The sequence below is a fragment of the Pezoporus wallicus genome, unplaced genomic scaffold (genome assembly GCF_028554395.1).
Source record: "Pezoporus wallicus isolate ANWC-B61680 ecotype Strahan unplaced genomic scaffold, APGP_CSIRO_Pwel_v1 contig_2348, whole genome shotgun sequence".
Taxonomy (NCBI): domain Eukaryota; kingdom Metazoa; phylum Chordata; class Aves; order Psittaciformes; family Psittacidae; genus Pezoporus; species Pezoporus wallicus.
In genome coordinates, this window is record NW_026636985.1 from 923,936 (window position 1) to 1,063,705 (window position 139,770).

General features: G+C 48.6%; 7 protein-coding genes across 9 annotated transcripts in view; 3 read left to right on the top strand and 4 right to left on the bottom strand.

Annotated features, from left to right (window-relative positions):
• The first annotated feature begins 922 nt into the window (after positions 1-922).
• Positions 923-5,404, top strand: PRNP (prion protein). Its single transcript, XM_057402512.1, has 2 exons — positions 923-1,012; positions 4,013-5,404. The coding sequence occupies exon 2, from the start codon at positions 4,015-4,017 to the stop codon at positions 4,789-4,791; it is 777 nt and encodes a 258-aa protein (XP_057258495.1). The 5' UTR covers positions 923-1,012; positions 4,013-4,014; the 3' UTR covers positions 4,792-5,404.
• Positions 5,405-11,628: 6,224 nt separating this feature from the next.
• Positions 11,629-23,128, bottom strand: RASSF2 (Ras association domain family member 2). The gene is made up of 12 exons (XM_057402507.1): positions 22,548-23,128; positions 21,292-21,458; positions 18,177-18,259; positions 17,026-17,101; positions 16,735-16,886; positions 16,220-16,308; positions 14,671-14,822; positions 14,496-14,597; positions 14,272-14,323; positions 14,066-14,187; positions 13,022-13,119; positions 11,629-12,842 (listed from the first exon to the last, which is right to left on the bottom strand). Exons 3-12 carry the CDS (start codon positions 18,233-18,235, stop codon positions 12,773-12,775), a joined length of 972 nt encoding a protein of 323 aa, XP_057258490.1. The 5' UTR covers positions 18,236-18,259; positions 21,292-21,458; positions 22,548-23,128; the 3' UTR covers positions 11,629-12,772.
• A 5,312-nt stretch (positions 23,129-28,440) lies between these two features.
• Positions 28,441-82,658, bottom strand: SLC23A2 (solute carrier family 23 member 2). Of its 3 annotated transcripts, none has more exons than XM_057402519.1 (16): positions 82,522-82,658; positions 58,875-59,159; positions 57,202-57,300; positions 53,161-53,277; positions 51,582-51,739; positions 46,718-46,806; positions 45,187-45,257; positions 43,857-44,038; positions 40,795-40,915; positions 39,729-39,885; positions 36,471-36,618; positions 35,901-36,006; positions 31,741-31,870; positions 31,470-31,607; positions 30,428-30,523; positions 28,441-29,919 (listed from the first exon to the last, which is right to left on the bottom strand). In XM_057402519.1, exons 2-16 carry the CDS (start codon positions 59,004-59,006, stop codon positions 29,687-29,689), a joined length of 1,977 nt encoding a protein of 658 aa, XP_057258502.1. In that variant the 5' UTR covers positions 59,007-59,159; positions 82,522-82,658; the 3' UTR covers positions 28,441-29,686. The 3 variants fall into 3 exon arrangements, with proteins under 3 accessions (XP_057258502.1, XP_057258501.1, XP_057258503.1); XM_057402518.1 differs by lacking the exon at positions 82,522-82,658 and adding an exon at positions 67,695-67,922; XM_057402520.1 differs by lacking the exon at positions 82,522-82,658 and adding an exon at positions 61,720-61,828.
• Positions 82,659-95,916: 13,258 nt separating this feature from the next.
• Positions 95,917-100,660, bottom strand: TMEM230 (transmembrane protein 230). The gene is made up of 4 exons (XM_057402521.1): positions 100,523-100,660; positions 98,369-98,496; positions 97,873-97,995; positions 95,917-97,115 (listed from the first exon to the last, which is right to left on the bottom strand). The coding sequence occupies exons 2-4, from the start codon at positions 98,465-98,467 to the stop codon at positions 96,975-96,977; spliced, it is 363 nt and encodes a 120-aa protein (XP_057258504.1). The 5' UTR covers positions 98,468-98,496; positions 100,523-100,660; the 3' UTR covers positions 95,917-96,974.
• Positions 100,661-102,550: 1,890 nt separating this feature from the next.
• PCNA (proliferating cell nuclear antigen) lies at positions 102,551-105,117 on the bottom strand. The gene is made up of 5 exons (XM_057402523.1): positions 104,971-105,117; positions 103,946-104,013; positions 103,598-103,792; positions 103,192-103,315; positions 102,551-103,076 (listed from the first exon to the last, which is right to left on the bottom strand). The coding sequence occupies exons 1-5, from the start codon at positions 105,065-105,067 to the stop codon at positions 102,994-102,996; spliced, it is 567 nt and encodes a 188-aa protein (XP_057258506.1). The 5' UTR covers positions 105,068-105,117; the 3' UTR covers positions 102,551-102,993.
• A 246-nt stretch (positions 105,118-105,363) lies between these two features.
• Positions 105,364-124,555, top strand: CDS2 (CDP-diacylglycerol synthase 2). Its single transcript, XM_057402524.1, has 13 exons — positions 105,364-105,431; positions 116,878-117,020; positions 117,971-118,067; positions 118,459-118,556; positions 119,201-119,340; positions 119,731-119,789; positions 120,295-120,377; positions 121,215-121,302; positions 121,667-121,735; positions 122,389-122,541; positions 122,827-122,946; positions 123,561-123,664; positions 124,240-124,555. The coding sequence occupies exons 3-13, from the start codon at positions 118,011-118,013 to the stop codon at positions 124,367-124,369; spliced, it is 1,101 nt and encodes a 366-aa protein (XP_057258507.1). The 5' UTR covers positions 105,364-105,431; positions 116,878-117,020; positions 117,971-118,010; the 3' UTR covers positions 124,370-124,555.
• A 6,802-nt stretch (positions 124,556-131,357) lies between these two features.
• ARHGAP25 (Rho GTPase activating protein 25) overlaps positions 131,358-139,770 on the top strand; it is a 17,038-nt gene continuing 8,625 nt past the window's right edge. The window contains exons 1-4 of the mRNA XM_057402525.1: positions 131,358-131,826; positions 136,269-136,462; positions 138,175-138,262; positions 138,640-138,759. Of these exons, the coding sequence (XP_057258508.1) occupies positions 131,766-131,826; positions 136,269-136,462; positions 138,175-138,262; positions 138,640-138,759 (463 nt within the window). The 5' untranslated portion in view covers positions 131,358-131,765. The remainder of the gene's footprint in view (positions 131,827-136,268; positions 136,463-138,174; positions 138,263-138,639; positions 138,760-139,770) is intronic.

Here is a 139,770-nt window from a genome sequence, read left to right on the forward strand (position 1 = left end):
TTTCCCCACCAGAAATGAATATTCACAACCCATTTCCCTACCAGACAGATACTGTTGTGACGAGGATGTTAACATAATCCAGCCAGATGGATAAACAAGCACATGGAGCAGCAGGGTGGAAATCCTCTTTATGGCCAGATGTGCTCTGTGGTCCAAGGATGGGAGCATCACCAGGACAGTGGTACCTGGCTATTCCAGGCAGCAAAACCTCAGGAAGGATTTTTGGCTATATTGCATGGCCAGGCAAAAGTGAGCCCCAATGCAATTAGTTTCAAGCTTTATTTGCATCTCCCAACCACCATGGACCTGTTTCCTATAGCCCATCCTAACCCTAAAGGATGGGAAAACTCCCCATCCCCTTTAGGTCTCTGCAGCCACACATACCCTCCAAAACAGGGTGCTAAAAACCCGCAGCTTGCCGTGAGCATCCCATATCATTATTGCCTTCTGTGATGTTCCCCCCATGAAATATTGGGGCACCCCAACATAAAGCACAACCAGTTTACACAGGAGGGAGTTTTACTCCCCTGGAGTGACACAAACTTGGAAGGCAGATCCATCCTTTCCCCTGTATGGCTGAACCTGGTCGAATTTCCTATCCACCAACACATAGAGCATCTATTTCACAGCATAACAGATTTGGAGCTGCAGCTGCCAACAGCATCCTTTCCTCTCCCAAAGCCTCCACCCAGAGGTTTCCAAACCACCCCCAAACCCTCCTGATCCCGTTGATATTCCTTGGATAAACCATCCGCGCGGTTTTCCGTTTTCCAGCCACCCCTTTGGTCGCCGGCATTGCCTCCCCTGCCCATACCTGCCGGGAGGGCTGATGTGGGGTGAACCCCAACGCCAGCTGCGGTATTCCCTAGGGAAGGCGGACGGATGCTGCCCGCGCCGTGCAGCGCTGGGCTGCGCAGAACCCAGCTCCTCCCTCTCGCTATTTATTCCTCCCCGTAGCCCTGTGGCTGAGGCTGAATCATCCCGACCCGAGCAAGCAACGGGCTCGCAGCCGGTGAGTGCCGGGGAAAAGGGGGTTTTGGGGGGGGATAAATCCGGAGGTGAGGGAGGTTTTAACCCCGCAGGGAATGGGGGCTGCCTCCTCTCCCTGCCATCGCTGCCTAAAAATAGGCTCTGAAGGCAGCGTCCCCCTTAACAGATGGAGCTCTGCTGGGGCTTGTTTACTCAGGGCTGATTCAAAGCTGACGCTGGTGAGACCTCGCTTCTTGCTGCCTTTCCCAGAGCTATCCGAAGGGGTTTGTGCTTTCCTATGGCTCCCACTGGCCCAGAACCATTCCCCCCGTTATTAAGGGGTTAAATAACAAGAGAGGATGTGGATTTTTAAAGCCGAGAAATGTGCCAGCCTGCACCCCCTTTCCCCATAGCCCCAGCCCCGATTTCTCACCCCCCATAAGCCCGGAGCCTCCCAGCATCACCAGGAGGGTCTGGATGCCCCCATTCCCGAGCATCTTCCCACCTTCCCTTCATTTCTCCCCCTTCCCCGGGCACCTTAACAAGGTTATTTCCGCTGTTATTTTGGCACCAGGGTGCTGGTTTTCCCCTCCCAACCGCAAGCCTCTTCCTTGCCAGCCCTGCGCACGTAATTGCTGCTTGCGATCGCTCCTCGCACCCTCCATTTTCCGCTTCCCTCTCTGCCCTGAAGGAGCTCTGGCCTTCCCCTGGTTCTCCGAGGCATAAATCGCTCCCGTATGAATCACCTGAATCGATTTCGAGAGGGGAAAACTGGGGAGGAAAGCTAAAAAGAGATGGGGGAAAACACCTCTGCGAAGCCATTTGATAATAGAATTCAATAGTAACACAATGATCACGCTGTAAATACCGAGCTCTGAGCCCGAGGAGGCAGCTCCCTGGTACCCCATCATGAGCAGGGGGTTTGTATAAGCGACCACATTTAGCCAGGGCAAAGCTCAGCGCAGTAATTAGCAGTGCAAACCCAAATAAGCCTTTGCCCTGTTCATCGGGGCTCATCTCTATAAAGACAATTAGAGGAACAGGCCGGTGCTGCCAGGCTTGGAGTATCCTCCAGGGCTTTGCCATAACACGTTTTCATCCAGGGGTTCATTTTTCCCCTTTACTCACTGCGGGGACTCAAACAAACAGCAAAAAAAGGCCGATTTGCTGCTTTTCCTCCCCCTATTCCCTATATTTTTTTGGTGAGTGCCCAAAAAGCCTTTGCCCGTCCCAGTTTTTGTCATGTCTTTTGGCATCCTGGCTCCCAATGGGTGGTTGCTGTAGGGAGATAGGAGCAGAAAACCTGCTTGGAAGTGGGTGGGTTTTGTACCCAAAACTCCTATGAGCAGGCAGCGCAAGCCTGGCTTTCCTCCCCATCACAAGGGATGATGCTCTTTTAATTAAGCCTCTTGCTAATGCACCCAATCAAAACACCGACATTAAAGGACCCCCATTCAAACATTTCCTGACATAAGTACAGATTTTTTTTTTGGGGGGGTAGGAGAGAAAAAGCATCTTTATCTGAACGCAATAATTTGCTTTTTAGGGACCATAAAACCATAGCAAAGGTGCAACAGAAGAGGTTCTGGCTTAATGTTCTGCCTGTTTATGCTGTTAAGGGCAGTATCTCACAAGAGACCATCCTCTCTTATCCGCATTAAACTCATCTCTGGGTTGAGTGGTGACTCTTCAAGAAGCTGGTCCATTAGTTACTGCAAAAAAACCCCACTCAGGACCCAACCCTTAATTGTCTTGTGCTGTAACATGAGCCAGAAAGCACATCCGAAGCACCCGAGGATGCTGCAAAATGCCAACCCGCGCTATGCTGGGAATGCTTTGCTCTCCATGCCCAGCATCCTGGCATGCACAGGAGGGTTTATAAGTGGTTGCTCAGCCTCAGGCAGGACACAAAACCCTTTTGCTATCACTGGGCTCGCATATTAGGCATGAGGGTAACAGTAATTCAACGCTCCTTGGTGTGGTGGGGAGGAATCCAAAGGGAATTTGCAGCTTGGGAGGTATTTTCCAAAGGTGCTTCCAAAGGATTTGCAGACCTGGTGTGAATTATACAGGCAGGATTATCCACAGGGAGAGAAACGACTCATTGAAATTGGATTGCATCCTTGTCAGCCCACCAGCTAATGTAGGAGATGCCTGGCATGCCCGTGGGATGCCAGCAGCAAAACGCTGAGTAAGCATGTATTGGTAGACACATTAAACTCAAACCCTGCTGTTCTTTGGTTAAGGTCTGTTACACATAAACAGGGATTTGGGAAAAAAACATGCTGGCTTTCATTCTTCAGGGAACAAAAGTACAACCCTCCAAGGCAAAGCTGGGAGCTGCCTTCCTTGCGGTGCCCTAAAGCTTGGAGGTTGGGATGAATCTGTTCATAGACAGCAGAAATCTCAGTTATCCAATTGGATAGGGGAGGATTGAAGTTTAGGATTTAATAGTTAATTGAAGATTTAGGCTTTAATAAGTGGATTTTTTTACCTCTCAACCAAGTGAAGCACTTCTCCCAAAAGCTTTTCGTCCACTACTTTAAAACTGTCATTACTAGGAGAGGATGTGTTGGGAGGTTGGGGATACATACATATGTGTATATATATATATGTGTGTGTGTGTGTGTGAATGCTCCATCCCTGGCAGTGTTCAAGGCCAGGCTGGACAGGGCTTGGAGCAGCCTGCTCTAGTTTGAGGTGACCCTAGCTGTGGCAGGGGGTTGGACCTGGATGATCTTAAGGTCCTTTCCAACCCAAACCATTCTGTGATTATATATAATACCTTATATAATATATAAAAAGTATTGTATATATATTTTATATATATAATACTTTATATATGTGTGTATATATATAAAACCAGAGGTGGTTGAGGATGATAAATACACATTTAAATCCAAATCTCTTTACCCTGCAACTAGAAAAAAATGCAACAATTTGTGTTTTATATGAAGCACAAGCAAGGGAGCCTCAAGCCTGTGATGCTCACAGGAGGGTCTCTGCCTCCTGCCCCTAACACTGCCTGTCCTTGTGTCCACAGCCATGGCCAGGCTCCTCATCACCTCCTACCTGGTGTTCCTGCTCCTCGGCTCCTGGACCGATGTTGCCTTCTCCAAGAAGGGCAAAACGAAACCCAGTGGTGGCAGTTGGGGCACGGGGAGCCATCGCCAGCCCAGCTACCCCCGGCAGCCCGGCTACCCCCACAACCCAGGGTACCCCCACAACCCGGGCTACCCCCACAACCCAGGGTACCCCCATAACCCCGGCTACCCCCACAACCAGGGCTGGGGCCAGGGTTACAACCCATCGAGCGGAGGAAGCTACTACAACCAAAAACCATGGAAACCCCCCAAATCCAAGACCAACCTCAAGCATGTGGCCGGGGCGGCGGCAGCGGGTGCTGTGGTGGGAGGGCTGGGGGGCTATGCCATGGGCCGGGTCATGTCGGGGATGCACTATCGCTTTGATAGCCCCGATGAGTACCGGTGGTGGAACGAGAACTCGGCGCGCTACCCCAACCGGGTTTACTACCAGGATTACAGCAGCCCCGTGTCTCAGGACGTCTTTGTCGCCGACTGCTTTAACATCACGGTGACCGAATACAACATCGGACCCGCTGTCAAGAAGAACGCCTCGGAGGCTGGGTCAGCGACCAACCAAACGGAGGCGGAGCTGGAGACCAAGGTGGTGACCAAGGTGATCCGGGAGATGTGCATCCAGCAGTACCGCGAGTACCGCCTGGCCTCCGGCATCCGGCTGCATCTTGCCGATGCCTCCCTCGCCGCCCTCCTCCTCCTCACCCTCTTCGTCATGCACTGATGCACCCCGCAGCTTCGAGACGTCACCCGTGTCCCTTTGGGGACCCCCGAACTCCCTTATTCTTGCTTAAGGTCATCTTTGGTGAAGAGCCCCTGGGGCACACGGGCACCAATGCTCCCCATCACCTCCGGGTTAGGCAACCGGATGAAGCTTTCCTTCTCCACCCTGGTGTGGCAGGACAGTGATGGAGCTGGATGCCCAAAGAAAAGGCCTTCACCACCACCTCCTCCTCCTCAGGGCCATCCTGAGAGGGACTGGGCAGAGAGGAGCTCACCCGGTCCTTGGCGTCTCTGCAAGGGCGCTTCCGAAGATCCTCTTTGCTGACAAGCAGGGTTTTATCTAATCCCCTTAACCCCACTGCCACCAAGACCCCTTTCCCCGATGCACCCGTGGCATTGCACCCATCCATACCCCACAGCGGGTTTAGGAGGGTCAGCTATGGGGTTTTCAAGCAACAAGCTGCCAGGTTGCAATTCCCACCTTTTAATCCCAAGCCCCGCCATTCCTTGTGTACATACGGACCTGCCCGCTCCGCGCCTTGCATGCTGCAAATACCCCTGCAGCAACACACAGAAAAAAAGTGATTTTTGGTTGTTTTCCTCCACAGCAAGGCTGCAGCCCTTGGCCAGGTTTTGGTTGACCCCCTCCAGCTCCGCTTTGCTTTTGGTTGAGCCTCATTGTCTTTCTTAGCCTATCTAAAGGCAAAAAGTGCTGCTGAATGTCCCCTAAAAGCCCCAAGGTGGGAGCCCTTGCTGTGGTCTAGCCCAAGATAAAGCTATTGTGGATGTGCTATAGGTGACAAGTCACACTCGCACTTCGGTACCTTGACCTAAAGGATGTTATAATACAGCAAAAAGGATGTTTAGGGGGGTTAAGCACATAGCAAGAAACATAAATCGGCCGAATCACGTGGCTACAGCAAACAGCATCGGGAAAACCAAGCCTGGGATGGGAGATGCTTCAAAAAACCCCACATTTTGCAAGTAATTTATGGGTAAAATTCCTGCTTTTGGTGTTTAGGTCGATGCTGGGTTGTGTAGAACCTGTAGCATCCTTAAAGTTGCGCTTGTCAAACCCGTGACCCTGAGTTCTATTGAGTATCTCTCGTGTACTTTTCTGCGAGGCACTGAATGACACCGTCCTAACTCATTTTTCGCCTTGATGTAAGCTGAATAAATATATATATATATATATATACACACATAAAAATAGAGAGGAAAGGAATCTTTCAGGGTATTCACCAGAGAAGCAGGGCTTTGGGGTAAACGCGGACTTTGTGATACGCGGCTGTTTTGTAAACCCATCCCGGTGCATGTCTGAACTGTGCTGTTCTGATACTTTTCTAAGTGTTCCACGTCTGGTACAAATTAAAACGGATAAAGCCAAGACACACGTCAGCCTCCTTCATGCAAACAGCTCCCGGCCCTCCCCACAGACAGAAGCAGCATTTTTCACCCTGTTTGTGGGCGCTTTTGTTCCCTTTCAGCACCAAATTTGGCCTAAAACCCGCGATTTCAGTTAACTTTCTCCTCCCCTGCTCCTACTAATGCCATCGCTACCATCCAACAAACGGTTTCTACTAAAGCCAATGCGCTGGTTGGGGCCAGGGGCTTCTTCTCCCCATAGAAAGCCAACCCCCATTTATTCCTTGTATTTACCCCATCTATTTTGTGTCGAATAAAGGAGTTTTTACATTTGCTGTTTCATGGCATTAAGCCCAACCTACTTCACGTGAAGCCTCAAGCCCTACTTAACACTGCCAGAATTCCCTATCTATCTCCTTGGTACCTAAACCAGCATCCCCATCAGATGACTATCTGTGTGCATTAGACTCTAAGTTAAAAATTAGAATTAAAAGGATGGAAGAGTTTGGACCCTTCAGCTCCAAGTTTAAGCTCAAGATGAAGTCTTAGACCTGTTTGGTTTGAGCCTGTGCAGGATGTGATTTATTGCCACAAGGATGCTGAAGAAGTGGGTCTTTAAGCGGTACCACAGGTAATCCCCAAATGTGACTCTTTTACATACTTTTGGCCAAAAAAATAAAGGAAAAGGGATATTCAGCACTAAATAGATGGCTCTTCCTGTGTGCAAGTGTCTCACTCGCTAAGAGGAAACCCTAAAAAGTCCGTAACAGAGAACTAGAGCTCTCCTAGAGCATAAAATCCCAGCCTGGTTTGGATTGAAAGGGATTTTAAAGCTCATCCAGCTCCAATCCCCAGCCCCTTCCTGGCCCTGGAAGCACTGAAGCAGGACATGGCCCACATCCTCATGTCCTTTAAGGATGCTTGGATCCAATAACCCTGGAACCCTCTTGTCCTCTAAGAGTGATCTGTTGTGCTAGATCAGTTAGTTGCTCTGTATTAATTAACTAAACACTCCATATCCTGCCCTGCCCTCAGGCTGCAGGAGAGGGTGGGAAGTGCTTCTGCTTTACCAGGCTGCTAATAAATACACCCCAAAGCACAAATGCAATGACATTTTGGGGGTTGGTTTTTATACCCTCCTCCAAACTGCACATCCCAGGGCACTTTGCATCCCTCATCCCCACATATAAGCATCCCCCATGCAGGCAGAGCAAGCAAATACCTTTTCCTCACTGGAAAAAACCTGCAAAAAGGGGATTTTTGGTGCCCAGGTGGAGAGTTTGCAGCGAGCTGGAGGAGAAATAGTGTTATTTGGAGGCTTAACATGCAAAGCAAGGGCCTAAAACCTCATCCAGGTTGGTTTTCATCCCTGCGTCTGATCCGGTGTGGGGATTAGAGGAGATGCATCACTGAGCGAACAGCACCATCTCCCGTCTGAACCCAGCCCTGTGTTGTACACCAGCGGGAGGGAATAAACAGGGAAAACTGGGATTGTAACCGAGGAAGTGTGGGATAATGCCTGTGGTGTTTCTGAGCTCGGGCTGCACATCAGGGCTATGAGCGGAGGATGCTGGTGTTGGGGTCTGGACATCGAAGCATAACCTGCGCAGGTCGGGATGCAAAATACATGGTGGGAAAAGGCAGATTGGAGCCTGTGCCAGGTTCATTGCTGCTTTTAAACAAGGACATTGTAAGAACCCGTGAGGCTGTTATGGGAAGAGTTGGATCTGTCCAACCCAAAAGCTGTCCCTAAGCCAGCAGAGGGATCACAGCTACTTGGGCAGCCATAAGAGCATCAGCCTCAGGTGAATCCTGTGCTCACCTGCACCCAAAATGCTGTTAAATCCCTCAGGAGCCAAACAGCTTCTGTAACGTATAAGAAAGTGTTGTATAAGAGCCCAGAAAATGAACATGCATCAGCCAGGCCTCCTTCTACCCCTTGGTAGATACAAGACCTGGCGCAACTGCTCTCCTGGGGAGGTGAAGAAGGGGTTGGAATTGGTCCTTTCCAACCCAAACCATGCCATGATAAGGATATTCATAACCCCAAAACCCTTTTAATTCCAATGGGAGACAACCCGCTCACAGACATCCAGGCTCTGAAGGTGAGTGTCTTACCTGTTGGTGATTGTGGCTGCCCACAGGTCTTGGGGGGATTCCTAATACTGTGCTTGGCACTGGTTTACTTCCTTTGCTTACAGCAATGGTTGAGCTGCCGCAGCTAAACCAGCTTTTAGGGAAGGTTTAAGCACTCAAGACAGGGACTAGAGAAGCAAATGCAGATGCTGGAAGTAAAAGCAACCCTCACAGCTCCTTTTGAGCTCTGCCCAGGGAGGGTTTGCATCCTCTCTGCCAAACATAAAGCACCTGAGGAAGAGTCAGCCCCACAGCTGGGCGTGTTTTGGGCAGGGGATGCTAAAGATTGGGTCATTTGATCCTATCAAAGCCAGAGAGATGGGATGAGGTAAGGGGAGGGAGATGGGACGGGACGACTGTTCTCAAGCATCATGCTGGTCCCTCCCTGCAAGCATCCCTCAAAGATGCGGCTCTTCCTCAGGTTGCTCCTGGTGCTAAACACGATGGATTTGGTTAAAAAAGGAGAGGATGCCTCAAGGCCAAACTTTATTGCAAGGCAGACAGGTCCATTTTCAAGCCCCACATCTCTCCCATGCACTGAGTCCCAGCACTCTTTTGGGGGGAAAGGACGAGTTTCTGGTGAAACCATGCAGTGAGAAACTAGAACCAAGCACTGGCGGGGCTGATCCAGCATCTTTCCAGCCGCAAACATCCATGCATTCGTGAAGGGTTGGACTTCCCATCTACATCCTCTTCCAGATGGGGGTTTGCAGGATCCAGGTGGCCCCACCGGCACGGGGACGGATGCCCAGCTCCAGCAGGGTCCCATCACGCCGAAGAAGGGGAACCAAGGAGCATCTCTTCCACGTCCCCAAGCCACATCCAATCTCCCAGGGAAGCCATGCGGAACCCCGACGGGCTCAGCCTGCTGGAGTCAGCGCTGCAGCCCATGGCTCACGAAGCAGGCCGCGGGGGCCAGCAGCAAGACGGGGCTGATGCCACCCCGCCGGTCCCCATGGGCTCTGTTGGGGGGTCCCCTCTTCACACCCAGATCCGGCCAACCCGGAGCATGAAACCCACTGGCGGCCGCGGGCTGCCGCGCTGCGGGGATGCCGTGACCCAGGCGCGACGGCCGCGGGCGCCCCAGCAGCCCCATCCCGTACCCTGCGGCAGCGCCGGCCGCGATGGCCCCGGCCACCTTGGAGCCACGGCCCGGGGTGCCCCCGCCGCGGGACACGGCGCGGAAGCCCCCGCGCAGCCCCGCGCTGCTGCCGCCGCCGCCGCCACCTCCGCCCCGGGAGCCGGTTCTGGCCCCGCCGCCGCGGCGGCCGCCGGAGACGTCGCTGAAGAGGAAGAGGAGCAGCAGGGCCGCCCAGCGCCAGGCATCGCGGGGCCTCATCCTGCCCGACCTGCGGAGGGGGCACAGGCAGGGACACAGAGCATGGGGCTGCTGCCTAAGGGTCGGGCCAGCCTGCAGCTCATAACCATGGAACCGTGGAATGGTTTGGGTTGGAAGGGAGCTTAACGCTCATCCAACTCCATCCCTACCTGGAGGAGCTTCTGCCTCAGAGCTCACCTCAGCCTCCCCTCGGGCAGGTTAAAGCCATTCCCCTTGTCGTGCCCCTACAGGCCCTTGTCCAAAGCCCCTCTCCCAACCCTCTAGGCGCTGAAGCTGCTCGAAGGTCTCCCCTTAAGGAGCCTTCTCTTCTCCAGGCTGATCCAGCCCAGCTTTCAACAATACAATTAATATAATTTATGTATTATTGCACATATTTACCATATTCTATATATTTAATGACTATGGAGAATGGGCGCTGTCAGCTTTGTGCCACCCAAACCAGGGGGAGTTCAGGTTGGAGATAAGGCAGAAGCTCTTCCCTGTGAGGGTGCTGAGGCGCTGGCACAGAGAAGCTGTGGCTGCCCCATCCCTGGCAGTGCTCAAGGCCAGGTTGGACACAGGGGCTTGGAGCAAGCTGCTCCAGTGGAAGGGGTCCCTGCCTGTGGCAGGGGTTGGAGCTGGATGAGCTTTAAGGTCCCTTCAACCCAAACCATTCCATGGTTCTGTGACTTCCCGATCTGCACCTTTGTTTTCCCACCCCTCTTCAATGCGCAGGAGCATCACGCTGTGATTCCCCCTACCCCGTCCCCCACCCTGCAGCACCCCCAGCCAGCAGCTCAGCAAACAGGCTCATTGTACCAAAGCTGCTGAGCCATCGAGGCCCCAAAACCATCCCCGAAATAGCAGGAGCTGTGTTGACAAAAGCCTTTTGAACAAGCAGAGCCCCCCTGGCCGCAGCTTCCCTGTGTCAGCGTTTCCCTTCCATGGCCCCTGCTAGAAGGTGCCAGGCCTGACCCCCCCCCCCCCCCTTTGGAATCCAGCACTTGGAAAACATAAAAATAGGGCTTCATCAATTAATTTGCCTCATTTTCTTCCTTGAGTCTCCAGTTAATGTGGTTCATTAGTAAGGAAGGCCTGGAGAAGCGTGCATCGCCTTCCAGCTGCTTGCAGCAGCATCGCCGCTTCTGAACCACCGCAAACCTGGGTAGCAAACTCTGTGCAATTTAAGATGTGAGGATTTGCTTTCCTTCCTGTTTTTCCCCCCTCTTTATTTCCTCTACAGCATCCAAACCTATGGATCACAACCCAGGGAAAAGCCTGTTGCTGAAGCAGGTGCCCCCATGGGCTGCTCTCCCCATCCCAACCTCCAGCTCCAGTGCGTGCCAAAACCCTCCACTTCCCCCCTTGCTGTCTACCCAATTCCTCCTCTTTTCATCCCTCAGCTGCATGCCAAGGAAGCTGCCCCTTACCGTGCACCCTGTGCCGCTCTTCCCGTCTGTGCCTGCTGAGCTCGACTCACTTTTCCCAATGGATAAAGCTTTGATAGGCGGAGCCAGCGTCACTCGAATCCCTCTCCTGCGCAGGGAGGGATAAATGGGCTTCAATGGGCTGGATAACGCTGGGGGGAAAGCAAAGAGTGGATGGGGATAACCTTGGGGATACAGAGCTCAGGCTCGAAGGGGCAAAAACCCCTTCATACATCAGCTATAAAGCCCTCAGTGTGTTTGAAACCAGGCTCAGAAACACAGAGGTGTTCTAGAGGTGAGTTTTACCTTATGGGAGAGAAATAGCCAGAGGATGGAGCTCACCAACCACGGTGCATGGGGCTAAATAGTCACTAATAGTCCCTAAACCCTACAACAGCCCAATATCCCCCCCCCAAATCCTCCAGCAATTTGGTTGTGGCTCTCCAAAAAGGGAGCATTTTCCCTTGGGAAACTCCATTGGGATTCAAGCATGTTTTGGTCTTCCCTTTCATGGCTCCTGGTCCCCATAGAGCCCATTTCAGTAGCACTTCTACCTGCAAAGTGCTTTAGTTTGAACAAACCAGGCTCTAACTCGGGAGGGGTTCATTCTGTATTAAGTTGCTTCATGTTTTGTGTCCTTCTTACCCAACCAAGCCATCCTTCACACACACAAAAAGCTTTTCTCGCTGTACAATACTTCCCTATCGACGTGTTCAAGGTGGAGAAGGTACCATTAAAATTAGACCCCAAACCTCGCAAAGATGCATTGCAAAAAACTCAAAAGGAGGGCGAAAGTCACGAGTTTTAGTTCACATCGAGGTATAAAATGGATATTGCTGGTTTAGCCCGGGAGGAAAGAGGTTTTTCCAGGTGTGATGGGGGTAACAAAGCCAGGCCTGGTCCCGGTGAGCCCAGGACAATGTGCTGCAAAACCCACGTAGAGAATAAACCCCTCTATTTCTGCCTCCCCTCCTGCTTTCCATACAGCATCCCTCGGGAGATGCTCCTCACCACCCGCCATTCCCCCGAGCATTATTTGGCATGTTACAGCTACCAGAGAGGTTTGACACCGTGGGTTGCTTTTTCTTCCCTAACATTAGTGCAAATTAGAAAGGAGCAGGATGGGGGTTAAGAGACCGGATGCAGGTTAAGGGAATGTGCTGGGAAAAAACCAGGATTTTACTCTTTTGCTGTAAATCCAACCCTCAGTCCCCAGGTTCGTTTTCGGCAGCAAAAGTGTTAAAATCCGCTCCATTTACAAAAGCTTCCTGTCACCTGCGAATTATTGCCATAGGAATGTGCTTTTTCAGGTGGGAAAAGAGGAATTATTTGTGCTCTTGCCACCAAGGGGTGGGTTCTAAGCAGGGAGCCCCACGCGGGCACCGTTGAAGCCAGGATCCTCCAACAGAGCCCAGAATTGCTTGTCCCCATCCTCAGTGGCTTCATCCTGCTCATGGATTTCCTCTTCCTTTCTTTTCTCCCTGTTATTTCCAGGGAGCTGAGGTTTTGGCTGCAGATGCCCAGAGCCTTGCTGGGAAAACTCCCATTTGGAGATGAGGAACCCCCCGAGGATGCTGCGCAGATGAAGGCACGGGAGGATGGGCTGGCTCAGAGCCGGAGCAATCCGGGAGGACACTGGGAGAGCTCCGGGAATGACACGGGGTTGGGATTTGGTACAGTGCATCCTGCAGGCAAACGGCTCTTGGTGCAATGCAACCTGGAGCTGGTGAAGCGCTTCACATCGCTGTCGGACCTTCGGATATCTCCTCCAGCCTTTGCTCAATCATCAGCCGAAGGATGGAGTACCTGGAGAGGCAAAGGCCAGGGAAAAGAGGATTTTTGCAGCATCAAGCCAAGAAAACCGTGGAATAATGCACGGATTAGGGATAAACAGCTGTGCAAATGAATGCTCAGCACCACAATAACCCCCCAACCATGTCCTTAACTCCCAGCATCTCCCCTTGATGTAACAGAGCCCGGCGTACTTGCGCATTAGCTTCTTCACTTCACGATCCTCCTCTTCCTCCAGCTTCTGGATGAAGCTTCTGAGAATGGGCATCTCGAATTTGATGTACTGAGCTACCTGGGTGGAGGAGGAACACCAAGCCAGGCCATGAAAAGGGCGATGCACCCACCCTTCAGCATCATCTGAATAATATATATCTGACACATAAATATGATACATATATAATTGAGATATATATATAAAATAAATCATCTCCCCTGATTTAACTGGGGAAATCAAGGACCCCCATTGCCTTTCGCAACAAACCCTAAATGAAACCACGTTTCCCTACGCAGCCGGCTAATTATAGGGGACAAAACACCCATAAACTTCATTTGCTTTACCCCCTGGCTGCAAGACTTGACTCCTTCTCCTGGCGAGCCCGTGCAAACAGCGCTCTTTAAGCACAAATACCCCCCAAAAGTGCTTCATTTCGCTCTGGTTTGAGGAGGAAGGTGGGAGGAAGCCGGCAGATGGCACAACCGAGCCATTCCCACCCCGCAGCGCGTTTCCCAGCAGGAAAGGTACGAATTATGCCCAAGGCTGTGCAGCTATTGCTGCTCTGTGCTCACATTTGGGGTGGTAAAACAGGCCTGCAGGCGTTTGCTCCTGGTTTAAAGCTGCTCTTTAGGCATAGGACAAGGTTTTTGCCATCAGATTTGGAGTTTTCACAGGGAAACGCAGGCTCAAAGCAGAGCAGAAGTGCCCGAAAAGCCTTTTAGAAGCACTGTATGGAAAGAGCGGGCAGCTAACAGCAATTTGTGGCTAATATTCATGGACTTTTTATTTAGGGAAGGTTGTGTATTCATTTCTATAGAAATAAATGGCTCCAGAAAGCTAAATCGAGCTTTGCTCTTAGTGAATAACATCTGAGACCTTGCTGGTTTCACAGCAAACCTAAGCAGGAGGTTGGAACTGGATGAGCTTTAAGCTCCCTTCCAACCCAAACCAGGCTGGGATACTACATCCACCCCCTATTCCAGCCCCAGCCGAATCCCAAGCCCATCCCGTGCGGCAAACTCACATCATAGGTGACTTCTTCCACTTGGTCCTTCTCCATAAGGAAGACCTTGGAGACCTGCTCGCAGGGGCCCTGAAGGATGCGGGCGATCAGGGGGTAATCACTGCCCCGCAGCTTCTGCTTCTCTGCAATGCCAAAAGCACCGATGGATGTCCCAGTGTGTGATGGGCCTTCGCCACGGATGCACCGGGCGGGTTTTGGACACTCACCTCCACTGGTGTGGACAATGTAGAGCGCAAACTCCTCCGCTGAGTTCTCAATCTGAATGGAGCCATAAATCACTGTTAAAGGGCTGCATTTCCACCCGGGGTTTCCCCAGCTTTAAAGAATATACCCCATTATTTCACTCTGCCCTTGCGTTTGGGTATCCACGGGATATAAATCCCCCCATGCAGAGCATCCCAGGAGCATCGGGGCAGGATACCTCAAGTACCTTGAACTTATTGAGCAGCAGCTTGAGGACCTGCGGGGTCGTCATGGTGCTGTTTATGCGGACGTTGGTGATGGAGCCGTAGGCCGGCGTGAACACGGACGTCTGTGGGATGCAAAGCCCATTTAAACCTTGGATTCCTCCCGCGGGGATCGGTGCTGGGGAGCGTGGGGCTCACCTTGTGGTTGTAGAAGTGCCCGTTGATGGAGAAGCGGTGCCGGCGGATGCGCCGCTGCTCGCTGGGGGTGCGGGCGCTGCCCCGGTGCCGGACCCCAACGTCGCTCCGCGTCCGCATCAGCTGCGGCGTCTCCTCCCCTTGTGATTTGGTGCCTGGAAAAGATGAGGTCGGTGGAGAGCCCTGAGGAGCCTTTCCCTGCTGGGAATCCCCCCATGGATGCACGTGTGGGACTGCGCAGCACAGATTTAACCCACCGGTTTAAACCATGGCAGCTACTGGTTTATTCTCTTACAGGAGACCATTAATTCCTAATGAACTGCTTAAGTCCAGGCTGCCACCTGGATAAAGCCTCTTGTCCCAGGGGCTGGAGCATCTTTACTTGCTTTTTCATTATCTAACTTCTGTATTTTTTCTCTTTTCCCTTAATGGGAACAGACAAACGAGGCCAGCGCCTCAGATCTCTGTGTGAAAACTGGCCTGGCTCCAGATTATTATAAACCAGCTCTTCATCCATTTTTAATGAACCACTGGGGCTCAAGCTTGGATGTTTTCATTCCAAGCATGTCTGCAGCAAGACAAATCTCTCCTCTCCAGATGCACACCACAGGCCACAGTGACGAAGCACTCAGGAGGAGCCGGGCACGCACGTTATGCACTGATTTGAACAGGCTTTTGGAGGAAGAAATGGGATAAAAGAGCTCTTTCTTATGCACTGGTGGAGGATTAACGTCATCGGGCTCAGATAGCTGCTGGGGTAGTTCTATGGCGCGACGCGGTGCGGGTATCACCAGGGCAAGCTTGAATTAAGAGGGGTGGGGGAATAAGTGTTGTGCATGGAGAGATCACAAAGAGAAAGGGGAAAAGCTGGAGGATGAAGAACGGGGCAAAGGGTTTCATGGGTCAATGAGTTTTGCACTTCCCAAGCTGGGAAGTGGATGAGCATCCCGGAGCTGGAAGGATCGGCTGGCTCTTCTGTGTCTGCAGGGTGTATTTCCATACAAATATCATCACCATCCCCCCAAAAAATCACTTTAGAAAAGCCAGGAACACCTGCAAAGTGCCCTGATTTAATGGGAAAAACGCATAAAGCCGGTTTCCCCAGTGGGAATTGCTGGTGAGGCACCTTGTGCTGCCTTGTGCTCCAAACAAGGGGTTAACGAAGCGCCAGTGGATGGGCTCTTCCCCCTCCATACAGAGGAGAAACCAGGGAGGGGAAAACACTTGGCAGCAGTGTTGACTTCCCCATGGCAACGGAACTTCCCAACAGCCCTATTCTTCTTCCCTAAAAGCAGAGCCTCCGGGAAGGGGAAGTGCCGACATCCTTTTCCCCATGATCCCACGAGGCTTTTTGCTCCATCCCCCTATTTCTTCCCAAGCTCCTCTTCACCGCATCCCTTCCCTGAGCAAAATCCCTTTGGAAGGAACCTGGGGGACAACGGGGACACGATTGCTGGAGAAGACAAATCCCTGTTTTCTCCAATGAAACTGGAGCATAAAGCAGCTGCTCCCAATTCCCAGCCAAATCCATCCGGATCCGTGCCCGGCTCACCTGCACAGCTCCGGGGAGCATCTGTGTTTGGCACAGCCTCTGCATCTGTGACCTGGATGTCTGGCAAGGTGCTGGGCTTCAGCACGGACCTGGCAATGGATGATGATGGATGTCCTGTTAGCAAAGAGCTGCAGCAGGAATGAGAACCGGGATAAATTCCCCTTTGAGCCCCCATGCTGCTGTTTCCAGGATGGAAGCAGCCTGTTCTCCCTCGGATTTGGCAGATAACCATCCCTTAGGGTTGCAGCACAAGCTAGTTATCCCAGATAGTCATCCTGTCATCCAAATTTGGATCCCAAATAGTCATCCAGTTAAGTCCCAAATCCCATCCTGTTCTGCTCCCAAAAACCCCTTTGGAAGCTCTTATCCCAACTGCTCTTCCCAGGAAGGGATGCTGAAGGCCGAAAGTGCCTTTTTTGCAAGCTCCAGCACCCAACCTGCACAAGCAAAGCTGAACCTCCCCCTTTTCCCCTCTTTTTTCCCCTGATTCCATGATTCTTCTCCCCCCCGCTCACCCGTGCGCTCCCAGGTTGCATCCCGAGTGCCAGGAGGAAGAGGAGGGCGGCGGGCGGATGCGCTGGTTGTCATCCTGCATCTGCAGGCGGATGGGTCGCCGCAAGCCCCAGGAGATGTTCAGCAGCCCCTCCACGATGAGTTCTCCTTCCTCCTGCACGAGAGACGGGCAGCTCAGGCTCCGAGATACAAGCAGCAAGGAATAGTGCCAAGAAATGATGCTTTTAGTGGGAATCCAACCCAATTCCGTTGGGGTTTGGCTGCTGGGTGCCTGCCCCAAGGGGGTTTCTTACCTCCCGGTGCCGCAGCTGCAAGTTTTGTCCTTCATAGTAGATGTTGTACGTCTTCAAGTGTAAAAGCAGCTCATTTCTGGGAGGAAAAATGGGGAAGAGGCTGAGAAAAGATATGGAGGAGCAAGGGGGGGCATTGGAAGCACCGCGCGGTACCCCTGAATTGTGGGAATGTGGGAGAAAGCAGGAACTGCTCCCAGTGTCAGTCTGGGTGATGAAGCCGCATCACTGCTGGGGGAGCCAAACCAGCTTCATCTGAGGCAAATCTGGGTCTTTTGCTGCCTTTAGATATCCCTTGGTGGGGGTATCCACTGCGGGGTCAACCCTTAGAGGGAGAAGCTCCCTGCAACCATAAACCTTGGAAAAAGGCACAAGGAAACCTGTCAGACCTTGTGGGATGCGGTCACAAGGCTGGAAAAAGCAGTGTATTTTGGGAGCATCCAAGCCCTTGGGTCATGCTGGAGTCACAAGTTATCATAGGCGAGTTCATCACATCAGCTCCTCGCTCCAGAGCCTGACCTTGGGCTCGGATGAAGCCTCACCCTTGCTCCAGTTGCAAATGAATAATGAACATTAAAAATAATCATTAAGGATAACCCATTCCCAGCTCGGAATCCCGGGAAGCGATGCCCCTGGTGCTCCATCACAAAGCTGTCCCTAACTCAGCTGGGTGGCTTGAGGATGCTCAGCACCAGCAGACCGGTATAAAGAAGCACAAAGCACAGGGATTTGGGGTTTGGAGGAAGTAAAAAGAGGGGGGGGGAAATAGCACAAAGCTGCTTTATCTCCCCAAAAAATCCTCTTTGGAACTTGGGAAGCATTTTAGTCCTCTCCCAAAGAATGAAAGAGCAATTCCTAATAGGGACTTTTAGAGCAAAACCTCTATTTCATGAACTCCATGAATTTCATGGACTATAGAAGCATTTGGCCATGCTCCTAAGGAAAAAAAACATCTCCAACTCCCATCAACAACCCCATTGTTTTAAAGGAAATCGCCAATTTTTGCCCCAAAACGGCTTTTCCAATCCAAATCAAGTTAAACCCCGGGGTCTCTCCACTCCTCCCAGCTCAAATCCCCCTCCCAGACATTGCAGTTCACTTCCCATCTCCCGGCACTGACTATTCCCATGTTCCAGCCCTGCCGAGGATCTTACTTGGAGATGTACTTGTCTTTCCCGCAGGGAACCGGGTACTCGCAGCCTCCGTAATCCATCCTCCCGCTCTGCTTTCATGGGAGCTGAATTGCAAAGAGGGAGGAGAGAAAAGCACCGGCGTGAACCGCCCCGACAGCGCATCCCTGATGCGCGCCCATGCGGATGGGAGCAAAGGGATAAAGGGCCCGGGATGTGGGATTGCTCCTGGGAAACAGGCTCCGGCGGATGCAGCCGCTTGGGGGGGGGAAGTTTGATGTGGCTCCTGTGGGAAAACTGATGGGAATGAGGGAGGGGAAATCAGATAAGGGGAGAGGTGGTGCAAAGTCACTGAATATTTAATACCGGCGGGGATACGCTTACGCTGGCATTTGCATTTGGAGCATCCACAGATGCCTCCCGGCAATGCCAGACCTGGAAGCGGGAGGTTGGCAGTGGGATTTGTCCCTTTTCTGCCTTTATTTCACTCAGGTTCTGCTTCAAAGCTTTGGATAAGGAAGCTGGATCCGACTGGATCAGCAGCTGCATCCTACCGGATCAGCAGGCACAAGGGCTGGTTCCGTCACCTTGGTTTTAACAATGCTGTTCCCTCCAGGGCCAAAACATCCTGGTTTCTCTTCTATAAACTCTTGGAACCCCCCTCCCAAAATCCCACCTTGGGACCGGCCCCGGGTTGGAGCATGAGGGTGATTGTGGATGCTCCAAAGTGGGATTAAAACGAGATTCCATGTGAAAGCCTCAGGGGCGCTCGCAGGCTTTGGGAATAAGGCACTGGAGAGACTTGGAAGTGCAACATCAGGGCTGGTTCTGAGCGATGAGAAAGGGCATCTCAGGCCGTGCTTTTCCTTGGGTGTTTGTGGGAACTCCTACGGACGGGCTTTCATCTTCCCAGGGTCTCTTCCCTCATCCCAAAAGGAGAAACCAAGGCGAGGGAAGAGCATTTGTTGTTGTTTTCTCCCCCCTCCCTCCTCACCACGCGCTTCCTCCCTATCCCCCGGGAAACAAGCCTGTTTTCCTGCCAACCCCATCCCACAGTGACATCCAGGAGGATAAATGACTCAAGCAAGGCCGTGCGCTAAAACCTGTGTCCAAGGAGGGACCTGCCCCATAACCTCAACCCAACGGTGATTCCTGCTTCGTGCCCCGCGCTTTGGGATGCTTCCCAGCACATGGATTCTAGGGAATAGCAGCGCTGCTGTGTGTCACCGTGGAGGAGGTGGCAAAAGCAAAGCTGGTGTCTGAGCGGGCAGAAGGAGGCAGGGGAAGGGCAGGAAATGGGCCCAGCCCCGGGGAGGGAAAGCAGAAGAGAAACCCGGAGCCTAAATAAACCCACGCGGAAAAGCTGACGAGGCTTTGGGTTTCCTGAGGAGCCGGGGGAGCATCCCACATGGCAAAGCGGCACCGACCTCCTCCTGCGCCGCATCCATCCATTGAGCATCCATGGGATCAACCAGGTTGGAAAAGAGCTTGGAGCTCATCAAATCCAACCCTTCCCCAGCACTGCCGAGGCCACCACTGACCCCTTGTTAGAGCCTTCTCCATCTGAACCCCCCAGGTCCCTCAGCCCTTCCCCATCACATTTGTGCTCCAGGCCCTGCTCCAGCTCCGTTCCCTTCTCCGGCCCCACTCCAGCACCTCAATGTAGTGAGGGGCAAGGAATAACCCCAATAACAACCCTCAGCAATGGGGACTTGGAGCCAGTTTTGGGGTGGGTGTTGCAGGGACCTGAACCTGGGGGTTACCTGATGGGAGGTACGGGAACAGCAGAAACGAGCATCTGGCTTGTGGGTGCCCCTGAAAGCGGATGGAGCAGCTCTGGGGAAGTCCCCATTGAGGCCCTGCTGCACCAAGGGAGGGGAAATGAGACACGGGCTGCCTGGCACATGCAAAATGGGGCCAAAAATACCCAAATGGGTGAAAACCGCCCCCCTCCAGCAGCACAGCCTTTGGGACTGCAGGGGGGGGGTCACCCCATGGCACCGTGGTGATACAAAGGGGTGAAGCCAAAGCCTTGGTCCCCTCTAAAGGGATGATGGGATGAATCCAGCTGGGAAAACACACTCCCGTTGGGCTGAAGGGGAGCCCCAAAGGCAGGTTCATTGCTCTGCGTTGAGGAGCCTGGTTTCCTGTTTACCACCACCTTCACTCCGTCACCACATCCCCTTCTGAGCAGCAAGAAAGGGGCAAATTCTTCCTTATTTGGGTCCTGAGAACATCGGCCTGGGTGTGGAAGGGGTTGGGGATCCCCGGGCAGATCCCAGTCACTGCCGTGCCCCCGATGGGCTACTGAAAAGGCTGGGAAAAGCCAACATAAAAGGGCTGGAACCATGGGATTTGCTCAGCCCATTGCTCAACCTCCGCTGCTCGGCGCTGTCTTCACTTCCTGCCTCAGTTTCCCCACCCCGAGCTGATGCATTCCCTCCATTGCTGCCTCCCAAAGAGCCTTTAAACCCCATCAGATCCAATCTCTCCTCCCTGTGCACGTGGCAGCAGGGTTTCAGCCCTCTCTGCCCTCCAACACGAGGCAATGGCTGCTCCCACAGGAGCTTTTTAGGCCTGATGGGCCCCAGGCTCATTCCCCTCCCTAAAAGCAACCTTCCCAAGGCCCTTCCCCATATCCATACAGCTCCAGAGGGAGCTTGGCCATGCTTAAGGCACCTTGCATGGAACAGGGACGAGAGCTCACTTATATGAGCTCTGGGGAGATGCACAACCCAAACCCTACCAAAAGTATAGGAAAACCAACCCCAAACACTGTGTTTTCAGCAGGAAAAGGGCACCATTCCCTGTTCCTACAAAGAAAGGAGCAATTTTCAGGGGTGTTTTGCTTTCCTGGCCCCTTCCCGATGCTTTGCCAGCATCCCCACTGCCTCTTTGGCATCTCCCTGCTCCCCCCCGGCCATGCAAGGGATTGTGGGAATATCCCGCTGCCGGGGGAGGCCGCGATGCTCCCCCTGCACAACCCCTGGTGCTTTCCTGCATCCCGGGTGGCTTTTAACCAGCCCAGTGGTGCCTGGACCCCAACGCACGCGGCAGCAAAGCATCACCCGGAGGCAACGATTCCCCCCTTGGAACACTGAGCCCCTGCATGGGATGTGGAACAACCGAGCGCTCTCACCCCGTCCTACCAGATCCTTCGGCTCCACAGATGCTCCCGCAACCTGACGCTGCCGCGGCTCCGGCCCAAGGCGTTACTTTGAAGCTGGAATTCCGTCCGGCATCCCTAGGCGCCAAGGTGCAGCAGCTCCATTGTTTTCCACTCCACTATTGTTCTCCAGCCCCGTCCTGCACGGGGAACAGCGGGGCAGCGGTGAGGGGTGGCAGAGCCACCGGTGGGTGATGCTACGGGGGGTGTCACCTCGCTTGGGGACCAGCAAAGGGGCCCATTGGCCACACTCAGCAGGTTGGACCCCCTTGGGAAGCGTTGGTGGCCACCAGCGGCTTGCTGTGGGCTATGAGAAGGGAGCTGGCGGCTCCCATCCCGGTGTGGTGGGAACTGGGCTGCTCGGGGGTCCCTGCGGGACCCCGGTGATGCCCACGGGGGTCGGTGGGTGCAGAAGGGACCGGATGCCCCCCTCTTCCTGCCCCGGGGGGAGGCGCAGCGGCTTTCGCCTGCTACCGGCTGCGGACAGGGCTCGGGGCAGGTCCGGCTCAGCACAGCCGGGGACAGGGACAGGGACGGGGATGGGAACGGGGATAGGGATGGGGATGGGGATCCCCCGCCCGCACTCACCCAGTGCCGGTCCCGCTCCGCAGCCGGTGCCCGCATGGGGCCGCCCCTCGGCGGGTGGGGCCGGGCCGGGGCGGGGCTGCGGGATCCCGGGTCCCCCCTCCCGGCTCATCCCGGCAGCGCCGTCCCCAAGGACCCCAGAGGATGCCCCCGGACCGGGTCCTTCTTCCCCCCGCCCGAGCTTGGACTGGGGTCCCAAAGGATGCTCCAGCCCTGACCCCTCCGGTTCCGGCTCCGGGTTCGGGTTCGTACAGGACGCGCTGCTGCTGGCACCGAGGACCAGGACCGCAACGGATGCCACGTCCCCAGTGCCAGGACAGGGGTCCCAAAGTACGCCCCATCCCATGCATCCAGGTTGGAAACGCTCTTACTGTCAGCCCGAGCTCTGCACAGACTCCCAGAGGGAGCCTGTTGGGCTGCATCGCGTTGACTGAAGGGGTTATTCCTGCCTTCTAACTCCCCAAACCCTGTGATATTCCATGCTGGAGCCACGCGAGCATCACGCTTTGATGCTGCTGTTGCCTTTGGGATGGTGCAATGGGGCCGTGGCCCTGGGGTCCCATCCGGATCCAAACCCACCCCCGAGAAGAAGACTGAGGAGGAAATAAATTGAAACAAATCCATTCAGATTCGCTTGGATCTACCTGGATCTCAACCCTGGCGCAGGTCGGGATCACGGTTACCTCCGGAACGGTGCCTGGGCTCCATCCTCCGCTCCCAGCCTGCGGGCCCCATCCTGCCCCTCCGCAGGGAAGAGTTTTGGGGATTAAGGAGGACTGCGGCTGCGTCCCTCCTCCTTTGTCTGCCCCTGACCTTTCCCAGCGCTTTGGGGCCGCTCCAGCTTTTTTGTTTTTCTCCTTTTTAAGGAATTTGCCTCGAAACAGCCCACACGAAGGGAAAAAAAACCCTCCAAATGCATAAAACAAAGGAAGGATCCAAGCAGCTGCTGGGGTAAAACAAGCAGCTCCTTATACCCACGGCTTGCAGCCAGCCCTTTCTGCTTGCTTCTCCGTGGTTTGGGGTGATTTGGATGTAAAGGAGGGGTGCAGGAGGAGCCATCTGGCTTGGGAAAAGCCTGACTCGGCAAAAGCCGGGATGAGGGTTGGATTTGTATTCCAGCAGCATCTTCCGAGGGCTGGCGGAGCTCAGAGGCCCTTTGTCATGGGAAGAGCCTGGCCCTGCCGCACAATGGAGCAGCGCCAGCCCCAAAACCCTGGGATTTAGCCCCAAAGAAGAGGGAAAGCTTCTGCCTCCCACCCCCAGCTTGTGCAGGAGGAAAAGGGGAAGCAAGAAATCGAGGGTTTTGCTGTGGGGATTTGGGGTTAAACCCTGAGGTTTTGTGACATCCTGCTCATTGCTTTCAATGCACATGGGGTGGGGCGGGAAGGATCAGCCTGGATGGAGGCGTTTGTGTCCCAAAGCAAAGGGATTTGAGCCACTCCTGCCCTATGAGGACCCCCTGCAATGAGGGGACAGAGGCTGCCAGCTCCTCCTTACCCACCCAGTGTGAGGATAAGGAACCCAAGAGGAACCAAATCCTCTCCAGGAGGAGACCAGAGCTGAGCATCCCTGCCAGGCTTGGGGAAAGGATGCAAAAGGATGCTCCAGCAGCAGAGCCCGTGCTCAGCTGCACAGGGATGCCACAGCCCCTGTATCACTGCTTAAATCAGCGTTTCTGCGCTCCACACCACACAGGGAACACGGTCAATGCCTTTTAAACCATCAGCTCCAATGGATTTACTTCTATTTCCATTCCCAAAGCTGGGTCTGGAGGTCAAGGACCTCAATCGGGCCCAAGCACAAAGCACCAGCCCCAAAGTTCTCCAAAATCCAACTGTTTCCCCCCTGACTGAGCAAGCATCCAAACTCCCCCCCTCCCACCCCCTGGCAGCTTCCCATTAGTGCAGCTTTAAGACCCCCAAGGTAATTGTCAGTAAATACCAAACAATATTCCATGTGGATACACATCGGGAGCATCTGGGAGCTGTTACACAGCCTCCAGGAAGCAGATGGGAAGAGAGCTGGCTCCTGAAGAGGCCTTTGCTTGTACCGGGTCCATGTTTCTTGGAGTCACGGTGCCTGTCTCCAGCTGAGGATGTTTCAGTCATTCAGGTTCTGAGCTGCTGCTTGGGATAAAGCCCTTCTCAGTGCGTTGATGCAGCTGATGCTGGATGTTGATCCAGGCAAGATGTAAGGCGAAGGCAGAGTCGTTGCCAGAGCTCTGACCCAGTAGCCCAAAGGATTAACCAGGATTAAGAGCAAAGTGGTTCTGAGCACGGATCCAAAGCCAGGCCAGCTCAGGCATCATCAGGAAGCCCTGGTGCTGGTGAACCAGCTGCTCCTTTGGCTTTGATCCCAGCTCCACTTTCACCCACCAACTGCTGCGGATTTAGGTGAGTTTTGGCCATTTTTCCTCCCATCCAACTTGGACAAAGCAGGGTATGGAGGGCACAGCAGCAGCTCCATGGGGATGCATCTCGGCTGGAAGAGGGGATGCACCAAAAAGAGGAGCTGCAGACCAAAGGAACCCAAGGAATTGAGTGTGTCTTCATGGGATAAGCTTTGTGCTGAGAGCCAGAAGGGTCAGGAGAGTGCCTGGGGGCTGCTTGGTCTTCACATCACCTGGATTCCCAACGGGAATGTGAAGGGGATGTTTGAAAGGAAGGGTACCACCACGCCACCACGTTGCATCTATGCCCGCGTTTATTTATACTGAACAGCTTTAAAAATACAGAATAAAATAGCTTTATCTACTATTATTCACAACATCTGGTCCAAATATTACATTTTTAAATATTTAGTTGTTTAATGAAGCAATGTTAGAAAAAAAAAAAGATGAAATAATAATAATAAAAAAACCCTCCATAAAAGAATTACACATCTCAGAAAACAAAAAAATAAACCCAAAAAGGAAAAAAAAACAAACCCCTCTTCTTGCTGTTTAACAAAACCCAAGTGTTTTACAGCCCAAGTCAGTCACGAAGTCATGGGAAACAGAAAAGGAACCTATTTATCCCCACTGCCTAAGAACAGTCAATAGTTTGTTAAGCCAAAGGTTGTTAGAAAGAGACAAAGTAGAAGAATTTGGACTGGCAGCAAGATGATGGAGTCAGTGCCAGATAGCACACAAGGCAATCCTAACTATTACCTCTCCTAGCAATAGGTACGGCTGACAACACACAGTCACAGTCAAACTGGAACGAGACAGGAAGATTCTGGATGGCTCTGAACACGGATCCCCAGTACTTCAAAGCAGCCCAGCACGAAGCTGTCCAGACCCATGGGCAGAAGCAAAACACTGGCAAAGTCGTGGCCTCCTCCAATAGTGCAATGACCCGTCGGAGCTGTATGGATGTGTGAGCACAGAGGACCGGTCATCCCATGGCCCAAAGGCCGGGAGCCGGAAGAAATCCTAAGAAAGATGCACCAAGAGGGATGTTTTCTGCCAAAACGAGTGACCCGCTGCTCCCCACCCCCTTAAAACAACAGCAAAGAGGGAAAATGAAGTCGCTTTTGGTTTCAGAAGGCCACGGGAAAGGAACACCATAGGTTGTGCTGGTCTGGCACACTCGCGTTTCTACACGGAGACACAAATGCAAGCAAGCACAGGTCGGTTTAGACTGCATCCGAGCATCCAATGGCTCATTCAAGCCATTAGAAGCTGGCTATTAAACCACGTGTGCCTGGAGTGCTGTTTGTACCACAAATGATGCCCTTTCCAATACCTTTTACGTAGGATGCAATGCTCTGAACATGCTCCTTGTGGAATAAGCAGGACCGAGGATTTCAGTTCGCAAGCGCCAATCTGCATCGGGAGTACCAAGATCTCAGTAGGGAGATGAACAAGAAAAGAAACCCTTTCGTTTTTTTTTTGGTAGGAACAGAAAAATGGGTAAATAAAGTATACACAACTACTATAGATTCGTCAATGAAGAAATTCTACCATCACATGACATTGTCATGACAATCATACCACTCCCTCCCAGGACCACGGCGCTCGTGATCCTGAGTGGAAATGTTATCTTTAATATATGGAAATAAAATACTGCAATATTCATGTACAAACCAAGTTGCCATATTGAAAGTCAGTATTAAAAAGGCAGAAAAGCAAATTCTGGGCTTAAGGTTTGAACTTTTAAGGAGCGAGGGATCCGATTTCAGTCCCTCGGCCAAAGCACTCTAATATGACAACATGAAGTCATAGCTCTTGGCTATGAAACCTCGGTTTCCAGAGGTATAATTTGCAAGTCTTGACTTTAGAAAACGTGTTTGAACATTAGCAAGAATCCTCAATTTAACCTAAACAAAAGAATACAAGAGAATATCAATTACAAAAGTCCCAAGTTTTGTTGTTTTGCATACATTGATACCATCTTTGATATGACAAAATGAGATTTCTACCATGAATATTTGCCCTTCTCTCTTCAAATGTTTGCTTGAAACATCCCATCGCCTCTTATCTCAACCTCTCAGGTGCCACCTTCCTCGGGTGGTTTTTAGTTCAGCCTGAAAGGCAGTAACACAGCAAGGAAAAACACAGCACAGCATTTACAGTGGGGTTTCTATAGCCACCCTCACACAGCAAAGCCTGGATGGAACCCACCAACATGATGCACTTAAATGCTTTTTATCACTGCAAGTTCATCCTCTGCAAACCATCCGGCAGCACCAGGGTGGTCCACAGCAGCCAGCCTGGAAAAGTGGACCTGGAAGGAGGATTTAAGGTCCACGATGGCAAAACCCACATGGCAATATAGAGGTATTTCCCTCACAAAGCAATGCATCTGCTTCGACTGGCAACTCTGGGATGGATTCAGGTGCACCAGAAAGGGGGGTTTCTCTTTCCACCCTTTGCTCCCCAAAGCACAGCCCAGTGCAGCAAGCTGCATGGTCAAGGTACTGCCAGTGACTCCATCCTAACCCTTCACTACACATCACAGGTGCTTCAGCAGATCTTCACAAACCTGAGGCTCCTCTTTAACCATTCATGTTCATAATAACGTGGAGAGAGTTGTTACAGACACAAATCTGGTTACAAAAATGACTGCTAACTACAACTACTTGCTTTAGTGTTATCAAGGTCAGTGGCTAGAACAAAGACGCTGGCTAAATGCTACTGCACTTCCCTCAGCCAGGCAACAGGATCAGCATGGACCCAAAGTCACATCAGCAACAGGACCCAAAGTCACAAAAGGAACTAAATCCAACAGTTAACAGTAACTGGACTTGATCTATTCGGATGGTCTTTCCTCTGCTGCAAGACAGGAGCGTTCTGCTCCAAGGAGGAAGAACAAGTATCCTTGGGTTCGTTGCACTGTAATTGTCACTTCTCACTACAAAAGGTTGCCTGAAGTATGGTGAAAGCTGTATTCAAGGCCAGGTTGGACTGGGCTTGAAGCAACCTGGTCTAGTGGAAGGTTCCCATGGCACAGGGCTGGAACTGGATGGTCTGATGTTGCTTTCCAACCCAACCCATTCCATATGATAGCAATGCAGAACACGCACAGCCCAAGGTGAGAGAAGAGCAATGCCACTTCTCATCACCTCGTCTCTCGACTGCATCAGCATTCCAGCTATCAACAGGATTTGGGGGGAGAAGCCAGCAAAGCCCCATGGCGCTCTGTGCCCAGTGCCATGGCTGGACTTGACATTCCAATAGAGCTGAGGTGGCACTGTTTAAATGAAACAAAACCCTTTGCCTCCCTTTCTCAACACTTATAGGATAACCAGCTTTGGCATTTTACATCCTTACAACCACCATACATAGGTGGCTTTTATTTGTATTCCTTTTATATATATATATATATATATATATATATATTTATTTTTTACCTCTCCCATGTCTCCTACATATCTTTGGTTGCACATAAAGTTGGGAAATTTGGAAGCTTCGTGCCACTGATTAGAGGTCTCCGTACCCAAACTACCTGCAAGTGGATGTGGAAATCTAACCCCTCTCTACCTGAAGAGGAAAACTTGAACAATGATTAAAATCACTTGGTTTCACAGGCAATACTAACCTTGTCTACTACACTAGAACTCTTCCGAGCAGCTTTCAACATAGTCCAATTGACACCGAGACTGCAAACTACTGAAAGTTCCCCGAAGCAGGAACAAACACATGCGTTTGTTATGGAAAAAGGGGTATAAAAGAGTTTCTGGAAACAGCCATGGCATGCTGAGAACGTTATCAATGGAATCATCCCAACGCTACACTACTCAGTACTGATCTGGTAAGCTCTTTCCTTTGCCCTCCCCACCCCAACCCTTCCATGCTTCAATAACAAAGTCACCTGGAAGCAGACTCAGAGAAAACAGAGTTCCTGCGCTCCTGTCCAGTAGTCAAACTTGGATAAATATGAGTGAATTACAGGATCTACTGTTAGGGTTTTTCCCAGGAATACAAAATGCAAGCACCGTAGAGCATACTGGCCTTGAAATTACATTACACTACATTTCCCTGATGATCTCCACAGCTTAAAAACGCTTTTGGGGCCACACTGAAAGTCTAAAAACTAACTTGCAATAGTAAGAACATTAAACATGAATAAAACTTTTAATTATGAATGCATGATGAGCATGAACACCCACATAACATCAGAGCTGAGACTATTCCAGGAAAAAAAAAAGATCTGAATGGTGCCCTGACTGGACCCAATACCCGTGAAACCATCCAGTGGGTGAGGACATCAAACGGAGTGTCTCGAGATCACCTCTGCAGCAGTCAGAAGCCCCATAAAGAGAGAAGAAAAGGCAATGCAACATAAGCTGCTTGGAGGCAGCACCGTCTCTTGATATCCAATTGGGAATATTCAGCACAGATCCAAACCAGGGAACGCCGGCAGCGCTGCGAGCATGTGGCTTACCCTGTATGAAGAGCAGCGTGGATACACACGTTAACTGCTTAAAACTGCTCAACAAATGAGCATTTTTATCCAGGAAATGTCCTGCTGGATACAGGCATTGGGCTGCAAAAACTGTTGCTGGGCTCCATCTGGAAGCCTGAAGTTTTCCATCTCTCTAAAACCGAAGCTACATGTGATCCTTTAAAGGAAACCTGCCCTGGCCACTCTCATCAGGTGGTTAAATGCCAGGCAGAAAAGGCAAACTGAGATGAAGTAAGTGGCTCCTTCTACAGCTTTAAGCTATGAGAAGTCAGTCGTTTTCATTGGCAAAGTTATCACAGAAACTTTCTGTCTGAACACTGGACATGGACTGAATTAACAGTAATTCAAAGGAACACCCTCATGATTTGCCAGGATCAACAGAGCTTGGTTTCCAAGGGGCTGAAAACATGGAATGTGCAAATCAATGCGTAGAAAACAACATGCATGGGATGTGACAAGACTAGAAGTAAATCCACCCCTCCCCTCCTCTCACTGGATTCAGATTTTCTGGCATAACTACCATTGCCAGCAATGAATGTGCCAAAACCACCAATGACTTACATCAATCACCATAAGTAGGAACATCTGTCAATAGCACCTCCATACTTAGGGAAAACTAAGCCCCACTTCAAATAACCAGGCCTAGGTGAGCAAGGATCTCTAGCTTTTGAGAATCACCCAGAGGAGCATCAGCAGATTTGACCCAGAGACACTACATCTGGTGCCACCACCCACAACAGGAAAGCTTTTTTTTTTTTTCTCTTTTAAATCTGTCTCAGCTCTGGTTCCAGAATTTAAATGCAGATATACAAAACATATATTTTAATGCTTCTTAATCAGCAAGAAACCGCAAATACATCTTTTACTACAACTAGATAATAGAATTTCAGCTAAGGCTATACTGTAGCTTCTGAGTCTTCATCTGAACTCCGGCAGTTACTGCTTTTCCTGAAGCCTTTCCATGTGTAACCCATGAAGGTTGGGCTGATGGGCAGGAAGCTGAAACACCTGTATTTCTTAATGAAGTTCATGCCAAAAGGCAAATCGTATGTTTCCATGCCATCCAGTGACTTGCTTCCTTTACCAACCCCTTTCTTCCATTTCTGTATTCCCCTTTCTTCAGGGCTTCCTGGAAGTCAAAAGGGGGAAAAAATACATACATAAGTACCTTCATTTAAACACATATAGAACAGTGGTTAAGAGAAGAAAGAAGACCCCAAGTGTCAGACACCGTGGTCAGCAAAGCACTGGAATGATCTTCCAGACTCCTCAAAGAGGCAGGAAGAGAGGGAAAGAATGGCTGTTATCTGGTTTATTCTGCAACTGGAAGTCAAGGCAAATTTTTCCTCTCCAATGAATGGAAGCAGGTTTGGATCTTTAAAGTATTTGAAGCAACGGTCTCCTGAAGATGACTACTCTGGGTTGATTTTTATCAGCTATTTCATGTTTAGTACAATGGAGACCTTAACCAAGTGTCCTCAAGGAAACTGAGGCACGTGGGTGGTAAGCAGTCTGCTTGAGGCGTTGAAGAAGTCAACAACTAAAGCAGTACCCTCTTTCCTCAGCTCCTGCCTCCATGGAACGCTGTGCTACCTCCATGCACAAAGGCAGACGTTATCCCAAGTAAAATGACTGACCTGGAATTGTGTTATCCAAGATAAACGCCACGCAGCCACCGACAAACATGGCTGTAGTGAGGAGGACGTTTAGGACTTGATCGATGCCTGCTATGCCTACAAGAACAGGGTAAACCCACTTAGAATCCCATCTTTTTATCACATATATACATGTCCTACTGACATACATGAAGGCAAAACTTGCTACTGAGTTCACCGAGGGATTTGCTCAAGTAGGATCCTTAAAACCACCTGGGAATAGATGCAGAAGAACCTTCACCTAATGTACTCCACCACAGGGACCCCTTCTTTCCCAAAGTGTAACTCCAGGAGCTTTCATTGCTTATACAAATGTCATGAAATGCCCTTTTAGCTTCTACTGTAGACAACTGCTTCATTTAAACTGAATGGAAAACTACAAATTGGAAAAAGGAGAAATGTTCATAACGTAAAATCCTGTGGATTTAAGTAATTCCTTCTATAAACCTTCCCTTTTGGAAAGGGCAAGACTTCAGAGAAGAACACTGCATTAATATATCATCACCTAACTCTGCCTGAATGATCGACATTTCTGAACAACTTGAAACAGGTCAGACATGCTCTTATAGCTGATTGTGACAGATATAAAAAGTTAGTTAATATTTCCCTTAAAAATCAACCCCAAACACGTGTCTGCATTGACACAAAATGTCAAAACCCAAACAAATTCCCAACCTCCAAGCTCCACCTTGGGCTTTCCCCTTATTCTTTTAACACCATTTACAACTCAGCGTCATCCTTTCAGTCTTTCTTCCAGTCCAACTGGTGATTGACTTCTTCCATTGCTCTATAGTCATACCCAAAGAACCTTTGGATGCATCCCATGGAAACATCCAGTTCAGGTCTCAGCATCCCAATTAATCCTGCTCTGAACATAACCCCCTTCTTATCTGGAGCTTTTATCATCTCCATGATACTCTGTTTTTTCTCTTATTTACCCTTTAGATTCCCTTGTACTCTTATGTACTTCACATCGAAGTACAAGGTAAAAGTAAGCTTCACGTAAATGAGCAGACACACATACCTGTGACCAGTGGATTTTGTTTGAGATAGCTTGGAAGGACAAGTCCAAAGAAAATGGAAAATCCAAGGACAAACAAGTTCCGAGAAGAATTTAAGTCGATGAACTGGAGGTTAGACAGACCCACGGCTGTGATCATCCCTAAGGAAATAAAACAAGGCCCAGCTTTTAGATAGCCTTACTCATCAAAAGCAGGTGGCAACATACAAAGAGAACAGCACTGAAGTAAAGATCTGGCCAGGCAGTACACGGAGGAGCAAAAAACATACGTTACCAAAGAGAGTGCAGAAGAGGGCACCGAGCACGGGGTCAGGCAGCGATGCAAAGAGAGCGCTGAACTTGCCAACCATCCCAAGCAGGAGCATGAAGGCTGCTCCATACTGAATCACCCTGCGACTTCCAACCTGCAGGAGAACAAAAGGGAAGGGACACAGGAAGAAGTCTACATTTAGTCCAGTTTGATGCCTTTTTATTCTTCTTTTCTGCGCGTCAAGCTTCCTGGATGTGTTATAACACAGGCTGCAGAGCATTGGCAAATGTCTTGGAGGGCTCAACAGAAACATGGCTGCTTTCCAGTCATAACATAACTTTGTTTGATTTTGTTTTCTCTAGCACCAAGTCATCTTTAAAACCATCTGTAACCGCTATAGCCACTGTTACCACGAAATGTGGTGCAGACCCATAAAGAAAACAAACAGATCATAACTAGGAGATGGCAAACATCCATTATAATGCAAATGAAGAGAAGAAGAACACATCCATGTGATGCTGCCCTTTCACACAAGAACGTAGGAATTAGTTACCTGCCACAGAAGTCTGACCTGCATGCAGGCTTTCTAGACAGAGATTATCAACTGATTTTGTAACATCCCTCTTTGAGATCAGTAAGTGAATTTGCTTCACATGCAAATCACAGTTGTGTTAATGCTGTGAAACCAAATGCCTACACTTCCCATTTTTGCTTTAAGCATCCAAACTTAGCAGCATTTCTCTGGCACAGAGTTGTAGTGGTCACTGATAAACCTGAATGGCTGATATTTTCATAGTATGAAATGGCCTCAGGCTTCCAGTAACTTAAGAGGGCCTACAGGAAACCTGGAGAGGGGTTTTGGCCAAGGGCCTGTAGGGACAGGCCAAGGGGAATGGCTTTAACCTGCCAGAGGGGAGACTGAGATGAGCTCTTAGGCAGAAGCTCTTCCCTGTGAGGGTGCTGAGGCGCTGGCACAGGGTGCCCAGAGAAGCTGTGGCTGCCCCATCCCTGGCAGTGTTCAAGGCCAGGTTGGACACAGGGGCTTGGAGCAAGCTGCTCCAGTGGAAGGGGTCCCTGCCCGTGGCAGGGGTTGGAACTGGATGAGCTTTAAGGTCGTTTCCAACCCAATCTGTTCTATAATTAACAAATTTGTATGTACTTCTCTTAATACATTTTAACAGGAGACCTACAAAGGGCTTTGCTAGAAATCACCTTACCAGTGTAACAGGTTGGTTTGGTTTTGTCCCTGGGGCACCTCTTATGAATTACAGAATCCCAGCCTGGTTTGGGTTGGAAGGGACCTTAAAGCTCCTCCAGCTCCAACCCCTGCCATGGGCAGGGACACCTTCCACTAGAGCAGCTTGCTCCAAGCCCCTGTGTCCAACCTGGCCTTGAGCACTGCCAGGGATGGGGCATTCACCATCAATTCACAATTTAATCATCAGGTGAGATATGTTTACCTACACACAGAAGCTATGCCAGTAAATCAGGGTCTTCACTAGAAGAACAACAGAAATGAGCTTGCACCTTTCTCTGCTTCATACACAGATATTAATTTCCTTCGGACCACCAGCATCTTGCTCTAAAATTATCCTCCTGCCTGAAACAGGCAGATTCTTTACAGCATATGAGGACAGGCTGAGGAAGTTGGGGCTGTTCAGTCTGGAGAAGAGAAGGCTGGAGGAGACCTCAGAGCAGCCTTCCAGTATCTGAAGGGGGCCTATAGGGATGCTGGGGAGGGACTTTTCATTAGGGACTGTAGTGACAGGACAAGGGGTAACGGGTTAAAACTTAAACAGGGGAAGTTTAGATTGGATCTAAGGAGGAAATTCTTTCCTGTGAGGGTGCTGAGGCACTGGAATGGGTTGCCCAGGGAGGTTTGAATGCTCCATCCCTGGCAGTGTTCAAGACCAGGTTGGACGAGGCCTTGGGTGAGATGGTTTAGTGTGAGGTGTCCCTGCCCACGGCAGGGGGTTGGAACTGGATGATCTTAAGGTCCTTTCCAACCCTGACTATTCTATGATTCTGTGATTCACATGACAATGCCATATATTTATTCAAATGCTGAACCACTACAAGGCAAACAAATTAAGCTCCTTCTGAAAGCGACGCAAAGCATCCTGGTGAGCATTTGGCTCAAACAATGTATTTATTCCCAGACTATGTATTTATTCCTGTGGACACACTTTGGAGCGCGTGATATGGTAGCTGGTACCTTACCTGAGTATCCATCTCATCACCAACACTTTGGCATAACCTACCTAGGCTTTTGCCCCAGGTAATCAGACTTTATTGATTCTCCTCTCATCAAATAAAACTCAGTCACAGCCTAACTCAAAGACTCTGCACTATTTACATTCAGCTGAAGCCTCCAATTTAAATTCTAAGTGTAATCATATACTAATTTCAAGGGAGGGAAATGCTTTCCCAACTGTTGCACTGGCCTCACGGGATCACCAGGACTCTCTACTCACTTAAGGTTTCCTCTCCCAAACCAACAGCAGAGTATCCACATGCCAAACATCTATTTTGATGTAAATTGAACAGTATGAGGCTTTTAGGAACGAGTATGCAGACAGGAAAACAAGACAAAACACTGGAGCAGAGCCATCCAGCTGTGCCATTCTGGATAAGGCATATTCACTCTCCATCATGTGCTCCGAACAGAGCAGACTGTAGTTAACTCTGTTCTCTGGAACAGCTGCCAGTTTAACATTCATTTTCCATTGTTCCAAAGCAAAACGTACACGTGTTGCTGTGGACTGTGAATAACTAAGTGCTGTTAATTCATATCCACTCCTATGAAATAACAGCAGAGAGGAAGCAGAAGAGAATAAACCTTTATTTCAGGGTTTTTCTAAGTGAAATTTCATCTAGGAAATTTCCATCACCAATGGAATGAAGCCTGACACAGTCAGCAGATGGTGCTGTTACCATCTAGATTCCACGCTAAACCCGAAGAGCATCAGCCTTTGTGCAAGAGAAAAACATGGCTGAAGAGAAATTCATCCTCTTTAGTGGATTTAGTCAGCGGGATGCGTTATTGTCAGATATGTTTTCTATCTTGCACACATGAAGATTTACAGCGTCCCAGTGAAACATGCAACAAGATGTACCTATCTGCAATATAAATTACTCTTAATGATCCTACTAATGGTTTCCAAACAAGGTTAAGTTAACAACATCAAGCAGATCTGCCTGCAGTCCAAGGTCTCCCAGTTCAGCAAAGCATTCAAGCACACATCCAGTCCCACATGGGAACAAAGGAACTCAAATGCTTAGATATTTTGCTGAGTATCACCCCAAATATATGTAATTCCCTAAGAATGCTCAGGGCCTTAAAACCTTATCATGATGGGAACAAATACCGAGCGTGCATTTAACTTCGCCGTTACCTTCACTGTAGCTCGTGTTCTAGCTGTGTCAGCATAGATAAATCATAGAATCATGGAATGGTTTGGGTTGAAGGGACCTTAAAGCTCACCCAGCTCCAACCCCTGCCACGGGCAGGGACACCTTCCACTAGAGCAGCTTGCTCCAAGCCCCTGTGTCCAACCTGGCCTTGAACACTGCCAGGGATGGGGCAGCCACAGCTTCTCTGGGCACCCTGTGCCAGCGCCTCAGCACCCTCACAGGGAAGAGCTTCTGCCTAAGAGCTCAGCTCAGTCTCCCCTCGGGCAGGTTAAAGCCATTCCCCTTGGCCTGTCCCTACAGGCCCTTGTCCCAAGCCCCTCTCCAGGTTTCCTGCAGCCCCTTCAGGCACTGAAGCTGCTCTCAGGTCTCCCCTTCAGGAGCCTTCTCTTCTCCAGGCTGACCCAGCCCAGCTCTCTCAGCCTGGCTCCAGAGCAGAGCTGCTCCAGCCCTCGCAGCATCTCCATGGCCTCCTTTGGACTTGCTCTAACAGGTTCCAGTAAAAAACAAGGACCTCAAGTGTTCAAGTGAGACATTAACCCCAGTCCGTACCCCAGTGATGCTTTCAGAATCAAGACATCCCAAAGAATAGCAATTTCTATACAGTTGGCCATGTTCAGGTAAACTCAGAACACTGTGAAGTTTTTCTGAACCAAGCCCTAAATGGTATGGTTTCTTGGAAGAGGATCATGCTGTGAAACATGAAAATGGCACGAGCCACCCACCAGAGGAGATAAAACTACATCGCAGAGTAACCAAGGTAAAGCACATACCTTTGTGATGCCCAAGACACCAATGTTAGGGCTGGAAGAAGTTGATCCGTTCCCTGTCCCAAACACTCCATCCAGAACACAGGAGAGACCCTCAATAAAAATCCCTCTGTAAATCAAAACCAGGGAAAAATAAAAGAGAGTCAAACTTGCATGAGGGCAGACTCACTTCAGATGGTGCTTGACATCTGCGTGGGGAGCCTGCTAAGGTGCCTGTCCCATATGAGTTATGATAATTCACATTTCAAGCTCCAACACACCTGGAAACCCAACTTGAGTCCTGTTTTCTATCCCTTAGGTACCCACCTTCTGAAACTGAGGGAATTAATGCAAGTCAATCCCAGAGCTGCTCTTTACTTCTAGAGCTGCACTTCAGGTGAATGTGACAGGCTCCCCTGATTCCAGATCTGATTTAGGAGTTCTGTCCCTGTAGAACCTGTGCTATAAGCATCCACAGACTCCAGCAAGCATAGGAGTAGGTCTCCAAGGCTACATTTGCATTATTCCAAGGAGTAAAAACCCGTAACAGTAGCTGAAGACACTGAAAAATACTTCCTTTTTTTGTTGACATACCTGTTTATTGCATGAATAGGTGGAGGAGGAGCACAGGACAACCTGGCACAGGCATAGTAATCTCCTATTGATTCAATAATGCTGGCAACAACGGCGCTGAGCATTCCTATTACTCCAGCAGCTGAAATTGTTGGCAGTCCCCACTGAACTGTGAAGGAAAGAAAACTGAAATCTCTTGGGCCACAGAAAACAATTCAGGTTATCAAAACAGGCAGCAGCTTCATAGGATCATAGAATTATTTAGGCTGGAAAGCACCTTTAAGAGCATAGAATCACAGAATGGTTTGGGTCAGAAAGGACCTAAAAACCTCATCCAGTTCCAACCCCCTGCTATGGCAGGGATGCCTTACACTAGACCATGTTGCCCAAGGCTCTATCCAGCCTGGCTTTGAACACTGTCAGGGATGGGGCATTCACCATATGGGTGGGCAACCTCTGCCAGGGCCTCACCACCCTCACAGGGAAGAGCTTCTGCCTTATCTCCAACCTGAACTCCCCTGTTTCAGTCTGAACCCATCACCCCTTGTCCTATCCCTACAGTCCCTAATTTAGAGCCCCTCTCCAGCATCCTTGTAGCCCCCTTCAGACACTGGAAGCTGCTCTGAGGTCTCCACGCAGCTTCTCTTCTCCAGGCTGAACAGCCCCGGTGTTCTCAGCCTGTCTTCCTCTGGGATCACTGAGTCCAACCATTCCCAGCACTGCCAAGGCCACCACTAACCCATGGGACTGAGGCCTCGTCTCCACGCTGTGTGAACACTTGCACGGAGGGTGACTGCAGCCCTGCCCTGGGCAGCCTGTTCCAATGCCTGAGCACCCTCTGGGCAAGGAATTGTTCCTCAGCTCCATCTAAACCTGCCCTGGGGCAGCTTGAGGCCGTTTCCTCTTGTCCCATCCCTTGTTCCTTGGGAGCAGAGCCCAGCCCCCTCCAGGCTCCATCCTCCTGTCAGGCACTTGTAGGGAGCCATCAGGTCCCCCCTGAGCCTTCTCTTCCCCAGACTGAACCCCCCAGGTCCCTCAGCTGTTCCCCATCACCCCTGTGCTCCAGGCCCTGCACCAGCTCCGGTGCCCTTCTCTGGCCCCACTCCAGCACCTCAATGTCTCTCTTGTAGTGTGGGGCTCAGAACTGAACACAGGATTCGAGGTGCAGCCTCACCAGTGTCCAGTGCAGGGAGGCAATCACTGCCTTGGCCCTGCTGGCCACAATTCCATTATTCATCTTTAATGGAATCAACAAACTCCCTCCACAGTAACACAGTCTGGCAAGTTGAAATAGATGAAAAAAGCAAAGGAAAAACCATCCAAGCAACTGCTTTGATCATGCTTGGAAAAAACCCAAAGAAAACCCCAAACCCCACCAAAACAATTCCGTGTTCAGAAGGAAGGAATCTGAACTCCTGCTTGTGAGAAAACAGTTGTGATCAGTGAGGCAAATGCCACTTAATTATTATTGCTCTAAAAACCTCAGTATTTGGTTACAAGTTCAGTCTACCCAAGAGAATGGCCAACAACCAACAACCAACTACGCTCACTGCACCCACACCTTCCGAGTCCACCCTTTGGTAGAAAAGCAAATCAGATTAATTTAAGCCTGTAGAACAGCTTGGCAGGTTTTCCACAGCAATTGCCTTGATGCTTTTATCTCTTTGAAATAGATGAGCCTCTTGCAAACAAAAGGAACTTTAAGTCACACAAACTGTGAATGAATAAGGCTTCACAAATGAGAAAGGTCTAATCAGGGTGGAGAAGTTTTCCTCCTCTTCTTTCCCAAAAGCTTCTATTAAACAGCCTGCAAGTACTGCTTTAGAAGTGGTTGCTTTTAAGAACTAATCAGAACCAAAGCACAGGGAAAACCACAAGGAAGCTGCCTCATTACAACCTAATGGGATTCCTAACTATTTCTATTCTTCTGTTCTGGTAGAGTATTATTCTATTATTACCCCATTAATTTTGGAGCAGAGCAAGGGGGAACCCAGTTGTGCAACTCCACCTCATGCCATAACAAACAGCCTTTAACAGGTTTAAGCTGAGAGGTGGCCAGCAAAAGGATATAAACAGCCAAGGTGGTGTGAAAAGCATTCTGTGTTCTCTTGCCCTTTGATAAGCATTGACTGGCATTCTCTGACTCGCCCACTGGCCCAATTCCAGGGCTGCTTCTGCAAGTCAGGACGGTTTTATGTAGTTGGTAATGGTTGTGCTCATTCAAGGATGGGTGTGTTTGGGGCAGGGAAGTGCACTGAGCTGTACACAACTCCACGCACTAATGATTCTTTAGATGGTGAGAATCAATGAGTTAGTTCAGGAGCTCTACAGGAGTTGTAAGAACCTGTCCTTATCATCATATAACTTAACAGCAGCTGACCACAGGATTGACAAGTACACATAAATCAACCATGCCTTGAAAATCCCAGCCTGGTTTGTGTTGGAAGGGACCTTAAAGCTCATCCAGATCCAACCCCTGCCACGGGCAGGGACCCCTTCCACTAAAGCAGCTTGCTCCAAGCCCCTGTGTCCAACCTGGCCTTGAACACTGCCAGGGATGGGGCAGCCACAGCTTCTCTGGGCACCCTGTGCCAGCGCCTCAGCACCCTCACAGGGAAGAGCTTCTGCCCAAGAGCTCATCTCAGTCTCCCCTCGGGCAGGTTAAAGCCATTCCCCTTGGCCTGTCCCTATATCCCAAAGCCCCTCTCCAGCTTTCCTGCAGCCCCTTTAGGCACTGGAGCTGCTCTCAGGTCTCCCCTTCAGGAGCCTTCTCTTCTCCAGGCTGACCCAGCCCAGCTCTCTCAGCCTGGCTCCAGAGCAGAGCTGCTCCAGCCCTCACAGCTTCTCCTTGGCCTCCTTTGGACTTGCTCCAGCAGCTCCACATCCCTCTTGTGCTGTTGCCCCAGAGCTGGATCTGGACTGCGGGGGTGGGGGGGAAATCTCACCAGAGCTGTGTAGAGGGAGAGTCACCTCCCTCCATGTTATATGTGCAGTCACACTATGTTATTAGAAGTCAGGAGTGACCTAGATAAACCCTGCAAATGCCTTCTACACATTCAGAAACTCAGCCTTTCTTGGGCAAGACCTTAAATTATCAGATTAAAGAGGAAAACATACAAAAGAACATCATCCCCACCTACGATGCCTTTAGATTAGTGCACGTCGAAGTGCATCAGAACACGGAAGTGAGAGGAAAAGAGCAATGCTTCTGAAAACAACAGGAATGATTCCCACGGGCATATTATTAGCAAGCCAGCTCTGAATCCCAGACATACTTACAAGGATAAGGAACCTTGAACCACGGAGCTACCAACAGCACTCCCCGGCGTGCGTCTGTGCGAGCGTAGAAGCCGTACTTGGAGCTGTCAGGGGGAAAGACGTCTGTCACAGTGAAGATGAAGCAAAGCAACCACGACACCAAAATAGCTAAGATAATCTGTCAAAGAGAAGGGGGAAAAAAGGAGCTGTTTACTATCACTGGCAATATTCATCAACAGCAAACAGCTCCTGCAGAGAGTATCTATTACGCACATACCCCAGTATGCTCTTAAGTGATATTTAAGTCTGAACAAGCAGCTAATCCTGTAACAGATCCATGAGTGGTTCCCCCTGCCCCTAACAAAGGTGCCGTTACAAAAGCTTTCAAATCAGAGCAAGCCTCCTCTCTTTGCTAACAAATGGGAAAGCCTCCAAATGGGCACTTAAACAAGCCAGTGAATTAGGCTCAATTTTACCAGAGAACTAAAGAGAAGCCTTTCACATGGGGCACCATGTCTTGCTTTCATAAAACTAGAAGATAATGATCTCACCATCCCTTTTTGGAGGGCTCAGAGTTCAGGCTTTCCCTGCATGCATAAACATACTTTTCTTCTCTATCCCCTTCCCTCCCCTCTTCATCACTTCAATGATTCCCCTTCACCTTCATCACTTCAATGACTCTTCATGAGGGTCAGAGACCAGAACAGGATCTGCAAGACTACAGCAAGAGGCTATTTCCTGTGACAAAACACAGTATCACGGAGTATTTTAGGTTGGATCTTAAAGCTCATCCAGTTCCAACCCCTACCACAGGCAGGGACACCTTCCACCAGAACAGGATACTCCAAGCCCTGGGCTACCAGGCCTTGAACACAGCCAGGGATGGAGCACTGACGTTAATGAGACATCTATATAAATAAATACATTAAATCTATAGATATAAATGAACCATTCAGTTAACTTTCTCATAAGTCCACTTAAGCTTTCCTCTCACCTTTATGATTTTATTGCTAAGAGAAAATCAAGAACCCACCCCAAACACAAAGCAGTTTCTTTTGCCAACTGAAGACCAAGTTCAGCTACTCACAGGGAACATCTTGAAGAGCTGCAGCCTGTATGCTGTCCATCCCTTCTTGGATTTGTAAATGGGTAAAGGAAACTTGACATTTCTGGCATATTGAGAAAACAACAATACTAGGAAAATAGTCCTGAGAAAAAGAGGAGAAGGAGGGTGGGACAGGAGAGACACATCATTAGCACCGATGTATTCAGTATCCTTCTGAGCACAAACCTGTTCAGGCTCTTCAGACACCTGAAATTCAGCACAAAGCATCCCAAGATGATACATTTTAAATAGACCATTATTCCACAAAAGCCAAACCAATGTAATTTGTATCCTAAAGTGCTGCAAAACTAGCCAGCAGCAAACAAGGAAATGAAGCAACTAAAGAAAGATCTTCACAGCAAAGAGCTACGCTGTGCTGCTGCCTTCTTTGGACTCAAGCTGTGTGGCCAGGTTTGCTCCTCATATGAAGCCCAAAGGTTCCTGCTCCAAATGGGAAGAACCTGGAAAACTGGAGGCCAGTGGAAAAGAATTTCTACACTTCCAACAGTTGCATAAAGCTCCAAAGCACTTGAAAACCTCCTGTCAAGGGAAATTCTCTTCAGTTCTGAATAATCCCCATTTCTTATTTTGTATACACATATTTCACTAAGCAGCTGTAAATTAAGCAGAATCGAGCCCCAAACCCCAAGAATCCATTCAACTGCAGCTGAGTAACCCAATTCATTACAGCTTTTAGAAGCCTCAAGTATCGTGCATTCCCCCCCATATCAAAACTAAGCTCCTCTACGTGTTAACAATTAATTCAACTCTACAGCTAAAATAAGTACCCACTGCAATGAAAACTACAAGCCCAGGGAAGGTTGCTCAATTCTGAAGCAGCCAAACCCCAGTTCTGCTATAAAAAGGCCACACAAAGAGTCAAACTGTCTGAAGCAGCAGAGCTGTTCTGAAATCTGAGATTAAGTTTTTATCAGCTGACTTAAAAAGAAGAAGGAGGTGGATGCTAAACCTCCCTTTTCTGCCCCAGATCAGGTTCAGACTGTAAGAAACAAACCCAGCTTTATTCTCCCTCAGGCTCCAGGAACAAAGAGCTCAGCAGAAGGGTGGCATTTATAACCCTGACTCAAGTGATAAAGGCACCTTTTCCTTGCATTCAGGGAACATTCTCGCATCCCTCCCAAAGTCCATTATGGGAAGATGGGCTCCACGCCCTGACAGCAGCCCTGAGGACTGGGGGGGATGTATATTGATTTATTTAGTACAGAGTTGTAAGGAATGTAATAATATTACGTTATTTTATCATAGAATGGTTTGGATTGAAGGGAGTTTAAAGCTCATCCAGTTCCAACCCCCTGCCACGGGCAGCGACACCTTCCACTGGACCAGGTTGATCAAATAGAGTGGGAAATAATCATTTAAATAATAAATGGAAGTATTTTCAATCCTATTATCTTGGCTACAAACAAGGGGTGGGTGTGTGTGTGTGTGTGTGTGTGTGTGTGTCTGTGAAACATCAGATCCTGAAATTCCCAAACAAACAGGTCTGTTCAGCAGAGATCCAGGCAAAGCCCGATTCAGGAACAACTTCCCTCTCCGCACATCATGATGTGATGTGCTTTAGGGATGAAATTACTTCAGCTTGGCACCTGCAAGAACAAGCAAGGCCAGAGAACTGTTTGGGAACCTGAGAGTCATGTCAAAGAGCATCTGCAGCTAATAGAGGAGAGCAGCCCTGACACGGGGATGGTTCTGCTACAGCAGATAGCAACACAGCATTTTTATCTCTGCAGAGCAGTCAAGACAATTTCAAGTGCCACATCTTGTAGAAATCAAGTTACTTTTGAGTGGCTCTAGGTGGCCGTGGAGTTATTCTGAACACTCTAAGTGCACATTTGTGTGTGACAGAAGCCAGAATCACTTATTGACTGGGTCATATTTCCATCCTGTTCCAAAATGGATGTATTTTTTCCATCTGAAAAACGTCAGCTTTAATTACACGTTTCCATGTCCAATCCACCAAAGGTCTGGTTGATTGATTTAACATGAGGCCCAACTTGCACGGAATTTGTTTGATAGGAAAAGAAAATGTTTCTTTGGGTCAGCTGCTTAACAGAATAGAGTTACAAAAACATTCATGATGCTGACATGCAAGAGAAAAGAGAATTAAAGAGCCCTTCTAATCATAGGCTGCACTTATAGCATATTTTACACGTTCAAAGCACTGTGCAAACAGATTTGTCAGACCAGAACCTGATCTCATCAAGTCATTCCTTCTGCTTCCAGAGCCAGCACAAAGTTGGTCACTATACACTGAATATAGCAACTGCTTCAGCCAACTTCCTTCTCCCTAAAAGGTGGTTTCCCTCCTTATTTGACTCAAATAGCAGCTCACAGGAAGCTTTTGTCTTCTCCTCATCTCATTCTTCTCAGTTATTCCCTTTCATAACACTAATCTTAATTCTTTAATCTCCCTGACATCTATACCTACAGAAGCACGTGCATCATGCCCTAAATTCACTCTAAGAGCCCTTTTGTCTACTAAAGAGAAATCTCTCTTCTTAGGCTTCCTGGACTGATGGTGATCATAGAAATAGATGTGCTCTGCCATCATACACACTTCTCTTGGCTATAGATAAGCAAACCAGAATAAGGACAAATGGGCCATGACTACTGATGGCATTTGCTTGCTGCTGCTGAACAAGAAACATTCACAATAGCAGCATAAAAATAGAAATACAGATCGGTCACTAACCTCCCTGGTGCTTTGCTGAATGGTCTTTTCTCTAGCACTGGATCAGACCCAGCCAAGGGCTCCCAGAACTATTGTTTTATAAACCTCACTGACTTAACACCTCACTTTCAGCTATTTTCCTTTCCTACCTCCTCAAGATGCTGCTGTCCTTTCTCCCACTTTGCCAGCTGACACTATCCAGACCCCCATGGATTCCTCCACACAGGATTTCTCCATGCTGGGATCACTGCAACGCTACCTCGGGCAGCTGAGCTGTTCCCTAGCACTCCAGGATTCCTGCATGACAACTTCCCAAGAGGGACCTAAGCCAAGAAGCCCCAGGAGTACTTACAGCATAGCAATACCCCAGTGTTTGCCTGCTCTTTCTCCAGCAGCTTGGAAACCAGAGAGGCCGATGAGAGCAACAGTGGGTGTGATGGTCAGAGGTCCAATGTATCGTAACAGGGCGCCAGGAAGGCCGAGCAAACCGATCACCACTTCTATCAGGGAGGACATGATAATAGCACCTTGGATCTGAACACACAAGAAGGGCAAAGAGACAGCTCAGTCACATCTTCCAAGCAAACCCCAATCATCTCTTTTTTTTTTGTGCTCTGGATTACAAACTGCAGTTAAAAGAATTCAGTGACACAGAAGAACTCAGCCAATTCTTTTTCGTCATAAAACAGCTCATTAGGTTTAAGTGACTTATTGCTTAAGCATAACACTTATGGTTTTCTCCACAAAACTATTACACAGCAGACCAGTGGGCCAGTCTGGTAGTTGTGTGGATAGCACATGACACTGTCAGACAGGAGACCTGGGTTCCAGGCTAACCTTTAAGCTTTCAGATCGAACCGGCAAGGGTTGCTGGCGCCACGGAGGTGATGCTCCTAGCTCCTAGGGGCAGAGTGTATGCTGCATTGTTCACAAGTGCTCCTTAGAAGCTGGGATAGAGCAGCGTTGTGGTCTCAGGAGACTGTCAGCCCTCTTGGCTGCAGGGCTCTTGGCAGGATGTAGCTATGGTTTGAACATGGGGAAGAGAGAGGGGTTGTTTTTAAATAAGAAAAAGGTTTGCAGCCCAAAGCAACGGGATGGGAGATAAATTCCATGACACACGCCTTAATTTGGACTACTCTATCTACCACTTTACGTGGGATGCCTGGGCACAACCCCCATCCTGGGCTCTGCAGAGCATGATGAGGTTCAGACTGCAGTGCTGCGAGTGGAGAAGGAGTTGGATCTATTTCAGCAAGTCTCTTGGGAGAACCAACACCTTATCAGAATAGTCTCCAACTTAAGACACTTAGGGATGAACCAGATTTGCTAGCTGCATAGTTACCTTCCATGGGACAGCCTGCTGAACAGTGACAGCAGGCAAGTGGTCTGGAAGCAGCTGAACTGCTGCCAGTGAGCACAAACTGCAAAGAGAACTCATCTCACTTGTGCGTTTGTCTGAGCATCTTTTGGAATGTGGGAACTAGCTCCTTGTATTTGCTGTCCAGCAATGAACAAGTGGAAAAGATAAAGGCTTCCAGGAAATGAGTAAAGGGATATATTCAAATGAAAAAATCATAGTGAAAGAAGAAATCATCAACTTAAAGATGAGAACACGCAGATGGTTAGGTGAGAACTTAACTGGAATTGGAGAGATCAACAGCTAAAGGCTACTCCTACATTACCTCTCGTATTCTGGGATACCAGATGTGCTCGGTGTGAAGGAGTTCTGTTGTTCCGTTTGTAACTGTTAGATCTTACAAAAAGAAGAGAAGAAAACACAGGGGTTTATTCCTCGGCCACTCTGCCATCACGTCATACAAAATAAATCTCTCCTTAAGCTGTGTCTGACAAGTGAGCCTTGATTTACACAGGATAAAAGTTCTGCAAGGCTACAAATCAAGTGGGAACGTGCTTACATTCCCCAAGAGCTAACCACTAATTTTATCCGCTGTCCCAAAGTGGAAAAAACATCATAACTTTCACAAAGAAAGGACCATTAGGGATTCCTTTCCCACTCCACTAAACAGATGAATGGAGAATTACTCAACTGCACACAAGGAATCAAGTACTCCGACGTCACTTGTTCACCCATTCAGGTCACTCACTGCCTGATGAACTGACCCGTGGTAACAACCCCATCTGACACCTTTGGAAAGTTAAAAGGTTCAAGAGCAAGATGCAGCAAAGGCTCCTTTTGAAAAGCTGAAGTAGTGGAACAAATTGCTTTGCCATCAAAGGTTATCAGGCAGCGTTTGCTTTCAACAAGGTTTGTATAAGGATACAGGCACATTTTGGTGCACAGAAACCTCCAACACACTAAAGAACACCACACTTTGCCTCTGCCTCTCAGGCACTGAAACCCCCAAGCTACTGCCCATTAGAAATCTGACTCCCCAGTGAGAAACTGTGAATGCCCAAAGCTGAGTTTCTATAGGGAAAAAACAGCAGGAAAACTGATTAGATGGCCATAAGTGACTGAAAAGAGATGTATAAACATGTAAATAATACCAATATACACGATTAGAGCATCAAAAGGACCCCTAGGGAGAACTTCAGTTAGAAGCAAACAGCTTTCTCTATACTCCTGTCTCACACTGCCCACAGCCTTAGTACTGAATAGCCATTCCCCATTAAAATAACAGAGCTATTTCCACTTCAGTTTTCTGACCTAAGTTAAAACAAAAGCCCCTTCCCAACCAGTTCTACTGCACGTCTGCACTCTGAATAAAGTCAAAACCTTTCAGGGTGATGACGGTAGCGGAGGAAAAGTTAAAATGAACACCCAAATCTTGCTCACAAAACCCTAAAGGTGTGAGTTAAACAGGTTTAAATAGTGGTCTTAAGGCAATGCTGAAGCTTCCTACTACTAAACTTAAAAGCACTTGACTGAACTCACTGTATCCTAATGCCATAAAGGAACATTTATAGGCCCTTCCTTTATCTATGTTGTTAACAAAAGAACTGTTTCATGCTACTGCTAGACTGTCTCTTGTCAGCATTTTTTGTATTATTCCCCCCCCCCCCCCAATTCCACAAGGGCATTTTTAGGAATCTTATTCCACAGCACAAAAGTTTTAACATTGTTAAAGGAGAGAACGTTTCACATTCCATGCTCATTACTTCCAGTTTCTGTATCAAAAGGTTTGGCAGTCGCACTAGATGTGATCTGGGTCATTCGTCACTTAAACCTGAACAAGCATAAACGACGATTACCTGTGTTATTACACTTCCACTTCTCCAGGGACAGTATTGCTCTAGCAGGTGCTAAGAATGCAAAAGCACTCGCTTGAAACAAGGGTAACCTGGTGGAAAGGGAAAGAAGAGACACTGACATTTCTCGCTGTTACGGTCCTGTGTCAGGGTATCAGTTACAACTGGGGGTTATTCATCCTCAAAGACATCCTTTGTTGGGGGTTATTACAAATGTAATGTATGAGAGTTTCTTATTAAAAAGAACAGCCACAGAAATGACATACTCAGACGTCACAAACCCAAGACCTGACAGAAGACACTACATGCATGAAGTTAATACAACCCTATAACAGCTTATTACCAGACCCTGGCTGGGTTTGACTCAGCAGCACAAGGATACAGATGCACAGTCTGATGTAAGTACCAGCCCCAGTGCTGAACATGCAGCTTTTGCCATCCTGCCACATCAGAAAAGCTCTTTAATAGGACAGTAAGCAGTCTGCATACTCAGTGCCTTCCCTCTGCATGACTTGGGAGTACAGTCACTTATACATCCATCTTTAAGTGTACGTGTAAATAACTATCAGGTTGATAAGAGCTGATTAGATGTTCCAGGTGGCTACCAACAATAAACACAAAGGCTGCAAGAATTTCAAGATGGCATTCTTTGCATTGGTGGTTACACTTCCCAAAAGGTTTAAGATCTAAAGAGCATTCTACCAGCACCAACTACGTATTCATTGAATCAGCCAGAGCTTGCATAACATCACAAATACCCTGCTGTTACTTAACTCCAAAGATGCACTTTGAACTATTCTATAAATACTGTCATTAATGGGTTGCCATAAGAGTCTCTTTAACAGCAGATCTCAAACTCTTAACACATGAAACACTTAATTGCTCCTGAGGCTCTAGTTAGTGCTCCGTGTTTATGGCTGGTTTACAGCTGCAATGAAGTGCCTCAACGCCAGGGCAAACGCTAGTAAAGGAGAAAGAACTAACTGTAGTAGCTTAAGATAAAGATCAGAAAAGGCACAGAGAAGGAAAAAAAGAACTGGGGGGGGGGAATCCTATACAAGCCGAACACAGAAAAGATCAAACCAGACGCGTGTTACTAACACTGGTTGCAAAGTTCACAGGCAGGGAGCTAAAACAGTTGTACTACCACTAGAACGGAGTTTGAGTGATGTAAAAAGCTGCCCCATCTACAACAAATGGTGAAAACTGCATTAGAAAGTCCAACTTCATCAAATTAAAGAATAAACCAAAGCTCTCTCATTAGTGAGGAACCAGTCGGTAGCTACAAGTGAATGATTCACCTTATTTTTCAAGGTTCGTCGAGCAAAGCCAGCAAGCTGGTGCCCATGGCAAAACATGCAATACCTGCAACAAGCTGTTACTCCCCTGACCACCTACACAGTGCTCTGTCCCCCTCCTAATGATTTTGTAAATGTACATTGCAAACACATTCTCCGGTGATGAAGTCAGTTGTACCGAGACCTGGGTCCAGACTGTGAGGTCTGTAACTCATGAAATACCCTGCACACATATTGAGTCATAAGATCTTGGCAGCTGTGGCTTAGCTACTCACTCAGCCTTTATATGAGGGTGATGAATGTCCTGCAGGCTGATGAATGCGGACGATGGCACTGTCTGAGAGCTCCATCCTGAATGCCCCATCCCTGGCAGTGTTCAAGGTTGGATGGGGCTTGGAGCAAGCTGCTCTAGTGGAAGGTGTCCCTACCCATGGCAGGGGTTGGAGCTGGATGAGCTTTAAGGTCCCTTCCAACCTTCTTTAAAATCATCCAACCAAGATCAGGCTCTTTCTGAAGAAATAGTGGCAGCTTGGAACACGACTTAGGAATTCCATTTCCCACTGCTAAGCCAGGCATTCATTACTAGCTGGGTAAAGGACCACCAAGTTTATGACTGGGATATCACTTTAATTTCATGTCTATAAATTATGAAGCTATTCAGTTTTGGCACTATCCCTTGTGGAGACAGAGCTTTTTATGCAGTTAAGGCCATCTGGAAATGTCTTCATTATCTGAATGTGTCACACAGATGTAGGAATGCTCAATGTCGTGCTGGGCACAGCAACAAACCTGAACTGTTTAGGTATATTCAGGATGTATTTGAGGTATAGTAGAGCTGTATGTGATTGTCTCAGTCATAGTAATGACTCTGAATCCCTGCCAGATCTTTTGGCTTATTACATCACCTACCAAATAGCTTGAATTCCTAAACTCAGTATGGGTACCAAACCAACTCCACCTCACAACTGAGCTCAATCCATCTTTAAGGACCTTTAAACCATGGAATTTGACCTTTTGAAACCCTCGTGGCTTTATTTGCTGAAATACTTTGCAGTTGACAGACTTGCCAACAAACACTTCAAAATCTCATTCAGACAACATCGCTGCTAGATCCCATTCCCAGCCTTACATAAAACCTGAATCACATGTTAAAGAGTTATAAAACCATGGAAATTTTCTCCTTAAATACACATTCACTTATTTTAAGACCCAAACCCAATGGCCTCCTCAGTAGTTGCATCAGGACTTACAGTGCAAGCAGAAGTGACTGGATCAAACCCCCAAGCCAACAAAACCACTGCATCACAGACTGCAGAGGTGGGATTATACAGAAGGACCAGTGGATTTCAAACTGATGGGAACACACTGGTTTCTGCAAGAGCCCCAAATCACTCTGTAACAAGTGATAAAGAGCCCAAGATTAGTTAGAGGGGGTGAAAACCAACCAAAATGTGACAAACTCGAGTTCTCTGAAGAAATACAAGTGTCAGGAAGCATCAAAACTAAGGTTTTTCTGCTAAATTTGAGGCAGAAGAAGAAAATTGGTAGAAGTCCAGGCAAACAAAGCACCTTTGAGTTCATCTCCACCCACAGCTCTGCACTTTTAAACTGCATGAGTTTAATCTTCAGTAAATCCAGGGAGGAGACACTCAGAGCTGAACAATGAAAGTCCTTATCTTCCAGCTCCTGCCTAAGTCAACAAGCCCTCGATTCCCTAAATACAGCACAAAGGGATGGGGGGAAGAAGAATACATCACTCCCATTGAAAGAGAGGTTCAAACCATCAAAGGGCATGACTGTGCTCTTCTGCCTCCTTTCAGATGAGGTACTTGAACATTTACTGTTATAAGTAAGGCAAGCTGCCCTATGAGCACACACAGAGAGCCAAGCAGGCAGAAAATATGATGATTAACTGCAGGTAGTCTTGACTAAAGAGATATTGGGAGGGAAAGTCTTCTCTTTCAGCTATTTTCATGATGCTGTCTCGTCGTCAGAATAAACTTTGCATACAAACAAGCAGTGATTAAGTAACAAAAAAAAATAAAGGGTTTTTTCAAAGAACAGAAAGCACAGAAAAGCTCAATAAAATGAACTAAAAGAGCAACTGAAGATTGCACTAGAAAACCTGAAATCTATGGAAAAATTTTAGATGAAAAGCTGATCTACAATTTCAAGTGCTCTACCATGGGCTTGGCTGTCTGCACCCTATGGAGGCTTTTCCACCCAAAGATTCTGCTTCTTAGCTAAGGGAAAGGGGAGGGTGTTCATCATTGAATCCCAGACTGGGTTGGGTTAGAAGGGACCTTAAAGCTCCTCCAGCTCCAACCCCTGCCACGGGCAGGGACCCCTTCCACTAGAGCAGCTTGCTCCAAGCCCCTGTGTCCAACCTGGCCTTGAACACTGCCAGGGATGGGGCAGCCACAGCTTCTCTGGGCACCCTGTGCCAGCGCCTCAGCACCCTCACAGGGAAGAGCTTCTGCCTAAGAGCTCATCTCAGTCTCCCCTCTGGCAGGTTAAAGCCATTCCCCTTGGCCTGTCCCTGCAGGTCCTTGTCCATTTTCTATTGGAACTCAAGATTTCAGCTCACATTGTACAACTAAATGACCCATGAATCACTGAAGTAACTATATGAGGGCATACCCTTAAATAAGCCCTTTTCTTCTGGTTTTAGTTATCACCCTTGTTTTATTCAAGAAGATGCAGAAATCACTCCAAGGTTTTAGCTCTTCCCAGTTCTCAGAGACAGTGCCAACATCAGTTGAAGTGAATATTTCAAACACCTCTCAGTGTCTATTGCAGAACATGAGTTTTCAAAGAGGCATTTATCTTCACGTTCATAAAACTTACAACATCCTGCTCCTTCCCACACCAGCTTTTTACAAGTATTTGCTAACACCTGAACTGGTCTCTTGCATCTTCCTAAGGAGGGCAGACACAAGAAGAGGTATAAGCATCCCTGTAAAGCTACACTTCCACGTGTGTTTGCTCCCAACTGAAGGATCATGACCTGCATCTCAGAGCAAATAAAAACGAAGGGGTTGCTTGTGTTGGAAGGTAACAGACACTCAGGTCAGAGAATTAAAGCTCCCCTCATCAGTTTTCATTCCTTTTTTCATTTGACAAGCCCTTTACAGAAACAAGCACACAAACTGCCGTAGCACTAATCACAGCAGTCTAAATATTGGCACGATTACAGTAGCACTCAAGAAACCAGTACAAATATCAAACTTGGCTCCTCTTCACCAAGGTGTATGAGGTTTTCCTTTCCCCTAGAAACCCTTCTAGTTTCTCTGTCCTCATAAATTTCCCTCCTCTAATCCTTCCCCCTCCCTGCTGTATTTTCTTACCCTTGGAATGCCTTCTGTGATTTCAGATCCACCTTTTTTTGGGAGCAGCTTTCCAAACACTTTCCCTAACTGCCCTGTATTTGACCTGTGATCTTGGGTTTCACGTGTATCCTTTGAAAACAGATTACCTTCCTCGTGGATCTTGGCTAGCAACCTGGCATTCCCAACAAGTACCTAGTCTTATCACCATCTCAACACCCAGACACAAGTCTCAAGTCTCACCTGCACCCAAAAGTTGTTTGCAGCAATGTAGTGATGCCCACACAGAAGAAAATGGTCCCAATCAACTGGCTGGTAGCCCACTGGTCAAATCCAACACACATGGCATCAGCTAGCAGAAAGGGCACTGCTATAGTTCCACTGAAGCATGTCAAGTAATGCTGTGAAGAGAAAAAGGGGTTGGTAATACTGCAGCCAATCATAGAATCAATCAGGTTGGAAAAGAGCTTGAAGATCAAGTCCAACCATTACCCCAGCACTGCCAAGGCCACCACTAACCCATGGCGCTCAGGGCCTGGTCTACAGAGTATTAAGAAGTAAATACACTTATGACCACCTTTTCTTTTGCTTTGGCTATTTCTGTTCCTGAATGAGGCACCAAAGCTCCCACTTCCTGCTCCTAAGCATTTCTTCACATATTTTCCTTCCATGCTGAGCTATCACTGGCCTGTTGCTAACAACGCGACTGCTACAGGATGAACTAGGTTGTTTGAATAGCTACATGGCTACTGCTCTTGAGGAGGAGGTATCTAGGTAACTGCACTGCAGACAGCTTCTAACTCAGAAAAGCAGATAAATAACTCCATTCACTTTCAGCCATGTGAAAATAACATCAGCTTACAAATGAACTTACGGGCACACACAAACTAGGATGCAAATAAGCTCCCAAGTACCAGAAACTAAGTACTCGTTACTACTTCTTCAATTCAAACCCATTAATTCTTCTTCAATTCAAATACATTGCTACTTCTTCAATTCAAATACATTAAATCTTCTTCAATTCAAATAACATTAAGCAAACAAAAACCAAGAAATCACCACATTCAACAAAAGTAAAAATATAACCCCTACAGAATCCCTGCTGCATGCCCTTGAGGAATGGCAGAAATAAAAAGGATGTTTTGGAATGTATTTGTTTGGAGATCTCAACATACTTTACAGATATTAACAAATTCTCAGCATTCCTCTGGGACAGATATTGTTACTATTCATGAAAGAAAGGGGATGAAAGAGCTGTTCTGCTTCAATCAAGTGTGTGGCTGAGCTGGTAGTAGGGTCCGGATCACCACCACAGTCCTACTCCTTGGGGGAATGCTATGCTTCCACTCCAAGGAGCACAGAATTTGCCTGCCTTGTCTAGTAGTGAGCCTACAGGTCCAGGGTGATGCTATCAAGCTTGCAGAATTGAAATGACTACAGCAGCAGCTTTAATAGTCAAGACCTCAGAATTAAGCCATTCTCTCTCTCTCTCCATCTTTAGTTCCAGAGGTACCAAATGTCACTGTGTGAAGCTTACCACTTTGCATTTGCTCCCTTGTTTACTAACAGCAGCTTAGAAGATTAAATGTTTAAATGAATCTCACAAAAGCATAAGCAGCAAACAGTAATACAGATCAGTATCAACACAGTAACTTTAGTTTCTGCTGAAGGTGATCACCCACTATCTTAACACTTCCTTCAGACAAGTGAGAGTGTGGGAAGAATGAAGTGATCACACATGCAAATGCAATGAACTACACAGAAAACACTAAGCAAGCTCTAAAAGTGACAGAGGGAAAATTACAGCTGGTTTAGAACATACCTGTAACCCCAAAAATATGCAGAGATACCAGGGAGGGACATCTTCGATGGTGTAAATCATGTCAGTTCTCTGGGCATCTAAACTGCCGCTGCTGTCCAGTGTCTCTGCCAAAGAGCTCTGTTTGACAGGGAGGGGGAAGAAGTGGATTAGTGTTACCTATGAATAAACTGAAGGGGAACTGTCAGGCAATTCCCAGATACTCCAAAACTGGGGTAATAGTCCCAAGCAATGCTGATGTGTGATGTTTTTCAAGCCTTTACCTATGATACCTTCTCATCTCCAGCTACTGAACTTGTACCAAACACATTCACTTCTCTCAGCCAGCCCCTTCTGATTTACACTAACACAACTGTTCATTTATGATACAGCCAATCTGGCAGCCAAAAGGTGCCCTAAAAATGGGATTGTCATGACAGAACTGTTTATTAAAGTCAAAAAGGAAGAATGAGAGCTAAGCAGAAGAGTCAGCAACAGCAATTTTCAGAGCAGAATGGCTATCCTTGCATAAGAGACCAAAATCACAGGCAAGACAGTTCCTCATTCCAGTAATTGCTTCCCCACTTCATTCTTACTCAATTCCAGCCTTGGTTAACCTTTTTGAGCCACAGGGTTTATTAGTTTTGCTTCCACCTCACACTGAAGCAGTGAAGAAAACACTGCTCATTACAACTAAATACATCCATGGCCAACTCCTATTAGTCAAGAGGACTGCCTCCAAACCTACAGGAATTTAAGTGAGACCACATTCCGGCCTAGCATGTGCCCTTGTTTGGAGGGAGCTAAGAGACAACTGACCACACATATACATGCAGCAGAATCCCTGCAGCTTCTCCATTAAACCAAGACTGAGCTCAGTCATTCCTTCTTCACAACTAAGTGGAATCATTTCGTTCCAACTCTCTGCTTTGGAAATTCCTGAGGATGAAAGCATGATGCTCCAAAGCTCCAACACAACCACCAAAAGCAGAAGGAAGTATCATTTCAGCTTAACTAACCCCAAAATACCTCATATAACTACTGTCCTGACCTAATCCACACTAGAACATAAAAACCTCCTGTGAAGCAGCCTTACACAAAGATGGGGAACTTGGCCAGGCTTGTGACTTTGCCTGCTTCAAGAATCTCAACACATCCACAGATTGCACTTAGATAATCTCCCTTTGGTTTATCTTCTCCAAGGTCAGGGAAGCCAAAGTGAGCCAGGGCATTTCCTTCTGATCTCAGGTTTCTGTTAGTAAAACAAATGCCACTGGGTTCATTCCAATTCAGGGAGTGCAAGTGACCGCATCACTATGGAAAGGTTGAGAGTATCACAGTGGAAAAGCAAAATACAGCAAAACTAATATCAGAAAACACTTTTAAACAGCATCAAGCACTGAGCAAGCTCCTCACCAAGGTGAGTTTATATAAGGTGCAAGTCCTAAATGGAGGAACAAGGAAATGGTTCACTGCACAACCCATCTTGCCAACTTGCAGCACTGATGTCTGTCTTTACCCAGTCAATGAAGGAATGACACTCTGCTGACCTGACTCTCTAAACACTGACAAAGGAAAAGAATCAGGAACTTGAGTTTTAGAGCTTCACCTCATACTGGAGGGCGAGCACTGAGCAATCTGCATGCATCTTGTCTCTAACTGGAACTTGGGAAAACACCTGCATATCCTCATGCATCCCAAGCACAGCGCCAGGCCGGTCAGAGACTGGATGGAAGCAGCCCTGAAAATCACAGAATCCCAGACTGGTTTGGTTTGGAAGGGACCTCAAAGCTCATCCAGTTCCAACCCAATGCCATGGGCAGGGACACCTTCCACTAGAGCAGCTTGCTCCAAGCCCCTGTGTCCAACCTGGCCTTGAACACAGATAATGGCTAAAGGGAGCTAACACGAAAGAGACCAAGACTGAACAGTGAGGAACTGGAGAGCTCAGGTGAGGTCTGGCTCTGACTGCTGTGGGTAAGTCACTGGCTAGTCACCGGCCCTCTCATAACTTAAGCATGTGCCTGCTGGTTTAACGTACTGCTGGTACTTGCCAAGTATGCCATAGGGAACTGCTGGGAACAAACTGCACCTTCTGGAGGGAGATACCAATCAGAGACTAATTCTTTTTAACTGGCCAAGGGTGGGACGACACAAAAAGGAATAAAAAGCACAGAATAAGTATAAACAGGGGGAGCATCCGTTTGTGAGTCAATGTAAGCACTGGGCATCCTCCAGCAATTCAATACATTTCAGTCCTCTTTGTTACAGGCTTTTTAATCAAAGTCTTTCATTTGCCTTTCTGGTGAATGATCTCTCGAGAGGAATGGAAAGCCACGAAGATGCTTCACGCACACCCTTATCTGAAGTGAAAAGCAGGAGGTTTGCCCATATTACCAGAAATATTATCTTAATAGATGAGGCTTTAACTGCTGCAGCCCCTGCTTTCACTGTTCATTCATTATAAGCCACAGCAAAGCTTTAACTCAAGCAGATTTGGTTGATTAAAAGCTCGTGGTCTCTTTAAGGTGAATTATCAACAGTCATTTACCATTCTGATCACATGGATCAAGGGGAAGGGAGAGAAACATGGTAAAAACAGGCCATGAAGACATGCTTCAACGTCTAGAGATTGCTTATCTTGGTTGCACAACTTCATCCCAGCACCTTTTGCTCAAGGCTTTTTATCAGATTGTTGCTCTCCACGCTAGTCTGAGCGTGCTCCAAGGAGCAGCCACCACAGACATTGCAGGTAGGCAGTTGCCAAAATGTGCCCATGAGAATATCACCACGATCAAGGTGGTAGCAGGGAGTACTTGAGACATACAGGCAGACCATCCCTAACTGTGCATGAAAGCACACTGTGGCATTCCTAGCATCCTTTGCAAATACAATTTGGTCAAGTTGAGGCTTTTTGGAGATAAGGCTTAACCACAAAGCCGAGCAGATACAAAAAGGTGCTGTTCAGATTTACTGTAATCCTCTAATTTTAAACAGCAGCACAGATTCACACCATAGCTACTTGGAAGGATGTTACTGAACAGGCCTGGGGAATGATGGAATTGAGAAAAAACCTGGAAAAATCACAACCGCACTGAATCATGGAATCAACCACGTTGGAAAAGAGCTTTAAGCTCATCCAGTCCAGCCATTCCCAGCCCTGCCAAGGCCACCACTAACCCATGGCACTGAGGCCTCGTCTCCACGCTGTGTGCACACTTGCAGGGACAGACTGCAGCCCTGCCCTGGGCAGCCTGTTCCAATGCCTGAGCACCCTCTGGGCAAGTAATTGTTCCTCAGCTCCATCTAAACCTGCCCTGGTGCAGCTTGAGGCTGTTTTCTCTTGTCCCATCCCTTGTTCCATGGGAGCAGAGCCTGACCCACCTCACTACGTCCTGCTGTCAGGCAGCTGTAGAGAGGGTTATGGTCCCCCTTGAGCCTTCTCCAGACTAAACAACCCCAGTTTCCTTTGAGGCCTCAACTGGGTTGTTGATCCTGAATGATCTAAGGTACAATCATTGATATCCTAAGCAAAAATGTTCCAGGGTTTTTAGGAATGACCTGAAATCCATTCATAAAGCTGCCTCTCTATGATAATAAGCAGCCCCCTACTTGGAAAGAGGACTAGAAAAATTAAGTTTATGAGGTTGGAGCTTGGAGGAAAGAGAATGAGATAGTTTCTGCTTTTGAAAGTGCTCAATATTGCCAGTTTCCTTGACTAAATGCAGAAGTAGTTAAGGCCTGAAGAACAGCACAGAATGACCTTACCCATGGAAATCATGCAAAAGGCCAATGGAAATGAAATCAGAAAACTGCCTATTACAGATTTTGGTGCCAGGTCAAAGTGGTTCTAACATCTGCTGAGTCACTCCCTGTGTTCTGCAACCAAAATGTGTGACCGGGAGAGTCACAAGGACACAACTCCCCCAGGCCTGATCTGAATCTGCAAGTCAGCATGGCTGACAGGAGAAAGGAAATCTCTCAGCCCAGTAAAACCAGTGTGGACCAATATGAGAACTGAGAAAGCAAGAATGAGTTCTCACCTAGAAGGAAAGCACTACGTACCTTCTCTGCTATGCCATTTTCCGTAGTATAGATGGCCATCAGCTCGGTGTCTTCTGTATCCTGGTCACCGCTGGATGTTGCTCCACCATTTATGACAACCTTAGAAATAAAACAACAGGGAAAAGAAACACAAGATCTTCAAATGAACATTCTGTTTGGGATCCTGGTACTTGACTTCTTCTCACAAACCATTACAAGCATGGCAAGCAATCATTTATATTCCTAGACATGCTATAGACAGGCATCCTCAAAGCCTGGACAGTGTCCACTGAGGGTGGGAAGAAACCATCAGGAGACTGATGGGAAGAATTCTTAAGAGGCAGATTGTGCACAACAGAACGATGTAACAGAAAGCCTGAATAAGAAAAAAGACAACAAACGTTTCCTTGTTGCCTCCTCCTCTTAGTCAAACAAATCAGGACATAACCAGGGGCTGGTGCCTTCTGCAGCAGGACAGTCAACAGTGGGACAGGGCTACAGCATTGGTGGATGAGGGAGGAGCGACTGATGCCATCTACCTGGATTTCTGCAAGGAATTTGATGACACTGTCCTTCACAATATCCTTGTCTCTAAACTGAAGAGACATGGACTTGATGGATGCACCACTTGGCGGATAAGGAATTGGCTGGATGGTCACACTCAAAGAGCTGCAGTCGATGGCTCGATGTCAAAGTGGATATCAGTGGTGAGTGGTGTTCCTCAGGGGCTGGAGTTGGGACTGGAGCCATTTAGTATCTTTGTGAGTGACATGGACATGCAATCGAGCACTCTCAGCAAGTTTGCCAATGACACTGAGCTGTGTGGTCTGGGTGACACACTGGAGGGAAGGGATGAGATCCAGAAGGACCTGGATAGGCTGGAGAGGTGGGACCATGGAAATGTTATAAAGTTCAAACAAGACCAAGTGCAAAGTCTTGCCACAGGGTCAGTGCAATCCCCAGCACAAACACAGGCTGGAGTTTTTGTATACTTGAGCCCAGAACCCCCCCATGTGCAGGGCTGCACCCCCAGAGTGTGAGCAGCAGCTCAGGGAGGGGATCCTGCCCCTCTGCTGTGTGAAGGGGAGACTCCCCCTGGAGTCCTGATGCAGCTCTGGGGCAGCAGCACAAGAGGGACGTGGAGCTCTTGGAGCGAGGCCAGAGGAGGCCATGGAGATGCTGCAAGGGCTGAAGCAGCTCTGCTCTGGAGCCAGGCCGGGTCAGCCTGGAGAAGAGAAGGCTCCTGAAGGGGAGACCTGAGAGCAGCTCCAGTGCCTGAAGGGGCTGCAGGAAACCTGGAGAGGGGCTTTGGAGATGGGGTGTTCAAGGCCAGGTTGGACACAGGAGCTTGGAGCAAGCTGCTCAAGTGGAAGGTGTCCCTGCCCGTGGCAGGAGGTTGGAACTGGATGAGCTTTAAAGTCCTTTCCAAACCAAACCATGCCACAATTCTAACTGTTCTCATGAGGAGCTGCCTGGGGTGTTGCACGTCCTGTGACCAGCACTGCTTTAGAGCCCACATATGAAATAACCACAGACACCATAACTGGCCATGTTTATATCTAAACAACAAGTGGCAAAGGAGGTTTCAGTAACTACATGTGGAAATGAACACTCTGCACAACACGATTAGAGCAAAGCATTATTAACCTGTTCGCACTGAGCTTGACCATACAGTACCTGGATGTGTTACTTACAGGCAGGGTGAAAAAGGTGGGATGTTTAGTTTCATCCTCATATTTGCCTTCCGTTGAGCCTCCTGCCTCCACTGATTTTGAAGTGGTATTCTTACCAATCCCCATCGTTTCCAGAACGTCAAGGACTTGCATACAGTCCCCAAGGGGATGCTCTGGGCTGAGAGGCCAAGGGCTAAGGACAATTCCTTATTTCCACAGCAGCACGTCCAGGTATCTCTGAAGTGCTCAGTAATCCAGCTGGGGCATCGGGGCTGCTTTTTTAAGTATCATTAGCATCAATGGCACCTAGAATTGAAGAGAGAAATTCATTTTTTCTTCATTACCCAAGATATATGTATAAAAACTTGTGCCCTGCAGCCCTGGTACCCTTTCACGCTCATGACTCACTAACTCTTATCATTCCTTTTTGATTTGATCATTAACAGATGAGCATTTAAAGTATTTTAAGGTTCTTTCAGGATGGGAATGTGCTGATTAGTCTCTCAGTCTTCTCTTGTGGTCTTCAATTATGTTGAAGCCTTGATCTTGTTTTAATATCATAGTCATTTCCATGGCATTTTTGGGAAGAAAGTACTCCTGTACCCCAGCTATGCAGCAACAGAGGACAGTTTGCTATCAAACATCCATTGAAAACATTACTTGTGCTGTCAAAGAGTGTAAATGTGTAGACTTGCTCACAAGTCCACCTCTGTGTAACTAAATCCTTCCTTTTCAAACAGCCCCTTTTGAAGTCAAAAGCTTCCAGGAAGCTTAGAGTAAATGGACAGTGAAGCACAGCTGAGTGCAGTATTTCAGACAGGAACACTCTCACCTGAACTTAGCGCAGTGGCATGAGGGATGTTCAAAGTCATCTGCCTGGTGATGCTGAAGCAAGTGCTTCAGGATAAAACTGTGTATTTAGTACTATGTAATTAGTAGCACTTCTGTTTTGGCACAGGAACAGGGGAGATCATACAGTTTATTGGTTCTTTGCTTTTCCCAAGGGGGTCATTACAGCACAGTCCCCACATCCCCTCCTTAACATGCACCTGCCAGTCCAAGGTCACCTACACTTTCGCCATTTCCAGCACTAAGGAGCATGAATGAAAGGATTTGAACCTCCATTTCCCACAGGGCAGCACAGAAAAGCTTGCAGCAAACCCAGTTTGCAGCCTATGGCTCCTGGGCTTCAAAGAAGAAAGAGCAGTGCAGATGGCTGAGGTGAAACAAGTTCTGGTACAGAGGAAAGTACACAACAGAACCCCAAGAATGGCTTTTTCTAACTCATAGCAAGTTAATGATATTTTAAACTCTTCATCAGGGCCTGCAGGGACAGGCCAAGGGGAATGGCTTTAACCTGCCCAAGGGGACTGAGATGAGCTCTTAGGCAGAAGCTCTTCCCTGTGAGGGTGATGGGACACTGGGATGGGTTGAATGGAGAAGCTGTGGCTGCCCCATCCCTGGCAGTGTTCAAGGCCAGGTTGGACACAGGGGCTTGGAGCAAGCTGCTCTAGTGGAAGGGGTCCCTGCCCATGGCAGGGGCTGGAGCTGGATGATCTTAAGATCCCTTCTAATCCAAACCATTCTGTGATTCTATAATTGCTAGAGGTGGAAACGCCACTAAGGGACATTCAAAAAACACAGTTATGTAGGTATCAAAAACCCCCAAAAGTGGGGTTTGGTTTCTTTCTTAAGCTTCTCTTCCAAAACGCTGCTCAGGAACACGCCAGCAGTTTGGATGTCAACTGGAATGGCAATGAAATGAAACCGGACAAAGACCCTTCAGCCAGGGGACTGCATGAGAAATTACCAAGTACTGATGGTTCAGAACCTCTTCATAGCTGTTAGTTGCCCGTTTGCTAGAAAATTCTGGTTCTTTGAGGTTAAAGAGAGATTCATCTTTCAAAGCAATCTCACTTTTCAAGAGAGAAAACAGCCGCACCTAAGAAACAGCACTTGGGCACCGAGATACCCTTGAGCACCCCTAACTAAACCCAAATGGAACGCAAAGTACTGCCTTCAAATAAGGGTTTCATTAAGCCTTGTTTCCTAAATATTAAAAGCATAATTAGTTATTTTTCACTTAAGAGTGAAGGAGCAAACCCATTTGAGTGCTCACCTGAAAGAAAAAGGCATTCCCATTTCTCCAGTAACCATCGACTTCTCATCAGAAGCACCAATCTCCAGACATGAAGAGCAATGTTCAATTAGTTTGTCTGCTTCCACCTCAAATCCCTATAGGAACCTTCCTCTCCAGGCTGCCTGGGCAGGCCTGGGAGTGATATGAGCAGGTTAGAGGCAAGAGGCAGGTACCAGGTCAAGGTCTGGGGGCAGGAGGGGTGCCTGGGGTGGGGTTTTTGGAGGGGGTTTGTTTGCTTCTGTTGTAAAGGGTGAAGGCTTTTGTTGAAGCACACATGAAAAAACAGAAAAGAAAAGCAATTGCCTTCTTCTGTCAACAGAGACAGGTTTTATTCTCCAAGAAAATCAGTGATGGAGACAGGCGTGGTTTGGTCTGGCAGCTTTATCATCTCGCATTGGAAAGGAAAACCTCCCCAACAAATGCAGCCATGCCAATGAAACACCACTGAGAGAGTTACACCAGCAGGAAACCTGCCATCAAGGAGAGCTGGTTTAAGGTTTTCTGGCATGATAAGCTTCTTAGTTAGCATTAACTAACATCTCCACTGATGCAAAAGAAAAGACCACATAATCCTATTTCGCTTTGCATTGCACAACACTAAGACTACTACCTTCTCAAAGAAGATGGGATCCTTACTTAGGAATTGGTCTTGAGAAGTACAGCAGGAGAGGACGCACGTAAGCTGTGCTTTGGATTAATTCTTGAGTGCTGAAACACAACACCTACAATGACAGTGTTTGGATGAGGGCTCCCGGATGGTGATGAAGAAGCAACTTCAAATTAACCGGTAAAACCAGCCTCATCAGCTCTTTTCCTAGAAAGAGGGGAGGTGTTTTGTGTCCACACATGCACCTGCACACTAACAACAAACATGTGTCAGGGGAAGGGATTCAGGGAAAACAAGGAGAACAACCTTCCAAACTTTTCTTGCATGAATGGAACAGACGCTAATGAGATTTTCAGCAGACTTTTATGCTGCAATGAAACTGAACCAGAAATGGTTAGGCAGCAGCAAATCAGGTTATCTTGCATGAATGGAACAGACGCTAATGAGATTTTCAGCAGACTTTTATGCTGCAATGAAACTGAACCAGAAATGGTTAGGCAGCAGCAGATCAGGTTATCTGAAAGGTATCATACTTCTTTATCAAACCTCTTACCCACCAAGCATAGCTACATGAGGTGACTGACATTTTATTGCCTTCCCTAACAAATCCAACTGATCAAAAGCTATAAAGTAATGGAAAACAGAGATAAACCTCATCCAGCATCAGCTAGGTGCACCCAGTGCAATGGATTACCAGCCGCCCTGGATCAAACAGAAAGGCTACAAGTGAAATTTCCACCAAGACACTGATTAACATCCATCTCTTTCTAGCCCAAATTATCTTTGCTGCTCATACATGATTAACCCAGGAAGGCCAAACGCTGACATGGGTTTACAAGGGCTTAGATAAGATGAGCATCGAGACAAGCAGCCTACTGCAGGGGATAGTCCAGGCGCAAGTTCACCAGAGGAAAGCCCTTGTAGCCAGGGAAAGCTTTGCACCTCGACACCTTCGCCTTTACTCCACGCACAGAGATCTGGTACCATCAGGACAGGACACAAAGCACTGCACTGCCTGGTTTGACAACACGGTGCTTCTCACACTTTGCCTTTTCCTGAGTCCTGACACCCCATTCCCTCTTTTGCCAACTTTGTTTAAACAAGCTCCCATGCATTTCAAAGTTCACTGCAAGAAAAAGGGATAGGAACCATCACAGATGGAGATGTACAATGCAAAACTGATTAAATGTACCTTTCTTTTTCTTGCTGTAGTTTCTGCCTTCAAGTCATCGCTCTAGAACCTCTACCACAAACAAAAACCTGTTGTGTACCCTGGAGTACAGAACAAAGGTTTTCATCTAGAGAAACCTGCCCATATACCAAGACAGGCTGTATGAAAAGCTTCTGTTTCACAAGGTACCAAAGTGCATGCAAATCAGTCTAAAAGATACTTGGAAAACTCACCTCTTACTAGATAGAAGAGTTAACTTGGGCAGGACATAAAATAAAGAGCTTATTAACATGGGAAGGAAACATGGACCATGAACCCCATTAAAGGCAACTGTAATATGCACATCTTCTCCCTTGGATGCGTTGTTTTCTTTAAAAGCAGCATCACTTGATATAGATTTTGGCTGAACCACACTGCAGACGTTCCCTGCTTTTTTCATATGAGCCTGAGAACACCCAGTAACAACTACAAAAGGCATATTAAACCCCAATAAGAGTCAGTTTTCCCGTAATGGCATCCTCTCTACAATGCTATGGTTGAGGGCCTTTAACGCTTGAATTCTGTGCTTGGCAACGCAAAGGCTGGGGAAAACAAAACCACTGTGACCTCCAGACAACATGCTTGGGGAAAAAGCATGCTGGGGCCTTTCTGTTTGTTTGGGGGGGGTTAACATCCATTAGAAGAGCACACAATTTCTTAGGTGTCATCAGACTGGCAGCACCAGACCTGGCAAGCAATGAGCGTGCTGAGGCTGCGCTGTCAATGCTATAAAGCTCATGGACCCACATTTGTAATAAGCAGATCTAAAGGTGTTCTGCCACGGGCAGGGACACCTTCCACTGGAGCAGCTTGCTCCAAGCCCCTGTGTCCAACCTGGCCTTGAACACTGCCAGGGATGGGGTAGCCACAGCTTCTCTATTCAACCCATCTCAGTGTCCCATCACCCTCACAGGGAAGAGCTTCTGCCTAAGAGCTCATCTCAGTCTCCCCTCGGGCAGGTTAAAGCCTGTCCCTACAGGCCCTTGTCCAAAGCCCCTCTCCAGGTTTCTTGTAGACCCCCTACAAAGGAGAACCCTAGCTAGTCTGAAAGGTAGGTGTATTCCCTTCTGTCTCTTAGCATAGTAGAAGTATCAACAGAATTACATCAGCAGCTGCGTTCCTCTCCACCTCAACTGTGGAAAATCAGGAACTGACCTACATTTGGTGGCCCTATACTGCTGTGCAAGGGAAATATTCATAAAGGAAGCACTACAGGCGTGGTTCTAAAAGGAGCTGGCAATGGAAACAGATGGAAACAGAACATTCTTTAGAGCACAGGGATGGAAGAGCTCCCAGGAGCACTAACAGAGGTACAGCACCTGGTCAGCACATGTCTCACTGCCCCAAGGAAGGAACCATGTCAGATCCAACCCGGGACCTTTTTGGCTTTTACAGATGGCTGAAGAGCCAAGAGAGCTCAGCTGCATACAGTGAGGAGATTAGAACCAAGTTAAGGTGACAGCTTAATTACAACCTGCAGTGTATTGTCTGGAATGAGCTGCCAGGCTTGTGCGAATAACGATGACTTTCTCCTTCGAGCAGAGGTGATGCTCAACCAGAAGCTGTCCAACCCAGCACCAGCCAAGGTCAGCTTCACCTACACCTTAAATAAGCTCAAAACACTTGAGGTGAAGAGCCTCCCCTGCAGCAGCACATCTGGAGTTCCCTCACCTCCAGGAGCAGTTTCAAGTGTTTGGCATCTCAAACCCAGGCACGATGTGTTTAAACACAAATCAAGGCATCCCCTACCTCCGAGATTGTGGTTTTGGTGAGAGACGTGGAAAAGACCCCCTGGACCCCCTGCACATCAGGGTGTTTTATCATTACAGCATAGCAATCTGAGCAGAAGATAAAGCCAGTTTTAAAACCCACTCTTATCTGCTCAGCACCCAATACTGTGAGCACTGCAGAGCTCTTTCTGGAACCAGTGCACTGCAGACTGTGACTAAAGGTAAATGCTCAGTTCCTGTAGCACTGGACAGCTATGAAGAATTTAAGACAGAAATAAATGCACCCCATTTACTTTGTTTAGTGTTTAAAAAGTGCCTTTAAGCCAAGCAGCTAATACTGCTCCTACAGCACTAGGGACATAGAATCATAGAAAGGTTTGGGTTGGAAGGGACCTTAAAGCTCATCCAGCTCCAACCCCTGCCACGGGCAGGGACCCCTTCCACTAGAGCAGCTTGCTCCAAGCCCCTGTGTCCAACCTGGCCTTGAGCACTGCCAGGGATGGGGCAGCCACAGCTTCTCTGGGCACCCTGTGCCAGTGCCTCAGCACCCTCACAGGGAAGAGCTTCTGCCTTAGATCTAAAATACAAGAAGCTTGAAAAATGTATTTCTGAAAAGTTGTTCAAAAGCAAGTAATACGTTATCATGGGGATTTACACTAATAATGACCAAATCTCAAGCAATCAAAACAGTAGCAACTTCACTACTCAAAGCTCTCCAGAAAGTTGCTTGATGTTTTCCTACAAAGCAAAAAGGTCCTCCCCATTTCTAAGCATTCAACAAGCACCTCATGAGCGAGCCAACAAGTACTTAACATGATGCAATCAAAATGCTGTCTATAACCACAAGTTCAATTGCTTCACGAGTTCTTACATCTCCAGATGGGTACCTGGATACAGTGCCCATAAGGTCCTCAGCTCCACACTGCCCAGATACATACGTGTGCCCAAAGGGCATCTTCTGAACCTTCCAAGGGGGTTTTCATCATCTTAGAGACGTGCAAAACACTGCACAGCACCCGTGCAGAATCTTCTGTTGCTACGTGTAGAAACCATCTTCCCCTTTAGTTGTAAGTAGAGCTTTTCCTCAGGCTATTTGGAAACTGAGCCTCTCTGGTCCGAAAAATACTCGTGCCTTGTCTTTACCAGGTGTCTCTTGCAGCCATGAAATGAAACTGCACTGAAATGCAGGGGGTTGGAAGTGGATGATCTTAAGGTCCTTTCCAACCCAAACCATTCTAGGATTCTATTTCCCTCCTCCCCGCTTCACTCAAACCCAACTATATCCTCACTTAAAGCAGAGAATTACGCTTCAAATTCCTAACACAACACTACACAGACAGACATCACCGCCCTTTACCTGCTGTAGAAGTGAAGTACTGCTAAACCTGCTCAAGCCACCTCACATTTAGGTTCTAAAGCACAAGAGCTTATGGGCACTTTAAGAAGTTTCGGTCCTTAGTTTCTCCCCTCACTTCAAAGTAGGTCTTCAAAGCACAAACGGTTTCTTTCTTTGCAGGCACTAATGAATTTTTAAGTAGTTGGTATTTTGACTGCCATCCAATATAGAATGTCTTAACAACTGACCAACGTTATTAGGGCATGTCTGCACAAAGACACCCAGGAAAGTTATGCCCAGCTCCAACCTTCTGTTGATTTAAAGCACATTAGCTAAATCTCATTAACTTCCTTGTGTGAATGAGCTTGTTGAGGAGAGACTTAAATCCAACCGAGACGTTTAACAAAGCATCTCACAGCTTTCAAACTCCTCAAGTTATTTAATCAGAGTGTATTTAGGCTGTGATTCGAAACACAAATATCTGAAATATGAGTATTTCCAGTAAGTACAGCTCCAGCTGAAGGCGATTTTGGCCAAAAACATTGGTCAGGCTGGTCCTCACTCATCTTTCACCCTGTTCCTCTCATTTTATTGCTCCAATGGGCAAGTTTCACCCAATTTCTGTGCAGCACATGCACTACCCTTCGCATGAGATCCCCCAGCGTGCTTGATGGTCCGTGTTAACAGAGTCCTAAGGAAGGACCAAGGAGGAACTATACAGAAGGCATAAGATAATGTTTCACAGAAGCAAGATGTAGGTGATAACGCTTTCACAGCTTGATACGAAGTGACTGATATCAAATGATACCTGCAGTGCTCTCTAGGTAGCAATGATGCTCACAGTAAATAAAGATGAAATAGTGGATCACTGTTCTTTATCAAACACATCACTACTTTATAGTCTTACCTGCAGCACCATATACCTCTCTCACTGTTTATGGCACACAGTCATCTGACTTATAATAGTATACAGTCCTCTTGGTCCCCCTGTGGAGCATTAATAACCTCAGAATTCAGCTACCTCCACATCATTATGGATATTAATACACAGTTCATTAAGCTCCTTCACGGCATTCCAAAAGCAACCTGAGCACACACTGCTTCCTTTCTCAGCTTTCTTTGTACTTCTACTTGGCACTTTGATGAAAGCTACTTTTTCTTTTCCTTCCAAGACCTTAATCACATTAAAACAAAGGTGAAGTTAGAGACTCATCTAGGAAAAATTCCATTTATTAAGCAAATCAGGAGAATGTGCCAACTTTTTCAACTCTGAATACGAAGCTCCTTTCCAAAGGCTTTTGAAACAGACACTCACTCCTTGCTGAAAGAGAAGGATTCTAGTCCAGTAAGCAATATAAAACCAGTAACTGATTACACACTTGAAAACTCTACACTGAGTTGGACCTATTCGGCTTGGCTTGAACTAAATATTTCACTTCCATTTAACAGAACTGAATAAAAGATGTGGAATTCAAGCAGCTTTCAAAGACTAACCAAGATGCTGTACTTCTGGGGTCAAGCATTCTTTAGATCTTTTTTACTACACAAACCTTCGATATAATTCTCTCATTTTAAAAATTCAAGAAAGTTAGAGTTTGGGAAGCTGTTTCCTAACAAAGTTCAGGAACTTTTAGGAAAAAGGGTAAATGCTTTTGAGTCTCTCATTTTACAATGAGAAGTCCTCAAACCTTTAAGACAATGAAACGTTATTACAGACCTGAGTTTGGCAAGTTTAAGGTTCCTACTTTATAATGCCCACACTAAAGCAGTTGAATTTGGTAATCATCCCATTAACACTGAACTGAAAGCAGCTCTTACCTCCAGAAACCTGCACCGACTTCTAGAGCCCGTCCCAGGCAATTCCTCCACCTCTTTCCTTGCAGCCTATGCTGAGAGCAAGACGCGAGCTGCAAGCTGCAGCCTGAAAGGATGCAGACATAGCGAAGGAGGATTTTTATAAGCTGGTTGGGCTCACTCCATTGTATAACTGTCCTGTGCCCAATCACAATCTCTGAGCGTTACACAACCCCTCAACTGCGGGAAGACACCACACGGTCAGAAACTGTTACTACAGCCTCTCAGTTACAACAAGTAAGCGAAAGGACAGTCAGTCCCTGCATTACCAGCGCACACATCATCCCGAGGAGGAGGTCCAAGCCTTTTACACAACCTGCAGTGCTACAGGCAGAAAACCCAGCTGCCCCCCCCCCCCCAAATTCAAGTTGCATAAATATTTACATGCCTGACTCCAGTGCTGTAATCAGGACGGGGATTTTTCTCCATCAGGTCCCATTTCCATAAGTCTCCGTTGTGCAACTTGCGTGGAAGTATTTTTAGCAGCTATTAGGCAGTTTTGAAGAGGTCCCAGACCTCAAAGCTCTGTTCCGTAAGAGAAGGTTTAGTAATCCACAACCTCGCTGAGAACTGAAAACACACAATTTCCCTAATGGAAAATGCTGTGTAACAGGGATGTTGAGGCTGCAGAGCAAAGTGAGAGGGAAAAGGAAACAGGAGTAGAAGTGAGAGGACTGAAACAACAGAAATGAATCCGTGTATATCTTCTTTCCCCGAGTTACCCCTCTCTTTGCAGAACAGCACTGGCTTAAGGCTGTCCTACACTGCCAAGCATTGCTTTATCATTCGTCACATCACAGCCCCTGCCTTAAGTTTGCCATCAAGTTTGTACATGATCCCCTTGTCCCACAAGGTAAATAATCACCTCTCCAAATACACTGTGCGACGGCACTATTAATGGGACACCCCCACTTACACAACTGAGCCTGGAGAAGAGAAGGCTTCATAAGGGGAGACCTTAGAGCAGCTCCAGTGCCTAAAGGCTGCAGGAAACCTGGAGAGGGGCTTTGGACAAGGGCCTGAAGGGACAGGCCAAGGGGAATGGCTTGAACCTGCCAGAGGGAGACTGAGATGAGCTCTTAGGCAGGAGCTCTTCCCTGGGAGGGTGCTGAGGCGCTGGCACAGGGTGCCCAGAGAAGCTGTGGCTGCCCCATCCCTGGCAGTGTTCAAGGCCAGGTTGGACACAGGGGCTTGGAGCAAGCTGCTCCAGTGGAAGGGGTCCCTGCCCATGGCAGGGGTTGGAGCTGGATGAGCTTAAGGTCTCCTCCAACCCAAACCAGTGAGGGATTCTATGATACTTGCAAGTAATGATTAGAATAGGGCACCAGGAAGTAGCCCCCAACCACCAGGTTCTACTCGACTGAGAGCTGGCCAAGAGCACAGCTCACTTTACCTGAAACACACCTTTTGAGCCCAACCTGGGAGCAAAGCCTCATCACTGGCACCATCTGGTCAGCGGGGCTGCTTACACAAGCTTGGGGTTTGTCATAGAGGTTTTAATGCTCTCCGTCATTGTCAAGACCTGAAAGCTGCGGATCACCAGCACATCAGAAATGGGCATGTGCTTGTTCTTGCATCAAAGAACCAACCACTGAATAGGGCCCAGTTAATTGGAAGCTGACACTTATTACGTGCAATACTCTTTATTCATCACTCCCTAAGAATGCATGGAAGAAAGCCAACTATCTCCACTGATCACTTTATGCAATGTGTGTGTAGAGAAAACCACGTTATGTGCCAGCATTAAAGCTCCACCGCAAAGAGGTGTTGAAAAGTTTCTTCCTCTGCTTGCTCCTTTTCCAGCTGGCAGATTCTTTCCTTTGCTCTTTACTGCCGAATTCCAAATGTTTTCACAAAGAGAAACACCAGCTTAGTTCAATATGGAGAAAACTTACACCCTTAATGCAAGCATCACTGGATCTTCAGTTTTAAGACTATAAAGACTAAGTTTTAAGACTATCTTAAATTTTAAGACCATAAAACATTGACTGCTGTACCACAACTCCAAAGACTGACTATTGATCTACAAGATTGTTGAGGAATATACTGGAAATTATTGTAGATTTGAGGCATTTGATGTGCTCACAAGGAACTACAGGACAAAGAGATCCATGGCAAGACAAATCCATAAGGTTTTGGAAGAAATAAGCCATTTGCTTTTTACTCCAGTGTCCAGAACTTGTTTTATACAGCTGCATTAAACCACGTCAGGACTCAAATGCTGCTTGCCCTGAATATCAGAGTTCAAAGTATACTTGAGTTCAAAGCTAGTAACATAACTTAAGTATCCCATTAAACAAGCCTTGCCTATTTACCTTACCATTAAAACTAATTGCTCCAACATTCACCACTGGTGAGCAGAGAATTTCATCACTCAGAAGATTTATTTTTGACTACTTAAGTATTTACACTCAATAATTCAGTTCAAATAAACCACCCCCTCATCCGGATGCCTTCACTTAAAACCTTATGTGATCGACAGTCTGATCTGATCGCACGTTGGTTGGTTCCATTTCCTTGCAGTGAAAGGTGCTTAATCAGTGCCCTACTTGAGATGAATGTTAATTCAAGACATAACTCTTGTGACTACTGCTTCAAGACAGTGGCATATTTTACAGTGCACCTTCAAAGTCTGCAATGGTGTGAAAAACAGGCAGGAGTGAGCAGATGAAAAGCTCCGTGTATTGCTGCAATTTATTGATGGAAGTGAAATCACAGCAGACAATTTATCTTGCTCTGCTTCAGTGCAGGAAACGGTGTCACGATGATCCTACAGAGCCAGTCATCATTTTGATTACCTGCTTAGTATCAGGAATTCAAACTGATGGGAGGATTTCTCTCACTTGAAAATGTTACTCCTCGGAGGAGTTCACTTCTGATGATTATGAGAAAATACAATTTTGGGCATTCTTCTCAGAGTGCTCAGTTTAAGGATGAAGCAAATACTTCAGAGTGCACTAGTCAAATTACAAATACCTGCTGGCAGACACACACTGTGAACTAAGTGACATCATAGAAGCAATGTCCTGAGTTTGAATATTCACTCTGAGGCCGCCTCCCTAGCTGGGAAGCACTCAGAGTCAGGATAAAATTCTTCCTTGAAGTCACCTATTTCCACTGCACTGAAAACATTGAGTGCGTAGGGATGGATTCCATAGGTCTCTCACAGGATCAAAACGTGATACTGTGACCACAAACACCTGTAATGAAATCACTGCTCCAAACCTTCACATATTGCAGGTAATAACAAGAAACACAGCAAAAAGACAAGTCTGATGCAGTCACTGCGAAACTGTTAAGAAGAGGTTCTCTGTTCCACAACTTATCTTAAAGCAGCTGGCTCCAGCACAGCAGATGCCTCACAAGTATGCAGATGTTGCAAAGGCACCTCCTCAGAGCACTGATGTCCATCTTCTTTGCAAGAACATCCTGTACCATAGGGAGAGTGAGGTGTGGGATGCCTCATTTCATTTATGGTGGCTAAATGAGAATCCCAACTTCATTTGTCCATTTCACAGAACCATGGAATGGTTTGGGTTGGAAAAAAGCTTAAGCTCATCCAGTTCCAACCCCTGACATAGGCAGGGACACCTCCCACTAGAGCAGCTTGCTCCAAGCCCCTGTGTCCAACCTGGCCTTGAACACTGCCAGGGATTTTTGTAGCTATCTCCTAATTTAAAGTATTCTTTGTACCAAACCCATATCAAGTATGTAACCTTTTACATCAGTGAAAAGACTCAATTTATCCAGCAGCCTCCCATGAACATCTTCCAGAATACACTTCACAGAATATAGCAAAAAATAAAACAGCATCACATACCAGAATAAATAGATCCACTTCCACCCACAACTTAGAATCGCAGAAAGACTAAGCCATTACATTTGCTTTTATAGGAACATTTATTAACTCATTGAATTAGAAATTCTTTGGAAAAGCACTCACCAGAAGATAAGCTTTAACATACAAATATCTGTTCTCTTCCCTAATCCTGCATCACAAAGAATTACTGAAATTGCTTTGACTTACTATTTAATTCAATGAGGGCCACACGGTCCTAGGCACAGACCTCTTGTAGGTGACTCAACCCCTTAAAACACACTATCCTCACAGAAAGGATACCTAGAGACAGTCCACAAGTGTACTGCACTTTTCCAGTGAGAGAATACAATGCTTTAGAAGAAAGATTTAGGTTCTGAGATGTACATCAAAGCAGACCAATGGCTCTTCTATGTAAAGAAGTAATTACCAGATGGAAGTGCCTTTAAAAATACCTATGGCTGATTTCTAGGCAAAAAATAAGAAATCATTTCCAAGGAAAAGCAACAACAAAAGAGTAGTGAAGCCACAGGCACGTACTCCATAGGCGCAGATTAAAGGGCTTAAAAAATGAAGGCAGAAGAACGTGCGTTTTGCAGCCTGTGATTGTATCCACCATGTCCATAAACCACCTCAGACACCTACGTCATTCCTGGAGCTTCAGGTATGCTGTAATTAAAGCCTAAAGCTCAAATCATTGTTCCCTGCCCCCCAATTTCTAGGCATATCTAGAGGGGAGGTTGGAACTAGATGATCTATAAAGTCCTTTCCAACCCAAACCAGTCTATGATTCTATGATCATGCGCTTAAATGATGATCCAAACTCAAGTATGCAATAAGTCAGCCAAGGGAACAACCCTAATAAACCCGAGTACGTAATAACCCTACATCTAATAAGCTGTAAACTGGAACTCTACAATTAAGACTTCACATCTAGGACTTCAATCCCCTCACGTCTCAAACATCAGAGCACAGCAGCACATCCTAGATGCACTCACAGGCTCTAGCCACAGCGAAACCTCACTGTCAGCCCAACAGCTCTGACCTGTTCAGTGCTATGGAACAGATATGCAAATTCATATGCTAAATCTAGACTTGAAACATCCGCTGGTGTTATCTGCTGAAGTAGCTATTTTGTCTTTTTTGGGTATTATTTTGGCATTATCTTGCTGTTAGCATGTTCCTATTTTAGTTTTCTCTCTCATTTCTGTGACTGCAAATAGCTTGAAAAGCAGAGGCTAAATCTCTACAGAAAAGAAGAGCAGACTGATCTTGCTACAGGCTGTGCAAAGAACATGGAAAGTTCCATCCTTTAGCTGAATTGTCATTAATTTCACTTTCTAAAGGCAAAACTTGGTTATACAAAACACATCTGTATCATCCTGCATTCAATGCCATTCGCTCAGATGCCTAAAAAACCACCTGCACTCCCTCAAGGGAGCAGGTTGGAAACTTTTAGCTGCACCACTAAATGCTTCTCAAAAGGGGGGTGAAACTGCAGATACCCACCCTCCTGTTCAGTGATCCTGGTAGCTTGTTCACAACTCAGGAAGCAAACAGCAAATGCAGCTTCAGAGCACTGCCCAAGCGCTCCTGCAGCCGCAACTCCTCTTCCCAACCCCAACCTCCTTCAGCTGAAAGGAAAAAAGCCCTTTTAATCTTCAAAGCATGGCCACGAGTCAACCTCCAACTTAGCCCACTTTTAATTTTCTCTTTAATTATCCAGTTGTGAGAGTTGTGCCCTCCCTTGCTCCATGACCTTTCACTCCTCCATGGTTATTCCAGTAAGTCTTTCCTGGGAATAATCAGCAAGTTGCTACCACTCACAGAGGAAACGTTTCAAGGCTTCCAAGCGCTGAGGGGGAGAGGCAGCATGATTCTTCATGTGCTCTGGTGCGGGCAGCTCTGCTGTTGGTACACAGCACCCTCAGTTCTGCAGGCCAAGGATCTTTGGGCTTCAGACCACTGATTGCTCGGAGCACAATCCGAGCACATTGGCTCAAATAGCAAGGAGCATGCCAGGCTTTAGAGCCCTCAGGTCCTTACCTAGAGCCAACCCCCAAAACAGCAAGAGAATTGATTTCTGAACCTGGCAAAAGGAAGAGCACAAGCAGATCATCCGTTGGTGCCACAGAGCAATAATAAGTGCTATTATTAATTATATGAGCAATAGTCGGTGTTATTATTATACTAGCAACATTACCACTATTATAACTACCGATAACTGTTGACCAACTGGTTTGTCCCATGAGTTTTGGTCACTAAGCACAGTTTGGTTTCCCATAGCCATGGGGAAAAATTAAGTCATTATTGCCATTAAAGAGTTTGAAGTTAAACCAACCCTACTTATTCTACTTTCAAGTTAAACCAGCACTACTTACTCTCTGCCCACATCCTAAACAACTGTACCCAGCCCTGCATTTGACTGACACCCATTAAGCCAGCCAATTACTAACTTACTCATTTCCCAATGAGCCTGGAAGTGTTTCTAGACACAGGTCTGTGCTTACCCAGACTTGCTGCTGAACTTCCTGTACTTGCAGGCAGGCTGAGGTGAAAGTGTTCACACACACGTCTATCACGATCTGCTTCCTCATAAACATGCATTCTACATCTTACTCATAGCTTCAGGAGTTAACGTGACGCCACTGGTCCAGTCCTCTGACTCCACAGGGACAAGGAGGAGAGCCAGGAGGTGACTAGGACATGTTGAAACCCTGCTGACACCTAACCTGTACGTCACATAACACGTTACCACACGGAGTTGCAAGTTGTAATTCAGTCCAAAAGCTTTGAAGATTTCCCCCCATACATTAGCAGTTAATTAAGAATGCATTAAATTATATGTTAATGCATTAAACATCCCTGCAAGCAACAAAACTGTTCCAGGAGGCTCAGTGAATTTTTCTCCAACTGAAGGGACAGGAATGGGAACAGTTCCCTTAACACCAAACTGACTGCTCAGGAAAAGCACAAGGGATTGTGTAGTGACAGGACAAGGGGTGATAGGCTCAAACTGAAACAAGGGAAGTTCAGGTTGGAGATAAGGCAGAAGCTCTTCCCTGTGAGGGTGCTGAGGCGCTGACACAGGGTGCCCAGAGAAGCTGTGGCTGCCCCATCCCTGGCAGTGCTCAAGGCCAGGTTGGACACAGGGGCTTGGAGCAAGCTGCTCTAGTGGAAGGTGTCCCTGCCCGCGGCAGAGGTTGGAGCTGGATGAGCTTTAAGGTCCCTTTCAACTCAAACCATTCCATGCTTCTATGAAACTATAATATTTTGACAGAGTTCACATTACTTTCAATAATCAACCATAGTTTATTGAAGAAAAGCTTTATCTTTCCAGCAAGACACACCTTCTACAAGAAAGTATTTCGGCCACACTTAGCTCAACACTTCTTTGCGATTTTTGCCAGCAACACAACCCTTTTTTTCACCAATATACTCGGGTTTCAATATTGTATCTTCCTGGCTCCCGCATCTTCGCGCTCTTTTGCAGATGGCTGCATGGCACTACTTTAAAAGAAAATAATCACAATTATTCTTGCTTAATTGGCATCCCTTAACATGCAGGAATTCTTTGCTGCTGCTATTTGGAATAACATCATTTAGGCACACATTTTGCCCTCAAACCAAATTACCCAAGCGGAGGAAAGACCAACATACACTTTGAAGGTAGCCACATGCTGTGCTGCCTCCACAATACACCTCTTACCTGCCATTCAACAAAACATCCTCTGTCACAACAGCCCCCAGAACAATAACAGGAGTGTAATTCCTGTTGCCTTAACACACTCTGTGCACTCTTCTGTGTCTACAATTCAGTGGGCTCCCACAGCAAGAACAGGTCTCCTAACTGAGAGTAAAAATCAGGCTGATCATGAATCTTTACCAAACCCAAAGAGCCAAGGAGGAGAGCTCAGACAACACTTGGGGTTTCGACTCATTCATACTAACAAACTTAACAGAAGGCTCCACTGACAGCTTTGCTTCATTCAACTGTGCCTTATTAGGCATCTTCATGAAAAGCATTAAATGTGTTTGATCCCTTCCAGAGAAGAGTAAGGCTCATTAGCAATGGATGTTTACAAGTACCCAGGGCTCAAGATTACAGGAGTTCTTCCCTGTCTGCACAAGGGCCTTTTTAGAGCTCTGTTTTCACCAGAAGGATCATGTATTGTCTCGGAAGGAGCTCAAGCTTTATCCTTTGCCTTTTCTGCTCTTTGCAAACAAGGCACACTGACAATGAAAACAGGGGCTCATCCAAAAGCCTTGTAAAAGCCACCTCAGTTTATAGACTTCAGAATGTACCCTCCAGTCCAGGAAAATTCAAGCCATAAGGGCAGTCAGTACTAGAGATTATTATTTATACCAAGCCAGATTTGATGTTTTCTGTTGTGAAATGAACACAGCACAAATTGAGCTGTTCCCATTCAATTTCCAGTTTCTGACTAGAGCAAATACAAAACATGGCAGTGTTCAAGGCCAGGTTGGACACAGGGGCTTGGAGCAACCTCCTCTAGTGGAAGGTGTCCCTACCTGTGGCAGGGGGTTGGAGCTGGAAGAGCTTTAAGTACCTTACAACCATCCTATCATGAAATACATAGATATACCATTTTACTACAACAAAATCACAACACTTGGGTATATAACAATAAAAGTTATTATACTGATAACAAGTATTATGCACAGCATAACCTCCTAAATTCTGCACAAAAAATTACATGGTACCCATGCAAAATACACAGCTCTAATATCAGCAAAGGGCTGATAACTGTTATTGTTCCCATATCTGAAAGGGCACAGAACAGCATGAGAATATTGCAGTTATATCTTGGGGTCTGATCCTGCAGAATAGGACCCTGCAGCTCCCATTTCCTTCTCATCACTCTGAATCCCAGTAATGCCTTAGGTTTGGCCTTTATACAATGCAGTGCTCCTCAGGAAATCAATCATACTCCTTAAGCTTTTAGCACAAACTCCAGCCGGTTCAAATATGACCAAGTAAATGCTTCCATACCAGGAACATCTCCTCAGCTTTCAGGAACAACTCATTTTATATAAAATATGAAGAAGAAAAGCTGCTGTAACTTGTGAAGCTATTGGTGCTTCACCACCTGAAGGCCCAGGGATGGGTTTTCTTTGGTAAGGGTCTGAATACAGGATTCTCCACACAAAGAGCAAGTCATAAACAGAGGGCAAGATTGATGAATTTATGACTTATATCTCCTGTCACAGGGATTCAAAGACCCCCTGGAACATCCAACCTGATCACAGCACAGTCCATTAAGTGCTATCAGCACTGGGTCACTTCCATTTTATTCAGCCCACAGAATAACTTTGCAGCCCAGCATTTTATTTCCATTCCAAGCTTCCCAACAAGAAGTGAAATTCCTGGTGTGGAGCCACATGCCCTTCTCTAGGAGATACTCTTCATGACCATGAATACTCATAAGAATACATACACACTGTTTTCTTTAAGGGCACAACAAAAGAGCACACCGAGCTTCAATACAAGATGATACAGGTAAGTGATAAAGGGAACAAGGGCAGGAAAAAAGAAACTCTTTAGGTAGCTAGCTACTTCTGTGCTAGAAAAGTAAAGATATGCTTAATGCCCCAGCATTGCTTTCCAGTTGCTACCACCAGCTCAACAATAGCATCCAGAGCACTGGGATAAACTCACTAACAGCACATTAACTGCCTCATCATATAAACACAGCTAACAGCACACTTAGGAAAGCAGTGTTTAAGGCACCTTCCTATTAAAGCTTCCAAACTGCACTTTATTCTCCTAACTTTTACAATCTTACAAGCTACTAACAGCCAGCACACCACTAAAATGGCCTTGTTGCCTGAGGCTGCCATTTCACAGCCATGCAAAATCAAGAGGAAATCCCCATTCCTCAGATTTAGAGCCCAAACTCCTCAAAGCATCCCCAGGTGAGGTTAATGCCCAGGAATGTGAGTGCAGAACCCCCGCCTCCAAGTGGCTTTTTACTTCCTTTCCTGCACTGCTGTCCACCAGCAGCCTGAGAATGCTTCAGCTGAATGACACAAGCACTGCAATATTAAATATAAATTCAGACAACAAATTTGGGGGACATGGAGCCATTTGAGAGCCATTCGGTGACTCACAGCATTGCAAAACAGCCCAACCAAAATATAACAGTGAGTCAATCTCTCCCTCATCGTTTCGACTAATTTGAGCCCATACTTGAAGCAGTTTTAATCTGAAGCATAAAGGAGTGCTGAATGAAAACAGGCCCTTTTAGCACAAAGGAGGTGACAAAGGAATGCTGGTTCAATCTAAATGCACATGAACTTCGGTTATTGCTTTCATGCCACACGGAGCCTACAAGTTCAGGAATACTCACAGGTACTGCACTGCTAGTAAGAGCTCCTCCAGCTCTTACAACCCGACTAATCTGCTCCTAAAAACACAACGATCAGAGCTTGTTCTCCGGCACTTTGCTGACACAAATAAAAGCAAAACATCATTCAAAGGAGCAAGATCCATCAGGCTCCACAATACACAAGCTAAACCCCAGATATACCATCATCACCCATAGAATCATAGAATGGTTAGGGTTGGAAAGGACCTTAAGATCATCCAGCTCCAATCCCCCTGCCATGGGCAGGGACACCTCACACTAAACCATGCCACCCAAGGCTCTGTCCAACCTGGCCTTGGACACACTTAGCAATACACATTGATTTTATTACATGCTTATCAACACAGGTTTGGGGGAATAAAGCATTCTGGCTGCCTGAACGTGGTGAGAAGAAACTCTGGAAATTCCCCTTCCCAGAACAGAGCAAAGTTTATTCTCTCCTGAAGCAGTTTTCTTTTTAATATAAAAGAAAATCAAACTGAAGACCAGCCACTTGGCTGGTGCATTTCTACCCCACCATAACTACCACTTTCATCTTCTGGCCTGAGAGCTGAGACACACAGAGATTTAGATCATAGAATGTCTAATTATAAACCCATTAAAAGACTAGATTTACAATTACCTCGAGCCTCCTCTGCACATCAAATGGAGTTGTCAGATAGGAACAAAGAGTATTTCAATCTCTTCCCCCCCCCCCCCAAACATGTGCTTTGGGATTCCCTTAGGACAGCCTCGATGGCCAACTGGTCTTTCCCAAACCAAAAAGCCCAACTCTATCCTGGGGCCATGGCACAGCCAAGACGACCAGAGCTCTCTGCAAGGCCCAAGGTGACTGATGATTCACTGTCTGCTACACCCGTGACAACACTGAGTACCATAAAAACCAGGTTCATCCAACCTCTGAGCACGCGCTGGATGAGAACACGGTGGGAGCTGCACGGGGTGTCACAGGCATGCTGGATTCTGATGCCATACACATTGTTATTGCTATGTTTGGCAAAAAAAAAAAAGGCCAAGATTAACGTTGAGAGCAAGAAATAAAACCAGAGCAGGAGACCTCTTAACCAGAAGGCTAGTTCTCCCTCCTACTTCATTCCTCCACCAAGTGCCAGCAGTGTTTCAACAGCCCAGTTCCCTTTCCCAAGGAGGTGTTCTGAGTTCTACCTATTTCATGGCCAAATTACCATGGCAAGAAATCCACGTTTAGATTCATCGCTAAGAGAAGAACACTCAAGCAGCAGACCTTTCCTCCCCGTAACCTGGAAATGGCCAAATACCAGCAAGTTGCCTTCAAATAAACATTGTCAGAAAGACAGCTCATAACAACTAAAAATATTTAGCAATAAAGAAAACACGCTCCCCAGCTCTGACGGGAGCATGATGTGTTAGCACGATGACTTCGTGCACTTCACCCCTGGGAACGGCTGGAGAACATGGCAAACAGCCTTCATTTGAAATGATTTACTTCATTCCTTTACTCATCCTAACTGTCAATATTTTCTTCCTGCAGCTTTTGAGTAAAATAAAGCCCACTGTAACTGCTGTCAGACCATTCCATGACCACTGTGACTCATAAATAAGAACACTTGATGCAAATAGATTGTTCCAGCAATACGAGAACCATCATCTTCAATGGAAGAAAAACCATTCTCTGCGTTTTCTCTCGTATGGATGAATGCATAAAGGTGTTGGAAAGTAAAATAAATCTCTTGAAGTGGCCCACAGAATCTTTTTGGGCTTGAGTTTTCTTTCTGTTTTTCTTACATGGTTCACAGATGCACTGACAGGAAGAGCTACAGCAGAGTAAGATCTTCCAAAAACCATCTGGTGTGAGACACCAATTTGTAACCTGCTATCAACTGGACCAGCTCCGAATGTATCAGTTGTCTTACCCCTGTACACACAAGGATCAGAAGAGGTTAACTGCTGACATTCAGAGCAGCTTAACAGCCACTCCTGGAGGAGCTCATACTGAAGATGGGTAACGGTTCACCCATTTAGTTTTTCAAGTCTCCAATCAACCTTAACAGCACAACAAAACCACTTCATAGCACAATAAGAAAGTTCATTACATTGAGGAAGTTGACAGATTCGGCTACCTCAGGAAATAAAAACCAAACAAAACCCAAGATACAAACTGACAGCACCAAAGAAAGAAAACTCGACTTGGTTTAGTTTAAAAACCTTTGAACTGCAGACAAATCCCTGACCCCACTGAGCGGGTACCAGCACCACCGAGGGGTCACTGCAGGGCTGGGAGCGCACAACCAGTGATGGATGGGGGCTGCTTAAATTGGTGCTGCCACCGAAGGAAACAGTCACCAACCCGCAGCCCAAATTACTATTTGAAAAGCTGGTTTTCCTTCAGATTTGTTGCTGTGCTAAAGATGCAGAAGGAGCAAGAGGCCCATATTCAGAGAACCCCATTTCCACCCAGCTCCTTACATCTGGTTGAACCAAGAGCCATGTGCCTTGAGAAAGTTCACCAAATCTAAGCCTAGCTAAGAGCAGGGCTTACAGACAAGAGACAGACTGGGATGGATGTTAAACCATATGAGCTCGGTCTGTTAAGGAACAGCAGGAGCACAACCCGCCCTTGAGAATCGCACTCTTAACTCCTTCCCTTATCCCCAGGGGTCTGACAAGACATTTTCAACTCCTATTTGCATCTTTACTAAAGCCAAAGGCTTGTTTAAATCCATGATAAAAATCTCAGTTTAACCTCAGCCCAAGGCTGGATTTGTTTCAATGCATCTCCATGTTAATACTGCTCTACTTCCAAGCTATCTGGATGATGACTCGAAGCTGGGAGTAGGGTTGTAAGGGGCTCATCAACTACTAATCCAAGCGTTCTACGTATCTCAGGGATTATTTTCCAGTTTACTAACCTGAGCTCCTTGTTGCAATAATCCTTTATCTATAGCGAAATCACCAGGCAGATCAAGGTGTGCAGCTCTGGCACTGCGCAACACATCAGCAGCTCATCCCTCCAGCATTTGTCCTGCTTCTCCACTAGGTTTTACAGCCTGCACCAAACTCCAGCTGCCAGCAAAACCACTACCCAAAGCAGCTATTTCTTTAAGCTTAAACTGGGTAATTTGAAGCTTGTTGAAGGTTGGCAACGCGAGGATAGAGGTATTAAGCTCCCTGTCAAAACAGAACAGTCGGTGGTTTTATTTCAGCTGGTCAAGTTCAGCAGCAACAGGGAGCAGAGCACTTACCTGGCACTGAACTCGAGCCAGCTGCATGGGGCAAGTGATAAGATGGGAAAAAATTAACACTCAAGGTCTTTACCTTGTGTTCAATACATCTGGGGAGTTCCCTTTCCTGCAGGAACCTCTGCCTGCAGCTCCCTTTGGGGGCCAGCCCCTGCCTGCACTTGCCTGCTGAAGGTAAAGGATGGGGTGTGTGGGACCCCTTTAACTGCACTGAGTCTGCCCAGTCTATGGGATGACAACGATGGCTCGAAAAGGAAAGGACAGGAATGGAGCTGTGCAAGCCTCTGCCTGCATCCTCATCCTTCATGAAGAAAGGCAAAAGCCACTCACAACAGCAATGCATGCTCTAGGTAGGTAGATGTTACCCATTAAGCAAGGGAAACCTCACTGAAGGCTTTCGCCAAGCTTTGTTCAGACATTTTTCTGCGCTACCTCCATCACTTATTGCTACCCAAAATGTACCTTAAAACAAAAGAAAGCCACATGCGATATGGGTCTTGAAAAACAACAACAACAAAAAAAAAGGCAGAAAATAGAAATATTTATTGCTGCGATTTGCCCTCCGGAAAAAGAAATTAAAAAACCACAAAAAATGCCCCCAAATATCACCACCCCCCCCCCCCCCCCCCCAAAAAAAAAAAAAAAAAAAAAAAGAAAAAACCCCAAATAAATAAATGAAAAGGGGGTTAAAAAACCACCACCTCAAAGCGCATCACGAGAACGGGATCAGAGAAGAAAGCGTGGCCACCCCTTCAGGACCAGGGAAGAATTAACCTGCATTTCTCCATCCCAATTGCGAGCTTGCGGCTCTGCCACCCATTTTGTGTCGGATTAAACACATAAAATAACAATGACAGGAAAAAAAAACCCAAACCAAACCAAAACCCAGCCGATAACAGCAGGCCCCGCAGGCTTCCCCCCTCAGGCATCCCCCATGCCCAGGTAGGTGCCCCCCTTTCCCCTCCGCCCAAGGCGGGCTGCGGGCTCCGCCGAGCCGGGGAACGCCGGCCCGGAGCCCACGGGGAAGGTTTAAAATAGAAGTAAGAGAAATAAAAAGGGAGAGGAGGAGCGGCACGGCCGGCGCCGAGCCCCGCGGCCAAGGTGAAGGGCGGCCGGGCAACATGGTGGGAGGCTGCCGGGGAGCCCCGACCCCACCTCCCCGTGAGGAGGAAGGGGCGAGCCGCGGCCGTGTGGGGATGGAGGGCGGCTCTCCGGCTGGGGCGGGATGGAGGTGACAGCGAACGGCAGCGGTGACCGCGGCGGGCTGAGGGGAGAGCGGTGCCCGCGGGGGAAGGCACCGGCGAGGCTGCCAGCCTCCATGCGGCGGCATCTCTCCCCCTGCGGAAGGAGGAAGGGGACGGGCTCACCTGCCATAGCGGGCTGAGTGAGGGCGGCAATGGCGCTGCGGGCTGCGGCTCCGCTCGGGCGGCAGCGGCGAGTGCGGCGAGGCCGGGGCGGCCCCGGCAGGCAGAGCACGGGGCGGGGCGGGCCGGGCCCTGCTCCGCCCCCGACAAGATGGCGCCCGCCGCCCACCCTTCTCCCGTCAGGGCCCTGCTGTCATGGCGGCACCGGGCGGTGAGGAGGGACCCGTGGCGAGGCTTCAACCGCGGGGGGCTTTGTCTGTGGGGGTCCTTCCTCAACCCCCAGGAAGATGGCGCTTGGTTGGTGTCACCACAGGCGGCCATGGCCCTTCCTGAGGTTTGGTGTTTTCGGGTTGGGTTTTCTGTTCCCCTCTGGAAAAATCCATCGTTCATAGTAGGAGGGTGAGCTTAGGGGGGGCAAAAAGCAGTTGATTCTGCCCCAGAAACGGCACCTCCACCGCACACGTCCCTCTAGCCTCACATCTCGGTTTAGTGAGCTTTCAACAGGGATCGCTCACCAGCACATGGGTTGAGTGTTCCCCGTACCCCGTAGCGACGATGGGCACGGCCTCCCACAGCCCGAAATCCCCAGTGGGGTCTGATAACATCAACTCGCTCTAAGTTGGCTTCTGCCCTTTCCAGTAGGTGCAGTTCTCACATGTGCCAAGAGCTGAACCTTGGGGCACTTGGTGCTTTTCTGGGAAGCCAGAGCTGGGCCCCCTTTCTACCTCCTTTCTGCCTCCTTTCTGCCTCTGTTCTGCCTGCTTTCTGCCTGCTTTCTACCTCCTTTCTACCTGCTTTATACCTCCTTTCTGCCTCCATTCTGTGTCCTTTCTGCCCCCTTTCTACCTCCTTTCTGCCCCCTTCTGCCTCCTTTCCACCTCCTTTGTACCCCCCCCCCCCAAATTCCTACCTTTTCTCCCCGCCACAAACCCCCCTCCAAGCCCCATGCTGCTCATTTCCAGTAGGTGGCCTTGAGCTAACACTGCCTGGTGCTGAGCTCTCTCCCCCAGCAGCCCCTTCCTTACTTGATGCAGGTGCCTCGTAGCTGGCAGTCAATAGCAGCGCCCGTGCTCCTGCACCAGTGAAACTCATTGGAACCATTGCATCAGTTGTACCCAGACCTCCAGTTCTTTGTTGATCTTTCAGGTCTTTGCCTTTCCAGCTGCTGTTTGCACAGTTCAGTACCAGGAATGTTCACCCAGTACCAGCTGGCTGACCCCTTCCATCCCCTTGCCCCTCTAAAGAGCGTTTCATCAGATCCTGTTAGAGCCCAGGAGTTCAAGAGCAGAGACCCTACAAGGCCTCTGGAGCACTTGTGCCTCTCATCCTTCTTGTGCATGTATTTTTAACATGGTCACTACAATACACTCCTTAAACTTCTAAAAGGTCTTCAAGTGAACCAGATGGAGAAGTGGATAGGACCCCAATAAATCACAACACATCTCTTGTGCTGTTCTAGATTATGAATTATAGAATAGTTAAGGTTGGAAAGGACCTTAAGATCATCCAGTTCCAACCCCCCTGCACTGGACAGGGACACCTCACACTAAACCATCTCACCCAAGGCTCTGTCCAACCTGGCCTTGAACACTGCCAGGGATGGAGCATTCACACCTTCCCTGGGCAACCCATTCCAGTGCCTCACCCCTTATAGTAAATAACTTCTTCCTTATATCCAATCTAAACTTCCCCTGTTTAAGTTTTAATCCATTACCCCTTGTCCTGTCACTACAGTCCCTAATGAAGAGTCCCTCCCCAGCATCCCTATAGGCCCCCTTCAGCTACTGGAAGGCTGCTATGAGGTCTCCACGCAGCTTCTCTTCTCCAGGCTGAACAGCCTGAATATTGATCCCTTAGACATTATTCAATGCCTGGCCTTATTCCAAACCTATCCATGGAGTTAGTGCAGCTTTTAAATGGTAATAGCCTTTGTTTGTTAGGGTAGAGGAGCATGGTGCTGTGATATAAGGGCTATTTTAGTAATGCAAGATTGATTGAGACTGCAGCAGTTTCGCTGTTGACAGGAGTTTGTGCAGGAAGATGGATCCGATGCATTCAGTGATGCAGCCTTTCTGTGTTCAGAAATTACTGGCAGAGACACAGCTTTTCTTTATGAGTGTTATAATTTCCTAACCCTCTGCTGGTGGAGGGTGGAAGAGTGAAATACAGGTAACACAAGAGAGCTGCAAGGGACAACACAAGAGATACAAGAGAAGTGCAGACCTGGGCATCAGTCAGATTGAAATGGAACAGCAAAAGAGACCTCGGGGTCATGGCAATCCCAAGGACAAGCAGGGGAAAGATGATAAAAGTGGATTTAGTGCTCCAAGAATTGAATTTGACGTAGCTTAACCCCTTGGAACCACGGGCTCAAACCCAGCAGATGCATTTTTCAGCCTTTTGTTCCTCTTCCAGGTGGCCTTCTGTGCTGTGGAGGTCCAGCAAATGCCCTGGCATTTCACTCCTTCAGGAAGCCAGAGCCCATTTTATGCTGCAGAAGAAGTAATAACTGTTTTACTGGAATACTTGGCATATATAATGTCTGTTATTAAAATGCAGTGACGAACCATGAAGTGTTTATAAAGACAGTCACTTTCTGCCTGAATGATTCACAGGACCATAAAACAGTCGGAAGGATCGGAGACACAGGATATGCATGTGCATGTCCTTCATCAGAATAACGCTGTCGAGAGAAATCAGCTATCATTAATCATTTCTTGTGCAGAACTAAAGGAGACCCAGTCCCTTTGGTATTTTCTTTGCTATGGTACCTCTAATCTAGGAGCTTATATGAGCTCCTCAAAGCTCACTTGAGGATTTACCTGATCAGGTGAGGTGTTGCTGCATCTAGACAGCCACAATAGGAGGCTTAAGCCAGTCTTCCCACTTCAACCAGTGCAGAATACCTGTCCATCAAAATGAGATAGCCTGAATTCCTGCTGTAATTGCCTTAACTGGCCTAAAGTTAAGACATTCTTCAGCTCCCACTGCACTCCTGGAGTCCAAATTCCTCCTTCTCTTCTTTTTACTAATCCCTCATTACGTTTGCTTTCATAACTCAGGATAAATATTATAGTGTTAATGTAATCACAGTAGTAACGAATAGAGAGCGCATGAGCGAATAGTGCTTTGTGATGTCTGCCAGCCTGAATCACCACAACATCTCCACCACAGACGCAAGCAGGGACTTGATTTTGTGGTGAGGTTGTGCCCATGTGGAGCTGCAAGTCTTTGTGAGGAGATACTGTTGTAGTGGAGCCTTTAGGCTGGGCTCTGTGTCCTTCTCTGCAGCCAAAGAACGCAAGACTATTGCGATAGTCGGAGGTAACCTTTAGGAGTGTGTTCCCCAAGCTTGCCAGCTCGATGTTGTTTGTTTCTTCATGGCTCTGTGCAAATAGAATGGTAAGGACAGGGCTACAGAAGGTCAGGGTTTTGAGATGCAGCATGGACGTTAGCGGCATAAATTTAACTGAGACTGAAATGTTTTTTGGCTGGAATCCCTTCTGTTTACTCAATATTTCCATGTTAAACCAAAGCGCTGCCTCAAACAGGGATGTGAATCATTGATCTGAGTCCGCGAGCTCCAAAAGACCAAATCCAAACTTCACATCCAGTTCGATCCAAGGATGCTTGGTTTGGGTCTGGGATCCATGGCTCATTTCCAATTCCCTGGCTGGTTTTCTTGGTGTGTTTTGGGTTGGAGGGTTGTTTTATGCAAGGAGATAGAAGGAAATAGTCTACCCCCCAAGCAGATCAACACTATTTTATGTGATTCCTATGGATGGATCCAGGAATTAATACATGTACACATGTATATGGATAACAGGAATAGCTTTTACTGCGTTGCACAAAATAGAAACGGAACCTCTGGTGTTTCAACAGCTTCTTGGGAGGTGGAAAAAAACCTCCCCAAGAAAAGAGTGAAGAGCTCACCAGCAGTGATGTTTTGGCTTCTTTCCCTGGATTATGGAGTAGTAACTGTAATGGAAAGAGAATACAGAACAGGACAGAACCTGGGCTTCTGTTGTACCAGGTAAAGAGGGGAAGAGTGAATAACCCTTCTTAAACAATGCTGTCTACCACCACCTAGTGGAAAACACCACCTCGGGTTCCTCCACCTACCTAAACGCATAGTTTCTCTTGGGGAAAGTCATGACTTGATTGCTGTTTCCCCTCTTGTCTTACATGGAAATTGAGACAGTGAAAATACTGATCTCTAAGAACTATTTCTAAACCTGAACGGCCTCGTCTCAGCTAAATCCTCACTTGTGTCAGCTGCAAAAAGGAGGCAGGAAAACCCAAGGAGAATTCTATGAAGTTTAATTAGTGCAAAGTGCTCTTAATAGCAAATAGGGCTTTTGGTCCAAGGATCTCAGCCGACTTTGATCCAAGTACTCAAATTACTGAGGCTTCAGCCAGCCATCTGAGAGGCAGATGTACTGCTGTGCTTGCTATATAGGGAGATAAATGGCAGGGGCTGCAAAGTTAGAGTTGCCTCAATTCACATCATAAATCAATAGGGGAGGAGGAGAAAACAATCTGCATGGTTGCAGGATTATTGGATCCCTGCTGCTTTTATCAAGATGGTTTTACCTCTGGTAGCTTTTGGAGAGAGGAGACCTTCCTTCACCTTTGCCTGTGCAAAATAGCATGTAAATGGAGAGCAGATTGTGGCAGCCAGCACAGGACAAACAACCCAGAGCAGGTTCCTGTGCTTCTTGCTCTAGGGTTGTTCAAACCACATTGACCACGTGTTTTCAGTGAATATAGGGAAGGAAGAGTAAGCAAGAACACTTACAGGAACACTAACTCATCTGCACAGCTCATGCTTTGGATGGGAAACTAATTTTCTTGATGCTGTTATGTCTGGTACCTCGGGCTGTATCAAATAGATGAGATTTAACTTGCTGAGTCAGGAGGAAGGCTTGCCTTTGGCTGAGGAAGGAGGAGATGGGCTTAGTCACCTCTCAGAGTTCATTCCCAGTCTTCTTTTCAAAGGCATAGCCGCCGAAATTAGCCCTTAACATCTTGGGAAGAGTGGGACCAGGATTGGGGAAGGAAAACACAATCCATTTATCCTCCCTGTTCTCTTTTCCTGCCAGGTTCTAGTTGCCAATGGTGCTGAATCGCTGGAGCCACATCTCCTGACTCTGAGACGTTGTGGCAGCAGAAGAGGCACTGCAGAGCCCATGGTGACAGCTCCTGACGTATTTGCTGTGCTGGTGCACATTCACACTGGTGTTTTGCTTGTAGCTACCCATCAGCTGAAGCCTGCATCACTTGGAGAGACAGTCTTCAAGCAGGGGACAAGCTGGGTTTTGCCACCTCATGTCAAGCTCATGCATGGCTCTTGTTCAAAGCTGTGGCAGTAAATGGCAGCTTCTGCTGACAGATGTGGATAGGCAGGACCAGCATAACTGCCTTCCACTGAAACTACTTCCAAAAGGATGTGGACTTGGCACACAGAATCATTAAGTCCATTAGAGGAATTTTATAGCATAGAATAAAACCCATGTTTTCTTAAGCCACCTCCACTGGGAGTTCAAATGAAGGCCCTTTATAGTACAAAGAATAGGCAGCAGCACTCTCGTGGTTGCTTACTCAGACCTTCCTAGTGGTAGCAGAGGGAGAATCGCTGGTTTAACCTTTCATCACTTAAACCCACTTGCAAGCTATCCTGACAGACCAGCCACACACTGTTCAGGGAGGAAGGGTGGGCTTGGACTTTGTCATTGCTTTTACCCACTGTTGCCCCATGACTCATTTAATTCCTCATGAGAGCGTGGAGTAACAAAACACAGTGATGTCAGGAGTGACAGGAAAACCACTGCTGCAGAATCAACCTCCTCGAGCAAGTGGCATAATAAATGTGTGGTGCTGAGGCAGCACCACAACAAGCCCTTTGCAGCTCTGGGACTGCCCAAATCCCACTGGGCATCATTTACACACAGGAAAAGAAGAACTCGGGGCAGGAGGGAGAACCAGGCCCAAACCAAAGCTCAATGGGCAACACGAGAGCTGGAAGTTGTCTCTGATAATGCTTCTCAGTTCCCCCTTTCCCTGACAGCTGAACTAACACTTGTCACAGGAGCACAAACCAGGCAATTATAGCAAGCATGGATGCCACAGGGCTGCACAGGCTCACTATTTATAGTTCCCTGCCCGTGAAGCTTTCCCACTGTGCTGCTGCACACAGGTTAAGGTACAGTCCTCGCCTCAGAGGGCTCGCAGTCTAAATAAAAACAGGGAGAGGAAGGACTAGCAACCTCTTTTATGCTTAGAGCCAAGACTCAGAGAGGAAAGGATAAAAAGGAAATCCACAGCAGAGCCTTGAACAATGAACTCCAACTTCTCCCCAGCAAATTGCCCTTTATTGCGTTAACTCCTTCCCTGCCTCACGTGCCACCTCTCCACAACTCATACTTGGTGTCAGCCACTCTGAGGCAGTGTCACTGAAGTGTTCCTGCGAGCTCTGGCTCATCTTGCCACTGGTAGATGACTTTCCCTCACTACAGCAGAGCTGGGAGAAGGGATTTGTGCCGGCCCTTAGTCCCTCTGGAGACCTGTTGACAGGAGGGGAAAGGGGTCAAGGGGGGGGATTCTGCCCCTCTGCAGTGCTCTGGGGAGACCTGATCTGCAGCCCTGATCCAGCTCTGGGGCAACAGCACAAGGGGGACATGGAGCTGCTGGAGCAAGTCCAGAGGAGGCCATGGAGATGCTGCGAGGGCTGGAGCAGCTCTGCTCTGGAGCCAGGCTGAGAGAGCTGGGCTGGGTCAGCCTGGAGAAGAGAAGGCTCCTGAAGGGGAGACCTGAGAGCAGCTCCAGTGCCTGAAGGGGGCTACAAGGATGCTGGAGAGGGACTCTTCATCAGGGACTGTAGCCATAGGACAAGGGGTGATGGGTTCAGGCTGAAACAGGGGAAGATCAGGTTGGTTCTAGCCTGGCACAGGCACTGGCAGTGCTCAAGGCCAGGTTGGACACAGGGGCTTGGAGCAAGCTGCTCCAGTGGAAGGGGTCCCTGCCTGTGGCAGGGGTTGGAGCTGGAGGAGCTTTAAGGTCCCTTCAAACATTCCCTCCATCCTTCCTGTGATAAATTCCCAGGAGTGGAGCAGGCTCCCAGCTTCAAGCCTTCAGTGTCTCAGTGGCTGTGGGCACAAGTCAAAGAGCCTCCCTTGTTCCATGGGGAGGATTAGAACACAAGCTGTTTGTGAGTTGAACTTTGAAGTGATTTGAAACGCAGCCACCCAACAAAGAGAAACCTTGACAAATAGTTTTCTGCGTTTGAAGTTGGAGACCATGCCCTGGCCCATGTTACAATCCCGCCTCTGTTCTCATGCAATAAAAGGCAGCAAGGATTCACTTGACGTGCAGGATCAAATGCAAAGAAAAGGAGACATTTGTCTGGGAAAGCAGCACCCAAAATAGCAGTGGAGAAGTCGTGCTGCGACATGAACTGGCGTGTTGAGAGACAAGGAAAATCATTATGATTTTTCCTAATGACATCCTAATGATAACAACTGCTAGAAAATTATATGGTGACGCTACTCAGTATTTGTAGGCTTAAGGACATGAGATCTTTCCCTTTACACTAAAGATACTACATGTGTAAGAGGAAGAAATAACCCTTGTGAGGTGAATTCCCAGCTTTCTTCAAGGATTCTTGCTAGAATGAAAGTCTCCTTTGCTCAGCACAGCTTTTAGCTCAGAAACTGATGCTCTTGCATGAGCAAACCCTCCCCTGGCAGCTGGTTTTTGGCCAGCTGCTTTGACCTCTTGTGCTGAACATGATGCAACACGGGACGACAAATGCAAGCCTGAGGATGGAGCAGGATGGCAATGCTGCGTGCCAACAGGTCAGCAGGAGGGAAAAGAATTATTTGCCCTGGTAACAGCCCATGGAAAAGATGGAAGTAGGGGGCAGGATGCATTTGAAAACATCTCGTAATCCCTAAACTCTTTACAGCCCCTCATTTGGTTTTGCAATGTCCTCAAGTAGACACTTATCAATATATTCATTCTCTGTCTTTTCCCTCCTTCAAGAAGCTGGGGAAAGAACCCAGACATTCTGACTGTGGATGTAGTCATTCCCCACTATCCCATGTACCACGCATTTCCCACTGACAAGGAAAGAAAGGTTCAAACCTTGCCTGACAGGTTAACAGCACAATTTGCAGCAGTAGCTTAGATAAATGGTTGCAGGCACGGAAGACCAGCAGGCAGCTAATCCTTTAAAGACTTAAGAGCAGCTCCTACTTCAGTCCAAGTAAGTGTTTCACAATCAAATGAATTAGTGGTGACTAATGGGTTTTGTTCTCCCCCGTTTGAACATCCCTGAATGGTGATTCCTTCACAGAACTGAGATGTTCAGTGCCAAAGCAGCTCCTTCAGCAGAGCAGAGTCCTCTCAAGGAGGATTGGTCACAGTTTTGTTCCTTATTGTAACTGCAGAGAACTGGAAAAGCTCTGTATGGATTCACATATGGATTATGTGCTACTGGAGAGGCAAACTCCAAAGTAGCCTTTATGCTGCTCCAGAGATGAAGGCCAGCATCATGGCTTGGTATCCAGCAAGTGCAGCGGAGAGGAAGGAAGTGTTTGCTTCCTGATTCTTGTAAGCAAGCTCTGTCCATGCAGGCCACAAAAACAGACCGAATAACTGCATTATTTCCAGTTAAAAGAAGTTTCTCAACACCTTCCTAGGCAAAACCAATCCATGAAATCATTTGGAATCAATCACTGCTGATCCACAATTAAGCTTTTTACCTCCTGAGTTTTTTTCCCCCTTGCTCTTAATCCCTTGGCTCTGTCACAGAACAAAGTCAATTCCCTTGGGAGGCAGGAATCTCTCATGGCATTGAGCTGTCTGGGCTATTTTTAGTTAAACCCAGCATTCCTAAAAACCTCAAACTGCTTGGGTATTAAGGAAGGAGAAAGGAAATGCTGTGAATGTGCACATCCACACTTCACATACAGAATGCACAACACGGCTGGGCTGAACCCAGAGCTCTAGGAAAAAGGCAAAGACCATTTCTTTACACCAGGTAGAGAGGGCAGAATATGAAGGCAGGACTGCAGCATCCTTGAGCTGGAAGAGGCAAACCAAAGCTCTAAGTGCAGCTTACACTTACCTGCTAAATGGATGAGCTGCAGCTCCAGGGCACAGCACAAGTGCCAAGTGGGAAGGTGGGATCAACCAAGGAGTCTTGGAGGTGCTTTGCAGGTAGAGATCTTACTGGGAAGAGCAGGACAAACCCTCCAAGGAAGGGCTGGGAGAAAGCTCAAGGAGTGGTTTAGAACAGAATAGAATCAACCAGGTTGGAAAAGACCTTTAAGATCATCAAGTCCAACCTTTATTCTAGGACTGCCAAGTCCACCACTAACCCATGTCTAAGGGGAGGCAGAGGATATGAGGGGCAGTTGTATGAATGGGCTGATACTTGGGGCCTTAAAGGATGAGGCTTAAGGGGGAGGAGTATGGGGGGAGCATGGAGAAACTCATTTAGACCAGGGCATAAGTGGAGCACAGGACAAATGTGATTAGAAGGGACAGAACCTTTGTGCCAAGTCATTTCTTCCTGCCCTGCAGGGCTTTTACGTTGTCTTTTACGCTAAGCAAAATCCATATTGCTGGAAGAGTACAGCGTGGCACTAAGCTTCTCCGTGGCAAGTGGTGCTGGATTTGGCTAATTGCAGTTGACAGAAAGCAAGAAACCCTGAGCACAGGGGCTGCTCTGAGTGCTCCTGCGTGATGGGCACCAGAAAAGCACCAGAGATGCTGCTGCAGATTGTGCTGTTTGTTCAAATAAAGCAATGGTTTTATGGTTGTAGTTATACCATGGGGAGTCATAGCTCACTCCAAGTGAGTCACGACATTCTCTCCCTTTCATTTCCACAGACAGTTCATAGGATCCCAGAATGGTCTGTGTTGGAAGGGACCTTAGAATCAACCAGGTTGGAAAAGAGCTTTAAGCTCATCCAGTCCAACCATTCCCAGCACTGCCAAGGCCACCACTAACCCATGGCACTGAGGCCTTGTCTCCACTTGCAGGGATGGTGACTCCAGCCCTGCCCTGGGCAGCCTGTTCCAATGCCTGATGCAACATGGATGCGGTGCTTGCTATAAACCCTCACTGTTGCCAGCCTTACCCAGTGCCTGAGTTGGCAGAGACCACTGCTGTGCTCCTCACACCATCTCTGGGAGCAAAGCCTCCCCTGGGAGCCCGCTGCATGGGCACGAGGTTGACTCCTTGGCTCCACGCTTGAATGTCACCACTTGGTACAAGTCTGGTGCCTGACTTCCCTTCTTGATGGAACCTGGCTCTGGGAAGCAGCAGAAAACCAGTTACACACAGCATCTTTGAGCCAGGAGCCACTCGTGACCATCCCTCCCAGCTGGTGGCATTTGCACCACCAACAGTGGTAAGGAGCTGCCTGCAGAGGAACGTGCTCCATTGCCCTGGGATGCACAATCTGCTGTTAACAACAAGGCAATGCAGATGAGGAGAGAAGGAGCAGAGAATCACAGAGTCATAGAATCCCAGCCTGGTTTGGGTTGGAAAGGAGCTTAAAGCTCATCCAGTTCCAACCCCTGCCACGGCCAGGGACCCCTTCCACTAGAGCAGCTTGCTCCAAGCCCCTGTGTCCAACCTGGCCTTGAACACTGCCAGGGATGGGGCAGCCACAGCTTCTCTGGGCACCCTGTGCTCGTCTGGTTTATTCACCTCCATGTTTCAAGCAGCTTTGCTACTAAGAGAAGTGTCCTTTGATGGGACACTGCTTGGGAACTTCAGTTCACTTTGGTCTAGACATAAAAGAAAAAAATCATAAGATTGACTTAAAATGAGTCTTTGCTTTTATAAATATCACACTGGGGGGATAATTCACCTGCTCAGGCCACAGGACTCCAGAATCACGTTTCCAAATGTCCTTCCAGCAACTTCATACTATTAAAAAGTGCATAATGACATAAACACGCCACACAACAGCAACAGGAAAACATCACTGAGGAAACATAAATCGAAGCACTCGTAATGTAGAGAAAAGCCTCAAGTCAGGTGCCTGCTCTTTCTCCAGAGCTGCTGTGCGTAATAATACCCTATTAAGCCATATAAATGCTTATTTAACTGTTTTTTTTTCCCTGACACAGCTGCTTTGCTGAGTGCCCAGAGTGGATGATGCTCAATAATGCTCAGTATTATCCTCATCCATCAGCGCTCAGCCAGAGCCTTATTTGTCATCCAAGCATTGCTCTAGAACCAGAAGCTTCTCCTATTACCCCCAGTGCTGTAGCCAGGCTGAGAACACTGGGACTGTTCAGGCTGGAGAAGAGAAGCTGTGTGGAGACCTCAGAGCAGCTTCCAGTGTCTGAAGGGGGCTACAAGGATGCTGCAGAGGGGCTCTTCATCAGGGACTGTAGGGATAGGACAAGGGGTGATGGGTTCAAACTGAAACAGGGGGAGTTCAGGTTGGAGATAAGGAAGAAGCTCTTCCCTGTGAGGGTGGCAAGGTGCCGAGTTGGAACTGGATGAACTTTAAGGTCCCTTCCAACCCAAACCAGTCTGGGATTCTATGGGTCAGGCAGCCCTCAAACCCACAATTCCCAGGATCTTCCAGAAGGGATGAGAGGGGCAGAGCCATGAGCTGTGAGGTTTGGCTGCAGCATCTGGTACCTGGATGAAGGGAAGGATACGGCTCCGCACTCAGGGAGCTCAGGCAAGGCAGCAGGAGCCCAACCAGCCATGGAGCTCCTGCAGCAGGTCCCCAGTGTGGCAGGAACATTGGAAAGATCCTTTTGTAACGGATCAGCACCAAAACAGCCCCATTCTGGAGGAAAGCTTCATCCTTGCACAATGCTTTACCACAGGAAAGGGCTGATGCACCGATTGCACTCAGATCTACAGCAGAGCAGCACCATTGCTGCAGCATGGCCCTGGGATGGACAAAGAAGATGTTTGCAGTAAAGTCTTCCAGTCTCTTGAAATACCTGGAAACTCATGGTATTCCACAAGAGAAAATGGAACCCTGGCTATGAGCTACCCTACAGTTAATGACATTTGAACATCCAGAGTCTTATACTCTGGAGGACAACCCTGCTCAGAATGCAACATGTCAACTCAAAGAGTGAAGTCATCTGGATCTCCATTCTTCCAGCGCTCAACAGACCTCCTTTCTTTCCCAAAATGCCTCCTTTTTTCCATAACAGATATAAAACAATCCCTGTAGAGAAGAGAGATTCCCTGGGACCATCCCTCATACAGACAACCCTGTGAGCATCAGGGCAGGGGCTGCTCTCCCTTCTGCACTGCACTGCCAGAGGCCTTTGCTTCTGTCAAATAGAACAGGAATGAATTCATTCCCTTTCCTCCAGAAACGTGCTCCTGACCCCTTTTTATTATCCTTAAGCATTTACTTCTCCTTAGCCAACCACCAGGCTTCCCAACTTCCTGCATCCTCTCAGCCTCACTTGAAAGCATCTTCTCCCTCCCCCTTTTCTTTGTCCATCCAAACTTCCCTTCCACTTCCTCTCCCCTTGCCCCAAAGCCCAAACAAACCTACATTCTTGTCCCCGAATAGAGGCTGATTCATGGCTTTGCGTCAGCACCCACTCTGCTGGCCAGACCCAGCTCTAATGGACACGGCTCAGCTGCTGCCAGGCACGATGTGACAACATCTGGAAAGCGTCAGGAAGGCGACAGGGCCGGTGTGAGGCAGCAGGGAACGTGCAGAGCCAGAAAGGGAGATCCTGGATTCAGTTATTCCTTAGGGTTCAACCACACACAAACCAATGCAGTCAAACAAGGGGAGAGATGGGTGTTACAAAAGGTCTTGGCTCAGGCTTTGGGTTTAATCTAGAACATTGGATGGAGGAAAACAGGCAGGTTTAGGAGTACTTTCAGGGCAAGGCTTTCATCCAGCGCTGTTCCCATCTCAACAGCTCCATGGATCTGCTCTGCACTAACAATGATACTGCTCTTCCATCAAAAATCATCAGTCAACATGAGGCAAACCTGACAGTTCTGGAGAGCCAGGACCAGCCTGAAAGCTGTATCCAGACCCTGCTCCTGCTACATCACACAGCAAAAGGAACTGGGTGCTTGGACCTCAAACCAAAGCAATTGAAACCTGGGGTCTTTGCATGTTTAATAAGGACTGCATCTGAGGTTCAGACAGCAAATCCTGACCTCCTGAAGCAGCACATTCTCTAGCCATACCAGAGCACCCTGCTCTGCCGCACCAGGCAGAGTAATCCCAGCTCAGCCCAGGGTCCTGGAGAGCAGATGGAGCTTTTGGAAGCTGCTGGCTCAGCAAAGCCAGCAGCAGATTCAGCTAAAGCCTTAACCTGCCTGCCCCAAACAGCTTTTAGCACACACTGAGAGCTGTGAAGGTGCAAGAGACAAGCTTATGATTTGTACACAGAATAGAGGGAAGTTTATTCATATTAAATACACTTTACTTGCATCACTACTTGTCACGTACTTGTTCTCCAGGACACCGAGTTCATTCCCACTTCAGGAGGAAGGCTGTTTTCACCTGACATAAACTAGAGCTACTCATCTGTTTTCCCTGAATAACCTATCACTGAAGCTGGCAATACAAATGGGATTTATTCACTATAAACTAGATAGAGATTTCCTTTTTACTATGCACAGCATATTATCTAGATGAGGGCAAAACGATTCCGCATATACAGCCAGCCAGCTGGAATTCAAGCATCTCCAATAGCCACACCAGCCAAACCCAAGATGTTTGCTATGTAGACACTGGACTCCTGCTCTGAATTCCAATCCTTCTCCCTCTATCCTTTTGTTTAACACAAGCAAAATCCAACAGGAACCTTTGTAAACAATAAGCAGATTTTGCCAAGTTAACACTGGTGTGGGACAAAGCTTTCTCCTGAAGCATGGGCATGCTGAATACATGAGCTTGGTCCATCTGATGAGGGGTTGTGTAGCAAATGCACTGTGTGTAGATGATCTCAGGTGTAGTTTTCCCCCTGTTGTACACACCTGACTTTAGTTATTCCCAACAAGCACTGGACAAGTAGGTTAGAAGCATTTCTGATGGGCAGAGAGCAGGAGAATTGAACTGCAAAGGGTTTGTCTGCAAAGGGAAACCCAACGACAGCCACAAGCTCGCTGAAAACTAAAGGAAACTCTGTAAAACAGTTAAAAAAGGCCCAAATCTCTTTGCTGCTGCTGAGACTGGCTCACCTATTTTGGGAAGAGGGCTAGAATTGCCTTGCCCAAGGAGAGGTTCTTACAAGCAACCAGCATCATATAACCAGAAGAGGAAAACCACCCTAAAGCCCATGTTGTTCTCACCTGATGGTGAATGCTGAAACCTGCAACACCAGGAACTGGTGTCTCCTGATTAACTTCAGCTACAGCCCTCTCTGATCGCCAGGGTAACTAACAGCTCGTAGTGCCAACCTAAGTACAATGGGGTGACATCCACTGCTCAGTCATCGAAATCCGGGATGTCGTCGTAGGAGTAGCCCCGGTAGCCCTTGGAGGCGTAGTAAGCAATGCGTAGGTGGTAGAAGCCTGGGAGGAACACGAGGATCCCAATGATGAGCACAGGGATAGCACGGTCTGTTCCCTGCAGAGGAGAGAGGCACAAGTGGTAAGAAGGGATCTGTATGGGGGAATCAGTCCTTGGTCTGAACTATTCATCCCTAAGGTGCAGCTGGCAAAAAAAAAACACAAAACCTCATCTTAACAGAGAAACATTTCTGTTTTCTTCAGGCTGTGCTCTAAATCCATTCCCCCTTGCTACAGGAAGCTCTCAACTGAACTTCTTTGGATCAGAGGGGTGGCTCCTCCTATCACATGGAACAAACTAGCTCTGGACTGCGTATGATACAGCCCAAATGCTGCTGCACCCACAGTGATAAGCAGCAGCTGCCAACTGTAAAGCAACTCCAGAGGGACAAGGTAAAAGAAGTGTCCCATGGAACACCCAGAAGAGAGCCCCTCTGATGGGTCCTGAACACCGAGACAAGAGCGGTGCTGTGGCCTGTGTAGAAGTCTGGTACCTCCTACACAAAAGTGCTGATCCCAGGACAAAGTTGACCTCTGCAGGGATGCAGCATGGAAATGAAACTGTACCCCAGGGAGGACAGAGAAACCCTGCCCTCCCTGGCACAGCCTCAACCCAGCCCTGGACGTGCTCCAGACCTGCTAACTGAAGGCATCAGAGGGCTCTGCGGCCAGAGACATGGGGCTGCAGCCAGCAAACATGAGCAGGGTGGTGGAGGGAATGTCTGCCTTTTGCTCTGAATACAATGAATAATGGATCATGGCACGCTTTGAGGAATGGGTGAAGCAAAACTCGCATCAGAAGGGGCATCACTTACGCCTTTGCTGATGTATCCAGCCAGGAGGAGGGCTCCTATGATAATGAGGAAGGTCCCGATCATGAAGAGCACGACCGCCAATGCAATAGCCTTGTAGGGGATTTTTGGTGGGCTCTTCTTGAACTGCATGGAATGAATCACAAATGTGAAGGAGCTTAACTCAGCACAGCCCCCTCCCAATATGGCAGAGGTGTGAGCCCAGAGGAAGCAGAGTGACATGGGACCCATTTGACCCCATTAAAGCAGTACCCATCTTTCCAGTTGAGCTCTATGGGGCTTCCTGGAGCAGAAGGGCTGAAGCAGTGTCATGCAGATTGCTTCATAGAATGGTTTGGGTTGGAAAGGACCTTAAGATCATCCAGTTCCAACCCAAGCTGAGGCTGCTCAGCTGGAGACAAAGCCACAGCCTCCGTGCCTGTGCAAAGCTGGAGCAGCCTCTCCTTGTAGTTTACAGTCAGAGGAGCAGCAGGAAGAGGTTTCCGTCCCCACTTCTTACCTGCAGGTCAATATATCCATCATCAGTGCTGGAGAGCTTGGAATATTTGACTTTGCTACTGGGAATCCCAGCAGTCAGGTTTGTACGTGATGGCATCATTCCAAGGAAGCAGAGGCCTCAGCTAGAGCCTGGAAACAAAGGGAAATAGAGAAATAACATCAGATCAAACTGGATGACAGAGTCTGAGAGACATGGATCGAGCCTAAGAGAAACAAGCCTGGACTGACCAAACAGCATCGTTGTCCTTGTTCATAAATTAAATCATTTAAAACAAAGCCTTGTAGTTAAGCCTAAATGGGTGCTGAAGTGCTGGCACAGGGTGCCCAGAGAAGCTGTGGCTGCCCCATCCCTGGCAGTGTTCAAGGACACAGGGGCTTGGAGCAAGCTGCTCTAGCGGAAGGTGTCCCTGAACGTGGAAGGGATTGGAACTGGAGGAGCTTTAAGCTCCCTTCATCCCAAACCAGGCTGGGATTCTAACATACAAAAGCACAGCAAGAGGGTGTGAAAGCAAAGTCAACCTAAGGTGTTTAAAGCAAGACAGAACATTCCAGAGCAGTGCAGTGTCTAAAGCAGCTCTCATCTGGTGCTTCCAGCAGGGAGGCGGCTGAGCTCCAGCTATTTCTAAACAGGGACCCAAGCAAATGAGCCCAAAGCAGAAGTGAACAAAGCAGCTTTTCAAGCAGGCGGATGTTTTGTAATAGGTCCATTTTGGGAAAGAAAAACCACTGGAAACAAGGACGAAACAGGGCTGTCATTGCCCTGACTCCGCGGGAGCGTGATGAGGGGATGAGGTAACCAGCCAGGAACTGAAGTCCAAGGTCACACAGGAGGGAACATCAGGGCAGAGCTTCATCCAGCCACGCTGTACCCTGCCATCTGCCCTGGCTGTGCAGCCAACCCTGTGGTTTCACTGCATCCATCCAGGCTCCAGGCCTGGATCTGGCCTGCGGATACATCCCAAAGCCAGCACAGAGCCCCGTTATAGCAGGACCTGTGCACTGCTGGGGTCTGCTCTGACCTGCTCCGCATCCCAGTGCTGCAGGTCTCACAACGGAGATGGGAAATCAGCTTTCCAGCTTCTTATCCAGCAAACAGCATTTGCTGAGAAAGGAACCACAAGTGCAGATCCCAACTGTCCCAATGGGAAGGGACAAAGCCAATTTATTCCAAGCCACTGTTTGGCATCTGAGGTAACAGCATCTCCTCAAAACATTCAGTCTGCACTTGAACTGAAGTAATTTGTCTGCCTCTTGCTGATGGCTGGCACATCCCCTGCCACCAGGTTTGGTCCTCCTCCAGTTAAGTATGCTACTTATAAAACCCCAACACGCTCTGAGCTTGAAGCCCACACTTGTACCTTTAACTGGATTTTTTTTTTGCCCTTTTTTTGTAGGGAAACCCAAGCACAGACAAAACCCTTTTAGCCCCATCAGTAGGGGAAATAGCACAATGGAGTAGCACTGGCATCCTCTGATCCACACACATCAGGTCACAGAACTCAAATACCCCCCCCACCCCGGCCTCCTGCCTGCCCAGGAGTTCACGTGCAGGGGGGGAAGAAGCCAGAAGAAATCAGCACATCTCATGGGTCAAATTTCCCAATTCATACCCATTTTACTTCCAAGGACCACGAGGCTGGGACTGTCCCATTACTTCCCAGCCTATTCCTCATGGCTTCCTAGGAATTCTTTCCAATCTACACTTGCACAAATTGCCCTGCCCTTCCCATTATTGTTTGCCAACAAGAAAGAGGATATTAAAGATGAAGGCAAGAAACCAAACCTTTCTCAGACCTTACGTTTAAGAACCAGGTCCAAGTCCACTGAGCTTCACTCCCCTCGTGCTCTACATCAGCTCAACACCAGAAACAAGCTCGCTGCTGTGTGCTTTAAGAGGAGAACAAGGGTGAATCAGGATTGTAGCTCTAACACTACGTGCTATGGTCTAAGTAAGAGCCCTCTTTTTCTCACCCAGGAATAAGGAAGGAAGATGTCATTTCTCGCCCTTTCAGACCTCAAACCTCGCACTTGAACACCCGACTCCTCCTCCAGCCCCAAAATGGTTTCTCTGCTGCTGAGCAGGAAGCTCCCATCACAGCTGAGACCCCCCTCCAAGCTGCATCCCCTACCCCAGGACATGGATAAAGCCAGGTACCTGCTGCTCAATCCCATCTCTCCACTGCTGCCGCTCCTCTTCCGCGCTGCGCCGGCCCCACAGCGACCCAGGAAGTTTATCCCGATGACGGCCGTTTCCTTCCAGGTTATGGCTCAGCCTCTCGCTGGCGCAGCTCCAAGGGCTTGTTTCCAGCTTCATGCTCCAGATGGGAAGCTGGAATGACGGTGTCCTTGGGCAGGGTGGCTTGGAGCTGGTCCTGCTCACCAAGCCCATGTCCCACGGGAGCTGCTGCTTTGTGAACCGGCACCTTCGTATCCATCACTCCTACACGTGCCTTAAAGCAAAGGGGGTTTTCTGCAGGAAGAGCTGGATAGAATTCCACTGTCAGACCCAGCACAGAGCTATGTGACAGGAGCTGTAGCCATGGAATTACATCCAGGACCTGGAATATTAACCCATCAGAGGACACAGAGCCAGGGCTCTGCCTCCTGAGAACAAGGGAACTGCAGGAATCACCTGCTTCCAGGTCCTGCCATCTAATAGAATCCACACTGGATTTAAAGCCTGGAAAATCTTTAGCTTCCAAGAATTTTCCCTCTCCCTTTCTTATTTCTTTCCTCCTTGGTGAGAAACTCTAAATACGCATGAACTTCAAAAGCTGCTCCAAACATGGACAAACACATAGCATTTACTAAAGCTCCCCCAGCTTCCTTCTTGGTTTGAAAGGGAACATCTCAATGTTGAGGATTTGGGAATGGCAAAGTAAACACGCAGCTTCCTTCAGGATTTACCCAGAAAGCAGACGCAGCACGAGTCAAACCCCATGTGCGTAGATGCTGATGTTAAAGGATGGTTAAAAGACAGCACAAGGAAGAGGTTGTTAAACCCCACTGCATCAAAAAGGATGTGCTTCCATCACTGTCCCCGTCACATACATCCCTGAAACCCAGAATCCTGCCCTGGTTCAAAATCAACCCCTTGATTCTTCACCAAAGCACATATTTACTTGCTGCTCTGTGGGTACAATGTTGATCCAAGCCAAAGAGGGACACATCTGGAGGTTAAAAAGGCTATTTAAGGTTATTGTACTCCAGCATTCCGGGCAGTAACTCTGCAATTGCTGACTTTAAGGCAGCCAAAATCTTGCTTTAAAGATCTTTTCTTAAAGGTACTGAGTGAATCAGTGAGCTAAGAAAGTTCAAGGGAATAATGGAGTGTGGAGACATGAGAAAGCTCAACGTTGGAGCTGAAAACCACACTGGAGTCATGTGCACAGCAGCAAACTACAGTCAACAGTCTCTGCTACTAAAGCAGTGCTGCTGCCGAGTAGGAATTGAAGGCAGGGGTACTAAAAGCCCATCCCCAGCTCCCAGCAAGGCCAGCCCCATCACTGACACAGCAGAATTTGTTTCCTCATCAGCACTGCCACCTTGTGAAATGCTCCTGCTAACTCAGCTGCTTTGTCAGGCAGTTAAGATACACTTGTAGTGCAGCTAGCAGGAAGCACACAGCCTGCTGAAGGATACCCACACACTCCAAGCCAACAGAATCAGTGTCATTTGTGATGGAGTCACTCCAGTTGGAGGGTGAGGATTGACGGTGAGCTCACAGCTATACAGTAACCAAAGCAAAATCCACAGGAAGTGTCCCCAAATCCTGTTCTTCAGGATCAAACCTTTAGGGTGAAAGATGCTGTTAAATCCTTTGTCTTCCTCAACAATAAACATGATCAGAAACACCCCCAAGCGTGCTACATGAGCAGTAGAAGTGTGCAGGTGACTGGCACACAGTGATGGCTCCAGCCCCCTGCTACAGGCAGCTCTGGAATCTGCTAAAGTGTTCCAAGGAAAACCTGTTTCACAACCCTCTGTTTAGAGGGACCACGAGAGACAAATCAGTTGTTCAAAGTGTAACTATGCCACTTCATTTGAACAGCAAAGTCATCAAGAGCTGGCAACTCCGGTGTAAGAAAGCCCCTTGCAGTGCCTTTGGAAAAGGAATGAGGAGGGAACATTGAGTTGGACGAAGTGTGGATTCATCCACCCCACATTTAACCAGGATAAACCCTTGAAAATTAGATTCTTTATTTCCATTTTCCAAGTTGCAGTTCGAATATCAGCTTCAAAAAGAAATGGATGAAGTAAGGTCAAATTAACTCGTGGCGTAAGTGAAGAGCAGCCCTAGTCCACTACAGCTCCACAGGTGAAGCTCCAGGAAACATCTTTACTCGAGTTAAATATTGCACCCCTTCTCTAAGCCAAGGAGTAAAATACTTCACCTTCAGACAGCATCTAAGAGGTTACTGCAAGTACAGGCATACACTAGAAAAAAACACAGCATTTCCTATTTCCAATGAGAGCAGTAGAGGAAAAGAGGAAGGTAAAAAGTATTTACAAAGGTATCTACACAACAGGCCTAACAGTGCTTGTACGACGCTCCAATGCACTGGAACTGCTACCACCACCACTTCCTTCTCCAGGCTGTCCCCTCACCCTTCAGTCCTGCTCCAGTTAAGAACCTTCTTGTTGGTCTTCGATCTTTGGAGCCAGGTAGTATTTTAAGTGTCCCATATCGGCAATCTTGTACTCCACAACTGGGAAAGAAGAAGAAAAAACAGCGTCTTCCTCACAAAAGCCATTGTCAGTAGTTCTTAAAGCTCTTCTGGTGACAGCATTCTACAGTGCCCAAGCAGAGCTGCTTCTACTTACCAAGAGGAACATCTGCAGACATGCTGAGTGTGACTGTAGGGGACAAGGGGGTGGCTTTGGTGAAGAAGTTCAGGTACCTCAGCGCAAAGGTCAGCTGCACTGGCTCATTCATCTCTATGGTCACCTAGAAAAGCAGGTCAGGCTCCAGCTACTGCTGCCAGGACCATGTTCCCTCAAGCCTCTCAACTCAGGCATCTTGAGGTGGTCAGTGCTATCCCCACCCTGCTGAGCCCTGCTTGAGTATCCCAGCAGCCAGGACCTCAAGTTGGCATCAGTCTGTGGGCTCTAATCCATAAACTAGAGAAATAACCATGTGATTCCCCCCAGCTTTAGCCCCAGAGGGATGAGGGAACCAGTTGTATTAGCAGAAACCTCAACACTGAGGAACTGTGAGCACCAAACTTACAGCCTCTTCCTCTTTATCCACATTGCTGGTCTGGGACAGTTTGATGTTCCCATTGCCCAGCTCCCCGTTAGCTGAGAACTTCACCCCATCTTTGGCACAGGAGATGACAACGGCATCACCGATGTGGCTGAGGTCCCTACAGATGCGGGCGAACTCAGCAGAAGGCATTTTCACTACACAGCTGTATTCCTGTTCCTGCAAAGGAGGAGTCACAGTTAAACTGCTACCAAGGAGCCTGGTGTTGTCCCTAGCCTTGGGTTTGGTCCTCCCAAAGCTCAAGTGCTGGCATGAACATGGGAAAACACCCATGTCTAAGACACGGAATCAGTCATTAGAGCTGCTACTCACTGGAATTCCAAGCTGCTCCACATCAAGGTCCATCAGCTTCATCTCATAATCAGAAACCTTCTCCTGATCTAAAAAGATAAAGCATATTTTGACCAAGTGTATCTGAGCAGTTATCACCCTGAGCGTGTTGCCCCTTCACCTCCCTCCCCTGGCAGATAAAACCAGACCAACTATAACCGTAAGATCTACCTTGCTTCATTAGCTAAAAATCAGAAAGTGACCAAACAGCCTTTTGTAAGGGGACAGGAACCCACCAAAGGCATCTGCATGTGACCTAAAGAAGTCTTTCTCTTTTAAAGAAAGTACTGGTCACAGGAGGCTTCCAGTGTCTGAAGGGTACTACAAGGATGCTGGGAAGGGGCTCTTCATCAGGGACTGTAGGGATAGGACAAGGGGTGATGGGTTCAAACTGAAACAGGGGGAGTTCAGGTTGGAGATAAGGCAGAAGCTCTTCCCTGTGAGGGTGCTGAGGCACTGGCACAGGGTGCCCAGAGAAGCTGTGGCTGCCCCATCCCTGGCAGTGTTCAAGGCCAGGTTGGACACAGGGGCTTGGAGCAAGCTGCTCTAGTGGAAGGGGTCCCTGCCCGTGGCAGGGGGCTGAAACTGGATGAGCTTTAAGCTCCTTCCCAACCCAAGCCAGTCTGGGATAAGAAGCCTTCAATAATGAGAGGATAAATTGAAGAAGGAGCTCTGGGCTTGCCTATGATGCTGGACAGGCGAATTTGCCCAAGAAAGCCTTTCAATTTAATAACTCCACATTGGTAACAAAAGCCAGTAAAAGCTACCGCATCTGATTGTGTTCAAATGGACTTAAAGCTTCCCCTGTAAAAGAAATGAAAAATAAAGGCAGATTCCAAGGTAACTGGAGGGATAGATTGATTCGCTCTTACTAAGGGGTGACCCCTCCCACTCCTTAAGTCTTCCTTGTCATCCCCCCATCCCCCCCCCCACTTCAACCTGCGTGCTTTATTAAGACTACCTAAAGACACCACGGCAGCAGGCGAACTCTCAAACCTAACACTCACTGGGTGCTTCAAACACCAGTGCCAACGTATCCGCATTGTCTTCTGCTCGCAGAGTGATGATGTCTTCATTCCCAGCACATTTCAGTATCTTGGACATGCTGTAGGGGCAGGGAAGGGAGGTTACTCCGGGACTACACGCAGGAACACCCCATCACAGCACAGGGACAACGCTGGGGGGGGCTACAGAGGGTCATGGCGCCGTATCGGCAGCGCTCAGCTTTTCCCGCCACAGCCTCGGCGCGGCAAAGTGACGTCAGCGCCGCCAACAAGGCCCGCGCGCGCCCCGTGAAAAAAGGCGCGAGATCCGTGAGGAGACCGGGGGATGGGGGGGGGGGAAGACGCGAAAGCCCCCGAATGGGCTCGGAACAGCCCCGGAACGGCCCCAACCCTGGGTCCAGCTGAGCGACCTGCGGCAGCGGCACGGCCGGGAGCCCGGAGCGGCGCGGGACAGTGAGGACAAGGTGGGCTGCGGGCACCAGCGGGGAGGCCTGCGGCGGGCGGGCGGGCTGTGAGGCCTGCGGAGTGTGAGGGGATCCGTCGCTTACTGCGCTTACCGGACCCTGAACCGCGATAGCCGCACAGCCGACCTCCGGAGAGCCTGAGAGGGGTGTCTGTCCGCGGCTGGGCACCCGGCCCTGCATCCCGCCTTTGGGAGCGTGGGGTCTGGGTGTAAACTGCGCTTCATGAGTACAGGGAAGGGTACCAGAGCTCGTGCAGGGCCTGGAGCACGAGGGTGATGGAGAATGGCTGAGGGACCTGGGGGATTCAGTGTGGAGAAGAGAAGGCTCAGGGGGGACCTGATTGCTCCCTACAATTGTCTGACAGGAGGATGGAGCCAGGAGGGGCTGGGCTCTGCTCCCCAGGAGCAAGGGATGGGACAAGAGGAAACGGCCTCAAGCTGCCCCAGGGCAGGTTTAGATGGAGCTGAGGAACAATTCCTTGCCCAGAGGGTGCTCAGGCATTGGAACAGGCTGCCCAGGGCAGGGCTGGAGTCATCGTCCCTGCAAGTGTGCACACACCGTGGAGACAAGGCCTCAGTGCCATGGGTTAGTGGTGGCCTTGGCAGCGCTAGGAAGCGATTGGACTGGATGAACTTAAAGCTCTTTTCCAGCCTGGTTGATTCTAAGACTTTTTTCTGAGTGGGGGTCACTAAACCCCTTAAGAGAGGCTTTGAGATTGCCCAGCCAACCTCCCGTGGGTGCCCTTCCCTACACAGGGATGCACAGGCTCCATCTGGACCTTCATGAGGTTCTTGGTTGCATTTCTCCAAAGAAGAGCTGTGAAAATGAAAACCTGCCTTTGTTGTCCTATAACATCCCCTCCATTCCAAACCCCAGCCCAGCTGGATGCTCTGAGCATGGCAGTCCCTATGTGAGCAGTGTTGTCACCCTTACCATCTTCATTGCCACACCTCACTGACCAGGAGAGGACCCTGAGGAATTAACCAGCAAGCAGAACTCTTTTAACTGGTACTGGCAGAGTCACAGAGAGCCAAAACTGGTGGGAAAAGTAGTTCTTAGCTGCATTGATGCTTAAGGCATGCACCTGGGGAGCAACGCCTTTAGTCGCATTATATGGATATCTCCTCTGTTAATGTGGGAAGGACGCAGTTCAGAGAAGCATGAAATCCCTAGGCAGAGATGTCTTTTGCAATGTTATTTCATGTTTAATGGAGCTTTGAATGCCAGGTTAATACCAGCTTGGAGCTGTACACTCAGAAGTGGGGAAGCTTTATGGTTGTCATGTGATTAGAGAGGGAGCTGGGACAGAAAGTGATGACACTGTTGAGAATGGGTCACTTTGGTGTTGATCGGAAGGTTCTGCCTTTTGCCTACCTTATCTGAAGCTGCACAGCACCCAGATTTACCATGAAGAGAGCCCTAAGATGGCTCCTGTTTTGTTGTTGTGGCAGGACCTCATAGCAGCCTTCCAGTATCTGAAGGGTGCCTGTAGGGATGCTGGGGAGGGACTCTTCATTAGGGACTGTAGTGACAGGACAAGGGGTGATGGTTTAAAACTTAAACAGGGGAAGTTTAGATTGGATATAAGGAAGAAATTCTTTCCTGTTAGGGTGGTGAGGCACTGGAATGGGTTGCCCAGAGAGGTTGTGAATGCGCCATCCCTGGCAGTGCTCAAGGCCAGGTTGGACGAAGCCTTGGGTGAGATGGTTTAGTGTGAGGTGTCCCTGCCATGGCAGGGGGCTTGGAACTGGATGATGATAAGGTCCTTTCCAACCCTGACTATTCCATGATTCTATGACAAAGCTGTTCTCCTCTAGATAAGAACGTTTGTCTCAGTTGGAGTTCACTTCGCTGCAGAAAACCTTCAGGGACTTCAATATTCCAGAACTTTTGTGGGAGTTGGAAGAGGTCCCTCAGTAGCTTGGGAGGACCGAGGCTGCTGAGCAGGGATGCACATTCCCTTGGCCAAGCTTCCATCTCCCTTCAGCTACTTGGGATGCTCCTGAAGGAGGTCAGAGGGCTGCTATTTTGAGTGCAATCCTGTTACTTCCAGGCAAATGGGCTTTTTGTAGAACCTTCTGAAGAGCTCCTCTCACAGTACCTTATTAATGACTTCGAAGTGTCTTTACTATAGAGAGGGAATATGAATTCCATCCTGCTCATCCTAAAGCAGCTCAAGTGAATTGCAAGGGAAAGAGACAAAGACGTTTCCAAGCACTGAAGAACACCTCTTCAGGTGCTGAACGTGACAGCTGTTAGCAATAGAAGGCAGTTATGGGAGGCAGAGAATTCCCTCAAACTCTTCCATTCGAGCCTGGTGAGAGCTTACCTGGTAACAGTGATCTTCAGTAGGAAAACCCTGCAGCGTTGTGCTTGCAGCTCTCAGCAGCAGCAGGTCACTCTTTATTCCCCCGAGATAATGCTCTTGTGTGTTTAGTGCTTGGGAAGTGCCTGGCAGAGCTTGGGAGTAACATCAGTATAAAGCCAGCGCAGCAGAATTCCCTGTGCACGTTGCATTGCTCGGTGGTCTTTGCTTGCCCAGCGTGTTGCTTGCAGGTGCTGCTGTCCAGAGGGGGGATTCCTGTTTCTGCTTGGTCATGCAGTTACCCTTGCCAAGGAAAATAGTTGAGCAAAGCATATTGTGGCCTGCAGAAACCCTGGTGGCTGTAGAACAGAGCTCTGGGTACAATGAAGGAGTTAAAATGAGCTGTAACCATCAAGGCTGGCTTTAAGATGAGGCCCGGAAAGCTGTGTTTTGTTCTTGTTCCCCGTGCTGGTGTGATAATGGCAAGAGAGAAGCTGGTTTCGCTTTCTGCTCCTCTAACCCTTGCACGAGGCTGCAGCTTTGTTTAGCTTATAACTAAAACTGCTGCTTCAGTCGAGACGCTTGTGCCAGAGCACTTTAAAATCGATTTCTGGTCAAACTGTTGTGCAACCCAGTCTTGGTCTCAAAGGAAACGAGGCAACATCTGTTTACTCTGAGCAGTGAACTCCCTCTGATTTCCCCCCCTGCAGAAAACCAGGCAGACTTGCCCTGATATGTGCTTGGTACCCGTTTCCTCAGCCCAGAGGACTTAGATGCTGTTAACTGGCTGCTTGTCTACGTATATCTGAGATTAGGTGGTCAAAACGAGCTCTAGTTTCTTGTTACCTTCTCCCTTGGTCTTTGTGTCACAGAATCATCAGAGACTGGTTTGGATTGGAAGGGACCTTAAAGCTCACCCAGTGCCAACCTCCTGCCACGAGCAGGGACGCCTTCCACTAGACCTCCTTCCTTTGCTTTGTAGGCTCACTCTCTAAAAGCAGAGGTCAGTGTGTGGTGTGCATCCCATTAAGTCGTATTTTCTCTTCCAATTTCCAAAGAGAACAGGAAAAGGGCAGAAGAAAATTGCTTCCTGGTACATGCAGAGCTCCTGAACGCTTCTGCTGGTTTAATGGGATTTCAGTATCATTTCTCAGTAGTGGTTTGTACTCTGTGTGGCTTGGCAGTGAGGACAGAGGGGTTTTTCCTTCTCCATCCTTCTTTTGCCAGAAGGTTGCCCTAGTAGTTGTCTGGCTCTCAGACAGGAGTGAAGTGTGTAAGGGTGAAATGCTTCCAAGGTTAATAGTTAATCCTTCACTTCCAAAGGATGAGAACCCTTGGTCTTTCCAGCCTGGTTTTGCAGTGGATCGAGGATGTGACTTTTTATCTGGCTTCATTAGCATTGTGTGGTACAAAACAGTGAAAGACTCTGAACTACCAAGCCTCCTGATTCCTTATGCCTCCAGGCATTTTGCAAGACTTCCTCAGTGATCTGAAGTGCTTTAAAGATGCTGAGCTGAGTAAATGCTGGATGTCTGAAAGCTGGTGCTGACAGCTGTCCCTCAGGCCTGCTTTGGAGGCTGAAGGGAGATGTGAACAGTTGCCAGGTGGATGCAGCAGCTCTGTTGTTCAGGATGTAGAGAAATACCAGTGCAGATGCTCTGAAGGTTTAGGCAATTGCAAGTCCTGTTACTGCCCAGGTCACAGGAGAGCTCCAAGTAGTTGGGAGTTTGTGATAACAAGGTGAGGACCAAACCCAATTAAACCACTGCAGTGATGCCTCTCTCCATCTTCATCCGCAGTAAGAGAGGCAGAAGTCCAAGACCTTTTCCAGACCCACCCCAAAGGCTTATTTCTTTTTAATAGGCCTTAATGTTATTTTAGGCTTGATACCAAGCATCGCTTGGCCTTTATTCTGGATAGATGCTAGCAACTTCAGCTCTGATGAGAGAATGCATTTTGGCCTCCCTTGCTGTTTGATGCTCAGCTTTAGAGTGCCTGCCAACAGGAGTGTGTTGTTATCCCTTACTGTTGATTGTGCTAATGAGGAACGGGGCTGATTGCCTTTCTAATGGAGCTCATTACAACCAGCTTGCAAATGCAGTACCTGCAGCAGCTTTTGGCCTGCCATGGAGCTGGTGGAAGAGCTGCAGGCTGCTCGCTATTCCCTGTGGATGGTGTCTGATTTGACCGCTCTCCAGGGGGTTGGAAGTGGATGAGCTTTAAGGTCCCTTCCCAAACCACTGTAGGATTCTAGGATAGAGACAGGGACTCTGGATGCTCAGGTTAAACCCCTCAGGCACACATTGCTTTCCCATTACTCAGGTCTTTGAATAGTTCAAAGCTAGCTTTTGTTTCCTATCCTTATTAATGACCAGATGATTTATTTCTGTCTGGTCAGGAGGGCTACACAAGACAAGTGTCTCTTGACAGTATGTGGAAGTTGCTGTTACCTCCAGCATGTGGCTGACCTGTTTTCTGTAGTGTTCCTGCTGGGTCTTAGTGGATGTGGGAGCTTCTTCCTAAGGTCCCTATTGCTGCAGTGGCATGTCCTTGCTCCTGACCATGTCTTGTTACTGTACATGGTAAGGTCAGTGTAGCGCAGGGTGGTGGAGGGAGATGTGGCACATCCACAGCTCCTGATGGATGCTGGTGCTGCCTTTCCCCCCCCCCCCCCCCCCCCATGTTGGAGGCTGAGGTCAGTGTCAGTGCTCAGACAAGCTGCTTTGTATGTGAATGGTGTCTCTGCTTGTGCTCCTGAAGCCCTCTGCTTGCCATGATGTGTGGGTAGTGGTGATTCCTGGGAAGGCAGGGATGTTTGGTGCTGGGAAGAGGGAAGCTGTGATGTTTGCACTTTTCTTCCCAGCAGGGAGGAAGCTGAGGACTGATTTCACTGCCTGTCAAGCACATACCACACATTAGGTGGTAAGAAAACTGATTTATCCTCCTGCCTGCTTTTAATAAGCAGTGATTGGCACCAGGGGTAGACCCGCCTTGGAAATACCTTCCTTAGGAAGGGTTTTTACATGAAGATACAGTTTTTCCAAGCAAATCACTCTTTCCTTTCTGAAAGAAAAAGCATATTGCCACTTTGTATCTGCCAGGACACCAATATTCTTTGTATTGGCAGAAAATTATTACTGTGCCTGTCAATAGCTCTCTTGTTTTCCCCTACATGTGGTCTGTGTTAGCATGTGCCCCTTCTGGTGGTCTGCTTCACTTGACTTTTCCCTGATTTATGTTTGCCAGGGTTATAAAGGGCATGAAGAGTCATAGATTTCTCTTTAGAACAAGCCTGGAGGTTTATGATGGTAGCTGTGACTTCAGGAAACTATTGATTTGGGTTCCTCAGGGTTACAGCTAATACTGGTCCAAGTCCCACATGGCTCCTTTCCTTGCGATGTTCCAGTGTGAATCATGCGCCTGCTGCCGCAGAGCTGTTTGTTCTCCCTCTTCTTCCTCACAGCAGATCACAATGTCTGTGCAGAGCCACAGCTTTGGGGCAGCCTCTCCCAGACACCAGTTCCAAGAGGTACTTCAGAGCTTTACTTCCTTGTTTCTGTATGTGTTTTCTCTGTCTATGCAGGGACAACAAAGTCTACCAGTGGGTAAATGCCACGTAGCAGAGGGATGCCAGTTAGACACAGGAGAACCCAGCACTGAAGCCTGTCTCCATCATGTGCTCCAGAGGGGGAGGCAGGTTCCTTTCTTTGCAGTAGGAAATGCTGGGGGAATGCCAGAACCAGCAACCTATTGTACACAAAAGAGACCAAAAATAGCTTCTTGAAAGGACTTGGAGCCTGATGCATTTACCTTCTTGATTCCCTGGAATGAATGGATGCCAGAGTGGGTGCTGTGCTGAGGGTTAACTTGTGCTGAGTGAGTCAGGGATATAGGACTTCACATGACTCATTCTTGCTGACACTGAGATCAGGCTCTTTTATCAGGCTGTTGTGCTCCATGCAACCCCTGCATTCCTCCCATCACATCCCGCTGGTGAGCTGAGCTTGGTTGCGATCAGAACAAAGCAGGTGGCTTTGGGAGTATGGGATGGGGATGGGAGTTTTCTGTCTTTCACCCTTTGGAGCTTCTGAACCTAAAGAGAATATCTTATAGTTAGGATATATCTTATAACAGGATGAGTTTTTGCCTTGGTGGCTCTGTCTGTGGTGGGTTTACCTGTGGCATGGATCTGTTGGAGATAGGAAGGTGCCAGTGTCAGTAAAGCACTAAAGAAGGGGCGATGGGAATGGGGCAGACAGTTTTCCCAGCTGTAGGAATTAAAACCACTTCTGCAAAACATGGAGATCTTCATAAGTGAGACCGCTGGGTTTGTATCCATTAGACTAATTATACTGGCCTTGATCCTGCAAATGTGCTCAGGGGTGAGAATAGCAGAGGCTTTAGTGCAAATGGTGCCTGTTGTTCTAGCTGTCAGGTTTATTGCCCGAAGAAAACAACTCTTTCTCTCTTGAGCAGTGTAATTAGCATCTTCCATCACAGCTTTTGGTTCAAGTCTGGCAGGAAGTCTAAATAAAACAGCAGCCTGCTTCAAGAAAGGTGCACAAATACAGGGTTTTCTTGAATGAATTTCATGTGCCAGCATCGAATAGTTCACTGTATCTCTGTATTGGGCTGAACATTTTTGGCAGGGAGATTACTGCCTTGTTTCTATGGCAACTGAGATCATGTCATGGATACTTGGACATAAAACCCCATGTGCTCACAGCTTCGGCTCTGAGAGTGCCAGTTAAGCTGTGAGCACAGATTTCTTCCTGCATGCTTGCAGGAGTTCAGTTTCAAGCAAGCCAAGACAACTCCTTTCTCTGTGCATCTTTCTTTAGGGTGATTAAATACTTGTTTGCAAATGTTACTTGGATCTACTGGTTTCACAAATACAACAAGCTAGTGGGTATCTGGCTTTTTTCCTCTGTTCTGGTTCAGGGGAGAAAGAGCCCTCACAGACATCAGTGGGTTTTACTGTTTCTTCTCATCATGACTTGTGTAAAAAAAAATGAGTTATGATAAATGGACATTGCTGCTTTGGTTTTATCCCTCTGCTATCTGATTCTTTAGGTTGGGTATAAGGCCGAAGCTCTTCCCTGTGAGGGTGTTGAGGCGCTGGCACAGGGTGCCCAGAGAAGCTGTGGCTGCCCCATCCCTGGCAGTGTTCAAGGCCAGGTTGGACACAGGGGCTTGGAGCAAGCTGCTCTAGTGGAAGGGGTCCCTGCCCATGGCAGGGGGCTGGGACTGGATGAGCTTTAAGCTCCTTCCCAGCCCAAGCCAGTCTGGGATAAGAAGCCTTCAATAACAAGATGATAAATTGAAGAAGGAGCTCTGGGCTTGCCTATGGTGCTGGACAGGCGAATTTGCCCAAGAAAGCCCTTCAATTTAATAACTCCACATTGGTAACAAAAGCCAGTAAAAGCTACCGCATCTGATTGTGTTCAAATGGACTTAAAGCTTCCCCTGTAAAAGAAATGGAAAAATAAAGGCAGATTCCAAGGTAACTGGAGGGATAGATTGATTCACTCTTACTAAGGGGTTTTAATTGTTTCCTAGCTCTGCATCATGCACATAGATTTCTAACATCCACATTTGCAGTGAGTGCTCTGCCCTGCTTCTGCCTGGGAGGAGAGAGGCAGAGGGAATAGCAATGACTGTACTAACAGGAAAAAATTGGTGTGGGAGAGGTGTAGTAAGAGAACATGCACAGAAGCAGCATCAGAAAACTGGTGTTTGTTAGGGGAGGAGCAGAACTGGTGATAGACCCCCATCTCTTAGCCCCGGCTTCTCTGAAATGCTGCTTGTGCTGGCACTGTGAAACGTTCTGTTTGCAGTCTATGGTTTAACAGAGCTCAGACCTGCTCTTTGCAGAAGCACTGATTCTGGAATGAGCTTATATACTCACCAGTGATAGCCCTTGGCAAGCATCACTCGCTGTGCCTGCTTGCTCCTGCAAGCTGCTTTGCACAAAGCATGGCTCTGATGATTATCCTTTGGGATGGGGATCTGTCTGGCTTGGTTGCAGGACTAGTGAGGCAGCAGTGGAAACATGCAGTGCAGAAGGTGTTATCAAGGCAATGCCACAGCTGGATTAAGTAGCCTAAACCAGGGCACCTCACACTGAGGCTTAAACAAGTTATTTAGCATGCTGCTCAGCTGCTTCAATTGGTGATTTGTAGGCTGCTGGTTGCAATCTGCATAAAAGGTATAAAAATAGTGTTGATTACTGAGTCCTTTCCATAGCCTATATCTGGCATAATGTCCTATATAATCTTAACACTCCATTTCAGACAGAGAGCTAAGCAGGGAGAAGAGCTGAACCCTGACACAGCTTGGTTGTTTTCAGAGTGAAGGTGTTCAAACACACGTTAGCCCTCACTTGGGTGAGTTCTTCCAGCAGGGCAAATGTTTTCTTCCACCTCCCATCAGGCTTAAATTAAGCAAGAGATGGAGGAATGAGTCCTACACTCAATATTGACCCCTAACAGCATCCCTTTATCTTGACACATCTCTTGATCTTCGTCTTTGTACTCTGAAATAAGTGGTGTTGTTTGGAGCTGTGAGGATTGAGTGTTGCATGACACCACTGAGGAGGAAGTGGGATGAGGGGAGCAGTGGGATGCGTGTGCTGTTGGACCCATCCAGTGAGGCTTTGCTCCTGCTCTTGGAGACCAAAACCCTTCAGTGTCTCACTGAAATCAGGCAGTTGATGATGTGATTTACAGCCATTCCACTGCAACATCAGTGCCTTGCAATGAGTGGAAGAAACCATCAGCTGGGCTGTGGCAACTGTTAGATTAGCTTGGTTGCAACATCAAATTCCTCTGCCTCTTGAGCTATGTGGTTGCTTTCATCCTTCATGCTCTTGGCCAAGAAGGCATCAGTGCTCTTTCCCCTTCTTTTAGCCTCTGAGTGCTTTGTGAAACTTCTGATCCTCTGGGCTATAGGCAAGGAATGATTTGCACTTTGCCTTGCAATGTCAGTGCTCTGGGGAATAAAATGCAGGGATGCTGCCTTGGATCTGCTTCCTTGTTTCAGTGCTTAGGCCTTTTATCCAGGGAATAAAGGTCCTTTTAAGGCTGGGAATTGTGCATGAAATAATGGATACTCGGACTGCATTAGAGACCTGCTTGAGGTCTGGGGTTTTAGCCTATACAGGTAATGATGTCTGCCCGAAGTACCCAGCCGCTTCCTTGTCCATTTGATTTGGAGCAGTCACATAAAGTTTTCTTCTTCAGACATCTGCAACAAGAGAAGAAAAGCCCCATTTCTTAAGCAGAATCTAGAAGACCAGAGGAGAAACTGAGTTTGGGCAGGCTGGAGCTGAAGCTTTTGCTCTTACTTGGGTTGCCCACAGGGGAATTCTGCAGAGAATCCTTTTGGAGAAAGTGTTGCAATGAGAAGCTAATACAGTGCTCTGATTTCCTCAAACCTGCTAGAGAGCAGGGCCCCTGTGCTGTGCTATAGGATGCCAAACTCATGATCTTCAGGGAGTCCCTGGCAGTGCTCAAGGCCAGGTTGGACACGGGCTTGGAGCAAGCTGCTCTTGTGGAAGATTGCCCTGGCTGTGGCAGAGGTTGGAACTGGATAAGCTTTAAGGACCTTTTCAACACAAATCATTCCATTATTTCCAGTCTTTTTGCTTGCTGCCATATGGATTTGATCTTCATGCTCCCAGCTACATGGCACTAAATCTCTCTGAGGTCTGAAGGTCCTCCAGGTCAGTTAAAACCCAACTAAAGCAAAGCCAAGCTGCACTGCTTTGCCAGCTCTCCAAACCCACATAGGGGCTGGCAGAGCTCTTTAGTTTTGCTTTCCTCTTCCCTTCCCAGCAATGGGAATGGAAATGATGAGTGCAGGGCAAGGTGGGAAGAGGTAGCACAGGATGTCACTGGTGCAGTGGCCACTGCTTCACCCATCCCCACAAGTCATTTCTGACATGACCATTGTATTTTTAGCTGCCCCCACCTGATGGTGTCTGACTGGTCTGTTTTAAGAACCTGGCCTGCAGCCATTGGTGTGTTACAGATGGGGAAATAATTCTCTTTCCCTGCCTTAAATAAGGGAGCTACTCAACTCTTACTGCTCTAGTGAGCTGCAACGTGGTCACACCAAACCAGCCCCGGTGGCTGCTTGGTTTGGTCCCTATTTCCAAGCACAGAGCAGTGCTGCCTGGGAGCCCAAAGGGATGAAGTCTCTGTGCAGAGCTCCCAGCTTGGCTCCCTCCTTGTTTTTCCTGCTAGCATGCTCTCCTTTCCGGGAGTTCTAAAATAGCCCATGGGCCGAGGCCAGCTCCTGATGCACAAGCGCTTCCCTTGGGAGCAGCGTTTTCCTTCCTTGCTGTAAGCTCTGCCAGTGAAATGAGGGGGAAATGGGGAAGTTTGGGTTCATCCTCTATTTAGGAGCTGAACCGGATGAAGAATCTCCACTGGAGAGGAGGCATGGGGCTGCCTGGGAGCCAGGAGGTCGCTTGTAATCCTTTCTCTACCACTGGCCTTCTGTAACCTGCTGCCTTGCCTGTATTTATTTACCTCCTAACTACAGGCCTCTGCTCTGAGCTCAGTGCTGGAGCAGTACAGGGGGTGCGGAAGGCACGGGTGTTTCTTTCCAACACATCAGGCCCCTTCTGTGGCCAGAGGGGATGGTTGGGTGCGGGTGATAAGCCATGCTCTTCCTCTTCAGCTATTTGAGGATGGGCTTGGTGGTATTTTTAGTGTCTGCCTGTGAAGTCAGCCTTGAGCCTGTCTGCTTGGAGGCCTTCCTTTCTAATTTGGGCAGGGTTGCATACTTGGAGATCTGCCTGGGGACTGGGGACCTTGTAAGAATTCCTGCTAACAAGCCTATGTCTCCCAGGCACTTGGAGATGCTTATTCATCAGCTGTGAGGGATCTGTACCTGTTCAGAGGAACAGATCCTTTTCTCTGGTTGCTCCTGAGACTGATGGAGAGTGAAATCCCATTGTGTCTGTCACCTAAACCACTTGATGTTGTTTCTCATGGGTATAACCCTGTGTAATACCTGCAATATTTGCTTTCCTCATTCGTGCAGAAACAGAGTGGTGGTGTTGCATCCAATGGGCTGGTCTGAGTTCCTTCAGAGTGTACCTACTAAGGCTCTTTGTCTCTCTTTAACTTGCAGGAGTCCGAGTCTGAGAACAAGCTGGATGGAGAGACAGCATCAGACAGTGAAAGCAAATCCGAGTTTGGAGGATCCCCCCCGGTGCCAACATCAGATGACACTCCAGAGGTCCTCAACAGAGCCCTCTCCAACCTGTCCTCAAGGTACCACTCACTGAGCACCATCTCCCTCTGCTGCCAGGGTCCCTGCATGGTCACTGGGGCTGTCCTAGCCCCAGCAGCATGGTGGTGGCTGCTGGAGGCTGAAGAAGCTGCTCTCAGAAGCGCTGTGTTTCCCTCCCTGGTATGCAGGAAGGTGCCCCTGAGCCACAGGAAGCAGAAGATGACGGTGACAGTGCTTGGGAGAGCAGAGCTCTCAGGGGTGCTGTGGTGGGAGAGGTCCCAAGAAGAAACTAGGAGTATTCTTTACAGGCTGCTTTGGGGAGGAAAACATCTTATTTCTGTCATGGGAGAAAGTGTCTCTGCTGGGTGTGCTGTGGGGATGGTAGAGGCTTGAGGCAGGGTGGTGGGACCAGGTTGCCCAGAGAAGCTGTGGCTGCCCCATCCCTGGCAGTGCTCAAGGCCAGGTTGGACCTAGCTTGGAGCAAGCTGCTCTAGTGGAAGGTGTCCCCGCTCATGGCAGCGGTTGGAACTGGATGAGCTTTAAGGTCCCTTCAACCCAAACCATTCCATGATTCTGTGATTTCATGGTCTCCTGGACAGTAGTGAGGGTGCAACACACCAGAGCACATGTCTGCTCTTGAAAAAGGGTGTAGAGATGGGTAATGGTCCCCATTTTATTTGAACTTATCATGCAGCTTGTCCAAGGTGTGTGAAACCTGTAGCTGAGCAGGAACAGACACTCTCCCATCCCATTTCAGTGCCCTGGGAGATGCTCTGCCCCTGCATGTAGTGAGGGGGAGACTGAATTGTACTGCAGCCTCGCAGCTGCTGCAAGCAGGCCTTCAGTGGGTCGAGGCCTCTGCAGCACTGAAAGGAAACCTGGGGTTCCTAGGGCTTGTTTCCTTCCTGTGATATGCAGAGAGCAGCAGTGCTCTCCTGCTTCCTTGCTTTGGTTTGACTTTCTCTAATGTCTTCCCTTCTCTGTGGCTTAGATGGAAGAACTGGTGGGTAAGAGGCATCCTCACGCTGGCAATGATCACCTTCTTCTTCATCATCATCTACTTGGGACCCATGGTCTTAATGACAATAGTAAGTGCTTCAGAGAGATCCTGGCACTCACAGTGGTCGGGGCAAGGTTGCTGGGGTGGGCAGCTCAGAGCTGAATATTGTAGAGGTCCTTTGTCCACTTGCTGGATTTCCTCTGTGGAGGAAACCTGGAAGGAATCAGTGACTGCCTGCCCTGATGGGCAGCATATGGTTGCAACTGAAGCTAACACCAGGAATTGTTAGGAACCTCCTGCAGAGGAAAGGGGAGGGAAAAGCAATATGGGCAGCTTCCCATGTTGGATTAGGAGACTCTGCCAGACTGGTAGCAACTGCTAAAGTACCTTTTGCTGTACACATACATGGCTTTTTATCTCCCTGAGGAAAGAGGTGTTTAACCAACATGTGTGAGATCTTCTGCATGTCTTTTGTGCAGGTGATGTGCGTCCAGATCAAATGTTTCCATGAGATTATCACTATTGGCTATAATGTGTACCACTCATACGACCTGCCCTGGTTCAGGACGCTCAGCTGGTGAGTAAGGGGGCTTCTGTGCCACAGTAATGCTTCATCTCCTCACAGATCTTCTGGCTGCCTCCAAACCGGAGACCCTGGGATTGCTCTGTGCTGACCAGGGTCATCTGGTAGCAGGTCTTGTCAAAGAAAAGCCCCCGTAAGTCTTGATAGATCAATATCTTGAAAGAGCCTGTCTGGATAAAGGTTGTCCAGAGATTTTTGTCCCATGATCTGTGCAAGGACCAGCATTGACAGGCATGATCCTTTGGAGATGGACATGGGTGCTCAAGTGAGACGGGAGTTTTTAGGTGAACACTAGGACTTAAGGGCTGGGCAGAGGGCAGGCGCAGCGCTTTGGGGCTGCACAAGCTGCAGAGGCCTGTTGAGGAGTGCCACCTAAAGGCAGAAAGTCTTTGTGCATCAGGAGCCCAATTCCAAGTCTCTTCCCTGTGGGACCCGTAGCAAAGCAGAGCTGAGCGCTGCAGCCACTGGTTCAAATGAAGGTGGGATTCCTGAACTGCAGGAAATCAAGTTCTGATGTCACTTGAAGCAAACCTGTTTGCAGTGGGCCAGAGCAATAGGAAGACCTCAGGGATCAGTCACTTTCTGTCTCTCTAGAAGCCTTTTGGGGTTCTGCTAACGAGGGTCTGCATCCTTCCCAGGTACTTCCTGCTCTGTGTAAACTATTTTTTCTATGGTGAGACTGTGACAGATTATTTCTTCACCCTGGTTCAGAGGGAGGAGCCCCTGCGAATCCTCAGCAAATACCACCGCTTCATTTCTTTCACCCTCTACTTAACAGGTAGGGACCACGTTTTCTCTTGGTTCGTCTTGGCTGGGCTGGAGGGGAGAAACCTCCTTGAGCTACCCTTGTCCAGAGCCTTGTGTGCAATGCAGTGTCCATAGCAAGTGATCTCTGCTCTTCAGTGATGCTGTAATTTGGGTGCATCGTTGGAGTATCTCTTACATGAGGCTCTGTATAAGAAAACTCCATTACTCCATATGGGTCAGCCAAGCTTGATTGCTAATTGTCCAAGTATTACTTATAGGCAGTGGTATTTTGTGACCTCCAAAGTAGTTCATCTTCCCACTCCCCATTGCTGCTCCCTAAGGAGCTGTGTCATAGTGAAATAGTATTTCTTGCTGTTGAAGATGCATTCCCACCATTTGCTATCCTTCTGTCTCTCATCAGGTTTCTGCATGTTTGTTTTGAGTCTGGTGAAGAAACATTATCGCCTCCAGTTCTACATGGTAAGGTTAAATGCAGGGCCTGCCTGCCCCCACTTGGAGGCAGAAGGAATAATGTAGGCTGCTTGAAAATCCTCTGTGGAGGACTAGGTGTGTGCTGGTTGTGCATTGAAATGCTGCCTGGAAGAAAAGTTACTGTGAGCAGAGGGTAGTTTTAGGAAGCTTTCCAGTTCATTCAGCACACAGGGGTATGGCTTGGATATCTGTCAGTCTCTTCTTATATTGTCAAAAGGCTGAGAGGTGTGGGATGAGGGTGAGCTAAAGAGTGTTTGGTCTAGCAGAAGTCTTCCCAATGAAGGTCACCTCTGGGCTTAAGCTAAAGTATGCCCATAAATTACTGCTGGTGACTTGTCAGCTCTGATGGCCCTGGGTGTTTGTCGTGGTGAAGGTGCATGCTAGACCTGCACGTCTGCATGAGCTGCTCTCTGAGGTGTAGCATCTGATTGCTAGAGCATCACTGCCAGTGATGTGTATGGCAGTGTCTAGTGCTTGCTGTCTTCTCTTCCAGTTTGGATGGACCCATGTGACGTTGCTAATCGTTGTTACCCAGTCGCACCTCATCATCCACAACCTGTTTGAAGGGATGATATGGTGAGTTGCTGTGTGTTCCACGTTGCTTTGTTTTCTGCAGAACACTGACCACGTTTTTTGAGTTCAAACTGTTCTACAAAAACTGAATGGCCAAGGAGAAGGTGCTTTGTGTGAGGAGCTGACCTGTTCAGAATAGAGAGACTGGGACCTCTTCAGCATAGGACTTGCTTTGAGCTACTTGAGCAGTTCAGGGAGTTGTTGTAAAGAAGCATCTGGACATTGCTGTGGGGTGCAGGGACCTATTAAGCAGCGTCAGGCCTTTGTAGATGCTTCCTTTTGATGCCCATCATTTGCTAGATGTGGGTAAGTGTTGCTCAGCACTTGATTTGGGGCAGTGCTGGCAGTACCATGTTAAAGCAGCACTGCGAAAGGAAGATGGCAACCTGCCACCTTACTCCAGCTGCTGTGGGGAGGGAAAGCCCCTTTGGTGGGATTACCACACCCAGCAGGGGCAGGAGCTGATTTTGGCCACTTTAAGACTTCACGTTCCTCTGTGTGTCATAACCATCCCAGGAGACTTTGGAAGCTGCCTGCTTACAGCTAAAATGCACCCTTCAGGGGTGAGGGAATCTAACAAGGCAAGTATATAACAGCATGTCATATGTGGAAAAGAAAATGGGCTTAAACCAGGCCATTTTGGCTTCTCAACCTGCTTTTTAGTCCAGAGCACTAGAGTAACCCCCAAGATTCCCTAGGAGCTTTATGTGGCTGCTCCTCACATTGCATTGCAGCAGGAGGTGTTGGTGTGATGGCACTGCAAAGCATCTTATAGAGCTTATTTGAGTCTTGGAGTTTTATCTTGGCACTTCCCAATGGTTTGATTCTTCTCCCATCCAGGTTCATTGTCCCAATTTCCTGTGTGATCTGCAATGACATCATGGCATACATGTTCGGGTTCTTCTTTGGCCGCACACCACTCATCAAGGTTTGGAACACTTTGGGGGACAAAACACCCATTTTTGCCTTCTTTGGGTCTTAGCCCTGTGTTCCCTCATCTTCAGTTTTATGGCTGCTTGTGGGTCTGAAGCAAAGCTCTAAATTAAACTTGGTCTTTGAGGCTGTAAAGTTAAATCATAGAATCACGGAGGTGGGAAAAGACCTTTAAGGTCACCAAATCCAACCGGGAATGAATGAACCATGTCAGACCAAGATGTTGGTGTCAGCTTCTGACCAAACTTGTTGGCTGGTGGCACTGATTTGTATTGCCTCAGCAATTCCCAGGGGAGGAAGGGCTCCAGAGGTGTGTGGAGATGTATGGTCTGTGATTCCTCCCTTTCCTTTCTCTGCAGCTCTCCCCAAAGAAGACCTGGGAGGGGTTTATTGGAGGATTCTTTGCCACTGTTTTGTTTGGATTGCTGGTGAGTAGCAACCATGGAGCTTCTTCCACTGTTCTCTTCCCTTGATAGGTGTCCTGTCTAAAAACTGCAGCCCAGCTTTAAGCACTCTGGGCTCTTGCCACAGACTTCCCTTTGCCCTGACTGACCAGGATTTGAACTGCCCATGGCTTTGTGTGGATGCTGCAGATGGAACAGCACTGCAGATGGAACAGCACTGCAGGAGGTTTTTAGTCCATTTTAGACCCTGTGACACGTTCATTACAGTAACTATCCATGACATTTTCTCTCTGCTGCTGTCAGATGGATGCTGTGCATCATTTCAAGGGCTGTGTAGGGAACAGAGCACTCAGAATATTCTTATCTGGTTTTATTATGATCTGTGTCTGCTTGGTTCTGTCCTCTCAGCCCAGGGTTTCCTGTCTCAGCGTGTCCTTATGGGGCTCCGAGCACTGCTTGTTGAGCAGATGCGCTTACTAAATGGAAATGCTCACTCTGCCTTTAGCCAATTAGTGCTTCTCAGGAGAGTAATCCCCTTACTGAAGCTGGGAGCATGGCTCCCTCCTTGCCTTGTCCCCTTGAGTTGCCTTTTCACTTGAGATCAGCTCTGCCACATTGCTCAGGGAAATACTAATCCTGTTTTCTCTTGCTGTGTCTCTTTTCCTCTCTCCTGGAAGCTGTCCTATGTGATGTCAGGGTACCGGTGCTTCACCTGCCCTGTGGAGTTCAACAATGACACCAACAGCTTCACAGTGGACTGTGAGCCATCCGAGCTGTTCCAGCTACAGGAGTACAATATCCCCGTGGTGCTGCAGTCCGTGGTGGGCTGGGTAGGACTCTCTTTGCTTATTGGATCTTACTTATTGGGATAGGAATTCTAAGAGACCAGGGCTTTATTTTGATGGTCTTCGAAGAGACGTGACAAGGGATGGTGGTACAAAAGGGGGATTTTAGTGGTGCTCTGTGTTGGCTGATGGCCCAAAGAAATCATCCAGAGTCCGGTGGGACATTAAACTACTTGAAACCCAACTGACCTAAAGCCTGGAGAGCAGAGAAAGAGGGTTAAATGCTGTTCTGATTGAAAAGCTCTCTCTGACATGATCTTCTTTCTGCAGAAGACAGTCCGGATGTACCCCTTCCAAATCCACAGCATCGCTCTGTCTACTTTTGCCTCTCTCATCGGGCCATTCGGAGGCTTCTTTGCAAGTGGATTTAAGAGGGCCTTCAAAATCAAGGTGAGAATGGTGAAGGTCCTTTCCGTTCTAGAAAGGAAAGGCTGAATGGTTGCTACCACTCTAAATAGTCCCTGTGCTCTGAGGAGTGGCAGGCTGGGCACTTTGGGAAGGGATGGGAGGTTTGCTGGGTCACAGGGAAAATGCTGGAGCAGGATCAGGGGGTTTTAACTGAATGGGGAGGGACCTTAACATTTCAGCTGGTATTTGAAATGCTGCTTTTGTGCAGATCTTGAGCTAGAGGAAGAAAGAGCCAGTCAGGAAATTTTGCAATCTGAGGTTTCCCTTGATGTCTTGCACTCTGGCTTTATGTCTAAACAGTCTGTGTTCCGTTAAGATGCCTTGAAAAGGCAAGATGGGGTTGCAAGAGATAAACATTGGCCTTCCTTGACCTTTGAGTGACAGATCTGAGTTAAGCCTTGATGTCCCTCAGGCACTGGTGGTCTTCCTAAAGGAGCGACTTTTAAAACCAGGGGGAGATTAAACAAAATATCTTCTTAATCTGGCTTTTGCCTTCTGGAGAGAATTACTGCAGGGGTGTGTGTCACACACAGAGGTACTAATTCAAGTGCAGGGCATTTAACACTGCTGAATGTGCTCCCTTCTGCTTTGCACAGGACTTTGCCAACACAATCCCAGGGCATGGAGGTATCATGGACCGCTTTGACTGTCAGTACCTGATGGCAACCTTTGTTAACGTGTACATCGCGAGCTTCATCAGGTATTTAATGCTTTGTGGGGAAGTCTGGGGGCTCTCAAACTTAGGAGATGTACAGGCTTGTAGTTAGAATCATAGAATCACAGAATGGTTTGGGATGGAAGGGACCCTCAAAGCTCATCCTGTTCCAACCCCCTGCAATGTGCATGGACATCTTCATCTACTTCAGAAACCACATCCAGCCTGGCCTTGAATGCTTTCAGGGATGAGGCATCCACCACCTCTCTGGGCAACCTCTGCCAGTGTTTTACCACCCTCATTGTAAAGAATTTCTTCCTCGCATCCAGCCTGAATCTCCCTCTTTTAGTTTTAAACCATCAGCCCTTGTCCTATTGCAACAGGCCCTGCTGAAAAGTCTCTTCCCATCTTTTTTATAGGCCCCTTCCACAACGGACAATGCTCTTGGAGCAGATCAGGTTTGGGGTTGAGGTTTTTGTTACAGTTCATGATCCTGTGCTTTCTGAAGCCATTTCCACACCTGAAATGGAGTTAAGCTCCTCGGGTAGACCTGGGAAAGGAACAGAGATCATGGAGATTTAGCAATGTGACTCACTGCTGATGATGCTTTTGTGTTTCAGAGGTCCCAACCCAAGCAAACTGATCCAGCAGTTCTTAACCTTGCGGCCAGACCAGCAGCTCCACATCTTCAACACACTCAAAGCACACCTTGTTGACAAGGGGATATTAGGTCGCTTGGAGGATGCATAGACAGTGGTGATTGGAACAGGACTGAAAACAGACCCACCTCCTCGAGGAAATTCCTGGCTCACCTGATCTCAGACAATAACAAGGCCTCATTTCACTGTAACTTTTCTTCCTTTCTTGTTAAATGTTTGCATTTTGGGGTGTTTTTTTAAATAATAAATTTCTATAGCTTTGGTTCAAACGAGCAAATCTTGGGTTTGTAGCTGAAGAGGAGCTCAGAAGCACTGTTGGGTGAAGTAGGAGGGTATGGCTGTCCTCGTGGGCTGGTCTTCACCTCACTGCATGTGGGCAGAGCTGAACTTCTCCTCTGAGTGTGTTTCTGCAGGGAATTACACCAGTGTTGGCCGTACGTGTGTGAAGGTGAAGCCATGCAGCTCCTGTCGGGCCAAGCTGTGGCCACGATGGCAACTCTGGGATCATCCTTTCTCCAGTGGGAACTGTGAGTGCAGTGTTCATATCCCCAGACAGCCACGGTCCTGCTTGTGTGCAGTCTCCTGCAGCCTGCACGGTGAGCACGAGGCTTCCCTCATTGGAAGAGGATCTTGTTCTAATCCAGCTGTATTTCTTTTGCCCAGCCAGGCACTTGCATCTGTGTTCACTTGCTGCTGCTTGCAGTGCCTCTCACACCCCCCCCCCCCTTCTGGCTGATAGTTTGGCAAATAAGAGTTTTATAACCAATTAAACCAGAAAGACTGAGGAAAAAGAGTCAAGAACCTGGTAGTTGCTTGTGGGAATGTGGGAGGTTCCAATTGCTTCAATACTGAATGGAGTAAATAAGGTTTGAAAGAACATTGAAATGCCATTGAGTAATTCCTGCCAAGTAAAGCAGGAACAACCCTTTAAATAACTTGGTTCATTTCCCCCCATCAAATAACCTTTAAGCAACACTGAACCACACTTTGGTTGGAAACCCCACACTGGGAGATAAATCTGGGGAGCATATTCCTATTGTTCCTTCTCCTGCAGTTGCTGGTTGGGGCTCCAGCACCCCCTGGAGCTCTCAGCTGGGTATTTTGGTTTCCTTTCAGGGATCATGTCTATCACCTGTTTGTTACTTGAGTTCTAGATGTCGTGCTGCTGAGTTGATCATGGTCTATGTCGCATTTCAGTCTGGGTTCATTTACCTGCAGGCTTCTGTCCTGCTTCTCTTCCTAAACCTTGTCATAAGTAGTTTGTACTTAATAGGTATAAGTTTTATCCAAGTATTTTCCTTTATTTTGTCATACTTTTGTATTATTTAAAAATGAGAGCCCTAAAGATTGTAAACCTTCTCTTTTTTTTATGATTAGATAATGAAAATATCCCCCCCCCCCCCTTTACACCTTTTGCAATGATCCCAAACACGAGGTGACTCTGATTTTACTTCTTTCCATAGTTTGTGCATGGGAGAGAGAAACTTCATCATATTTTAACCTGGGGAACGAGTGTCAGGGAAAGATAATACAGAAGTACATTGCTGTTTTCAAGCATCCACCTTCCACACAGCCACCCCCTGCATATAGAGACATGCACACACTGCAAGCTAGCTAAGTATCGACAGAAAAGAAGTCACCTGGACATAGTTTGTAGCTCATAGTCCGTATTCTGATCCTGCCATTGCTTTCCTTTCCCCTGAGTGAGCCAGAGAGCACACATGTGTAAATACATGACCAGATGCTGACGTCTCTCTTACGTTCCTCCTTCCTGCGTGCTCAGCTCTGCTTCATCTCCCTCAGCAGGAACCACAGGGCAGGAGGTTGTGCTCCTTTTGCTGCAGGTATTTGGGTGAAAGCAGATTGCAGGGAAGAAGGGGCTGCTTCCACAAAGTATCTTCAGCCAGTGCTGGCAGAGTTGCTGGCTTCTGGCTTCTGCTACAGGGGAGCCAGTTCAGGACTGTTTGAAGCTAGTGGTTGTACATAGAGGCTCTCCTGTTCTGGCTGTGGAGACTGTTCCCTTCCAGCCTGAGTTAGGCAGGGGTCTATTTTCTGTTGATTTAGAGGTCTCATCCCCTAATTTGAGAATTAAGGGGGAGAATTAAGGTGCTTCCATCTCCCTTTGTGCAGGGAGGATGCTTGCTCTGTATTACACAGAACCATTCGGGTTGGAAGGGACCTCTGGAGATTGTCCAGTCCAACCCTTTAGCCACCTAGAGCAGGTTACACAGGAGCACATCCAGGTGGGTTTGGAAGGTCCCTGCAAAGCAGTTTGCCCTGTGGGGTCAGAGAAGCTGATGCTTTTCTGGATTCCCCAACATCTGCCAAACCCCTTTGTAAGTGCACTCTTGGGTCCTAAGTCAGTCCTCAGAAGCTGTAGTGGTGATAGGTATTACAAGAGATGCTCTTTATGTTAAGTTTTTCCATATGGCTCTGCAGTCCCCTGCTCATGTTGCTTTCAGCCTTTGGTACCTCTTTAGCTGTAATTAGTGGGGCAAAAGCCTAACACAAAGCTTTCCTGCATGCTTTTGAGTGAAGCAGCATTTGGGCCTTTTGAAGGGTGCTGTGCTGGCTGTGGACACTGGAGGGCAAAGCAGTTGCATTTAGCAGCTTCCATGGCTAGAGAGGAGCTGCAGCAGTGTTTGCATGTGGCAGCTTTAGTCTTGCTTCCTTGCCAGCAGTGCAGTGAAAGGGGGGGCTTCCAAGGCTGATTTGATCCTGAAGGGTTCATAGAAAGGGTTTAGCATCCTGCTGTGAAGTTCGTAACCGAGTGGGACCAGTGCATCCATTTGAGAAGTGAAGGAGGAAGGGAGGGAGAGGGGAGGTGTGAATATTATTTGCAAGCTCAACATGCTGAGAAATAGTGGTGAGCTCTGTAGTGTGTTCTCTGTTAGGGTGAGAGCCGTGGTGGCAAGCCCACTTCTGTACCACTGGTATGAGTGTATGTGGTAGCACTGCTCAGCTCTTAGCGAGAGCGCTGTCTGAAGCAGCATTTGGTGGGTTCTCCCCATCAGCCCAGCCTGTGAGTGGCTTTTGTTTGCTGTAAATACCTCAGGTTAGGCGTAGAAAGTCTAGAAGAAACGCAAAGTTGATGTTACTGGCTTTGGCTGCCCCTAAAGGAGTTAATTGTGATGCCAAGGGGCATGTAGCAAGGCACATTAAGCCTTGCAGGACCTTGGTCGTGCTGCAGCTCTCACAAGCATTAGGTTTGGAGGGAGAGCCCACGCTGACACCAGGGATGTCCAGGTGAGGGGATACAGGGATGCTCCTGTGATGTTGCTCCAGCTCAGCATTGCACCATGGTTTTTGTTCTCAGTGGGCTCCACCGTCAGAGAAGCTCCTCCAGCTTGTGCCCAGCAAGAAGGGAATAACCAGCACAGGGGGAGGTACTGTGCCAGCCAGAGTGTGTGTGCTTGGGAGGGAAGGAAGAGAAAAGCAGGATTTGGCCAATGTGAAGCCCAGCAGAGTGTGACTGCTGCTTGTGGTGTGGAGACCACCTTTTCATCGGCAGTTGTGGCAGAAACAGAAGGATAAGTGTATTTGATCAAAGGGATAGAAAGCTGCTTTTGCTGGTGGGAGAAGCTGCTGTCCTGGTGAAGGGACTAAACGTGATGCTGGTTTGCTGGTGGGTGATTTAGTACAGGTCAGACCGGGTTTGATGCTGCTTGGCTGGGTCTGTGAGGATGAGCACTTGGCATGATCCGATGGGAATTTGCTCCTCCAAGTCAGATAAGTTTGCGGATGGGATGCACGGCTCAGTGGAACATCTCCACCTGGTTCCTGCATTTAGGGTCATACCCACCACTGATCAGCATATGTTAGTTAGAGATCCTTCAGGCTGATGGGCTCAGAAGTCTGCTGACACTGATCCCAAGCTGTTGCATTGGATTCTTGGTACCCTGTGCAGCTGGAAATCCCACAGCATCAGCTAATGCTTGGCAGCAGGTTGTGAAATGCCAGTTTCTTATGTTCCAAGGGCTGTGTCCTGTTTCTGATGTGTGCAGCCAGTCCCTCTGAGCATGGTTGTGATGGGATCTTGGCATCTCTTCCTTCCCCTGCCTCCTCTAACCAGCTCTGTATAAGAGGAGGAGGGCAAAGCTGTGTGGGCAGCATCCATACGACTCATCCAGACCTTCCTGGGGACTGGAGAGCATCGTGTCCCAAAGAGCATGGTATGAAAGCTCCTGTGGTTCCTGCCCTCTGTAACCAGCCCCAGAGTTGCTTTTGTACTGCTGTAATCTTGATGTGCTCCTGTTCTCCAGCCCTGATGTGTTTCTACATCTGCTTCTTTCTCTGTGCACTGTTCTTTTGATTCATGGTTTAGCTACACCTGTAGAGTTGCCTTTCTTTACCGAATGTCCAGATGTGATATATTGTATATTTTAAAGTATTTACCCTATTTATATACTATGTGTTACTGTTAAATAAATATAAGTTCCATTATCTGTAGTGTTTTATTCAGTGCCGTGTGGGAGATGCTGAAAGCCTCTTGTCCATGTTCTGCGAAGCAGATGGGTCTGTTTTAACCTGGGCTTCCACCATTCCTTGCCCTGTAGCTCTTGTTCCTTAGGGATCTTCCTAAGAGCAAACTGGTTGTGGCAAAGACAGACATGAAAGCTGGAGATGGGCTGAGCACACAGGTCAGGTTGGATGGGGCTTGGAGCAAGCTGCTCTAGTGGAAGGTGTCCCTGCCCATGGCAGGGGGTTGGAATTGGTTGATCTTAAGGTCCTTTCCAACCCAAGCCATTCTATGACCAGACCATCCAGGCCCATCTGATCCAAGATGGTGTTGATCCAAGGGAGGTGTTGACGCTGCTGCCTCCTGCAGCTGAGCCCGTTTTACCCTAAAGCTTTCATTGGGAATGTGGAAAGCTGCTGGACTTCCACCTAGCATCAATTGCAGCTTCCTTTCAGCTGTTTCTCCTGATGTGTGTGGTTAGAGCAGCACTAGTTTTAGATCTTGTGTTATTTTGAGTGGTTTTGACTTATCAGCTAAGCCCAGCCCAACCCAGCAGTAGCCTTCTTTCTGCTTCCTGTCACACTGGGTCCCCGTGTTCAGGTAACTTAATCCTCCATCAACAACCTAATGTGCTGCCCTCTCTCTACAGCATTACTCCAGAGCCCCAGCTCTTGTGTTGTTACACATCACCCAAGGAGGAGCGTGCAGGTTAAGTAGGAAGCTGCTGAGCAGTGCCGTGCTATGAAGCAATGAGATGCTGAGAGGTCTTGAAGGATCTGCTCGTGTTAAATCTTTCAGCAACTGCCTACCAGTGAGTCACACACATCATCTGACACACCAGCCCCAGAGGCTATCAGCATTGCTGCTTCCATTTCAGCTGAGTCATAGCTTCATAGCATGGTTTGGGGTGAAGGGACCTTAAAGCTCATCCAGCTCCAGCCCCTGCCATGGGCAGGGACCCCTTCCACTGGAGCAGCTTGCTCCAAGCCCCTGTGTCCAACCTGGCCTTGAGCACTGCCAGGGATGGGGCAGCCACAGCTTCTCTGGGCACCCTGTTCTGAAAGATCCCTCCTTGTTTCTCCCCATTCTGTGCCAATGTAATGAACTCACACGTTGAAAAGTACAAATTCCCAGTAGGAATCTTGGTGTGAGCTGTGCTCCAGACCCAGAACCCACAGTAGACCTCAGCCCAGGGCTGCCTTCCTGCAAGCAGGTCTCTGCCCAGACACACCTTCCATGAGACCCTGATAGAGGAGGGATGTAAAACAACCACCCTTATGGGCTGAGATTTACCCTTTTAACGTTCCCCTGGGGCATTTGGTTCAGGAGCAGGCTGCCTGGCTCAGCTGCTAAGAAAGCACCCCAGTGTTGAGATGTCCTTTCCCACTGGTGGAGGCAGCAACCCGGTGCTCCACGGGGCATCTGGAAGGGCCCTCTAGGGTGTTTGTGAAGGCTTGGTTTGGGCTGAGCTGTTGTGGTGGAGCTGAAATGCATGAGTTTGAGCTAAACTACTCACTGTCCTCTTTCTAGAGGAGGGGAAAGCGCCGCGTGACATCCTGTTCACACAGGCAGGTGGGGAAAAGCTGTTCACAACGTCTGCTGCATAAGAAAGAGAACGGGTTGAAGAGAAAGGTAGGACTGAAACATACAAGTCCCTACAGCAGGTATTAGAATGCAGAGGAAACATGTTTAATCCAGGGCCTTCTGCTTGGGGTCCAGCAAAAAGTGAGTTAAATCAGGCAGTTTGGGTCCAGAGCAGGGTGTTGGGGTTAATGTGGTTCAAGCTCGGGCTGCTCCATTGCGCCAGCACCACTTCCCGCACCATCACGTTCTCTATGGCCACCCAGCAGTGGAATGTGTGAGCTGGGGATCTCTGAGCTGGCTCCACTCATGCTCAAAGCAACAGATCCATTCCTCAGCTGGGATTAAACCACCCTGGCTGTGCTGTGGCCCCGAGAGCCGCATCCTCAATTCACACTGCAGCACTGAGCAAAGCCTTTGCGAGCGGCTGGGCTGCAAACCCCAGCAGGAACCAGTGGCCTCTGTCAGCCCCTGCGCTCCCCACGTCCCTATTTCTGCTTCTGTTCAGAGCAACTTCCCCCTGCACAGGGCCTGGGCTTCCCCAGCATGGGGGGGGAATGGGATGGAGGCCTCCATTAAGCCTTCAGGGCACGCTGCTTTCTGTTCCCTCGGGTGTTTGCGAGTGCCACATTGCAGTTAGCCCGGGTCTCAAGAGCTGCATCCCAGTCTAGTCACATTTGCAGCTGCACAGCCATCTCTTCTGTGGAAAACCAGCCCTAAATGCCATTTAGGAACAGGATACACTCACTGTTGTCAGCAGGGAAAGAGGTGCTGCTCGACCTGGTGGGGTCTGTGCCCACATCCCTTGACCATCACTGCTCTGATAGCCACAGCCTTTCCTCCAAGATCCCTTTCATCCCTATTCTGCTCCTACCAGTTACAAAGTGGACTTAAAAGCCTTAAATCAGCCATAAGGGCTATTGAGCAGCCGCAATAAGAAGCACAAAAGACACCCCTGCACCACAGGGATGCACCAGGACATCCAGAGCCGCCATCCAGTGCCATCTGGCCGTGCTCTGCCCTGCTTTGCTGCGGAGCACAACACATCCCAAAGCTCTGTGTGGGGCAGTGAGCAGTTTGCTGGTGCACCGAGGAGGACATCCACTTCCTCAAATGCAAGGAGCAGAGCGCAGCCCCGGGCAGGGTGCAGGCTGGGACCACGCATCCCTGCATCCATCAAAGAAGGGAGCAGGAAAGGCAGCATCATCACCTCGGCATCATTGGGAAGGCAGAGAGGAGCTTCAGAGGAGAGCAGGGCAGGAAGGTACTTTTATGGGTTGTTCCGAGCCGCCCGCAGAGGAGGGAAGAGGAAGCACGTTGGTAAATCAACCCTTGCTGAGCTGTTGCTCTTGGTGCGGGGTCCCCATAGGACCTCAGGGCTTTGTTTCCGCCCGGCTCCTAAGCAAGGCCCGTCCCTTAAGAAACAAAAAGCCTTTCCTGGTCCGGAATGTCCCTCAAGCTGCCACGGAACTGGGATTTCAACCTCAGAATGGATGCTGCGAAAATAGGTACCGGGTTTCCTTATGCTCTTCTGTTCCTGCTTCAGCCATTCGGGGTCTGATGGGTGCTTGCGGCCAAGCCCAGCTGCAGTTCTGGCTATGGCCCTGACCCAAACCCACTTCTGGCCTCCAGCTACTTTTGGGACAGCAAATGAGGTGGTTTGCAAAGCTGTCACAGAGGGATGCCGTGCGCTGGGGCTGCCTCGGTAGGGTGGGGAACGGAGGGGCTTGGCATCACGGGGCTGCTGCCCACCCATGACCCAGGTTTGGGGGCATCTCAACCACATGGGCTCCTTCTGCTGGTGCAAGCCTTGCAGTGTGGGCTGGAGGAAGCAATCTCGCCCTTGCTCAGGTTTCTTCTCCCACCCCAACGTCATCGGTTTCCTCTCACTGGTGATGAAGAGCCCTCTGATGCCCATGCTGGGCTCTGTGCTGTGGGACAGCTTCACTGCCTGATTTCCTGGCTCATCTCCTGCTTCTGCTCATGGCTCCAGCATAAAACCCACTTGGGAACACCTCTGAGCCCAATGGCAGGTTCCTTGGCCAAAGCACACAGGAGAACCAAGGCCTGCTTTGGGGTCAAGCATCCCCAGTGGCGAGAATGCTGCCATTGAGGAAGGGGTGCACGAGTCCAGCCTTGTGCATGCACTGGGGCAATCTGTGCCCCTGGCACTGGCCAAAGCATGGCTGGGACACACTGACACCTTGATTTCTCCTAGCAGCAAACAGATTTGACCCTGATGCTGGTCGCTGTGTGCTGAGCTCTTCCTCCCTGTGCCTTGCAATGTCATCCTGGCTGGATTATCTTGCAAAGGGCAATTTGGTATTCCATCTGAAGCTGCTTTCATTGGGGTGGTCAAAGCTTCACCTCACACAAGGCCCCAAATGAAGAGTCCCCTTGGGCTCGGCTGTGCACAGGACGAGCCCCTGGGTCATCCAGGAGCTTTCATTCAATCCTAGAATGGTTGGGGTTGAAGGGACCTTAAAGCCCATCCAATTCCAGCCTCCTGACATAGGCAGGGACCCCTTCCACTAGAGCAGCTTGCTCCAAGCCCTGTCCAACCTGGCCTTGAGCACTGCCAGGGATGGGGGATTCAGGATGGAGCCCTCAGGCAGTGCCACCATCTGCATTCATCAGCCTGCAGGACAACAGTGGAGAAATCCCCACGTGGTTATCACAGAAGCATCCCGGATTTCTACATTACCCATTTTTAGGGTTATTAATATTGTTTTGCACGGAGGTCATGGAGCAATGGCTAAATCCTTTCTTGCTTTGGGGCTGGGAACCGACCACTACTGTCTATAGGGCTGCAGTAGGGATGTGACTTGCTAGTGGAAAGCATCTGCACATTAGTCACCCTTGCTGGCTCCTCCTGGCTTCAGGACACTTCCCCCTCCTCACTCTGGGCCACGGTGGTGGCCCAAGCAGCTTTTGGAGGCCCCTGGGCAGCTCTTCCTCACAAAGCTCTTCAGTTCAACGAAGGAGATGCCATTTGTGATGCTCATTGCAGGAGGGTTGGACTTGATGAGCTGAAAAGGTCTTTTCCAACCCTGTTGGCTCTAGGATTCTTGTGGCACTTTTGCTTTTGCAATGCCCAACATGCCTCCTGTGGGGCAGGAGCAGAAGAGATGGCAGGGAGGGCTCTTGCCCAAGGCAAGGCCTTTGATGTGGATGCCACGGTGGGAATTCTTCCTGCGTTCACACTTTGGGAGGGCTCCTCTCTGAGGAGTGCCCATGGCTGGAGGGAGAGTGAGGTTGTTTTGGAGGAAACATTCAACTTCAGAGGCCCTTGCCACAGGAAACGCTTTGGGAGGCACCACGTTTGCTTTTCTGCCCCACAAGGGTGGCAAGGAGGAGCCAAGCGTGGCAGGGATGTGGTGGTGAAGGAGATGATTGCAAAGGCTGGACCAGCCTTTGGTGAGAGCCAAGGGAAAAGCTGAGCTCCCAGGGCAGCTCCTCCCCATGCTGTGCATGAGCCCTGCCATAGGCACGGCTTTTGGGGAGGAAGGAGCCTGTAAACTGCTCTTTGGGCCTTAAGTGAGCCCAAGCCTCACATCCAAACCCATCTGGATGGCAGGGTGAGCTGCCTCACGCAGCAGGAGCATACATCTCTGTGTTCACACTGTGCATGGGCATGGCTAAGCCATGGCTAAGCCTCCAGTTGTTCTGCGAGTCTTTGGCTAATGCTAAAGAAAGGGGACCCAAGGAAATGCACACCCCTTACACAGAGGGAGAGAGAAACCTGATTTCCTGCAAGGACCAGGCAAATTAAGCTTAAGGCTGAGAGCAGGAGGAACCCCTGGGTAGCAGACGGATGGGGTGATGCCTTTCCATGGTGCGGAGCCCTGATGCAGCCGTGGCTGGCTTGGAGGGTGATTGGTATCTGCAATAAGGGGTAGTAAACCATTGCCTTTTACATAAGACATGATTTCTCTTCCCACATCTCGTGCCACTGCAATATCAGCGCTGCTGGGCTGGGCTGAGCCACGTGGGGAAGGGAATTTTGGGAACACAGAGCTGGTGGATGGAGACGCATCCCTGATTTCCACCCATCAGGATGGGAGCTGCGTTATAAGAGCTTCACTTCGCACTAAGCCCTCATGGACATCAGTGCTTTCACTCTGCAAATGTGCAGCTTTCACTCTGCAAATGTGAGTGGTACAAGTGAACATCAGCATCTCTGCTGTGGTCCTGTGATGGGAGAGGGTTCGGGAAGGCATCAGAGTGCTGGATGATGGGAGAGCTGCTTTCTGCAGAACGGGGCTGGTTTGGAGGCAATCCATTTGGGATTTGCTCTTTGGTGGTGGGCTGTGCTCTCCGTGCCCTGCACCCTGCAGCATCCCTGCTCCCAACAGCTGCACATCATTCCCAGAAGCCCTCGTCCCTGAGGAGCTGGCAGCAGCCACAAGACATGAAGGAACATGGTGTACGGAGAGGAGCGATGCTCCCGAGTGGTTCGCTGAGATTCATGCGAGCGCTTATGGGATTTGGGTAAATGCAGATGTTTTGGCAAAGAACAAAGAGGCTGCCTGGAGTTTGAGGTGCAATCTGGGAACCCCGCTTTGGTTTCTGCATCAGGGTGATTCCCAGCACCAGCATTTTTCAAGGGAAGCAGCTGGAAAATCCCGTTCTTACACCTGCATCCTCTGCAGGGGGCATCCATCCCGCAGCAGCACACACTGAGACACAAGCAGCATCCTCAGGGCACTTGGAAGGGTGACTTTGAGACCCACATCCTTGTTGGGTTTCGGGGAAGGGATCTGCATCCCGTGGCAGGTTTGAGGTGTGGAGGTGAGCTCAGAGGGCTCTACGCAAGCCTGGCTCTGAAGGACCAAGGCAAGGGTGTCTTGCTCCAGGGGGTTTCAGAAGGGGAAGCTGGGCACGATGCTGAACCTCAGAAGCAACTGGGCACTGGGTGCTTTGCAGTCTCACACTCCCTATGGGTGTCTGTGCATCACGAGGCAGCAGTGGGTGACTTTCCTCCTCTTTTAAGCCTGTCCTTTGCACTCAGGCCCAGGATTCACTGACACTCCTATCTACCACAGCTTCTGCAGCTCTGCTCTGCTGCCCAGCTCAGGCGTCTGGGGGCAGAGATATGGGCCTGCTGCAGCTTCCCCCATCCCACAGCATTGCACAACGCTTCCCTCCCAGCTCAGCCTGAACATCCTCTGCCAGCAAATGCTTCTGGGCTCAGGGGGCCGAATCCTGCTCCACTCTCTGCACCATGGCACTCAGCCAGGTGCCACCAGCTCTGTGTTAGCAGGGAGATGTAGGACCTCGGGAGGTGCCCTACATCTCCTCCCGATGTGAGGCTGAATTCCCCTGCAGTCATTGGTTTTGCCCCATGAGCACAGATGCTAACTCTGTTCAGCTACATTGGCACTGGGGTCCTGCAGTGCTTGGTCCAGAGGCAAGAATCCCTTCTGGAAACCATCCCTCCCAAGCAGGAAACGATCCCTCTCACAGAAGCATTTAGGGATGCCACAGGCCCATGCTGCTGGTCCCTCAGTGGCCATGCGGAGAGGAGAGGATGCTCTGAATCCACACTGTACTTTGGAGACTTTCCACTCCCACTGTGTGAGAGCTGCCCATGGAAACCACGATGCAAAGCTCTCCCATAACAAAACCACATCTTTCAACCGGTTTCTTTCCAAGTCGGGCCGGGTCCCGGCGCTGCTGCAGGCTCTTTGGGGTGGGTGTAAGGAAAACACCCGCCCCATGAAACAACCCCTGATGGTTTCCTTCTCGCTCGCACCACAATTCCCCCCACGCAGGAAAAGGAAGCGCCCGCTCGCAGATACTGCAGCCACTTCCTTTAAACCCTGCAGCCACCCCGCTGGGTGCAGGCGGAGGGGCAGAGCCGCGCTCGCTGCTGGAGCATCCCTCAGCCCTGGGGGCCGCTGGTGCCTTGTCCCCCGCCTGTATCCCCATCAATCTCCTTCCCCGGCAGCGCGGTCCAGGAGCGTGATGAGTGGGGACGCAGCGGGTGCCGGGCCGGGAGCCCCCAGTGCTCTGCAGCGGACCCTGAAGGACGGCTGGCTCAAGAAGCAGCGCTCCATCGTCAAGAACTGGCAGCAGCGCTACTTCGTGCTCAAGGGGCAGCAGCTTTACTACTACAAGGATGAGGACGATGTCAAGCCACAGGTAGGAAGAGGATGCTGGGTTTTGCATCCCTCTTCTTGCAGCTTTGCTCATGGGGAAATGGTTTGGGATGGGGCTGGAGGAGGGTGTCGTTGAAGGAGTTTTCTGCCTCTGGGCAGTACTGGAGATGAGATACCCTGGTCGGGAGCTTCATGGATGCACTTTCTTTACTGCGAGGGTGCTGAGGCGCTGGCACAGGTTGCCCAAAGAAGTGGTGAATGCTCCATCCCTGGCAGTGTTCAAGGCCAGGTTGGACGAAGCTTTGGGTGCCATGGTTTAGTGTGAGGTGTCCCTGCCCATGGCAGGGGGTTGGAACTGCACGATCTTAAGGTCCTTTCCAACCCAAACCATTCCATGATTCTATCTACTTGAACTCTTCAAGTGCCTGCAGGCAGTTGGTAGATCCTCGGGGTGAAAGCACAGGACTGAGTCTGGCAAGATGCAGGTCCCATTTCTGGCTTTGCCCTGTCTCAGGGTGACTGGGAGGAGCTGCCTCCCCCATTGTAAATGGGGTATAGAAATAGAAAGTGCTCTGCCCGTGACCCTGATGCACCACAGAACCCCAGCCTGGTTTGGGTTGGAAGGGACCTTAAAGCTCCTCCCGTTCCAAGCCCCTGCCACGGGCAGGGACCCCTTCCACTAGAGCAGCTTGCTCCAAGCCCCTGTGTCCAACCTGGCCTTGAGCACTGCCAGGGATGGGGCAGCCACAGCTTCTCTGGGCACCCTGTGCCAGCGCCTCAGCACCCTCACATAAATCACTTCTGCCTTATCTCCAACCTGAACTCCCCCTGTTTCAGTCTGAACCCATCACCCCTTGTCCTATCCTTGCAGTCCCTAATGAAGAGCCCCTCTGCAGCATCCTTGTAGCCCCCTTCAGACACTGGAAGCTGCTCTGAGGTCTCCACGCAGCTTCTCTTCTCCAGCCTGAACAGCCCCAATGTTCTCAGCCTGGCTCCATACGGGAGCTGCTGCAGCTCCTGAGCATCCTCGTGGCCTCCTCTGGACTTGCTCCCAGAGCTCACTTCAAGCCTCTCTGATCCCATCATTATTCTGATTGATCCAGCTGCAATCCAGGCTTTTGGAGCACTAAAAGTCCTCCCGCAGGAGCCCAGTGGCTTTCAGGAGGCTGAAGCTTCATGTCTACGGCAGGGCCCTGTTTCCTCTGGTGCTGACTCACCCCCACTCAGTCCCCACATGCCTCAGCCGCTCCCATCCGTCCCCTCCAGCCAGGACCGGGTTGCCCGTGCCCATTGTGATGGCTGGGGAAAGGAAGGTCCAAAAGCAATGGCTCTTTAACACTTTGCTTTTTTATTTCCCCTTCCTTTTCTTCTTTTTCTCTCCTCCTCTGCTGCAAACTTTGGGTTTGGTTTGGGGGTTTAAGTGATGCGGTGTTAAAGGAGCAGGTTTCCTGCTCCAGTGCTTTGTTCAGTGCCTTCTCCTTTGTGCTCTCTTCTTCCACTCCCATCAGGGGGTAGAAAACACATGAGAAGGGGGGAAAAATAGGAAAAGAGCAAAATAACCATTCTGAGAACCCCTTCATCAGAAAAAAGTGGCACTTAGGAAGCATCCCTCAATGTCTGAGCAGTAATTCGTAGCAGATGATACACAAAGCTCACCAGCTCCTGCAACCTGCTCCTAAGAAGGGCTTTGTTCCTCAATGCTTACACGGGGTAGTAATAGGCCATCTTTGCAGCTCCTGCTCTGCTTTGTCCTAGGGCTGCCTGTCCCTCCAGGGAAGCACCATCAAGGAGGTGGCCAGCAGCCCAGAGGAAGGAGGGAAGTTCATCTTTGAGATCATCCCAGGTGAGGATGCTTCCCTCTGCTGCATGCTTGTGGGTCCCCCCGAAGCCATTTGGGCCACTCTTTTTCCTCCCCTTTCTTCCCAGTGTCTCCCAGTGTTGAGCTGCACATGCAAACTGCCAGCTTGCTTCCACTCTTCCCATGTTGGGGCTGGAGGAGGGCCCTTACCCAGCGCCCAGCTGCACTGCTCAGCAGTTTCTGTTCCCTTCTTGCAGCCCTTCAGTGAGCGCGCAATACAAAAGCACTGCTTCATTTCAGAGCCAAGCAGAGACCAAGGGGGAAATTTGGAGCCGAAAGCATTTAGGAAGGAAACCCAGCAGAAGAATGTGTCTTTGCTCCTGCAATCCTCCCTATACATGATAATAAATGGTTCTTTGCAGGCTTCTCCGGAGAGCAGAGCCGGGCCGGGCAGGACACCTGCGTGCTCATGGCGAATTCCCAGTCTGAGATGGAAGAATGGGTTAAATCCATCCGGCGGGTGCTGGGGTCTACATCAGGAGGTAAAGGAGAGCAGGGACAGCTCCCGGAGAGCCCGTTTCTCCCTGCCTCATGGGCTGCAGTGCAAGGGATTCAAAGCTAGGCTCATAAACCCACTCAACTGGGTGATGGAGCTGCGATGTGACTGCAACACCTCAGGAACCTATTCCTGGGCCAGGCCCTGGGGTGCTGGGTCTGCTGCAAGCATGGGCAGCGTTAAGTGAATGGCAGCCAAGCACGAAGGAAGGTTTCTGGGCTGGTTTCAAGCTCTTTTGCAAGCTTCCTCATTGAATTCTTGCCCCCAGATAACGTTGCCCTTGCAAACAACCCTGTTGGGGCTCACAAATCCTGCCTTTAACCTGCCCATGTCCTTGCTTTGCTCTCTTTGCTCAGCCCAGCCCTTCTGCCTTGGCCATGCAACCACCCTCCTCAGGCACAAGCAAGGCTTGTGGCAACAGCATCCTTGCTTCCAGCCCCTCTCTGGGGAGGCATTGGTGCCATTACAACGCTGTGGTCAGGGAGGTATAAAACACGAGCCCACCAGACAGGAGCCCACCATAAACTTGCCCACAAAGGAAGCAGCCAAGGTCATTCCAGCCACTTTTCCTATAAGGATGAACTCCTCCAACGAGGGTGAACTCCTATAAGCAAAACCCACCGAAGGAATGGGGCTTTTAAGCTCTCTTCCAGAAGAACACTAACCTGGATGCTCACCCCAAGCCTCTCCTCCCTCCCTCCATGCCTTGCCCTGACTGTTTGCATGCTGTTTTATAGGCTCCATGCCCTTCAGCTCTGTCATTCAAACACAATGGAGCTCTGGGCTCCCCTAGCTCCTGTGTGACCATAAATCACAGCCGTTCAGAGGCAGGTAGGAGCTGCCAATTGAGCTCTTTTGCTGTGGCACAGGTTAAGCATCACCTAAAGCACAACACAGTTTTGCTTTCCTCTGCAGCCCTGGTGTTTCCTGCCTCTGACTGAACCGTGCTGTGCCCTGGGGGTGGCATCTGAAAGGAGCATTGCATGAGCCACAGATT

Excerpts from the sequence above, each read along its gene's own strand:
- PRNP (XM_057402512.1), top strand. The coding sequence starts at position 4,015 with ATGGCCAGGCTCCTCATCACCTCCTACCTGGTGTTCCTGCTCCTCGGC.
- RASSF2 (XM_057402507.1), bottom strand. The coding sequence starts at position 18,235 with ATGGATTACGGAGGCTGCGAGTACCCGGTTCCCTGCGGGAAAGACAAG. Across the intron at positions 14,823-16,219 it reads TGCTCCCCGGAGCTGTGCAG|GCACCAAATCACAAGGGGAG; the intron begins GTGAGCCGGGCA and ends CATCTTTTCCAG. Across the intron at positions 13,120-14,065 it reads TGGAAGAAGTCACCTATGAT|GTAGCTCAGTACATCAAATT; the intron begins GTGAGTTTGCCG and ends TCCTCCACCCAG.
- SLC23A2 (XM_057402519.1), bottom strand. The coding sequence starts at position 59,006 with ATGCAAGTCCTTGACGTTCTGGAAACGATGGGGATTGGTAAGAATACC. Across the intron at positions 45,258-46,717 it reads GTGGAAGTGTAATAACACAG|ATCTAACAGTTACAAACGGA; the intron begins GTAATCGTCGTT and ends TCTTTTTGTAAG. Across the intron at positions 44,039-45,186 it reads GGTATCCCAGAATACGAGAG|ATCCAAGGTGCTATTATCAT; the intron begins GTAATGTAGGAG and ends TTGTGTGTTCAG.
- TMEM230 (XM_057402521.1), bottom strand. The coding sequence starts at position 98,467 with ATGATGCCATCACGTACAAACCTGACTGCTGGGATTCCCAGTAGCAAA. Across the intron at positions 97,996-98,368 it reads ATGGATATATTGACCTGCAG|TTCAAGAAGAGCCCACCAAA; the intron begins GTAAGAAGTGGG and ends CATTCCATGCAG. Across the intron at positions 97,116-97,872 it reads CTGGATACATCAGCAAAGGC|GGAACAGACCGTGCTATCCC; the intron begins GTAAGTGATGCC and ends TCTCCTCTGCAG.
- PCNA (XM_057402523.1), bottom strand. The coding sequence starts at position 105,067 with ATGTCCAAGATACTGAAATGTGCTGGGAATGAAGACATCATCACTCTG. Across the intron at positions 103,793-103,945 it reads TGGAGCAGCTTGGAATTCCA|GAACAGGAATACAGCTGTGT; the intron begins GTGAGTAGCAGC and ends CCTCCTTTGCAG. Across the intron at positions 103,316-103,597 it reads TGGATAAAGAGGAAGAGGCT|GTGACCATAGAGATGAATGA; the intron begins GTAAGTTTGGTG and ends CTGCTTTTCTAG.
- CDS2 (XM_057402524.1), top strand. The coding sequence starts at position 118,011 with ATGATCACCTTCTTCTTCATCATCATCTACTTGGGACCCATGGTCTTA. Across the intron at positions 119,790-120,294 it reads ATCGCCTCCAGTTCTACATG|TTTGGATGGACCCATGTGAC; the intron begins GTAAGGTTAAAT and ends CTTCTCTTCCAG. Across the intron at positions 120,378-121,214 it reads CTGTTTGAAGGGATGATATG|GTTCATTGTCCCAATTTCCT; the intron begins GTGAGTTGCTGT and ends TCTCCCATCCAG.